This window comes from Psittacula echo (genome assembly GCF_963264785.1).
Source record: "Psittacula echo genome assembly, chromosome: 4".
Lineage (NCBI taxonomy): Eukaryota > Metazoa > Chordata > Aves > Psittaciformes > Psittacidae > Psittacula > Psittacula echo.
In genome coordinates this window covers 6452351-6589401 of record NC_137738.1, presented here as the reverse complement: position 1 = coordinate 6589401, position 137051 = coordinate 6452351, and the positions used below count along the sequence as shown (strand labels likewise).

Here is a 137051-nt window from a genome sequence, read left to right as displayed (position 1 = left end):
ACAGAGGTTAAAGACCAGATTCAACACAGGCTTTAGCTGCCCGAGGCTCAGGCTTTAGATATGTACGTGCAATCCTGCAGACCCTGAACACCTTCTGAGCAGCTGGTCAGTGGTCAGCATGAGTGGCAACAAGGTCCTGCAGGTGGAGCAAGGCACAGGGATGGGTGGATGCTTCAGCCACCAAGCTGTTGTCCTGAAATGTCTCCACATGCAGCATGGACTCATCTGCTTCAGCATTTCCTTCCACACACACATCCTGCATCTACCTGTTCCAAAGACAAACTGCTTTCATTTTCCATTAGGTCCTTGAGGGTATCTCACTTGCATCATTCAGTGGTATATGGAGGACGACTCATTGGAGACAGTTCTGAAGATCCCTTTTTTATAGACTTGAGTAAACTCTGCAACTTGCCAGTGAAAATCAATTAGATTTTCATGGAAATTTGGTGAAATTCAGTGAAAAGCTATTAGTGTGCATAATGAGAAAATACCTAATTCTCCCAAAGAAGGTTTTATGCGCATAAGTGCATCTACAATAACCTGGAAAGGTTAGATTATAGCTAGTAATGTCACGCAGACCTCTAAAGGAGATTAACTCAGGAGTTTTCTTATTAAAGCTGTACTGTTTGTGAGTCTAACTGCAGTGATAGACACTAAACAGTACTAAAGCAGGTTAACAGCCCTGAGCAGCTCTGTGAAACAACCTGTGCACACTGGTACCCATTCCAATCAAAGAAGATCTCAATAAATGACAAATGCAACAGCCGTCCTATTTGATCCCCATCCCATCTTATTTGCTCTCTAATATTATTTGCCCTCACAAAATCCTGTTATAGTCTTTTTTCCAGCAAGATGATGATTCTTCCAAAGTCACGGGGCTGGATCCTCAGCTTCTGTGGACTGACCCAGCTTTGTCAGCTAATGGGACTATGTTGAGTTACATCAGCTGGGAGTCTGGCTGCTCCTCTGCTTCACGTGGAATAGACTCACAAAGATTAACAGTTAGCCTTAAGACTATCATGTTTTTATTGTAAAGAAATCACTCTAAAAGCATTTTGCCCTATTCAGTTTTTAAGAATCCAATCCTCTGCTGTAGCTTAAGGACAAACAATTTCCTGATTACCACCAGCAGAGCCGAGGCCAACTTGAGGAGTTTTTATTTATTTCCTGATCACATAATCCATAGTCCACAGAATTTGCCATATGAAATATACTCCTGTGTAATACCGAAGTGTTAATGGCACAGAGTTAAACCACAAGCTGGTTTGAAAGGCAGAGATTTTGAAGGGAAAGATATGAAATCACATAATGCAGCTCCATAATCGTTTGACAATAAATGATCCTTTTATCCGATTATTATTTCAGCTGCGTGTCTTCAATAACATGCAGCAGTTACCCCTTCCCCAGAGCATGTGGACCACAGCTATGACCAAAGAGCAGTGAATTGTACCAGGGAAGCTGCGTCCTGCTTCTTCATTACCCCATGCACAGCCTGAGGTCCTCAAACCTTAGGACCATCAATGGGGTGAGACATTGGATCACATCATTAACTGCTTTAAACTGCAGTAGCTCCAGTGAAAATGCTGCACTGATGGTTACTGACTGGCAGGCAGGGAAAGGAGGGGACCAATATAAGAATATAAAGACAGCATTGCAAAGAAAATAAGAGGCAAGTCTCTACATTTACCAAGAGCAAACAGATCTCCTGCTCATGAGCTCGCCTTCCTAGACTATGCTGCTTGTTGAGCTGCCATTCATGGCTCAGAATAGTTTCCTTTTAGTCAATAAACTCTTCCAGTTTTAAACAAGGAAAGAAGCAGTGGTCACAGCTACCGCTAACAGATGACTTAATTTGTGAAGGATTTGGGAGAGCTGACATAGCACCAGGGAAGGTCTGCTTTTTTATAGTTTCAGAGAAGAAACGTGATCCTTCTCCATCAGATTAGAAGCTCAAAGAACGTAAGCACGTTGATAAAATAATACTACGGCTTCTCAAAAGAACTTGATTTCATTCTGGTTCAAAATGAGTGTTATACAATACTGGCTGTGCCCATATTGACCAGTTTTCAACCTATTTTACTGCTAAAGCCTCAGATCAACACCAGCCTTTCTCAGTACAGAGGAGTTTGGTCAACTACCACGCTGCAAAGGAACGTTGAGGTTTGAGCAAAAAACTCTGCGCAATGCATATCACCGTTACACCAGCATCAACACAGAGCTTTAGAAACACCTACAAGCAACTGGGAATCACTCTTTTCCTCCTAGTGATCCCAGCCATTGCCTGTCCTTTCCAAGGAAGAGCCTGCATGTGGGGATAAAGGCTCTTGTCCAAGTCACCTTATTTATTCATGGGCCTTCCTTTGACAGCAAAGAGCACTCAATCCTGTGGGAGCAATGTAACTGATTCACGCGCGGATGTCCAAATGGGCAATTTGCAAACTAATTGCCCGCACACAAGGCGCTGCGCAGACAGGTTGTCCCAACACTGCCTCTGCCTACGTTTTGTCTGCCTGGCAAGAGGCGGTTGAAATGCTTTCTGGGCAGACAATGGGCTTGCTCAAGTGTGCAACTATTTCGGAGGGAAGCTCCCCGCCCACCCCGGGTGGTGAAGGTTTGTTCTGCCCGCGTCCAGCTGCCGTGTCCCGCCAGGAAAACACTGGGGCCATGTGTGGGACAAAACAGTTCTTTTGCCTTATTGCCTCTGCCGCCGGCTCAGAAGGACGCAGAGAATATCAGCAGCATATGGGCCTCGGGGGACTTCCAGCCATTTAACCAACATTATATGCTCCATAACAAAACAACAATATTTCGGTACTTAGATCCACCAGATAGCTAAATTAAATTCCCTAGGCGGTGAGGCTGCTATGCTAATTGCCTTGCCTTGTGGATTTGCCATGCGGCTCCCCAAGAAACAGATTGGCCCATTTTTCAGACAACTGACTGTTAATTGGAGTAATGAATAGCAGGCTGGAGGGGCCACTCATTGAGCTTGGTAAATTCAAACCCCCCTTATTCATGAGGACAAGCTAGAGGTGAAGTGGTTTCCATGGGAGGCGGGCAGACGGGCTGGTGCCAGGTCAACCCAACGTGGGTTTCCTTCCCTTTACACTGGCAACACAAGGGAAGGTTTAGCACCTGATTCCCCCATCCCTCTGGGGTGCTGTGGTCTTCAGACAGCTGAATCACCTGTAAGAAGATGCAACTGCAGAAGATCAGCTGGTCCCTTTAGTGAGCAGGTCTCTTGTTTTGTGGTCCTGAACACAAGCAACTTGTCCTGCACCTGGGAAAGCCCTTGGTTTTCCTAAGCTTTGCTACCCAGGTAGCTCTGATGGGCTGGACAGAAAGGCAGGAGCAGGCTGAGCATCCTCATCCTCAGCTGGCTCGCTCCTGCATCCTCAGCTGGCCACACAGCCACTGCTCCTTCCCCTTCCCACAGTACAAAAAGGCTCTAAGAGCAAGCTCTAAAAAGGCTGGGATGAATTTTCTGCAGAGGAAGCAGAACTATACAGTGAGAAAGGACCTTCTCCTCCCTCAGAATATTCACAATTGCCTCCAAGATGATGACAAGATCATAAAAATCTTTATTAACAAGGCACAGGTTGTCTATTCAGCTGAACAAATCCATGCCACTTGACAACCAGCTTAGCTAATGAATAATGTACATATTTGAACACTTTGTCCACACACCCACTGGTAGAATGTCCATTTCTGACTGCCTCATGACCCAGCCCTCATATGAGATATGGGAAGCAATTCCTGACATTGTGAACAGTTAAAAATGGCAGAATTCTGTTTGCACTTTGCCCATCCTCCTCACCCATTTTTTCCATCAAAATAAGCTTCTTGAAGGAATTATGGATAACATTCAACGTGGGGCTATGTGACAGCCCACAGATGGATGTGTTTCCAGTGAATCTGGAGGAGTTAAAAACACACTGATAGCAGACATGAAGAAAATCTGGGGACTTCTTCTTAATTACATTCCACTCTGCACACTCTGTCTGTATGAATGAGGACACAGGGGTGGAAACTGCCTGGCAGTGTTTTTAATACAACTGCTGGGGTTTGGAGTAGCAGACACCTCTTATCAAGCTGGGGTCCAAATCTGCCCCTAGAGACCCATCACCCAGGCTTCAGACCTTGGTCTAAACCACTAAAAGCAGAACTCACACTTGCTGAGAGCAGGTGCAATGCCATTTAAGTCATCACGTTTCAATGTCACCCTTGATTTCAAACAGTCCCTACAGACTGCAAGCAAGGCATGAGGGCAGGGAGGAATAAACCCATTCATTGTAAAAGGTTCCAATAGAAGCAGGGTGTAGTAATGCTGCTTCCCATCCTAGAAATGTGCGTCGCAGCAGTGACTGAGCACACCCAGTCCCTACTAGCAGCCCAACAAATCAAGGGCTTGAAAGTTTTGATGTCTTTTCTCCCTCGTACTCAATTCTCCTGCATACAGACATGAACAAGGATATATCCCCTTGCCTAGAAGAGCACCAAACCCTATTTTACTCTTTTTCCTTCTGCAAGCAGAATCGATTCACGTTTTACTGCAATAACCCAAGGCACGGGTTAAATATGGAGGGAGCAGAGGGGGAAAATCTGGCAATGATCCTCCCGTACGTCACGGCCGACAAGAGGCACACACCTCAGTACAAATAAATAAGCGCTAAGCCATCTCCATTCATGTTTCTAATTAGTGCAACCCATTTAACAAACAGACACATAATATAGGTCAATTATGTAGGTCATGATAAATTTGCACACAACTTCAGCCTGTAGGGCACCGAAAAGACCACTTCGAGGCAGCATTCGCAAAGCTACAGCTCGGTTCTGCACATGGCTTGCCAAGAGCAGCGAGGAAAGCAGAGACCTGCTGGGGTTGTCTGGTTTGTGGTACTACAGCCACCAACAGCAACGAAACCCGCAGCGGCATCCTCCGGGAGACACCCACCGCAATACAATCACTGAACACGGTGGAGCCCATCCAGCATTTATACTAGACAAATCCAATGCAGAGCCACTAAGATCGTCTATTGCACCCTACTAAATTGCAGGGAAAGAGCAAAATATACTTCCTAGGCCAATTCTAGAGTGCTTCAGATTTGGAACTTATTGTCACACAATACCTTTAGCCTGAAACCAACAAATAAATCCTGGAAGGCAAAAAGTTCAGACCACAGAAATTGTTGGAGCATGATCAGAAAAGCCAAGACAGAGCTGGAAAAGCAAAGCAGTCAGTGGAGTGCCTAAATGTGAACATGGCAAAGGCATGTTTTGGCCCCGGTTTCCTCAGAATAGGAGGCTTACAGGACTGGATTGCCCACCTGCCTCTCCAAACCTATTGAATCAGTTACTAGCTTCAGCCACAATTGCCAGAAATGTAAATGTTTCAAAGATCCCAGACTGATTTGGGCTGGAAGGGACCTTAAAGCTCAGCCAGTTCCAACCCCCTGCCACAGGCAGGGACACCTTCCACTAGAGCAGGTTGCTCCTAGCCCTGTCCAACCTGGCCTTGAACACTGCCAGGGATGGGGCAGCCACAGCTTCTCTGGGCACCCTGTGCCAGGGCCTCAGCACCCTCACATCGTCTTCCTGATGTCTAACCTTAACCTCCCCTTTGCCAGGTTAAAGCCATTCCACCTTGTACTCTCATGATGAGCTTTAGATCAAGCTGCCATGATTCATTTTTATGAGTTAGTAAAAAAAATGGTAGGTATCCAGAGGAGACAGAAAACATTTATGCATTCCCCATAGGAAAGGAACTGCCAACTCAGCATTAGTAGGTTTGCCCATGGCCCTCTGCCTAGGGACAGATGCAGCTCCACAGAAGCCACGGTATGTGCCAAGTCCTGCCTTGCTAGAAATTTTTGGGAGAAACAATGAGGAACCATCAAAAGAGCAGCAGGTGCCATGTGGGGTGTTAGGTACATGGCGGGACTGCGGAGCTCCCTGTTCTGCTCCGGGTGTGGGGAGGATGTGGGGACCGAAATCACAGCAAATGCTGCAAGTGTGGGGTTTGCAGAGAGATAAAGGGGTTGTGGGACTCAGACCTGTAGGGAAACAAGCTTAATGTTCAATGAACACCACACTTTCTGCTACAGGTCAGCACTAGGTATAATTTGTTCTGAGATGAAGGGAGAACAAGTCCAGAGGAGGGCCATGAGGATGATCAGGGGCTGAAGCACCTCCTGTATGAAGACAGGCTGAGAAAGTTGGGGCTGTTCAGCCTGGAGAAGAGAAGGCTGCGTGGAGACCTCATGGCAGCCTTCCAGTATCTGAAGGGGGCCTACAAGGATGCTGGGGAAGGACTATTCATCAGGGACTGTAGTGACAGGACAAGGGGTAATGGGTTAAAACTTAAACAGGGGAAGTTTAGATTGGATATAAGGAAGAAATTCTTTACTGTGAGGGTGGTGAGGCACTGGAATGGGTTGCCCAGGGAGGTTGTGAATGCTCCATCCCTGGTGGTGTTCAAGGCCAGGTTGGATGAGGCCTTGGGTGACATGGTTTAGTGTGAGGTGTCCCTGCCCATGGCAGGGGGGTTGGAACTAGATGATCTTAAGGTCCTTTCCAACCCTAACTATTCTATGATTCTATGATCTTGGATGGGAATTTGTGGTGCTTGTTTAGCTGCTGTGACCTTTCCTCTGTATTTTCAAGCATATTTGAGTCCTGCATCCAGCTCTGGGGCCCCAGCACGAGAGGGACGTGAATGTATGTGAGAAAGGAACAAATGTAAAACCTTTAGAGCCATCCACACTCCACCCCAGGGCCCCAGACGAGGCAAGGGGGTTTGAAGAACAGCCTGAGAACTGTTCCCCAGGCACATAAATCGTGCTTTTCACAGGAGGAAAAAGAAACCCAACCAGCATTACACTCCTGTTCTCTGGAATATCTCACCCGCACCGCAGCACTGTTCAGGAACATACATGCAAGGTATTTCACCTATGAGAAACAAATACTTTACTGTTCTGCCTCGTCCCTGCAGAAATGATGTGCCTGATAAAATAATGCTCTCTATGGGCCTGCCCTGCTTTTGCTTGAGGGCCTCGTTTCCCACAGTCTCCGGGAGTGAAAAAGGAGAAAAGGAAAAAACCCCTCTTGTTTTGCTGGCTCTTCAATTGCATCTTTTAGCAACTGGTGACAGGAGCATCTTTCATTTAGGGTTGGAAAGCATTATATTCCCAGGGAAAGCAATATTGATCATAGAATCCCAGACTGGTTTGGGTTGGAAGGGACCTTAAAGCTCATCCGTTTCCAACCCCCAGCCACGGGCAGGGACACCTTCCACTAGAGCAGCTTGCTCCAAGCCCCGTCCAACCTGGCCTTGAACACTGCCAGGGATGGGGCAGCCACAGCTTCTCTGGGCACCCTGTGCCAGGGCCTCAGCACCCTCACAGGGAAGAATTTCTTCCTAATGTCTCATCTCAATCTCCCCTCTCCCAGGTTAAAGCCGATCCCGCGGGCAGCCGCAGCCTGTCCTCACGGCTCACACCAGCCCCAGCCCCGGGGCTCAGCCCCGCGGCCCCCTCCAGCGCGGCAGTGGCCCCCACCGCGCCTGCGCAGAGGGAGCGGCAGCCGCCCCGGGCCGGGGCAGCGGCGTCGCTATGGCGGGGCCGGCGGCGGCGTGAGTGCCGGTGGTGAGGCGGAGCGGGAGCCGCGCTGTGCACCGGGGGAAGGCGGGTGCGGGCCGGGCGCGGTGGCGGGGAGGCGGGGTGCGGGCCGGGCCGTCCGCGCTGCTGGGCCACTCCGGGGCCTGTGCCGCAGCGGGCACCTGCCCTGTGTCAGTTCCCTGGGTGCCCGCCGTCGCCGGGAAGCTTCTCCCTTGCAGCAAATCGCGCCCGCGGGCAAAGGCAGCGGAGAGTTATCCCCGGTTCTCTTCAGCGAGACGCGGGTTTATGCTGGCGGGATGCTGCTCCTCCGCTCCCATCGCGCTGCCAGCCTCCCCTTTCCCTCGTTGGAGGCTTCTGTCTCCTCAAAGGATCATCCGGATCCTGGTGCTTTCCTCCCGTGGCATGTTCGAGCTCTCGTAGCCGCAGTTGAGGCCTTTCTGGCACAGCAACATTGGAGCAGTCACCCCATAGATGTGAAGGGATTGCCGCCCATTTCCTTGCCATGCCACCCCCCCGGTTCCTGTTCCTGCTCCCCTACACTGCCCTGTTTTTCATGCGTATTTGTGCCTGTCGTTTTGCTTTCCTCCATTTTAATCACATTTTGTCTTGCCCCTTGTCGGCACTATACTGAAATCACCTTGAATTTAAATTCCTCCCTCTCACGCCTTCTGCATCTCCTGAATTCATACCATGAACAGATTTACATAAGCGCCAAAACCTTAAATCAACCTCATCAATTGGTTTGCTTTCTCTTCATCACACTATCAAAGAAGGAAAGGTATAATGTGATTTGCTCCCCATAAATCACCACTGACTGTTATTTAATTATGTGAATGATGTTTGATGGACAGAGCCTTGGGCAACCTGCTCTAGTGGAAGGTGTCCCTGCCCATGGCTGGGGGTTGGAACCAAATGAGCTTTAAGGTCCCTTCCAACCCAAACCAGCCTGGGATTCTACGGTTCTGTGGTTCTGTGTAGTGTGAGTGCTTGTTCTTGCCTTGTGCTTTGATGTGGTTTCTTTCCAGGTATTGGATTTGGGGTATGTGTACTGTAATTCCCTGGCTCTTCCATTTTTTGTTTTCAACACTCTTCTTAAATTGTACTTATCCAGCCTCCTGGGACCATCTTCACTGTCCAGGAAGTAACAAAGATAACTGCAAGTGATTCGGGTTGGCCAGAGAGGTTGTGGGATCTCCATGCTTGGAGGTTTTCAGGATGCAGTTGGATACAGCCCGGAGTCCTTTCTTTGACTGGTTGGATGAGGGACCTCAAGAGGTCATCTTCCCATCTCAGCCACTGTATTTAGCTTCTCCGAATTCTTCTTACTCTCTTCCTTCTTAGGCCTCAGTAGCAATGGGGAAAGAAGAGATTTATGCAGCTTCATGTCTTAAAGTTAGCTTTAGATCTCAATGACATGCTGAAGGAGGATGGATATTTTCCTTCTCAACCATTGGGAAAGCAGTGAGCAGTGTCGTAGGTATCCAGCAGCCATGTGGATGCGTGTGATGGTTAGGACAAGCAACATGGGAGATGGGTTTTGCTGCTAGGTCCAGTTTTACAAGTGATTCACAGACTCTTCATTGCCCTACTGGAATAAATGTGGGCGTTTCAACTTCAGCTGCAAGTTTCACTTGGTGAGTTGAGACAGATTTGAGCACTGAAGACAGTAGCTGGTATCTCAATTTCACTCCAGCTACGGAAGGAGCTGCAGGCATAAAGTCTTCTCTTTGGCAGCAGTGGTCGGGCACACCCTGTGAGTTTTTTGTTACCAGGCTGTTTGTTGCAGTCACTTCCTACTTGCTTTGCCTGCCATACCCGTTTTCTTATCACTGATCTAAACCAGTAGTTACGTATTTCACTGGTGCGCAATTGAAGTTCACTCCTGTAAATCCCTTATCAAATAACGTTCATACTCTTAGATCCTTGTAGCAGGTTTAGAAAATAAAACACCTGTTTTCTTCTCTGTTGGATATAGGAGTGATGTGGGAAGCGCCTGTTCTGTGTGAAGGACAAGAAACAAAACATTTGATAAAGGAAAGAAACAAAACATCTGATAAATGGAAGCCATGAAGATGTCAAAGCGGTTCTTTGCTTTTGGGATCTTGGCATGCATAGCTATTTATGTTGCATACATAAAATGGCACTTGGATTCCAAACAAGTTGTTGGAGCAACAGAAGGAGTTGCTGAGAGCAGGGGAGACAAACTGAACCATCAAGCACTGACCACAGAGCTCTCGGTCTTCTACGGGATTATGTTTGATGCGGGAAGCACAGGAACTCGCATCCATATATTTAAATTCACACAGCAGCCAAAAGGTACAGTCTGCTCCCTGCATGGTACATGAACTATAACCTGTGGGGCAGATTACTTTTCTAGGGATTACTTGAACAAACAGTTCTGTCTAGAGAGCCGTCAGGAAGTATGCTGTTATTCAAGCATGTAGGTTTGGATGAAGTTATGAAAACATTCAACAAGGAGGAAATGCTGTAATGTCAGAATGTGATGAAATAGCAGCCCTAGCTTCTTCTACCTTTTCAAGGCTTCTGCCTTGAAAAGGAGCAGCTTTTCATCACACTGCGTGGCAGGAGAGGGGGTTATAAATTCAAACTGCCTCCAAATTTTCACTGTGAGCTTGTTGGCTGTTTCCAGTTCCTGGCAGGGAGTTGCTTCTCTCTGCATTGCCTGGTTTTCTGCATCCTTGGGTTTAGTGTTGGATTTAAACTACAAAACTTCAGTGTTTGATTCAAATTGCCATGCATTGCATTTTGGCTGAAGGTATTGCTGAGAAGTGGGGTGGTAGGGAAGGGACAAAAAAGCTCCAGTTTTCCTCTGGAGTCACAAGCTTCATTTGTTGTGATGTTGTCCGCTCCTCTGTGAAACTCTTCGAGAGAACCCATGTGGATGCTGTTAGTAGGTGATCTGAGGATGCTTTTAAGGATGAACAGTGTGGTGTGTGGTGTAATTGGCCCATGGGAGCACCTTAGGTTTGCAGAATGGGCTAGTGTAATGTGTTTAAAGGTTGGGTGGCTGTGGATAGTTTGTTAGAGGCTGCAGTCGACTTCCATCATGATGTAACTTGTGAGATGATTTTCGTTTTGTGTCTGCAAAATTGTTTGTGCCATTACTTATTTTGGAATGCTGTTTTTGAACAGAGACTCCAAAATTGACTCATGAGACGTTTAAAGCACTGAAGCCAGGTCTGTCTGCCTATGCCGACGATGTTGAAAAGGTAATCTTGTTTCTGTTACCGTAAAAGCACGTGCCCCCAAATCTCCTGGGTTTTATGTGCCCTGCAAAACATTAAATGGCAGAGAGTTCTCTGTCACTCTTTGGAAAACCTTTTGGATGTGACCTGTTGCTGGATGATGCCCATTATATCCACCAGGTGTCATGCTGTAGGAAATACTGAGTTCTCCACCTTCTCGTGACCCCTTGTGACTCTCACTTGTTTCTGTTCCACATTTAAAGTGAATAACACCTCTGATCACGCTTTTGCCCTTCCAAGAAAGGTAAAGAGTTTCTAAGATGCCTTTTGTTTTGTTCTTTCTCTGCTCACAGAGTGGCCAGGGAATAAAAGAGCTCCTGGAGGTGGCAAAGGAAGAAGTTCCAATGGAGCTGTGGAAGTTTACTCCTCTGGTCCTGAAAGCCACAGCTGGCCTACGGTTGCTGCCAGGAGAGAAAGCTCAGAAGTTGCTGGATAAGGTACTGCTTCTTTCAGTTTGCTTTCCAGAAATTCTGTAGCAAACTTTGGTCCTTTCTGTGTAAGGTGCATACTCCTTTATCTTCATGTACATGAGCCATTTCTGTCATTTAACCCTGAGTGCAAATGGGGTTGGGGGCAGAAATTATGTGAGTACAAGCACAGAGGAACGATGACAGCTCCGAAAAAGGCTGGAGATGACATATAACAAGTGTAATGAGATACTCCTAACAGTCACCACAGGCTTGTTCTTACTGGGTTTATTTGTTGGTGGTTTTGACCAGGATGCTGCTATTTTGAGAAGAACTCTATTTGGTCGTGTTATCAGCCTGCTGCTGCAAGGCTGCTCCTTTATATTGATTGTATATAATGTAAATTGTATTTATAGGCATGTAAAATATGTTCAATATTTTAAAATGTTATGTAAACAAAATGTTACATTCTGGTCTTTATGGCTGCAGGAAAGTTTAGGTATACACTAAATGTACTGTTTTTCGAAGCAATAATTGGAAGGAAGAAATGTGTTGTGGTGGAAACCAGTGTTTGTATTGTTCTCTGCTGCCTGCAAACTGGTTTGTTCCTTCCACGCTGGATGTCAGCTGGAACTGCTGTAGTTGTTACTTCAGAGGACTCTGGAACCCTGGGGCTTTGCTACCTCATGTAGGATGTAGTGTGAATGACCTCTAACAGCCAACATGCTCCTGTTAAAAATGCCATTTCCTGGAGCATTTCTGAAAGCCAGGGTGTCCATCTCCTGGGGCTCCCATGCATATATAATACCTTGTGGGTAGCCAGTTGCAGCAAAGTCAGCTGGGTTTGCTTCCCTGCCCATGTTCATCCCTTGTTAATGGCATTTCTGAGCAGTCTTCCTGGCTGACTTTGGCAAATAGCAGACCATGGGCTGATGCTTGTTGGGCTCTTGAACTCCGAAGTGGTGAGCAGCATTCAGGATCTGGCCCAAGAGGAGGAGCGGCTGTGTATAACTGTAGTTTTATAGAACACTTGCTTTCCAGTTGAAAAAGGGTTTCTCTGAGTTAGCTTTTATTTGAACTACAGGTGAAGGAGATCTTTCAGGCTTCCCCTTTCTTCGTGAGGGACAACTGTGTGTCGATAATGAATGGAACCGATGAAGGTAGGATAACCCCTTCTGCAACCGTGGGGATTCCAGTCTCACTGTGACCAGTCCCAGCTCACTGTGGTGGGAGCCCACAAGCAGCAGATTTGACACAGTTTTGATGCTGCTATGTTTTCCAATTTGAAGTCCTGATCTCTGTCCTGATTTTCAAAGCTCTTGAGTGCCGAGCAGTTCCTGTGGGATCACCAGGAAGCCACTGTGCAGTCAGCGCCTCTGGAAAGGTTTCTGAATATCTGCTTGTTGAGACAGCAACTGGCTTTGCACACCCTGCTCTGGACAATGCTTATCAGATATTTCTGGAAATACTTGGAATGCTTTCTGGAAGTATTATTTAATGATAACTAATCTAATGAGTGTGATTGTGAATTCAATCTGAAGAAAAGTTATATGGAAGAAAATATGTGCTGAAGTAACTTGATGCTCATCAAAAAATGATGAGGACAGAACCCAGAATCAGCCTTGATTTCTAATAATTTGAAGAAACACTTCTAAATTCTAAGTAACTAAGTGTTGAAGTGCATTTTAAATCTGCTTAGAAAAGAGACTTTCAAATAGCTGGAGCTGTTTGGAGCTCTTTATGAGTTTCTTTTTTACTGCTTGATGGAAAACAGACATTGTAATTCTTCTTGGTTTGTTTTAAAATCATTAACAGCAATGACAGCCTTGGTTCAGCCAGGGGTTGAACTGGACCGTGTTCTCTAACATGCCTCGAGTTTTAACCACAAGGATATATGTTTAAATTGGTTAACATGAGGCCCACTAATTAATCTAATTTATGGAGAAAAGGTCTATAAGCCAAGAAGAGGACAGAAACAGAGCAGGAAAACCCAAAACACTGAAAAGATGAAAATTCTTAGTATTCAAAAAGAAAGCTGAGTGCCTGACATCGAACAGAATCCTACCAGTGGATGTCTTCCTAGAAAATGAACAATGTGTCAGTCATTTCCATGTCTTTTAGCTAAGGACAGTGAAGCCTTTGTGACTTCCTGTCTTAAGTTTTTGACCTGTAAAATAGAGTTCTCCAGGTGTTTCACATATGGGGCTTCTCTTCCAAATATCACATACGCTCTGGTGTAGAAGGTCATTCTCTGTGTTCATAGCATCTAATCTTGTGTTTTGACAGATGCTAGCAGTTGTGGAAGCACTGGCTTTGGGGCAGCTTGGGTCAGGGGAGCTCAGCACAGCCAGTCCTGTTCACCCTTCTTGCTTAGCTCTCAGCCAGACATCCTTTGGAGACTGTATTAGAAGTCCTCTTTTTGTGAAAGGGGGCGAGGGAGCTTGTGGCAGATGGTCTCTGGTGTCTCTCTCTGTTGTTGGACCACAAGCTCTTGTTTGCTAATTACTTTGTTTAGATGATGCAGTTAAACTTAAAATCTATCTAAACAGATCCTAAACCAGAAAGCCCTTGTGATAGGGCTCCCCACCTTTGGTACTGTCATCAGATAAAGTGGAGTGCTATGATCTAACAGGGTGTCTTTTAAATCTTTTCTTTATTAGGTATTTCAGCCTGGATCACAATAAATTTTTTAACAGGTACGTGTACATGAGCATGTGCATAAAGATGTAACCGATGATGTGGAATTCATACTGGTTTCTGCCCGTGCATGGGATTTGCTCCTTTATGGGGGTGGAGTGGGAGAAAGAAGTATCTGGGAACAAGTCAGCAGTTGGCCTATGTAAGTCATTAGAATTTGGACCATTTACTTGACACAGTGAGGAGTTTAATCCCTTTCCTTAGGTGTTTAATGTTGCCTTTCTTTCAATTCCCTGTAGGGTACCAAAGCATTTTATTCCTTTTTAGAGTCTGCCACCAGCTTTGGCTAAATTTTTAATGTGGGTATTCTGGTTGTTCTTGGCAGCTGTGCAGAGCGAAAGAAAGGGCTATGCTGCATCTTTAGAGATTTATAACTTAGAAATACCACAAATACTTACACTGCTGAGTCAGAAAAGGGTAGCTAAAGGGGAAAAGAAGGAAGCTCAAGCTGAAGCCCTCTCCAAGTAAAGCAGTCTGACCCCCAAGCGCTCTGTTCAGCACACATGGTGTGTGGAGCAATGCAACAAGTGCTCTAAAGCTTTTTTGCTCACAGGATATATCAGAAAGGTCAGAGATCTTAATCAGCAGCTGTCATGATGCATACCGAGGTACTTGGCACAAGCTAGTCTTGTCAGGAAGGTGTATTTGAGGGATCTGAGAAGGATGGGATTTAAATGAGAAGAGAGGTCTGGGCTGGCAAGATCCAAATCTTGGAAGAACTCCAAGATTGCTGAGTCTCAGGGCACTTCTTTTCAGTCTGTCATCCCCTTGGCTGTAGGAATCTGCAGAATATCACTAAGGGATAAGGGAGAGGTGGCCAAGAAAACCACATTCCTCTGTGCTGCAAAGTGGTTGCCAGAGTAGAGTTTGCAAAAGGGTCCTTGCATCCACTGAAAGAATGTTTAGGAACCCAGTAACCAAAGCTGCTGTAAGTAGAGCATGAACAGCCCCAGAGAAATGAGAGAAACTGTCACTTGAAGATTCTCAGGCCACTCGATAAAGCCAAAATAAGCACCCAGCAGGTGATGGTATAATTTAGTCCTGGCTGGAAGCTGAGGGACGGAGTTGATTGTCCTGTTTCTTTACCACTGTACTCCTGGGTTTGTTCCTAGCTGGTTTCTCACAGTGCCCCCCATGGCTTTCTTTGTTCTGTCACACGTTTCAGGTAGCCTAGATGATCCGCAGAAGAGAAGTGTAGGGATGCTGGATTTGGGTGGTGGATCAACACAGATCACCTTCCTTCCACGCACCGAGGTAATGTGATCATGCACATTGCTGGGGAATGCTGGTGCAGTAACTGCTCAGATTGGTTTCCCTTGGAAACAGACCAAGTTTGTCAGTGTGACATGAAGCCACACTTCTGACAGAAAAACCTGTGTCACCTGGGCACATCTGCCTTGTTACAGTCAGTGACAGAGGCATTCACAGCTCCCTGTCAGTCCTCTTACTCCAGCTCCGTGGGTTGGTGATGCATGTCATGAAGTTGCCAGGGCTGCTTTATCTTGAGGGAAAACACAGTGTTCACCTCAGCACCTTAATCCTTGGCTGTCAGCTTGTGCTGATAATAATGAAGAACTCAAATACTGTTAGTGAATTCAGGTCCAAAATGTAGCCTATATTGGGTTTTAAGAACACAGTAAGGTGCCTTCTCAGTCCTTGTTTCTGATTTTCCTGAGTCAGTTGCAAATGAATGCTTTCTAATAACAATTGTTATTATGCATTAAAAAACACATGTTGATGGTTGGCATTTCGGTTTCCTGTTCTGGCATTCGTATAGGTGCTCTGTAAGTTGGAAGCCCTGTGGATGTGACGTTGTAAGGCTCTGGCCTGAGCAGAGATACTGTTCATAGTAAAGCTGCACAAAAGCAGAGTGTTGGGTTGCTGTATCTAGTGTCCCAGTGTGGGCTAATCAAGACACTGCTTTTACAGCAGGGGATGTGAAGAGTCCGGGATGTGGAAGTTCTGGACTTAGAGATGGTGTTAAGATCTGAGCAGCATGAATAGCATCATAGCCTGAGCTTTACTCCCCACAAATATGCCAGTGTGCTGGTGTGCTTGGGGAAGAGGCTGCAAAGTGCTGTAGATAATTACCCTTTCATTTCTCCAGGCCACAGGCTGGTCCTCACTCTGTTCCTTGGCAAGCACAGTGATGTGCTTTTCCTGTGGCTCGTGGAAGTTCACAGCTGAATTCACTTGAGTAGGAAGTTAATGCGTGCCTGGCTTTCATATTAGTTTGCACACTTCTCCCTAGCAGGGATCATGTGAAGAGGCAGTTGTAGCCTCTTGATAAAAGTAGTTAAGAGCTGGAATAAGGATTCCCTTTTAATTAAACTAATTCTTTTATACACTCGTTTGGTGTGAATGCAGATAGAGGTGTAACCAGTGTCGACTCTGTCATGTGAAGACACTGTTCTAGCTCCAGGTTTTGCAGTTGTCTTGTGTATCAGTGGTCAAATCGAAATAGTTGCAGGTTCATCATTTCTCTCTGAATTGGGTTGTTTCATGTTGGTTTGGGAGATTTTGTTGTTGATTGCTGCTGCTGCTGGCAGAAACCTTGCAGTGACATCTTTTTCTGCCTCCAGGCAACTCTCCAGACATCACCAGCTGGCCATACAACTTCATTTCAGATGTTTAACAACACCTACAAGCTGTATTCGTACAGGTTAGTTGTGGGAAAGAGCACACTGTACACACAGAGGCTTTCTATGAAGCCAGTGAAATCTAGGTGTTTTGCTGTAAGAGGTCCTTACAAATGAGTATTGGGAAGAAGTGGAGAAACCTGAGCCACCATATTACTGTGGTAATGAACCTTGGCTGCCCACCAGGTGCCCCCCAAGCTGCTCTGTCACTGTCCTTCCATCAACAGGACAGGGGGAAGAAAATACAACAAAAAGCTCATGGGAGGTCACCTACCAGTTGCCATCATGGCCAAAACAAGAGTCTCCTTAGAGAAGTTAAGTTAATTTATTGCCAACTAAACAGTAGGATAATGAGAAATAAGAACAAAACCAAAAACACCTTCCCCCCACCTCTTCCTCCTTCCCAGGCTCAGCTTCACTCCTTACTCTTCTCCCTCCTCACTGCCAAGTGGCACAGGGGGACGGTCAATGGACTTCACAGTCAGTTCATAGTGCTTTGCCTCTGCCATTCCTTCCTCTTCACTGGCTTCCGCTGCTCCCAGTGTTCTGGGCAGAAGGGAGCAGCTTCTTCCCACCCATATTTGCTGTGGGGTGTGTTTGGGCTCAAAAAGAGTCAACTCTGTATGCCAGAGGCTGTGTGGCCTTTGAGGAGGGTAGGAGGAACATGAGGGGAATGCTTTCAGCATTCCCAGTTTCTTAGGAGTCAGATTACCATTGACAGCTATTGCCTGTGCTTTTTCAAAGATAGATTATCCTTCTGGGGGAGGGTGGTATGAGGGTGGGTTGTCACACTGTTCCCCTTGCGTGCATCAGCTGCTGACTTGAGGCATTTTGCTGGGACTACGTAGAGGAGACTGGCATGTCCCAGCCGGGTTGCCAGTGGAGTGTCAGAGGAAGGATGTTTGTTGTTTACAGCGGCTTTTATTCCTTTGCAGTTACCTGGGACTTGGGCTGATGTCAGCAAGGCTCGCCATTTTAGGAGGAGTTGAGGGAAAACCCTGTAAGTTACGGGCACTGCTCAAGTACTGGCTCTGAGCATAGGGTACATAGTCCTGTTGTGAGGGGAGGAGTTGTCTGTCCCCTTCCCACGGGGCTGAAGGTTCCTGAGTGGAATGTGGACTCCTGTCACCATGGCTGAGTGCATTTGAGACAAGTGCAGGAGGTGACGCTGCTAGATCCCAGAAGACCTGGGTTCTTGCCAGTCTCAGGGGAGGCGGGCATGGGACATCTGAGCTGTGGCTGGGGCTTGAAGGTGCCTTGCTGAGGCTGTGAGACAGAATGGAGCAGGGCTGGGGCTGAGGGGTCTGAAATTAACTCCTTATGGTTTTCCCTGACGTGATTTTGTTTTACTTCTGCAGTAGGAGAAGGGGAGGAACTGATCAGCCCCTGTTTACCTCCTGGCTTCAAATCTGAGTGGCAGCATGGTGAGATAGTATACAAAATTAAAGGACAGAAGGCAGGTATAGTGATTTATCACTCTTCCTATCTAGGCCAGCATGCTATTAGCAGTGTAAATGATACACTCAGCTTCTTGCAAAGACAGTAGATTCTCTGTTTACTGTTCAATCTGGCTCCTCTTGATGTGCTGCTAAAGAGATTCTGCAGCATTTCCCTCTTGTACCATGGTGTCTGTCTGGTCAGTAAAGCTGCTGGTAGTAGTGCAGGTGGAGTTGAGCAATCCCTGAACAGGTCTGTCAGAATCCTTCCACCTCACATGGTGTTGTCCATCTCTGATCTATCACATACTCAGTCCCAACCTGAGGATGGTGAGTGTTCCCACGGGAAGATGGAGATTTCAGTTCTCTGTGAAGAGCTTATGACATGCTATTGTGCAAAAGGGAGCCTGTTTCCTGGCAGATCCTAAGCAAATTGCATGCATATTTAACTCTCTGCCCATAATACGCTGGGTTTCTTTGCCTTCTTTTAGGTGAGCCTCTGTATGAGGCTTGTTCTAACAAAGTGGCAAAGATGCTCTACAAAAAAGTGCATAAAGCTGACGAAGTGAAGGACTTGGATTTTTACACGTTCTCCTACTACTATGACCGTGCAGCAGAGGTTGGTCTCATAGGTAGGTTTGCTCCTGGTTTAGTTTCATTTAAGTGACAAGCTGTGGAAGAAATAATTCACATCAGGATGCTTTGCTAAGCTGTCATGGAACTTAGCCTTTTGTTATGCTGCTGCACAGCACTGGTCTTGACTGGATATTGGATGCTATTTAATTTCTATAGAGAGAGGACTGGGGCTGTGAAATACGACCTGCAACTTCTGGTAATGGCTTTTAAACAAACTGTCTGCATTTCAGAAATCGTTGCATGATTCACTCCACAATCCAAAATAGAAACAGGACCTCATAATGATAAACAAATCTCTTGGACAGGACAGCAGTGAAGTGATCTTGAGCTGTGTGTTTGGCTTCGCAGACCTCTTTGGATGGAATGAGGATTTTTAGATAACTCCACGTGTATTCAAAATGTATCCCTTCTCTTTCCCAGTGGTGTGCTGGTGTGTAGGCTGTTCAGTGGTAGAAAGCAGGTGATAAGATCTCAGGCTGGTTTGGACGAGGTGACAGTCTGTAAACTCTGTTTCTGTAGGAAATGAGGCTAAAAGTTCTGCATAAAACGAGGCTTTACAACCTGTATTAAAACTCTTTTAAAGGTTCTTTTACCTTTAAAGCAAGTGTGAGTTTTGTCATTGATTTCAGTGGCTCAATGGAAATGAACCTTCAAGGTCTCCTTTCCAAACTTTTATGACTTGAATCTACAGTTGCCTTTATACAAACACCTTAAAAGACCACCTTTTTTGTTTGTTTAGATAAAGAAAAAGGAGGAAGCTTAACTGTTGGTGACTTTGAAATTGCAGCTAAATACGGTGAGTGAGACACAATCCAACACACAGCAGTCATTGTGTGTAAATTCATACCAAGGTGGCAGACGGGTGACATGATAAAGATATCAAAACTCTCTCAAGAATTACTACTAAACTTGCTAGTTAACAGCTCACCTGACATCATGCTTTCAGAATTGGTGTGGGGGTTCTCATCCCGTTAGTGTAACCTGTTCTTATCTGGTTTCATTTTACTTCTTGTCTCAAGATTTGTTCCTCAGCTTGATTGTTAATCAGAAAAGGGGTAAAGCCAGCTCCTAGCTTTTGGCTTCATCAGCTGCTGTGAGAACTGCCTATGCAGACTTACAAATGGAAACATCCTTATCTTAATGCCACAGACTCAGGCTTTGATCAACCCGACATGGGGCTTTTTGGGAAACTTTATGATTGACTGAACAATTGTTGCAGTTTTTTGTGTAATTCATCCTGAGAAAGGAAGTGGGGGTTATTTTGCTTTTGTCTTGGTTTTTGTTTTTGTCTTTTTTCCCTTTGGTTTTGTCAACATCTATGGAGTGCTTATGCACAGGAACCATAACATACCTGTGGTTGCTCGCATATTTAAAGGCTTGAAGTAGATAGAAGAAAAGTTGGAGGCCCTTTTCATCCTTTCCCAGAGAGACAGAAGCAACTCACCTGTCTTAGGGGAGAGACAGAATGCCTTCATCTTCCTTCCAGTGTGCCACAGCTTGCGTGCATGTCATTTCAATCCTGTTGTGACAGGTTCCATCACTGTGCAGCTCAACTGACAAAGAGGTGTTTTATGGATTCACTTGGGGTTTTTCAAAGCTGGGTTGATGCCAGGCCTGAGCCCACAGTGTGCATTCAGACACCCTTTTCTTTCTCCTTAGTATGTAAGACCATGGAAATCAGTCCTGGAAGCAGCCCTTTTCTATGCATGGACCTCACATACATCACCTTCCTCCTGCAAGAACTGGGCTTCCCAAAGAACCAAGTCTTCAAGGTGATGCACAGGATGGAGGTGATGCTGGGGAGAGTGGGCAGCAGGGTACTGAGGCCGTAGTCATCATGCCAATAGTTTGCTCCTTGATTTCCTTTCTTAATACAACACATTCTTCGTGACTGGGGGTGAAGGGACACTGGCCTCACAATGGTGATAACCAGTTGTGATAACCTTCAGTACTGTATTCCCCTTGCATGCTTCTCTTTTCTCCCAAAGAATTGTGGTTTAACTTCCTTGCTTTGGTTTTGTTGTTCTGTGGTTTTTTTCAGCTTGCCCGGAAAATTGACAACGTTGAAACGAGCTGGGCATTGGGAGCCACTTTTCATTACATTGACTCACTTAATAGACTGCAGTACTAAAGCTCCATGAAGAAAATCAGTTTTTGGAAGCCCAACATGGTGGGAAGTCAAGTCCCCTCCATCACTAGCTCTTTTTTTACAGTGTGGAGTGCACAGTCTAAAGAATAAGCCTTGATTTGACACCATCTGCAGTCAACTTGCTGTAAACCTTGATCATTGTTGAAGGAAAACCAGGACTCTGCAGGACATCTATGATCTCTATGAGAAAAACACCTTTTTGGAATGTGCCTGTACTATGTGCTTGTACTGTGCTGAAGTCACTGTAGGAAATGGTCACTCCAGAGGGAACTCTTTACCGTCCTGATTACAGGGTGGTTTTTTCCTGTTTGTCAGCAGTTTTCAGTGATGATTTTTATTTCACTGCTTCCGTGTTTGAAGGTGAACTCCTCTGTGTGTGTGTGTGCAAAGACAGTGCAGTTACACAGCTGTGCTGCTGACAGGCTTTGGAATACGCTGTGGAACTCTCAGCTCTGCTTTCTATTTGCTGAACTAGAAAAGCTCGAGACCACTCTAGAAACTGGATATGGACCTGGAGGCATGAATCGGATCCTGCATGCCCTGTAGTGCTAAAGCATCCAGCCTAATGTTGGTTCCTTGGCTGCTGGAAGATGGATGGTGGAAGAGAACATCTGTATTTGCTGGATCTAGAGGAGCAAGGCCTGGGTACAGGGCTCAGATGCTTTTGACAGCTCAGGAGTCGGTCAGGGTAAGATGGATGAACAAGATGCAACCATAAATGTAAACCCTGAGCATGGCTTATTGGATCTCACAGACATTTGTGCCTTGGCCAGGTTGATGCAGGGCCCAGGCTGAATGCATTTACTTGGGCTCTGCTTCCTGCAGACACATCTCACTTTGATAAATGAATGTATCGTGGTCGCACTGAGCCGTGGCAGGGTAGCTGCAATGCACCACTCCAGCAGTGTGCTGTACACGGGCTGAAGTCATCTCAGAGGCCGCAGGAGGAAACATGCTGTGCTCTTTGTAACCTAACTGTGGAATTGTGTTCTATTTGTAGTGGATGTTCAGAGCAGACCCCAGAGGTCTTTTGGGGTGCAGAAGAGCCCAGCAGTGTGTGCCCTGACTGCAGGGCTCACGGCCGCAGCCTTGTCCTTTCCCCAGGGCAGCGAGATGTGGCACGGTGGTGTGTGGTGCTGCATGGGGACGCTTGAACCCCACTGTATGACAATAAAACCCCAATTTAAAATGAAAACCTAGTGGTGGTGGTGGTGGGTTGAGAAATGAGTGCCCTGATGCCATCGCTGTCCCCTCATGCCGTCACAGCCTCTACGGGCCATCCCTGTCATAGAATCACAGAGTGGTTTGGGTTGGGACCTTAAAGCTCATCCAGTTCCAACCGCCTGCCACAGGCAGGGACACCTTCCACTAGAGCAGGTTGCTCCAAGCCCCTGTGTCCAACCTGGCCCTGAACACTGCCAGGGATGGGGCAGCCACAGCTTCTCTGGGCACCCTGTGCCAAGGGCCTCAGCACCCTCACAGGGAAGAATTTCTTCCTAATGTCTCATCTCAATCTCCCCTCTGTCAGGTTAAAGCCATTCCCCCTTGTCCTGCCCTTACAGGCCCTTGTCAAAAGCCCCTCTCCAGGTTTCTTGTCAGCCCCCTTAGCCATCTCCATCCCTACCATAGGAGCCAATGGCGGGCGCCAACATGGCGGCACCACGCTTTCCCCCGCAGCCCCGCAGGGGGCGGGCGGCCGCTCCCCTCCTGGGGGCCGGGCCTGGCGCCGGCCGTGCGGGCCCCGCCTCGTCCCAAGGCAGCGGAGGCGCAGGCGCGGCGGCTGCGGCAGAGCCGGAGCGGGAGCCCGAGCCAGCATCAGAGCCCGAGCCCGTGGTGGAGCCGGTCGGGCGGTGGTGTCGGCAGGATGGCGGCGCCGCTGAGCGACGGGGAGCGGCGGAAGCAGATCAGCGTGAGGGGGATCGCCGGGCTCGGGGACGTGGCCGAGGTGCGCAAGAGCTTCAACCGGCACCTCCACTTCACCCTCGTCAAGGACCGCAACGTCGCCACTCCTCGGGACTATTACTTCGCGCTGGCCCACACGGTGCGCGACCACCTGGTGGGGCGCTGGATCCGCACCCAGCAGCACTACTACGAGCGGGACCCGAAGGTGAGCGCCGGGGAACGGGGGCATGGCGGCTGTGCCTTCCTTGCGGGTGTCACCGCGGGCCTGCCCTGTGGGCATCCGCTTGCTGTGGCCGTGTCTGTTAGGGCATTACCGCAGCTTTGGCCCCTTTGCCATGGCTGCGGCCCTTGTGTGCCTCTTCCCTGTGGGCATCACCGCAGCCGTACCCTTTGCAAGCACCCCGTGGTGGCTGTGCCCCCATGGGCATTGCATGCATCTTGCCAGTGGCCCTCACCTCATGATGGTTGTGTGCCTGTGGACCTTGCCCCAGCGATGCCTATCACACGCATCTTGCCATGGCAGTGTCACCGTGAGTATCACCACAGCCACATTCCTCATGCAGTTTGCCACGGCTGTGTCCCCCCCAGGCTGCCCTGCAGCCCTGTCCCGATGAGCCTTGCTGCAGCCATGCCCCCCCCTGCAAGCACTCCCATGACTGTGACCCCCTGTGACATGTCACAGCCATGTCCCCTTGTGAGCATGTCCTGGCATGGGCCTTGCTGCTGCCATCTCCTTGGTGTGCTTCCCCATGGCCATGTCCAGCACTCATACCACCATAGCAGTGTCTCCTGTGGGCACTGGACACATCACCTCCATGTCTGAGCCCATGCCATGGCCTGGCTTCACTCCTGCAGAGCCCTCAGGCAGCTCTGCTCTGAGGCTGGAGCGTCCCTTGCCTCATGCACACCACACAAGCTCTCTTAGGTCACCAAGCCCCGGGGGTTGGTGGTTCCTGGGGCACTTGGCCTGCTCCCTCCTCTCCTCCCTGCTTGTCAGGCAGGGTGGCGGTACTGGAGGTGTTGGGGGCTGCAGGGTGATAATCATCTTTAATCCTTTTTCAGTTCAGACCCATTCCAGCACTTACCTGGGGAGCCCCAGAGGGCAGGTGTGCTCTAGGAAAGGCACATGCCTCCCCAGCCTGCGGGCAGCTGCCTCCTCCAGTCAGCTCTGCTCTTGGGGTTATGAATGTTGCCTTGACACAAGAAATCACACTTTGACACCAGTGCAGCTGCACACATACTGGGGGTAGCACCAGTGCATGGAGCTCTCCCTGTTACCCCTACTCACACAAATGCGCTCTGATTTGTATTTCTGTACTAACACTAGAGCTTGTACACGTCCTGTAAAGGCTAAGAGGAGCTTGAGGAGCTTGGAGCGGGTTTGCTTGCTGTCCTTCTCACTTAGATTTACACAAGAAACACAGCTCTGTGGGAGGTTGAAAAGAGCAGAGTATTTATGCTCCGAGGGCTGGAGCAGCTCTGCTCTGGACCAGGCTGAGAAAGCTGGGCTGGTTCAGCCTGGAGAAGAGAAGCCTCCGCAGAGACCTCAGAGCAGCTCCAGTGCCTAAAGGGGCTACAACAAACCTGCAGAGGGGCTTTGGACAAGGGCCTGTAGGGACAGGACAAGGGGAATGGCTTTAACCTGCCAGAGGGGAGATTGAGATGAGACATTGGGAAGGAGTTCTTCCCTGTGAGGGTGGTCAGGCCCTGGCACAAGTAGCAGGTGGTGTTTCTGCCCACGGCAGGGGTTGGAACTGGATGATCTTCAAGATCCCTTCCGACCCGAACCAGTCTGGGATTGTATGATTTACACAGCTGTGCAATGGTTTCCGTCTCTCCAATGAGCCCCAAGGAACAGATGGACCCTTTCAGACTCCCAGCAGAGGTGGCAGAATGGGTAATCCTGCTGCTTAGCAGGGAAAGAGCCCAGCTATGAAGGAGACATTCAGGAGGAAGCATTACTTACAGTCAGGCTGTAGCTGTGTTAAAGATTCCCATTGATTTCTAAACGTACCTGAGTGAGGGCAGGTTTGCCCAGCCTGTTCCTCATCCCACAAACAGGTTTGCATTAGCATTCACAGCACAGGCACAGCTCCTGTGAAACTTGGAAGGTCCCCACAGAGCAGCCTGTCTTGTCAGGAACCCTGCCACCAGCAGGACAGTTTATTTGTTCCACAGGGTGAAACGTGTGTAAAACCCGGAGTGGAGGGAACAGGACCCATGGGATGGGGAAATCACCTTCCTGGCCCTGAGCACAGGGCCCTGGGCAGACTCTGCATCAGCTTCATCTCAGCATGGGGGAACTTCAGAAGCCCAGCCTGAACATCACCTCAGTCGAGCTCGGTGGTGTATAAATACACCATTCAGCATCCCCCGTAGTTCTTGCCCTAAGTTAATTAGGGAAACACTTAACAGGCAACAAGTTTTCTCTATAGAAGGCTGTTGGCAGGGAGACGTCCAGCCCAAGCTTGGCCAGCATCCCACGCGAGATCCTTCTGACAAACAAACTGCGGTGCGTGGTGTTCAGGAGCAGGAGCCAAGAGCTGCTTTGGGAAGATGTCCCGACTCTGGCAAGCACTTGGGTCTGCTGTTAATTTTGAGTGACTCTGGTGAAAGCAAAGTGCTGTGGGTAAGTGTCTCACTTTGCATCCCCAGCGCATTTACTACCTGTCCCTGGAGTTCTACATGGGCCGCACTCTGCAGAACACCATGGTGAACCTGGGCCTGCAGAATGCTTGTGATGAAGCCATTTACCAGGTGAGGTTTTGGGGGTGCTGGGGTTCCCATGAGGAACTGGTCACACGTTTCCATGTGGAGGGCTGGTTATCTATATGTCTCAGGGCTCCCTCCTCCTGAGTTTTTTAACTAAACAAAGTGAGGCTTGGGTGAAGCTGAGCACCAGAACACCAAATTACAGTTCACACATGTACACATGTATGTACACAAGGCACTGCAGCAGTGCTGCCAGATGTAAGTGAGTCACTGGGAAGGAAGGGGACGGAGGGGGAATTGTTTGCTTGAATTAAAATGTTATCAGAGTTCAAACTGGGAAAAGCACAGCTAAGTACCATCAAGCAAACCACGACCAGTGATGAGTTGGGTTTGCAGCCACCTCTCCAGCAGGACAGTGACCTTTTCTGGAGGAGTATGAGATTTTGGGCTTTCTCACCCAAGAGCTTTATTTCCCCATCTCCTCTTCCGCTGGCTCCACCGCACTGATCCGTGTTACACTTGCTAGCAGAAGCTGGGCTCTGTCACTGACTTTGAAAATGAAGTGCTATGGTTGCTGATGAAACATCACTCTCCCTGCCAGGAGATGGGATTTCCAGGGAGGGACCTGACAGCTTTCCTGTCTGAAGTATTGTGCCTCAGAGGGCAGGCTGGCCTTTTCCAGGGAGGATCCTCAAATCCCTTTCCAAGGCATTTTCCACATGCTGGTTTGGCCTGACATGCCAGCAGAGGCTTTCCTCGCTGTAGCCTCTGACACATGTGGAGCTCATCATGGCTGGTGGCCAGCTGGGATGGAAGGTCTCGTATCCAGCATGGCTCTGTCACAGGGAATCTGCTTTGGTTTTCGGGACCCCATCACACTGGGCGTGAGGCTGTCCTGGGCTGTTGTTGCAGTGCACTGAAGTGCTGGGGAGCAGCTCAGGCAGCAGCCATGGTGTTGTCCTGACTCCCCGCTGTCCCCCCTGGCACTGAGGTGAGATCTGTTGGCTCCTGAGGAGTGTTTGCTGCCGGCACACTTAGCCTGCATCCGGCAGCAGCCGCTGGGCTGGAGAACAAATGAGATGGAGCAGAACAGCCACTTCCAGCCATGGCCTGCAGTCACGGAGCTGGGCAGCAGGCGGGGCAGGATGTGGGAAGGCCCAGGGCATGATGAACGCCGCAATAACCAGTGGCTGTGCTCTTCCTCAAGGACGGGGTGGTTGGGAGCAGGGGGGCAGTGTGTGTACCCGGACATGACTTGGCCATTCGCTGCCCTTTCTCCAAGGGCGAGCTCAGTGGAAGGGCCTCCTGGGCTGCCAGGAGATGAGTGTTTGTTTGAGGTCTCTAAGGAAACCTCGTCCATGGGAAAGCGATGTTTTATAATGAGCTAAATTGTTTTCCAATTAACTGGACTTCCCAGGGACCAGGGGCTGCTGAGATGCTTTGTGGGGAGAGGGAGATGCAGAGACCCATGTGGGTTTCATTTCCCATGGTGTGGGTTGGTTTGGGATCTGTGTTTGCCCTCCTCAGCAGCCCCAGGGCATGGGCTTTGGGTGATGACATGTTCCGCTGTGGCTCTTTCCCCAATAGCTGGGTTTGGACTTGGAGGAGCTGGAAGAAATTGAAGAAGATGCTGGGCTGGGAAACGGAGGACTGGGCCGCCTGGCAGGTAAGCCGGGGAGAAGGGAGCCCCCTCCTCACACAGAGGGCATGAGGCGGTGTGACTGGAGGCACCGCAGCAGCACAGTGTGCAGACCTCAGCCCCCATCAGCAGTGTGCTACCCTCCTGCCTGCTCCTGGCTGGCCAGAAGTGAGCCGCCTCCCCAGGGAGGGCACCCAGGAGGTGCAGTTGTGTAGTCTGCAGCACAGCAGACAGGGCTCTGGCTGGAAGAGGCTGTCTGGAGCCTTTCTCCTCACCTCCCTGTGAAATCTCTCACTTCTCACAGGCACCCAAGCAGCTCTCATGTGGGCAGATTGTTGGCAGCTATTTCTGTCTGCCTGTCCCACACTACTGCTGGAGACAGGAGCTCCCCAGTGCAGGAGAAATGCAGGGGCTGATCCTTACTAGAGCTGCTCCAGACTGAGGGCCGGAAGGGTTTGCTTTGAAAGCAGTCATAGTGCAGTAGCTGGTGGAGCAGCAAGTTGGGGTCAGAAGCCCTGCTTGACTGGGCAGGCAGGCCCAGATCAAGCTGTGGGCACCTCAGGCAAGTCTAGAAGAGCTCTCACTCTGTCAAGGCTGGATTTGGGGTTTTGGTGGCCTGTGCTTGTCACCAACAACTTTGGGGTGTTCCTGGTGGCTCAGCAGGTCTGTCCCTTCTGCATGCAAATTTCCTCTGAGTAACAGATGTTTCCAGTGGCACTGGTTATGGCAGCTTCTCACCCCCATGTGCAGCAAGCTGTGGCAGGGACAGTAAGTGAGGGGTGAGGTTCCTTGCAGCATGACTGTGTTCTGCTCTTCCAGCTTGTTTCCTGGACTCCATGGCCACGCTGGGGCTGGCGGCGTACGGATATGGCATCCGCTATGAGTTCGGTATCTTCAACCAGAAGATTGTTGATGGCTGGCAGGTACATCGACAAACTCAAGTCTTAGAATCACAGACTGGTTTGGAAGGGACCTTAAAGCTCATCCAGTCCCAATCCCCTGCCACGGGCAGGGACACCTTCCACTAGAGCAGGCTGCTCCAAGCCCCTGTGTCCAACCTGGCCTTGAACACTGCCAGGGATGGGGCAGCCACAGCTTCTCTGGGCACCCTGTGCCAGGGCCTCAGCACCCTCACAGGGAAGAATTTCTTCCTAATGTCTCATCTCAGTCTCCCCTCTGTCAGGTTAAAGCCATTCCCCCTTGTCCTGCCCTTACAGGCCCTTGTCAAAAGCCCCTCTCCAGCTTTCTTGTCAGCCCCTTTAGGCACTGGAAGCTGCTCTAGGATCTCGCCTTAAGGAGCCTCCTCTTCTCCAGGCTGAACCAGCCCAGGTCTCTCAGCCTGTCTTCATAGCAGAGGTATTCCAGCCCTTGGAGCACCTCCGTGACTTCCTCTGGACTTACTCGAGCAGGTCACCCTTTCTCCTTCTGTTTCACACTGTGGTGGTGACCTCTGCCTGTGGACAAGGCCTCACCACACAAATGACATTGCGGTGCCTTGACCCATTCAGAAGCTGGATGCTTGAGCCCAAAACCTGATGCCAAATGTGCTGCCACTTCCTACCACTTGTGCTGACCCTTGGGCTCTGACTGCCTGAACAGAGAGCAGTGCTGAGGGTGGTGGGGTGCCCACGTGGCAGGCACTCACCCGGCAGCATATGCTTATCATCAAATCATACAATCAAACAGGTCGGAAAAGACCTTTAAGATCATCAAGTCCAAACGTTAAGTTGGACTTAAGACTTAACTGTTGGAGATGTGGCTAAACACTTCATGAAGGTGTCTGGTGGGGGATGCATTTGAACGTGATGGGACACGGGCTTGGAGTGCTGCTGCTTCTGTGGGTTCCCTGGGAGATGCAGCGAGGGCTTAAACAGGGGCTCTCCTGTAGCATTAATGTTCACAGTATTTGCAAGTGAAAATAGGCTAAAAAATCCTGCCCCAGCTGGCAGTTTCCCTAGTGTATGTCTGGAAATGGTTTCCATTAGGAGGCTTGCCTTGCTTCTGAGCATAAAGGACCTCTTCTCCCTTTAAAATAGCTTTCCATAAGTCAGGAGGGTGAGAGGTTTGAGGCTTGTTTTTTCCTCCTTCCCCACAGAGAGACTGCGATGCAAGACCCTATAAATGGTGAACACAGGGAACAAAACGTCCCTGTAATTGGCTTAATGTTGCTTAAAAAAGAACAGGGATGGTGGTAATGCTGGGCTGTGGCTCAGACCTGCCTCCCTGCCTGGCACGGCAATGCCTGTGGGCACAAAGCATCTCTCCTCACCCTCTGGGGTCTGGTGCACATAAGCCTTGGTGGCTCTGCTGAGATCATTCCCATCGCTGCTGTTTGAGCAGAGAGGAGAAATGCTCCTTGGCAGAGGGCAGAGCAAGACCTCGGTTACAGGGGGTGGCTTGTGGTCAGGAACAGCATGGATTGCCTTCTAGGGAGCCACATCCCCCATCTTCCACTATCAAACTGGATGTAAAGAACTCAAGAGAGGCTGAGTGCAGCATCTGTGTTTGCAGCAGTTTGGATGGTTTAAACCTGTACAGCCTGTAAAGGCTGATGTATTTATACCAGCTGCCATGTAGTCATCCGTGTTTTGAAAAGCCCAGCTGTCCTCTAGAGGCCTCTGCACATCCATTTTTAAAGTCAGCTTACTAAAGCTTTGCTCTCCCTTTGGAGAGCCTTGTTTAGCCTTCACTTGAAGACAGGAGCCATCACTCAGACTCTCTTTGCCCCTTGCAGGTGGAGGAGGCCGATGACTGGCTGCGCTATGGCAACCCCTGGGAGAAAGCACGCCCAGAGTACATGCTCCCCGTGCACTTCTATGGCCGCGTGGATCACACCCCTGAGGGTGTAAAGTGGGTCGACACCCAGGTAGCAACATCTGCAGTACTGGGCTAGGGAGGATGGACCAGACTGTCCCCAGGCTGCTGGGTAATCAGGCTTTGCTTTTCACCCAGCTGAGCAGAACCCTCTCCACTGCCCTTGCTGAAGGTGACTGTGTGCTGTAAGGGGAGGCTGGAAGCATGGTTTCAAGTCTCCAGTCTGCCTGGAGGCTTTGGTTTGTGGTGTTATGGAAAGCAAATGCTTCTTCAGCCTCCCACAGCTGGGGAGGTTAATGCTGTGCTTCAGGAGCATGTGCCTGCTCAGAGCACAGGCTGATGTGTCCCAAGTGCATTCCAGTCTTACAGCTGAGCAAGCAAGCTTTAGAGAGGCACAGATTTAGTAAGAAGATAGAAAATGTTTCAGCCTCTCCTGTCTAAGCACTGCCCAGGATGGAGGGAGGAAGGACAATGATTTCTCTGGGATTCAGGGACATGGCTTAGCCTGTTCCCATGATGTTCAAGGGTCTCTCAGCCTCATGAATCAGCTGTGTCTATCCAAGGAGCACACAGTCAGAAAGCCAAGCCATTTTATTCAGCACTAAGAACTGAAACTCACATGCAGAGTTGCTTGGGCCTGCTCAGAGGGGAAACAAACCAGATCCTTTTCCAGCGGCCCTGGTTGTCAAGTGCTGTGTAGTGACCTGGGCCAGTCCCAGGACACACAGAGTGCAGGGGTTCAACACCACAGCCTTGTGAGCAGCAGAGAGGTACTCTGCCAGAGACATTACTTGGGGACTGAGTCCCTTGACTTTCAGTGTGCTCGTCTCCTGACCCCAGCAGTAGTCTGGGGTTGCAGGGTTCCCAAACAGTGCAGTGAAACACTGCTTCCTACAGGGAGGTGAATTTTCAGATAATGCCATTAAGGGAACAATTTGGAAAGGCTCAAAAAAGCCAAAGACGCAGTCTCCTAATATAGCATCACTCAGCTCATGTGATGTGCCCCAGTCCCGTGGCTCAGACAGGGTGGGCTTGCTGCCTGCTTCCATGTTCGGAGCTGGTGATGGCAGCTGTGAGAGCCTGAGCTCTTGCTGCTTCTCCCCAGAGAGGAGGTGTTGCTGATGCCAGCACAAGGAGACTGTTGAGGGCCAGCGTGCTGATCTGCCTGGGTTTTCCCTGCCCTGCGAGCACAGCTCCTTCCATTCTCTGCTTTCTCTTCATCTTTCCTTGCAGGCAGCCTCTGGCTGTGGCTGTCATGCCAATACACACTGACTCGTTAAGAAGGGTGCTGGCTCCTTTTGCCAGTATCAGAATGGTGTCCCAGCCTCTGTGCTGCAGGAGCAGGGCCTTGCTCTGCAAGCACCATTCAGCTTTTCTGGCATAAGCCCTCAGCCTCTATGTTCCAGGCTGAGATCAGGGTGCCTTGCCTTGCTCCTCAGCAGGGCTGGAGACATGCAGATGTTGGCATAGCAGTGAGCTAGAGCACACAAGCTTGGCAGCACACCCATGGCCTGCCTGGCTAGTGTGATCTGAGCTGGGAGCCCCAGTGTTACTCCCTGTAGCCATGTGTGCAGCATCCTGATGCTTAAGCATCATCCTGATGCACTAAGAGCTTCATGCTCATGTTCGTTTTGGGTGCTGGAGAGCTCAGTCAATTTACCCAGGCAGGTTCAACAGACCTTGACCACTGGATGAACTGCCCTGGGAATGGTGCTGGACCAGGGTTTGGTCCTGGCAGGCTGCAGAAGGCTAACAGGCAAGATTCAGGCTGTGGAATGTAACCTAGATGGAAACTCAAAGGTCCCAGCTGCCCTGGCCCTACCCCAGCACAGACAGAATTGCAGTGGCCAGCTAAGGATGCTTGCAGTGCTCTGGTGAATAACTCCTAGGAATGTCTGTTGGTATAGGAAGGTCAGCAGGTTTCTTGCAACTCTTTCACATTTAATTGATGGGCTTTTAACTGCAGTTTGTCAGTAAAGCTCCAAACAGCTCTGCTTCTATTAATGCTTTGCCAGGGGGTGCTGGAAGTGTCCGTGATAGCAGGAAAGTCTGTGAGGCTCAGCAGGTCTCTTCTAGTGAGGTGGGATTCTTACAACAGCCGTGAGTTGTCTGTGTCCTCTGGATTCTTCCTGCAGAGGCTTCAGCCACTTTCCCACCTCCTCTGAGACCAGAGTGTTGCTCATCAGAGGGAATGCTGTTCTTTTGCAGGTTGTCCTTGCTATGCCCTACGACACGCCAGTGCCAGGGTACAAGAACAACACTGTGAACACCATGAGGCTCTGGTCTGCAAAAGCCCCCAATGACTTCAACCTCCAAGAGTGTAAGTGCTGCCCCTCCACTGCCTCTTTCCTGGCCAGGCTGGGATGTGGTTGTTCCTGTGTGCACAGCACTCTCCCTCTGGCCTGCTTTATCCTACCTCGTGGCCAATTCCAAAATGCAGTGCTATGTGTACATCCATGGGTGACACTACTTCTTGAGCCCTTGTGCACCAGGACACCCATCTGCCCTCCTTCCATCTCCATCACACTTTATCATGCTCTCAAAACCTGCTCTGTGCCTTCTCCAAGTGACAGACCACCTGCCACTGCAGTCCCCACATCACCAAAGGAGCTGCAAACCCACACATGCCAGGGAGGGTCATTTCTCTGCAGCAGCATCCTTTAGTGCTGAAGGAGCATAGCCCATCTTACCACTGGTTTCCGCTGGGTTTACATGTGACCTCTCTAGAGCATTTTTCAGGCTCTGGTTGTAGCACTGAGGAGCAGATACAGGGCAACTAACACCCCAGTTGTCAGTGCTAGGCTGTTGCAGAAGGGGAAGGTTTTAGATGACTGGTTTGATTCTGATTCCATACTGGCAAGTACAGAGATGTGTGTGGCCAAGCAGCCCCACCAGGAGGACTTGTGTGGGACAAGCGGTGATGGCGCTTGAGTCTTCCTAATCTCTCCTCAAGTCTGGATTGGCAGCTGTGAGCTGGCTTTCAGATGAGTCTTTTGTGCCCTTTAGGAGCTGAGTGTGATTGTGGTCTTCGTGCTTCTTTGCCTGGCCCCATTTCGCCTTAGTCTTTGCTTTTCACCTTCTGTGGCTGCTGTCTGTCCTCAGTGTCTGTCTGTCCTTCCTGATGTGTATGTCTTGAGAAGCTGCCTGGAGATGTGCCTTTCTCTTATCCCACTGTCTCCTGGCTCTCTGGTGCCTTTCACACATATACATTTCCATTCAGATTTCATTAACACCGGCCTGAATGTTTCTGTTACAAATCTCTTTATGAGAGAAAGAGGGAGAAGCCCAGTGTCAGGGACCTGCCTGAACCTCTACAGCTGCCTCAGCGTTGTGTGTATTTCTCTTTCGCTGCAGTCAACGTGGGTGACTACATTGAGGCAGTGCTGGACAGAAACCTGGCAGAGAACATATCCAGAGTCCTGTACCCAAATGACAATGTGAGTGCCTTTCCTGTCTCTACTCCTTCCCCGTAGTGGTACTGCCTTGTGTGCAAGCACTGGAGGTTGTGGCCACCTGATGTTTATTGCTCTGGTTTGGGGGTTTTTAATGCAATAGGTTGGCCTGATAATTCCCAGTGAACAGGCACAGCTCTGCGGGTTCCAGAGGGTCTCTGCTGACTGATGGCAGCTGAGAGTCTGGCCCGTATTGTAGAGATGCTCTGTTCCCTGCTGCAAGGAGGGGAAGAAGTGTTACTCCTTCAGATTCAAGGCAGTTGCCAATTTACATGGCTGATCCTTTGCAAAGGTCAGTTGTCATTTCAGAGACTGCCATGAGGGGGGACTCGTTTCCATCTCCACTTCAGTCAGGGTGGATTTCTCACTGCAGGGATTGTCCCGGGCCATGTCACCCACTGGGCACTGTATCCAAAAGGGAAGAGCCTTCACTGTTGAGTTGTGGATTAGCACCTGTGCTGAAAAAGCTGATCTCCTGTGCTTTACCCTGACCCTCTCATTCGTGCTAGTCTTTTCTAATAGATCAGCATGAAGCCTAGTGTGCATGGGAGGCAGTTGGTGTGTCCAGAGACACTGTCTCGTGGCCACTGCAGCAAGCCCAAGACTTCACAGTATCACAGTATGTTAGAGATTGGAAGGGACCTCAAAAGATCATCTAGTCCAATCCCCCTGCCGGAGCAGGAACACCTAGATAAGGTTACACAGGAATGTGTCCAGGCGGGTTTTGAATGTCTCCAGAGACGGAGACTCCACAACCTCCCTGGGCAGCCTGTTCCAGTGTTCTGTCACCCTCACTGAGAAGAAGTTTCTTCTCAAGTTTAAGTGGAACCTCTTGTGTTCCAGTTTATACCCATTACCCCTTGTCCTATCATTGTTTGCCACTGAGAAGAGCCTGGCTCCATCCTCGTGACACTCCCCCTTTATATATTTATATACACTAATAAGGTCCCCCCTCAGTCTCCTCCAAACTATAGAGACCCAGCTCCCTCAGCCTTTCCTCATAAGGGAGATGCTCCACTCCCTTAATCATCTTAGTTGCCCTGCGCTGGACTCTCTCCAGCAGTTCCCTGTCCTTCTTGAACTGAGGGGCCCGGAACTGGACACAATATTCCAGATGTGGTCCAAAACCCCTGCAAAGGGTCTTGCAGTGAGGGAGGGACCTGTGCTTACCCTGTAGGAGTATCATGGATGTGGCAGGTTCTGTTGCTCTCTGGAGGCAGCTGTTTAGGATGCTGAGCCCCTTGTTAGGCCCGTCAGAGGCGAGAAACATCCACATTTGCCTTGGTGAGGTACTGGAGTTGTAAGCCCATCAGAGTGGACAGGAGCATCTCCAGGGGTTTGGCTGTCAGCTGGGGTGGCAGCTGCAGCACTGATGGCTCTGGTCCATCCATTTGCAGTTCTTTGAAGGCAAGGAGCTGCGGCTGAAACAGGAGTACTTTGTGGTGGCTGCCACCCTCCAGGACATCATCCGGCGCTTTAAGTCCTCCAAATTTGGCTGTCGAGACCCTGTGAGAACATGCTTTGAAACCTTCCCAGACAAGGTGAGTGTGTGGCAGAGAAGGCCCAGAGGTGTTTCAGCCAGACCTGTCCATCATGAGGGAAAGCGGGATGCTCAGGGCCAAGGTAGGGCAATACAATACAATGACCCTGGCAATGTGGGTTGGAAAACAGGTGGTTTAGAGCAGAGGTTGAATAGCTCTGTTCCTGGGAGGTGTCTGTTTCTGGGCTGTGTGCCATGAGACCCTCACCCTAAGCCCATGCATGCAGGACACTGTCACAGTCCTATCATTGCCAGATCTCAGCCCAGCAAGTCTTGTGTTGCAGGTGGCTATTCAGCTAAATGACACCCACCCTGCCCTGTCCATCCCAGAGCTCATGCGGATCCTGGTGGATGTGGAGAAAGTGGACTGGGACAAGGTAAGCAGAGCTGGGAGGTCCATGTTGAATCATACAGGGAAAAGAGCTGCTGTCCTGTTCTCATGTGGGGTTTCCTGTCCCCTCCTTGCCTGGGCATGTGTGTATTAACCTGCTGTCTGTACCGCAGGCTTGGGAGATCACAAAGCGGACCTGTGCCTACACCAACCACACGGTGCTTCCCGAAGCCCTGGAGCGCTGGCCAGTCTCCATGTTTGAGAAGCTGCTCCCACGTCACCTGGAGATCATCTATGCCCTCAACCAAATGCATCTGGATGTAAGGGGCTGGGCTGGTCACAAGCCGTGGGAGCTCTGGGGGGGTCGATATGGCTGCCTTTAGGGTGGGAATGTTCCTATGGCTGGGTCACTAATGTCCTCTTTCTGTGTGCAGCGGGTGGCAGCTCTCTACCCAGGGGACATTGACCGTCTCCGGAGGATGTCTGTGATTGAGGAAGGAGACTGCAAGCGCATTAACATGGCACATCTCTGTGTGATCGGCTCCCACGCAGTCAACGGCGTGGCCCGTATCCACTCGGACATTGTCAAGAACTCAGTGTGAGTTGGGGGACACCCAAGGGATGCAACCCTGTTCACTCACTGGGCTCTGCCTGCAAGCCTGGATCACGGTCAGCTTTGGTTGCCCTAACGGGCATAGTGGGCTGGGGAGACTGTCTCGTGTTTAACTCTGCAGCTGCTGGAACCCTCGGCATTACAGCTGAAGAAGGGAGTGAGGGGCAGCACAGAGCTCATGTGTGTTATAGGGAGACCCATAGACTGCCCTGATTCAGGAGCATATACAGCAGGGGCCCAGCTGAAGGTCTGGGTGGTGGTGGGCGGCTCAGAGCTTGCTGCTCTTCCAGGTTCAAGGATTTCTATGAGCTGGAGCCGGAGAAGTTTCAGAACAAGACAAACGGGATCACACCGAGGCGCTGGCTCCTGCTCTGCAACCCGGGACTGGCCGATGTTATCGCTGAGGTGAGCTGCAGGCAGCTGAAGGGTGATCCGCTTGCTCCTGGGCACCTCTTCATGTGTCTGATGGGAGCTGAGGCTAGGGCCTGGGGAGTGTGAGTGAGGACAGCCTGGGAGGAGCACGCCTGTTGCACGTGTAGGTGTGATCTGGGCTGGGTGTTGAAGTTGGTGATGAAGAGTTGGCCAAAAATGTTGCTGAGATTTGGATCTGGTTCCATGTCCTTGCAGTGACTACGCACAATCTGTCAGTGTGTGAAATGGGGGGTCTGCAAAAGCAGGCAGCTTCACAGGCACAAAAGAGCTCCCCTTGGAGCTCCAGTCCCAGTTCTGTCTGCCTTGTTTAGCAGGCCCTTTAGCACAGGTTTGTGCTCCACCCTGGGATTGTCCGGCAATTAAATGTAACTTCACCTGCTCATCAGTTCCTCCAGCTGCCAGGAGGCCCTGGTGCACATCCTCCTCTAAAGCTCCTTGAGAGAGGGACTTGTTTTGGGTTTTGCAAGTGCCCCGTTTCCTCTGTACCTTTGGGCTGCCTGATGGCACAGAGAAGTAGCCTCACCCTAAGAAACTGTGCCCCTTTTCCTGGCCAGAGTGCCTCTTCCAGTTCCCAATGGGACTGTTGCAGCTCTGTTGGGGAAGCAGAGTTGTAGCCACTGTGAGGTGTCCCAGGAGTGGGACAACATCACTCTCTTGGTTTGTTCTTCCAGAAAATCGGGGAAGGCTTTATCACAGACCTGAGCCAGCTGAAGAAGCTACTGGATTTCATCAACAATGAGGCTTTCATCAGGGATGTGGCGAAAGTCAAGCAGGTAACATGCACTGAGGGCGGCTGGGGGGAAGAAAGCTAAACACACCTGGATGCTTCCAGGAACATCCCAGCTGCAAATGCTCACTTCTGACTCAAGGCCTCGGAACCCATGCCTGTTCCTTATGGAATTTTCTCGCCAGGAGAACAAGCTGAAGTTTTCAGCCTACTTGGAGGAGCAGTACAAGGTCAAGATCAACCCTTCGTCCATGTTCGATGTGCAGGTCAAGCGAATCCATGAGTACAAGCGGCAGCTGCTGAACTGCCTGCATGCCATCACCCTCTACAACCGTAAGTCCTGCCTGGGCTAGTAGGCAGCAGGTGTTCTTTCACTGCCAGGGGTCCCATGTAAAAGTATGCCAGGTGGTGGCCAAGGACTCCTGGGGGGACAGGGGCTTGGAACTAGATGAGATTTAAGGTCCCTTCCAACGCAGATTCCATGATTCTATGACTTTGTGGCCCATTTGTGCCCAGCACAGCTCTGGGAGATGTCTCATTGGGGTTCAGGGTCTTTTAGGTTTTTTGGGTCCATGGGACATGGGCTGGGATCCCAGGTCACCTCTGATGCACGCAGTAAACTCTGCCCACTTGACTTTCACTCTGGTTCTTATTCCCTGTTCTTTCAGGCATCAGAAGTGATCCATCCAAATCCTTTGTGCCAAGGACTATTATGATTGGAGGAAAGGTAACTTGCATTACAGACTCGATGCATGCTTGGCTGTGGGGATGTGGGATGTGTTCCCTTCTGTGGCTTGGCCAGGCCCACTGTAGGTTAGTCAGCATGGCTGCTGGTGGGCTCTTCAAGGAAGGCCTTTATGGAGTAATGGGACTGAACAAGGCCCTATCACTCTTTCCCTGTGGCTCAGGACTTCTCCTCTCAGTAGGGTGGTTTTGCTGATCCATGTGAACAGCAGAGGTGAGGATCCGCACTGGCACCTCTCATGCTCTCCCTTCCTTAAAAGCCTTCACCATTTCTGGGCTGCTCTTCTTCAGGCAGCCCCTGGCTACCACATGGCCAAGATGATCATCAAACTCATCACGTCCGTCGGCGAGGTCATCAACAACGATCCCTATGTGGGGGACAAGCTCAAGGTCATCTTCCTGGAGAACTACCGGGTATCCTTGGCTGAGAAGGGTACGTGTGGGCTTGTGTAAGCACATGGCAGGAGCTGGGAATGTCCTGGCACAGGCCAGAAACAGGCTGGCCCAAAGAGTCTGTCATGGCAGTTCACCTGGCTCTCCTTTAGGAGAGGCTTTAGGATAGGGCAGGGTCCTAGGCCATGGGGAGCTGCAGCACACCAAGGATTAACTGACTCCTGCCTCTCTTGCACCCGACAGTGATCCCGGCAGCAGATCTCTCCCAGCAGATCTCCACAGCTGGCACAGAGGCCTCGGGTACCGGCAACATGAAGTTCATGGTGAATGGGGCCCTCACTATTGGTACCATGGATGGGGCCAACGTGGAGATGGCTGAGGAGGCAGGCGAAGAAAACCTCTTCATCTTTGGCATGCGGGTGGAGGATGTGGAGGCTCTGGATCAGAAAGGGTTGGTGCTGGGGAATGTCCAATGCATACCAGGGCTTGGCAGATGGGGATACAGGTCCTGCCATGATCTCCAGGAGGGACACTGTCCTCTTTGGGTAGCTCTGGAGCAGGATAAAATGGCAAGGGGCGGCTAGAGGCAGCCTCTGCCCTGGGCTGGTCGATGCCTGGCCCATCAAGGATGCAGCCCCAGGGTTGAGCATCAGTCCCATCTCTGCTGGGTGCAGGTACAACGCACGGGAATACTATGAGCGGTTGCCAGAGCTGCGCCAGGCTGTGGACCAGATCAGCAGCGGGTTTTTCTCCCCTCGAGACCCCGGTTGTTTCAAGGACATTGTGAACATGCTCATGTACCATGACAGGTGAGTGCTGGGGTGGGCTGCTCCTTCCCTGCTGGCCTGGGCCCCCCAGCAAGCAAAGCCTCACCTTATTCTGCTTTGGGTTTCAGGTTCAAGGTGTTTGCTGACTATGAGGCCTACATCAAATGCCAAGGCCAAGTGGACAAGCTGTTCATGGTGAGAGCTGCCCACCACTGCCTTGGCAGTGCAGTGGGGGGAACTGGGATGAGTGTGCTCCTGTGGAGCCCTTCTGACAGACACGAAACCGTGGGCATGGCTGAGGCAGGTTCTGCTGCTCTGACAGCCTCACACTGCAGTGTTTAAACCAGCCACGTGCAAGTACCCAAAGCCCTGCAAGGCCGGGAGCTGGGACAGAGCTGGGTGCAGGGCCAAGTGCTGACATTGCCTCTCCTCTTCCCAGGACCCCCGGGAGTGGACTAAGAAAGTCATCAGGAACATTGCATGCTCGGGCAAGTTCTCCAGTGACAGGACCATCACGGAGTATGCCCGGGAGATCTGGGGTGTGGAGCCGTCCGCCACAAAGATCCCCCCACCCAACCTCCCAAGGGATTGATGCCAAGGGCAGGAGAGAGGGACGAGCTCCCAGCCCAGGCGGCCTCACCTGCACGTCACTGCCCAGCAGACGGGCTCAGCTCTGCAGGGACAGGGCCTTTCCCTCAGGGGGTAGAAGGATGCTCTGAGGAGGAGCCCTGACTGAGGAACAGGAGCTGGGGGAGAGGAGAAGGGACCCTGTGTCTGCACCCATGTATCCAGCCTGCATGTGCTGCCTAGTGCTTCTAGCGAGATGACCACGGATAAGTCTTCCACAGCCGTGTTCCACACTTAACAAGGGCTTCCCAACTCAATCCTCCCCTATCCTGCTGCATGCAGCCTCACCTGGCATCCTTGGCCCTGCCCATAGGCAGGTTTAACCAACACCGTGTCTGTTGCCTCCTCCAGTTGGGCTGTCTGACAGCCCCAAAGCTAAAGGGGGGTCCCCTCTGATCACCCCCTTCCCCAGTAATACCTAGAGATGGTGGGGCTGGCCCCAGTGCCACAAGAAGAGATGGCTCAGAGAGCAGTGACCTCCTCAGCCCAGAGCATGCCACAGCCTCCTCCTCACCTCTTTGTTAGCCAACAGCCCAGTATCAAAGCTACTCTGACCATTTATAGCTTCCACCTGCACAGAGGCTTGTACCTGTCAATGCCAGTGGGGGAGCCCCAAGCAGGCTCCAGGCTCAGCAGACACTGCTGTATGCTGAGTGCTGCCAAGGGGGTGGATGTGTATCATCACTTCTCTTCATCCCTCCACAGCTGGGTCATGCTGTTCCACGTCCTTCCAGTGCTGGGGCCAGTTTAACACCGGTAGAGCTGTGTAGTGCACCAGTACTCCCTGTGTGACACAACTCATTAAACCGACCACACCACCTGCTGGTCTGACTCCGGCTGACTTGTGACTGCTCCACAACCAGGTTCAGGCCACAGTCACCTTCCCTGATGTGGCTTCATGGGATGGGGTCCCCTGCAGCTGGCACGGAGCTGGCACCACCGCAGAAAGGTCAGTCTTGCCAGTGCATGGAGAGGGAGCTGGTAGTAGAGGCTGCACTGAGCTAGATAGAGCCGTTACCTGCACCCTGGTGCATTGAGTAGATGGACTGGGGCAGAGGTTTGCCCTGCAAAGGGCACACCAGGCTCCTGTGCTGGAAATGCCACCAGCAGCTCCCATTTCCCTCATCCCCAGAGAAGAAGCAGAGCCTGGGCTGCAGGCACAAGGCCAATGGGCTCCAGGAGAGCCCTTCACTGGCAGCAGCCCCAAGGACCTGGCCAGTCCCAGCTCCTCTCCCCTGCATAACTCCTGCAGCCCTGCCACACACCCCAAACCTGCCAGGGAGAAGGGGCACAGCTGAAGTGATCAGCAGTCAATGCCTTTATTAAAACTACACCACTTGTAGATAAACATTTCAGTGTCCATTTCCAAGCATCTCACTGGCCTCCTGCTGGGAATGGCAGTGCTGGCATCGCCACCACCAGCACTTGAGTATGCTGGACCCTCAGCTCCATCACACAGGAGGAAGGCAGCCAGGCTCTGCCCTGAGCCAGCCGCCAGCAGCAGCACAAGCTGGAATGTGCACAGCCCTGTCCAGAGCCAAGTCAGTGTTTCCCTCCTGTCAGTGCAATAAATACAAGGGCATCACACGTGGTCCAAGTGGCAGTTAGCTTTTGAGTATCACGGGTCAGGAACCTCAGGGACAACCACGCTATGGCAGAAGAATCTCAGTACAAGAACAAGCTACCGTCTGCTTTGCGACTAGTGTAAGCCTGCAGGTAGAACCTGGATGCATGCTGGGCAGTTTATACTATGGTGGTAACACCCCTGAGCAGACCCTTCAGGCAGCACAATTCACTGAGCACGAGTGACTAAACCTACAGCACCTTGCATTGTCTATATGGACTGACCAGTGGCATCAACCAGGCCCTGTTCTAGCCCCAAGAAGGGCAAGGCCACCCTCAGAACCTCTCTCTGTGGGAGAAGTTCATTTCCACTTCTGCCTCCTGGACAATATGGTCCGACCATGGCCATGAGATGGGCTAAGAAGTGCTACTGGAAGTGCCTGAGGTGCCCAGAGCACAGGAGGGAGGTTAAGGGAGAAAAGAGGAGGGATACCCAGACTGTTATTTTTGCATCATGAGCTGTGTACCACTGCCTGCTTAGAACCACAGCAGAACAGCACAGCCACCAGAACAGGAATACCTGACCTTCAGTTAGTTAAAAGGTAGCTGAGGAAAAAAGCCTGCCCTTCTAACCCAGAGGAAGCACATGCTTGCCTGGGTGCCAACAGGGAGAACAGAAGACATTCATTCCCACATCCTGGGTTCCTGTTGTTCATGGAAGTGGGAGATCAAGCAAAAAAGTTCTCTCAAGCTTTCCAGCTTAAACTCCCAAATTGGCAATTTATCCACATAGGTAGCTTCAGTCCTAATAAGTGTGTGCGAGGAAGACCAGCTCCAGAGACCACAGCAGGGATGGGAGCAGAAATGGTGTTCAGAAGAGGGCACAGAAGATAAAAGGGCATTAACCTTTTCCATTAAATAGATGCTTGAAAAAGAAGAACAAAAAACCCCATCTTCCCTTCTATTTCCAAACGTGTGCAATGAGCTCAACCCTTGCAATACCTTGTGACTGAGGAGCTAAATAAACCCCTTCTCAGCACCTGGACCTCCCATCTTTGTAACTCCAGCCACTTAGCAAAAAGGAAAGGCAAAACATGTATTTCCTAGAAAGAAAACACCTCAAACTCAAGCAAGACAACTGCAGTCTGGAGACACGGCAAAAGCCATTTGCTACAAATGAGTCTCTACATGATTCGAACCAGCAGCAGTGTTTAAAGGTGAAACACCCTTGGTCATGACACATAGGTCTGAGGAATGTCTGTCCCCAGCAGTACCAGGCTGCACTGGCCAGGCTTCCTTGTGCTTCTGTTCTTCATGGTTTGATACTGGCTGGTATCACCCCTCCACATCCACGTCAGGAAACAAACCAACAACTTCTTTCTCCTTCCATGATGCCAGGGGCTGGAGTTGCCAAGGGTACACAGCAGGACCGGAGTCGGAATCCCTGAGCTCCTCTAGTGCCAGGGATGGAAGAATGGCAGACTGACCCACAGGGAGGGGGAAGAAAAGGAGGGAAAGGAAAGGAAGAAAGGAAAATCTCTGTGCTGCCAAGCAGCTGGTGTTCAGTGATGATGCTCTTGTTCAGATTTTCCCAGGAATTCCCTAGGAAAGGAAACAACACAGCAGTGACACTCAGCTCTCCTACACTCTGGTGCAAGCTGCAGCCTGCAGGTCTTCCCATTCCCCTGGCAAACACCAGGGCTCAAGCAGCTGCAGCTACAGGGAACAGCCCTGAGCAGTGCTCACCTATGCTACCAGTTGAGTAGAAGAGCCAAGCAGGAGTCGCTGCTCCAGACAACTCCTCCAGAGCATCCCGCTCACAGCAGAGATGAGCCAGAGAGCAGTGCTCCAGCTTCCTGTGCCTCCCCTTCCCAAACCCTGTTTTGCAGGAGAGCTTTGTGCTAAGCCAGCCCCTCTGGAGATCATAGGGTCTCTAGCTGCCCAATCCAACTGTTTGTTGCCCGTGTCCCTTGCTGCTAGGTGCGTCTCTCAATGTGCCCCAAGCCCCCCAGCCGGAGGAGCCCTTGTTTAGCTGGGCTGTTACCGCAGTATTCGAGGTAGCTCTGGACTCCGGTAGATGTACTTGTGCCGGTAGCCGAGGTCTGTGTGGAACGGCACAAACTGCACCTTGTAGTCCCGGAAACTCCGCGACGTCGCAGCGATGTTGTAAAGCTGAAAGCAAGGAGAGGCAGGTGAGGGACACGTGTCACCCAATCCAGCTACCCCATCAAACCAGCACCCTGCTCAGGGCAGGTTATGGGCCCTGGCTGCACCCGCTCTGCTCTAGCGCCATCCATGCTCTAGTACCAATCCCTTCTGACTATGTACTTCTACATATTGCTATTACTTTTTCCCTGGCTGGGATGTTGTTCCATCCATACCAGCTACCAGATCAGTTTGCAGAGTCAGCACATGCGTACCTTCTTTCCCAGATGGAATGGTACCACGGGGTCATCCTCAGCATGAAGGATGAGCAGGGAGCAGGAAATGTATTTCACACTGTAAGAGAGACACCGATGTCACAAGGGCTCAGAGCAATCCTGTCATTCCCCAAGACCAACACACTTGGATATTCAAGGAAACTGCAATGACAAACATGTCCTGTGGGTCATTACCTGCAGCTCGGATTTTGAAAGCACTATTATCTGGGCACCATTCATCTGATCTACAGAAAAACTTACCAGTGGAAGGCATCCTTGTAAAAGCTATTTAGTACGTAGAGCAGAGCAAAGTGGCTCACTCCACTGCAAAACAGCATCCCCTAAGCTCTGGTTTGGCTTCAGTACTGGAAACCAAACTCACAAATGCTGAGGCTTTTGAGTTGAATGCTCAGTGCGAAGAGACAATGTTATTACATATAGAGGGACTTACAAATGCACAGCACAGAAATGTCCCCAATGTAACCTTCAATGCCCCAATGTAACATATACTTGATAAGCATAAATCACATGGCTCAAATCAGCATATCCCCAAGTACTCTCTGTTGCATCTGTCCTTATTAAGAACAATTCGAAAGAGCTCCACAGTTCAAAACTGTGCTGCCCTCAGGGCTGTGAGAGGAACTGGAATCCCTTCAGCAAGTATAATGCTTCAGCAACAACAAATAGTAAAGCAAAAGCAGAGTGCAGGCTGATGTCTATCTCCCCTGGTGCTTGCCACAGCTCCCTGCAGCACCAGCTCAAACCCCAGCAGAGACACAACTCACTTCTCATCATTTGCAAACTTAATTCCACTCGTCGTGATGGGGTCAAGGAAGAACCAGTCAAACCCAGGGAAGTATCTGTATATCTGAGAGGATATAAATGTGCATTAGTGGCAGGCACCAGCAGGACAGTTATACAAACAGCAGTAACATGGTCCATGTTGCCACCAGCATTATTTTTCCACTCCTGTTTCACAGTATCACAGTATCACAGTATGTTAGAGATTGGAAGGGACCTCAAAAGATCATCTAGTCCAATCCCCCTGCCAGAGCAGGAACACCTAGATAAGGTTACACAGGAATGTGTCCAGGCGGGTTTTGAATGTCTCCAGAGAAGGAGACTCCACAACCTCCCTGGGCAGCCTGTTCCAGTGTTCTGTCACCCTCACTGAGAAGAAGTTTCTTCTCAAGTTTAAGTGGAACCTCTTGTGTTCCAGTTTATACCCATTACCCCTTGTCCTATCATTGTTTGCCACTGAGAAGAGCCTGGCTCCATCCTCATGACACTCCCCCTTTATATATTTATATACACTAATAAGGTCCCCCCGCAGTCTCCTCTTCTCCAAACTATAGAGACCCAGCTCCCTCAGCCTTTCCTCATAAGGGAGATGCTCCACTCCCTTAATCATCTTTGTCGCCCTGCGCTGGACTCTCTCCAGCAGGTCCCTGTCCTTCTTGAACTGAGGGGCCCAGAACTGGACACAATATTCCAGATGCGGTCTCACCAGGGCAGAGTAGAGGGGAAGGAGGACCTCTCTCGACCTACTGACCACCCCCCTTCTAATACACCCCAGGATGCCATTGGCCTTCTTGGCCACAAGGGCACAGTGTTGGCTCATTGTCATCCTGCCATCTACTAGGACCCCCAGGTCCCTCTCCCCTACACTGCTCTCTAACAGGTCGTTCCCCAACCTATACTGGAACCTGGGGTTGTTCCTGCCCAGATGCAGGACTCTGCACTTTCCCTTGTTATATTTCATCAAGTTTCTCCCTGCCCAACTCTCCAGCCTGTCCAGGTCTCGCTGGATGGCAGCACAGCCTTCTGGCGTGTCAGCCACTCCTCCCAGCTTAGTGTCATCAGCAAACTTGCTGACAGTACACTCAATTCCCTCATCTAAATCATTGATGAATATATTAAATAATACTGGTCCCAGTACTGACCCTTGAGGCACTCCACTAGATACAGGCCTCCAACTAGACTCCGCCCCATAGACTACAACTCTCTGGCTTCTCTCCTTCAGCCAGTTTGCAGTCCACCTCACTACCTGATCATCCAGGCCACACTTCCTCAATTTAGCTATGAGGATGCTGTGGGAGACTGTGTCAAATGCTTTGCAGAAGTCAAGGTAGACCACATCCACCGCTCTGCCATCATCCATCCACAATGTATGTTTCAGGTCCATCTCAGCAGCCTGCTCAGGAGCAAGCTCTCTGGTGCTTGTGCGATCAAGGTCTCCAGGTATCACATGCTGCTTCTGACAACAGTCTTCCTGGGAGAGAGCTTTATCCCAACACATGACCATCTCAGGTGGAAGAGATGGCCACATGAGAGTGAACTCACTGGGGAACCCACACAAGTGCAAGGGGGCCACACAGCTACAGGGACCAAGAGAAGCCCAGCTTTGCCATCACTATGCTCACAGCCCACGGAACAGCCTCCTGCAACAGAGAAGCTACAAGAACAGGCTGTCCACTGCTGAGAGCAGAGCCCATCCTCCCGTCCCTACATTTATTGCCCTTTCTGATCTCAGTTTTTCTTGAAGCACACCCACTTTGGTGTGGGCTTTGGTACTGCTTATTGCACTAGTGCTCCCAGGAGCTGCCTTAAGTGCAGCTCTTTACCCCTGATGCTTATAAATATCACTGCTGCCCCACCAGCTGTGAAGTTGCCAATCTTCTGCATTACTCTTCACTTCTGATGATTAATTTCTAAGCACACAATTACATGTTACTAGTGTGAGAGCCACTGTGTACTTGCCACAGAAAAGGGATGACTTCGTGCCTCCTCCCGTATGTTGGTGAAAGGAGATTCCAGGATCAGGGCATCCGGAGGCGTTTCTGAAAAGCCAAAGGCAGCGTGTTGCAATGCAGGTGTGCAGGCAGCCAGCGAGGTCGGGGTCTGCCTTGGGAGAGCCCCTGCCACCACGGTGTGCCAAGGACAGCCTTATCACAGCACAGACGTGTGTGGAAACCTGGGCCACCAGCAGGATCCAGGCTGGTGGGAAGAGCATCCACCCCCCAGACTCACCTCTCTCGCAGAGGCGCCTCACTAGGTTTGTTGCAACCCTGGAGAGAACAACAACAAACAGTTAACGTGGTGTAGTCCTCTGCAAAGCGCCAGGCTCCAGTGGTGGCGGGTGGCAGAGGTACAACTCACCTGCCTTAACATCACCCACTCACACTGGGGTTCCCAAAGGGCTCCCACACTCAACTGTCTCCACTAGCACCAGGTGCCTGCAGTGAGGCACATGAGTAAGTCCAAGCGAGCAGCTCACCATGTAGGTGCTCAGGAGGACCTCCCTGAAGGTGGCCCTTGGCTTCCAGCCTATCTGCTGCTGTGTGACACAGCCTTTCCCCCCCAGACCACAAGGGCTAAGCAAGAGAGAGGGGAATGGGTGGAGGGGTGCTGTGTTCCATGCAGGAGTTCCATGCAGGAGTGCACAGTCCCAGGGTGACACTGCGAGGGGTTTCCATAGCTGAGGAAGAAAGGAACAAGTCTCTCCCATGCATTTCCCTCATGGACAGGGATATTTCCAAAGTGGCTGAATCCTCCAGACACACATTCAACATGCTCAGACTCCAGACTGGCTGTGGTCACCAGGGAGCTCAGCTGGGGACCCACAGTTCCAGGCCATTCAGTGCATTGGGAAATGTCTCCAGCACAATGTGATGCAAAAGGGATTCTGAATACGGCAAGAGCCAAAGGAAAAACCTTTGCCTTCTCTCAAACAAAGCAGTGTTCAGTATCACAGCCATGAAGAGGTATAATCCTGAAACACCTCACTGACCCAGCCACACATCTGTAGGACAGCAGGGCAGGCTTTTGTGGTCTCCAGCAGTTTAATGGGCACACAGCTCAACTCAGAAGGAATTCTTGCGTTAGCCCTCTGCTCCTCCACAAATCAGAGGGGTAAGAACACACACGGCCTTGCTGAACACAACCCACCTCCAGGCAGCAATGGGGGAAAGGGTATCGTGCACATGCAGCTGGTGTGAGATACTCAGAGTACGAGAGAAGCCTCATGTTCTGCTCTGAAGGACACCTAGGCTAGGTTCCCCAAGGAAGAGATCAGTGCATTCCCACTTTCTCTCCCCCTGGTCAATCTGCATTATATCATTCCAAGTGTTTTTTGTTCCAGTGCAACCCCCTGGGCAATGAAGGTTCCAGATCAATCCCTGCACAGTCATTCACTGTAGCCCTTCTCACTCTGCAGAGTGCAAAGGAGAGGCTACTCTGCAGCAGTGATGCCAGAGACCCCCCAAGCCAAGCCAGCCTGGGGATTACAGCAACCAGCACCTCCCCTCAAGGTCAGTGTTAAATGTTCAGAAGCTGCTCAGTCCCTATGGTGAGATGCTTACCCCGTGCCCAAGGAGTGTCCCCATATATAGACAGGGTTGTCCCCACTTCTTGCTTTGATCCAGTCGAAGACATGAAGGGCATCATAGGTCATCCCCCTCTCTGATGGGCTGCCTACTGAATCGCCCCAGCCTGCAATACAAACAGTCCCTCTGAGAGCCACGCAAAGGGGTCAGCAAAGCCAGGCAGCAACAACTAAACCAAGAGCTGGATCTCAAACACTGCCACACTGTGCTCTTGCACCTACCCGTCTGCAACAGTCCTGCTCCCAAACCATAGCTGCTTTGGCATGCATGTAACCAGTATGTAAGGGGAGTCACTAACAGCATAAGAATTGGATACTAAGGGTCAAAACCCAAGCACGTTTCACAGAGCTGCTGCAGTATCACAGTTTGTCCATGCTGTTCGATCAATGACCTCAAGCAATTTTCCACTCTCCTGACTGGTTTGGCTCTGTCACTACTGCAGCACATCTGCACATCTTACGCTAAGCAGCAAGCAGCGCACATCCCTCCTGATACCTAATAAGCAGCCAGAGAAGCAGCTGCGAGCAGGACTGAAAAACAGGGCAAGCTCCTACAAATAAACCTTTCCCAGACGCCTTCTTGATTAAAATGCAACGGATTAATTTCTTTTCTGTATCTCCAGTGGCATTACACTGCAGCCATTGCTTAAAGACTAAGAAGGGAAAAGAGAGCAGCAGAAGCTTGACTGCTGGTGGCACACGGTTGGAAAACAGTCATGGCTCCTGCTAGGGAGTTACCAACTGCCAGTGAATCATTTACTCCACGTCTTATCTTGCCTAGCTTTTAAGAGCAAGTTCATTTCCCTGTGTGACCTCAGGAAAGTCAATTAGCTCATAACCTAAAGAACGCATCTAGGCAAGGTCGCTAGTTTCCAGATATGCACCTGGAGGATGCCTTAACTGGATGCAGTGACAGCAGATGTGCCTGGGCCACCCTCTGCTCCTCAGCTCCCAAATCAGTGAGCCCTAAGCATGAGGACAGACAGGAGCCAGAGTCCACCAAGCTGGACATCAGGAAGTGGTGCTACACAGGAAGGCGCTGGAAGGAAATTTCTGGAAGTTCTTTGGATACCCCTCAGGACAACAAGAAGCAATAACCACAGGTGATGAGCTTGGCATGGAGTGCTTATAAAACAACAGCTTCCCTGAGATCCAGAAAAAAGAGCAAGTTTTTTGTTGCTTTTATAGAAAGAGACCTCTAAAACCTTTCCATGATAAAAGAAACCCACATACCTCGATAATCAAACGTCACCACGTGGTACCCAAGCGAGCTGAGAACCTGCAGGAGAGAGACATGCAGAAACCCGTCACAGAGACTTGCACAGCAGCCGAGCTCTTGCCTCAGCACAGGGATCTGATTTATAACATGATCAGCCTGACGTGGTAAAGCAACAACTTAAAAGCCTTTCAGTGGAGCAGGCACAGAGCTTCCCAAATATGAATCATCTCAGCCCACTGGGTTTACTCCATTTATTTCCTGGACCTCCTATCAGGCTTAGATGTCGATTCTCCCTTTAACAGCTTTACCCTTTGGATCCACAAATATCCCATGATTGGTTCTCCTTCAAACACTTCCAGGTTTTCCAGTGGAACGACTGCTTCACTTGTATTATTCAAACAGGCATAAACGTTAATGTAACACAGAGGAGCCCATTTCAGGTTTCAGAAGGCTTACATCCAAAACAGGCAAATGATGTATCATTAAGATTTATGTCACAGCCAATATTAATCCTAACAAAATCTGTTAAAAGCAAGTAAAATATTAGTCCAACTTGCTCAGAGAAAGTGCCTTGTTACAAACAGTGCTACCGTTCCAAACTAGCACTGTGCAGCATGAACCCAACAGCTCTGCACGACATAAAAATCAACACAAAATCACAAAAACATCAAAATGTTGTTGCTTTCATGGCCTATGCGTGGTACCTAATTGAAATAAAGTGATGTTAGGATCAGGCAACACTCTACACCTTCTAATGGACTAAAAGGAATTATCTCATCACTTTATTCCTAGTGTAACTGAAAGCTTCACAGCCTGAACAATGACTGTTACTAGGTCAGATCACATGAGTGCGGTAAAAAGAGAAAAGGAGGACAACAGAAAGGAGGAGTGTTCAGGTAAGCTGGCAATTCAGCTCCTCTGCTGGGAGGACTGTGGTGGTGATGGTTTGTCCCTCTTCCCTCTGGGATCCATTCAGGGCTAATTCTTGCACACTTCAGACATGTACTGGAGGCTTCTTTCTCCTCACTGGCCTGTGTTTCTATGTTACCTCATGCTCACCCTTGCTGCACTTGGTTGTGTCATTTCCTGGCACTATCCATGGGTTATGCTACTCCATCGCCCCTCTTTTAATACCATTTCCCCACGAACAGTTATTTGGAATTTATATTAGCAGATGCGACTGCAATAGCTTCAAAATCCCTTCGCTTTTGCTATTCAGGTCTCTTCAAGCAACACCTGCTTCTCTTTCCTTGGCTCTAAATCCTTCAAAGGGGTTCCCTTGGGAGGGGACAAGGTCTATACTGTGTGCACTGCCAGGGCAAAGGCCCTTCACATCAGAGGTATTAAATATGCAGTTTTTCCACTCTGGGATCCGCACTCCCAAGTCACTGTTTCAACGCCCTCTTGCAAATCACTATTCCAGCATCAGAGAGAAATATAGTTCTGTGCATACACCACCACACGACAGAACACTACAGAACAGCAACAGAATAACCAGGTAAAGTACTAATTAACAAATGAGGTGCTGCTTCTATCAGAATCACTGTGTACCATTTTTATATGTTCACTTACACACTGGAGCCCCTGACTGGGCATGCAGAACACAAAGCCTCTTCTTGCAAAGTTTGGTTTTTAACTTCCCAAGGTGATTTTACTGCTAAGACATCACACACAACCTGGCCTTGTCCAAGCCATCAAAAATAACCTGTTGACAGTTAACCCATCTTGTACTTTTGTGGAAGTATTCCTGGCAAAGAACCTGGTCGGCTCAGCTGGAGCTCACAGTTAACAACAGCAAGTAAGAGGTTTCAAGTATCTTTTAATATGGCAAGTATACTCCTGGCTTACAGACCCCTCTTCCCTTGTATGCTTCATACCTGGAGGAGACTCAGAGCCCTAAGCTATCTGCCTGTTGGGAGCGAGCTGTAATGAGCAGTCTCCTCACACCCATGCACATCTGAGGTGTTAATGCAACTGCTTGGACAACACGTGCAGCCACTTACCTTGTAAAGCTCCACACGGTGATCCCCTCCTCTGGCAGCAGCAATTCATGAAGAGAAGAGGAGACACGAAGAGGATTCATGAAGAGAAGACCACGAAACAAAACAAACAAGAAAACCCACATGTGAACATTTAAGCCTCCAGAAACAGACCTTCCCAACCACCACAGGCTTCTGGTTTAACAGAAACACGCCAAACCTAAGGAACACCAGAACGGCTTTGTCACAAACATCAAGGAGATGCCACGGCTTTGCTGATCTATGCAGGACATAGTTTTGAAGTCAGATTCTCCCTACAGATCTCTCAGCAGGTAAAGATGTATTTTTCAACCCGCCCTCTTACCCACCTCTTCCTGTAATACATCCAAAGCAGCCTGGCCCTGCTGGCTTTGCAGACCCTTGCTCCTACCACCAGTAACTGCTGCTCTACAGGGTGCGATGCTCTCTGCAGGACTCACCATGTTAACCCAACCTGCTGGCCCCAGCTCCAAGCACAGGGACAGAAAGGACATGTGCAGAAGACTGAGCAGAGGAAACCAGAGCTGAACACTGCAAGTCCAGAGGAAGAATTTCTTTTACTGTTTCTGGTTTGAGGTTTTTTGTTTTGGTCAGTGCAGCCTCTAAATCAAAACACCGCTTCCCAGTCCAGCCTCTAAGAACACAGGAACTTGCCAGCCAAAAGCTGTCAGCTCCAACTGTTCTACAAAATACCTAATGCAGCCAAAACCACAAGGTGTTGCTTGTAAGGACTTCTGAATCATGTAAGGCTGAAGAAGATACACTTGCTTAAGAAGTCACCTTTGACATCCCTGACATCTCCCCTTACTACAAGAGGGACATTGAGGTGCTGGAGTGGGTCCAGAGAAGGGCAACAGAGCTGATGAAGGGCCTGGAGCACAAGTGTGATGGGGAACGGCTGAGGGACCTGAGGGGGTTTAGTCTGGAGAAGAGAAGGTTCAGGGGGGACCTTATCGCTCTTTACAACTGCCTGAAAGGAGGATGGAGCCAGGAGGGGGCTGGGCTCTGCTGCCAAAGAACAACGGATAGGACAAGAGGAAACAGCCTCAAGCTGCACCAGGGCAGGTTTAGGCTGGATATTGGGAACAATTCCTTCCCCAAAGGGCAGTCAGGCATTGGAACAGGCTGCCCAGGGCAGTGCTGGAATCACCGTCCCTGGAAGTGTTCAGAAACTCAGGCAAAGCAGAAAGCCAAGGCAGTGTCTTTTACTTATGGTTAATGCAGCCTGCATCAATAAAGCAGCCCTTTGACAAGAGGCTGAACATCCAGTGGAGAAACATACAGCAAATATGTATAAAAGCTGAAATGGCAATGGCGATACACGTCCAGCTTCCCTAATACATAAAGTGAAACGTGAAATATGTGATCGATCCATAGCTCAGGACTTCATCCCAATAGCACTTGGAGAAGCAAGAAGTAAATCTAATCAATATGCACATAACAGAGATACTGGTCCCAGATTACCACCATTAAGCTGCAGAATAGCTTCCATTAGTATCATTCGCTACACCAAGTAAAGGCAAGAAAACAAGCAAAGCAGTATAAGAAAAACAATGCAACAATTTGATTAAACCTTTAGGGTCAGTTTTCCAAAACCCATCTGCTCGTGCATTTCCCAGCTCACAACACGCATCTTCCACACCATGCCCTCTTACCAAAGAAGAACACTGCTAAAACAAGAACTCAGGTGAAAAGGGGCAATGTTCTTGCAATGTAAAGGTCAGTGAACCTTCACTACCAGCACAGCTGAAACAGTTTCTTTGCTTTATATCATGGAACTTGCATTTCTGCAATGCTTCTGCTCCTGCAGAGTATCTACAAGCAGACATTAGCTTCAGAAGAACATGCACTGGTAGTCCAAACTCAAAGGGGCTGATAAGATACTAGTAAGGAAAAAGACCATGTCCTAACCAATGAAATAAAGCACTGTAACATGCAGAGATGTGCAGGAAGGACACGATTCTGAGAAACATCCAGGAAGTCTGAGACTGTGCTCATGTTTCTTAAGCATCCAGCAACAAAGTACAGAGAACCCACCTACTTCTCTAGCTGATAACACATGGTCAGCTCCTGTTCCAGACAAACATCCTGCACACATGCAATAATGAAACAAGGCCAGCACATTACCTTCCTCTTTCCTTCTGATTTTGCTACCTCAGAATGTGTTGACTACCAAAAGAAGCTCACAAAAGGAACTGGGAAGTTTATTTACTGCATGTAAATCACATATATAGAAGTACTAATGCTATCCCATGTCTTGATTCAGAGACCACTATACTGCAAAGAACTAATTCTCCCTACCTGATCTAGTAAGTGTCATAGCCTCCTGGCAGAAGATACAAGGTAGACTACAGTATCAGGCATCTCCAATAACTGCAAGAAATCTATTCCACATTCAATAAATGGAGAGACACAACCTCTTAAAACATGCTTTCCTTTTAAGAACTGAGTAGCACCAAACTGCTTTTAGAGTTTATTTTGGTTTTAATCATAGAATAGTTTGAATTGGAAGGGACCTTTAAAGGTTATCTAGTCCAACCCCTGCAATAATCAGGGACATTTTCAACTAGAGCAGGTTGCTCCAAGCCCCATCTAACCTGGTCTTGAACACTGCCAGGGATGGGGCAGCCACAGCTGCTCTGGGCACCCTGTGCCAGGGCCACAGCACTCTCATCATAAGAAGCGTTCTTCCTTATAGCTAGTCTAAATCTACCCTCTTTGATACCATGACTCCTTGTCCTATCACTACAGGCCCTTCTAAAAAGTTTGTTCCCATCCTTCTGATCAATGTGTCAAAGCTGTGGCAAACCAGGAAAACACAGCATGAAACAAAGGCATCACTTTTTATGCCTCACCTTGTTCCCGCATTCCCATGCAAGTAGAGGATTACAGGGTGGCTAGATCCCAAAGCATCTTCAAACCACAACTGGTCCTTCCCTCGGGCATTCTTCCATAATGCTGCAGGGACCGTGTGCCTGTAGACAGAAGGAAAATTTCCACTGTCAGACACTCAATGTCTTCCATTTGAATGTTGAGTTTTTCTGATCAACTTATTACCTCAGTTCACACACGCCACACACGTCTTCATAGAGCTGTCATGAGTGACAAATGGCCAGATTTAAAAGGCAGTGCCCAGGGTTATTTCTACATTTTCACCTCCCATCACGGTTGCCTTCAAAACTCAGGTCTGTGCAAGGCATCCAACTTCACAGGCAAACCCAAAGCACAATTACTGAACTTGCCACTGTTCTGGAGAAAGAATCTCAATTCCTCAGCTTTTAAGGCATCTAATTTCTCCAATTAACATACTTATAACACCATAAACAAGACTGACAGCTAGGTCAGCAGATGTTCAGCATAATCCAAGTCAGCTGGCTTTGGAAAGAGTGTTCAGTAAGAGGCATAGCTGATTCCACAGTCAATCTGAGGAAGAAGAGGCACTCGGATCCAGATGAGAAGGTCATGTATGTTGCTTTCAGACAGCAGAATGTGAAGTGGGTAATTTCTCTAGAAGGCAAACACTGAAGGTGTGGACATGCCCACAGCCATCTCAAATTGTTGAGAAGGGGGCTAGCTCACAGCTGTCAGAAGTAACTGAAGTACTCACATGCCTTTCTCCTCGGAAGACAAACTCTGTCTACCACGCTTTCCTCATAGATGTAAAGCTCAGAGGACACACAGGGGGAAACAATGGAACAAGTCTACTCTCATGCATGCAGGCAGCAAACAAGGAGTTCCTGAGTAGGAAAAAAGCCCCAGTAACTGTAGGACTCCACTTCTCCAACTGTTCTGCCTCAAGACTTGGGCAAGCTTATCAACAAAGGAAGCTGAGGACTGAGTTTCAGAAGCATACTGAACGCAAGACCTTACACTGGCATTAAAGCAAGGCTCCAAGGTTTCCTGAAGACCTCCCTTATACATATCTAGACAAATGACACAGACCCTGAATTGCTACAAGCTGGAAGTTCTTTTTTAGTAAAGATACACAGTACACTTGTAAGGGAAACAAAACCCTCGCCACTGCAATCTGAACTTATTCAGCAGCTTAGCAGGTAGAAGTAATTGTCCAGGTGAAGATACAGATCATTATTTCTCAGCCTACCCTGCCTGCAAAACCTGAACTTCCAGCTTCTGAACATGTCTTTCACCAAAATCCACTTAAAGGGAAGGAACCATCTTTATGTAGCAGGATATCACCGTCCCATTCAAAGGGTTATATATGCTCAAGTGAAGAGGAAATCTCTACTGCACTAGTGGGAACATACAAGTAACACACATAACTGAAACCACCAAATTCTACAGCTTAGAGATCCAACATCACTGTCTGCATGAAGGAACAGCCCCCTTCCTCTACACCTGACACGGTGTCTGGCTCTTTTTCAGGTGTTTCCTGCTCTTGCATATATATTCAAATTGCAGGCACTTTTTCTTCAAAGCTAGGAGGAACTTCTCTGTGGCTTTGAAACTTCTGGTGTTGAGACACAACAGGCAGCACTCGTGAGAAACAGAGGCAGAAGCTGGTTTAAGCTGATGTAATAACATGGGAAGTACTGAAAGCAGACGTTTTCAGACAGAGAACCAGTCATCTGAGCCAATCCTGGGTAACAAGGAGGTAAAATGAACTGCCCTTGGCTGGAAACAGAAAACTTTCTTCCAGAGGAAAGAATGACAAGGGCTGTCTGACACTGTCACTTGTTTGATTAAGAAAGTAAACCGTGTGTTCCATTCTCACCCACTCTCCAAATCCTACATATGTTTTATACACAGAACAGTCTTCCTCCTACTCTGAGCACTTGGATCCTGTTTGCCTACCTTCCTCCACATTTATTTTTGCAAAACAAAATATGAGCAGCAGTTGAATGACAAAACTCCTTGGGTCTCATCTGATACAGAGGCATGGTCTTTGTAGCAATGCAGACCTGTAGCCTTTACGATTCCAAATGATGATATCTTTCTGAATGCACAGGGTGTCCAATTGCGTTTCATGTGTTACTGATCTGAGCTCAGGTGAGCTCCGGAGACCCACACACGTTTCAACATCAACTCAAGTCACTTGGCAGAGGAAAACACAAATGTCCACAGATCAGAGCAGGCAATGGCTGCCACATGCACAGCAACTGTAAGCAACACTGAGAACAAAAAGGAGGATAAAGATGCACAGCACAGACTGCACACAACAGGCTTCTTACCAGACTCCGATGGTTACATCCTCCTCTGGCTGCAGGTAATAATTACACGTGTGGTTTAAACCTTGATCCTGTGGTCTTTTCAAGTCAATGAAATATGGGACCCGCACTGAAATACAAAGAAAGAATCACAGAATGGCTTGGGTTGGAAGAGACCTTAAAGCTCATTCAGTTCCAATCCCCTGCGACAGGCAGGGACACCTTCCACTAGAGCAGGTTGCTCCAAGCCCCTGTGTCCAACCTGGCCTTGAACACTGCCAGGGATGGGGCAGCCACAGCTTCTCTGGGCACCCTGTGCCAGGGCCTCAGCACCCTCACAGGGAAGAATTTCTTCCTAATGTCTCATCTCAATCTCCCCTCTGTCAGGTTAAAGCCATTCCCCCTTGTCCTGTCCCTACAGGACCTTGTCAAAAGTTCCTCTATAGATTTGTTGTAGGCCCCTTTAGGTACTGGGAGACTGTTCTAAGTTCTCCCCAGAGCCTTCTTTTTTCCAGCTGAACAAATGAACATGTGTTCCATCCTGTGGATACTCAGGCCTCACTTTGTGATGAGCCAGCTGACCAGACCCACTGTACTGACAGTGTGACCAAATGCAAGGGCTAAAGAGGCACAAGGAAAACATTCAGTCTGACTGCATGAACAAGGCCTCTTCTGCTCCAACCAGAATATTCTCCTAAAGTGCTTCTGGGTGAAGAGTCACTGCCTGGAAAACCATTCACTGGGTGTAATTTCACGTGCTATCTAGTCATGCAACTTCCTTGAACCCTTCAGACAAATGTATTCAACATATTGCACAGTGTTCCTGGAGAAAATCCTTTGGCTGAGAGCTGGCTTCAGTTTGGTCACTGTGTTTCTATAAAGACATGCTACATACGAAGACCCCTAGGGCCACAGAGAATGCTTTCCAAACCACAGCCTGGAGAACTTACACAAGCTGTAGACACATAGGGTGAAAGTGAAGGCAGACAGATGACAGATAAAGACGCTCCTCCCTTGCGCCCCTCACCCATTCCAACAGACTGAGTCACTTACCAAAGTTTAGGAAGACCAGCTTTGCCTGAATAGCAGGGCAGAGTTTTACTAGAAACGGAATGGCAATGTACATTCCCAGCAGCCAGATTATTAACTTCCGCAGTCGGAACCATAATCCATATCGCCTGTACAAAAGAAGAAGAAAGGAAAAGAGAGAAAGAGCTGAATACAGCAGGAATTTTGTGAAGCGATTTTCACAAGGATCTGTGTGCTTGGCATATTTGAAAACCTGGTCACTGACTCTTTAAACTGTTCAAAGTTAGTCTTGTTTATGTAGCATCAGCTGAGAGAAGCAGAAGTACCCAAACTGTCAGCTGATGGATGATACGCAGCTTAGGAATAGGGAACAGAAACTCCCCACTGATTACATTTTAAACCACTCTGTAACAAGAGCTTTTTGTTCTGCTGATTTAAGGTATTCCAGGATCTCTAGAAATGCACATCACATGTCTGACTCCAAAAAGCAGCCTGACTGCCCTTCCCATCTGAACCACCATCAGCAAGACTTTGTCTAGCTGGATTTTAACGTATTTTGAGGAACTATGTGTAATGAGACTGATACAAATCACACGTGATCGCAGGTACAGGCTGGAGCAGACATTCTGCCTTGTCCAGCTAAAAGGGTTCACACCTCTCAACACCATGAAAAGCAGATCGAAGTTACAAGACATTATGAAACTTGTTATCTGCATCATCATTCTCTATGAGCCCAGACCGAGTTTAGAACAATTGCCCCAAAGTGTTATTTCTGTTTTCTCCAAAGTATTCCAATTGGGAAGAGTAAACTACCAAAACCCCCCCAAACCAACACCACCCGCATATGGATGAAAGTGAAGGATCACACAGCAGCTATTTTATCTCAGTTTTTCTCAAAATATACTTTATTGCCTCAGAATAATTACCATGTATACATCCATATGTATCTGTATGCATTTAATATACATAAGGTGTGATTCTAATGATCTAGTTGATTATTTTTAATCTAGTTGATTACAGTTGCCTATTTTATTGGCAGAAACACTGAGGCCCTCAAGCATCATTGTAATCAAGAACTAAAATGCATGCAAATCTTCCAGGCAACACAACTCCCTTTGCTTTCCAGCAGGCAGCCTCTAGCAGGAACAACACTGCAGGCAAACAAGTGACCAGCATTTGGTATCGGGAAGTGCCAGCAGCTGAAAGCACAGATCTGTTTTTCCAAGAGGCATGAAATTATTCATCTCCCATTCGCCAATTTTAGGAGCCGACACGCTGAATCATGGAATCCCAGAGTGCTTTGGGTTGGAAGGGACCTTAAAGTTCATTCAGTCCCATCCCCTTGCCACAGGCAGGGACACCTTCCACTAGAGCAGGCTGCTCCAAGCCCCATCTAGCCTGGCCTTGAATACTGCTGGGGATGGGGGATTTGTTCTGTTTGTCCTTTAGCCTCTATAACAATTCAAGTACAAATCCATCTGCACATAAAACCAAACATTAACAGTAAGAGATGTTAGATCTGTTACCAGGAAGTGTCAGTCAATTAGTACAAAGTAAATTTCCATTATATGCCATCAAAGGTACAGAAGATGCAACAGGCAAATTCATACCCGGTCCTATGGCTTTCATCATTGTGGCATCCAAAACATTCATCATTTGACTTAAGAAAAGCATCTGAAATCAGGGACTTTTTTAGTCACATCATAGGTCCCTGTACATTAAAGAGGCTGTAAGAGATCACCCAGGTCCATTCCCTCATCCTATAAAGGACACACTGCCTAGAACAGTTGTCTGCTTAATTCCTCCCACCAACTCCTGGCAAGGTACAACAGCCCGTGCTTCATGAATGTCCCTCTGGCAACACAGAGCTGAGCTACATGGACTACAATTCATCAAGTTCACACAGCTTCACCCTGAACGGTGTTTTCTCCTAGAAAAGTTGAAGGGTACCACAAGAAAAAACTAAGTAAAGATTTACCTGGTAGGTAGGTAGAGAAAAAGCTACCCGTATCTCAAAATCCAGCTAAGCTACTAAACAGTCCTACTATCACCAATGAGAAAGTGGGAGAAGTGGGTGAATAACACACTAAAAACTCTTCAAATACTGGCCTTAAAAAGCTAAGATGGAGCAAGGCATTCCAGCCTTTACTGGCAGAGACCCAGCCCAGAAAAAGCTCCACTCCATAGTTCTCACCAGCCTACTAAGGCTGTACCCAAGAGCAAACAGTTGAGATGTTCTACTATTTCTCTTTAATTAAAAGACAAATTAACAGGAATAATGGGCTTAATAAAGCAGTGAAAGACAGCTAATTTACAGCCTACGGGTTTTCAACAGGAAAATAAGAGAGAAAAGCAAGGCAAGCTGAGGGTGTTGGAGAAGTTTCCAAACGTGCAGGCTTCACCTTCAGGTTCCTCCCAGTATGTGACAGCTCATCTTCAGAACAGACACAGCACTAACAGCGATGGAGAGAGGTGTCCCAACCACGGCTCCAAACCCAACGTTGACAAGGAGATGTCAGTACACCCGTAAAACCTTTTGAGGTGGCATTTGGCAGGACAGCCAAGCTGTTCTAACCACAGAAAAACACTGCCAGCTACTGAAACTTAGTCTTTGCTGCAATTACAGCAAAAAATGCTGTCTTCCTTCCCCCCAAATAGTATGTTGAACTTCTAAAGCACAGCAGAAAGCTGTCATAAGCACTAGCTCATTGCTCTGTTCACAGCAGTACCACAGGACAGTGAAAGCTGCACACACAGCTCCAGAGAAGCGCTGTGCATCAGCAAACAGCACCACAGTATTTTGTCTAGCTGCTAACCAGCACTTCCATGGGTATACCCTGCAGTTTATCCCACTTCCCGTTCACTTCCATAGCTAGGCAGCATGAAGGTGGCAAATGTTAATGTGGCCATAAAGGAAAACTAATTGTAGGAAGAACCTGCACCTGTATCTGCATCAGAGTGGATACATGCAAATACATAGAAAATTAGCTCTTCAAATTGATCAGGCTGTAGATATGGTTGAGCAGTTGTAGTAGAAATGCCTGTCCAAAGAACGAGCCTCCAGGTCTCATTTGGCAGTGGCATCAGCTCACAGAGACAGTACAACTGCTGCCTTAGACACATTCATAGACTGGTTTGGGCTAGAAGGGCCCTTAAAGCTCATCCAGTTCCAACCTCCCGCCACAGACAGGGTCACCTTCCACTAGACCAGGTTGCTCCAAGTCCTGTCCAACCTGGCCTTGAACACTGCAAGGGATGTAGGAGGAAAGTAGGATGCTGGGGCATACAAGCATGTCCTTTCCCTCCTGTCATTAAAAACTGTCTATTCTCAAGGTCTCCCCTGAGGGTCCCTTACCCATTTCAGCCCAAAACAAGCTGTTGCCTATAGGGCATCTCCTTTTGGCTGGAGTAAGATCTCCAGGCCTTGTTTTTCCAGCTCTCTGAACGGAGATGAAGTTTGTAACTTTAAGCTCCCAAATTCCCCCAGTCCAGCACCTCATTACATAGCTCCTCTCTTGCAGCCCACACTCTCACTTGGACTGCTTCTGTGCCTCCTTCTGATTAATATCAAGTGATTAAACATTAACTTAAACCAATAAACAGTGAGAAGGAAGCCATCCAGCCAGTCATGTACAAAACCTGAGGTCTGTCTCCCTACAAAGTAAAGGAGAGCATCTCCATAAACTGGGTTTTTCAGAAGGGGCCAGCAAGCTCCAGCTATTGAGATCTTCATAAGCACATTTCAGTTTGTGGATAGGAAAGATCTTGGGTAGGACTGCACGAATCAAGACCCTGGTGCAGCAAGAGGGAGAAAGCAGCATCAGCACTCAGGGTAAGGGGAAGAAGAAGGCACTGCTGAGCAGGCAGTCAATAGCAATGAAATGCCAGGGAGCATCATGCAGGGACTCACAACACAGCGGGTTAAAAAATGAAGTCCATAAAGTGAGGGAAACGCATGTTAGTGTGGAACATTAATGAACAGAATAATGGAGCAGCCTGCAGGGAATGTATGGGCCTTTGGCAATGATACGTTTCTAAAACACAGCAAATGAAGCAAGGTAGGGAAAGGCTCACACAAGCATTTACACACCCCACAGCATAGAACATGGGAGCTACATCTAACCTTTCCCCCTCAAGCACCCCATCCCTTCCCAGTGCCATGCCTTAGCCTCTCCATAACCAGCACCTAAGCTGACTGCCCCTGAAAGGTGTACCAAGAAAGGAGCAGATGCTTCTATTATTTTACGTATGTAGCAAACAATGAATAATTATACCCTAAGGCAACTGACTTTTGGGACAGGAAAACAGGCTTGGGGATTAGGGTTTTAAGGCTGTTGACTTGCCGTAAGTGCCCACTCTGCATCAGCCCGTTAGTTTGCACCAGAACCACTTGTTTAAACTCCAAGAATATACTTTCTGCAGAGCTCCCCAAGCAATGCTGCTGACACTGATCAAAGCTGAAGTCACCCACGCTGCATTTCAGTCAAGTTTGGCATTGAGATACTACTGTGGTGCACTCCCCCCATAGTGTTGACTGAATTCTTCAGTTTTTCACTCATTTCACAGCTGACAGCTGGTTTCTATTACAGGCACAGCTCTTTCCCTAGTCCACAAACTGGGGAAGGGAAAGCTGCCTGCAAAAAGAGGGGGAAAAAACCCAAACCATAAACACAAAAAGACTGAAACCGCACTGAAGTGCAAAACAGGAGCTTGGCCCAGCTGAGTGAGGTTTTCTTTGAAGCAGCACAGCTCACTTGTCTCTACCACACTCTCCTTCACAAGGAGGAATATTCGGGTACACAAGCAAAGGTTCAAGAGCACAACCCTTACAGACATCTAATACTTTACCACAGTTCCTAAGTGCCATTTAACATAAAGCCACTTGTCTGTTGAATGCATACCATAACTGAAAAAGCATGCAGTACAGGCAAGCCAGCTCCCCAGCACCACTTAAAACCTGTTAACATGCTGCAAATCCACCAGACTTGCATGTGTGTGTTAACCTTGCAGCAACAGCAGGAATCCATAGGTTCAGACTTCATCCCTATGCGAACAGGCTCGCATTTCCAAGCTGCACAACTGTGTGAACACGAAATCTTTTTACACAACAGTTTTTGGGAGACAGCCACAAGCCACAGGGTTTGAGAGTTACCACTCAGGCTCTGTGCCTCTGGTGTCTTTTAAACCACCTGAGTGAAAGGCTCTTCTGTGTATTGGAGACCTTCTTCCTTTCAATGCACGAAGATGGTTGTCTTACATTTGGTTCAACTGAAGCAGCTCTGCTTCTTCTAGCAGAGATCAGAAGCCATTCCTCCTTGGAAGCCTGAAGAAAAAAACCCTTGCTTTTGTGTTAGCAGCCATACTGCCACCTTTTAGATGCAGAACACATCCTTAGCAATACACACTGATTACAATGAACCAACAGTTCCCCGTTAGAGGCATGCAAGCAAGCAAGAACATTCAACAATGCCAAAACATTACATATACTGTCAGCTGAGCACGGCTACATTGAGCTGGCGGTCACAGTGCCCTCCGTAATTGTGACCTGTTTAAAAAGGGAGGCTTAACAAGCAGTGCATAGCCATAAAGCAACAGCGATGGCTAAAGAACAGATATATGAACAGATACAGAATCCCTGTCAGCCTCTGACATACCTTTAGCAGGGGGTTATTTTGCATTGAGACAGGAAGATTCATCCATCCCTGCTTTCATCTGTGCTTTATTCAGGGACTCCAGCTTTTAGCTATCATCTTGTTGAGGAAACAGCTCCAAAAGGACAAAGGCTTGAAAAATTAATGACAATTAAATCCAGAGCCTTTGTTAACACTACAGAACCCTGAAGAGCCAAGCTAGAAAACACATACTCAGAAAAGGTGAGAAGCGGGTGTTGGAGCTTCTACTCAACTGCATGGAAATGGAACATTTTGCAGCCCTGTACATCAGCCTGTCCCAAAATTTAATGTGAAATGGGGTCCCTGCTATGTAGTCAAAAGAATGCTTTACTATAGAGAGCACAAAGCTAGCAGAAACCAAAAGAAAAGGTTATTCACTGCATTTCTGCTGGATTTGCAAGGACAAGAGAATGGCATATTTCCCCTGATTGTATCCAATCCCCAGTTTTCACACTCAGCAGTACAAAGCTGACATTGTCAGCTTCATTCCCGCTTCCTAAAGCTGCTCTGAAACCAATCAGAACTTTTACAAGAAGTGAAATAGGGCTGGTTTAGGGGAGAAAACACAGCCAGGCTTTTCCCCTCCTGGGAATGCCAAGGAGTCTAAAATCTAGTCTTGAACATGGTGCACACACTTTCCCCCACAAGCAAGGATGCTGCAACCTGAAAGCCCTGACTCCAAAGCTTCAATTACATCACCCTCAATTGTGTTGGCTTCTCTGTCTCAGAAAAGCCACCCCAGGGGAAACTTTGCTGCCAGGGAAAAGCAAATCAGCCTTCAAACAGGGTAAATGCACTTACTGTGCTCTGCTCCTGCATATATCCCACTGAGAAGCACTCTTCAAGAGGGTTCTTTTTTCAGTTATGCCACACACAGTCCTTTATTCTGCACACCTTTAGTAAGGAGGGACACAAGGATCCACAGAACCTCATTTCACTTACTAGTCAACACCAATCTCTTCTGCAAGAGAAATTAATCCCCACTTTCAGTGGGTGCAAAGCTGATTTTAATGTAGCCATTCATGTTGAGAACAGCAGCACAGGTATTACAGGCAAGAACATTCGAAATCTTAAGCTACCCTTCTTCATCCTGTACCTGATGTACAAGCAGGATACTATAAATGAATGGCCCACATTTTGGCCTACCCATTGGTTCTTTTTGGAGGCTGAGAAGGAACATCAGTCCTTGCTATTCACACATCACCCCATCTAAAACACAAGCAGGAGGTAACCAAAGAATACTGTTATCTTTTCCCAAGAGATATGACAGAAAAACTCCGGGTTTAAGAGACATTAAAAGAGGAATTCTATATTCAGTTATCTGTGCTTAAATCCATTCAGACATAGCAAGTACCAAAAAATAGGCATGAGGGGAAGGATTTTCCTTTTTCTTTTACAAATAAAATCCACACAGATTGAACCACTTGCACTACCCAACCCTGTATGTTCTCCACTGGCAGGTTTTGTGTCAGCTATTTGCTAGATTCAGAAGACAACTTCAATGGCTGGGGTCTTCATGCTCTTAGTTTGATTTCTAGAGCTCTCTTTCTGTGGCTTACGGAAACAAGGAGAAGGCAGCTGTGGGGCTTAGCCCAAATACTCTCGAGTGTTTGTACTTTAAAAGTTAATTGCCCAGTCTAACAATCCTTTCTTATTGCTCTACTACTCAGTACCAGTTACAATGTTGAAATAAATCTGGGTTAAACAAACACTTTGATTTGGAAAGTAAACACAGACATCCTTCCTGCTAGCTCAGGCATACTTTAAATGATCAAGGCACTTAATAGAGCCTAAATTTAGGAGATTCTGCCTGCAAATTGAAACCGCTTTCAATAAGGAAGAGGCAGATCTCTGAAGCTCAGTGTTGCACTGTTTTATCAGCACTTACTGCTTTGAGAGCTGCTTGCCAGCAAGGCAAAAGGGCAAAGCCCAGCCCGCAGCCCTACTCCTGGACACGCGGTACTGGTGCCAGACCTGAGTGAAAGGACACACAACTGCTTGCAGAGGTAATCACCTACAACAGAACAAGTTCAGTATCTGCCTCAGTTCCCACCCCAAACTCCTCCCTGCCATCCTGCCCCACTGCAGCCACATTTAACCTGTATTCTGGTGAGCTTTTCACTGTTTCACGAGCTGCCTCGTTCATCAGCTCTCAGCAACCCCTTCTCCTCTCCCAGTTTTACCAACAGCGATTGCCTCATCTTTGGGATGGGTGATATACAACATACAAAATGATGCACCCTTGAGCCCAAACATCCATCCCAAGATAACTCCCTAGTTGTCTCTCCCTCCACTGAGACAGTTTGCAATGCAGATAACATGCTCTCCGTTAGTAATGCAAGTCCTTTCAATAAACTACAGTACAAAGTCAAGTGCTTTGGAGAAACAATTCTACCACTGATGCATCCATCAACCAGGCTGCAACCTTGACAAACCTGCCACATTTCATACTAGAGACCTCTTTAGATAGGACAGATCTATTTTCATTAGTACATATATATATATATTCAGTTGCTAAATCTTCCTTCACTGAATTGCAAACTAACTCTTACCATTAACATCACACAGACTCCATCTCAGGCTTATGATTTTAAAGTCTCCTAGGTTTCCTGTTACTCTTTCAATATACCACAAGTACTTCCTTTTTAATGTTCTTGTGATACTGATTCTGTCACAGATACATTGAAATAGTGCTCTCACATTACAGGCATAGTGAACCCCCTTTGCTTACACTCACTCACTGTAGATGTCAGAAGCTGTCCACTACTTAATACCAACAGCATGACACTTACAGCACAGCTCTCCACTGAGTTTCCAAAACCCAGGGTTTTGGAAGGGAATTGCTATGGAAGAAGCCTATTGACTAATTTCATGCCCTGGCATGATTACCAAAACAATCGACCTGTCTTCAGGCCTGGAAGGATAAAGTAACTTAGCTGTAGCCTCCTAAGAGGACATCGTGGTGCCTTTTAAAGGAAAGTGGACTCAGCAGGCAGGACTCTTCATCTACAGCCGAAGTCCCGCTTGGATATAACTCCTGCATGTACCACAGCCGTGCATTCTGATGATGTTAATGAAAACACTACAATACTGTTTTCACCAAAAAGGAACACATGCATATTGCATCCTGGAGGAAAACAACAGACTCACGGTGATAACCTGTGACTGCATTAGCAGAGAACTAGATTCCTTGCTCAGCAACGACATGCCATTTATAGCATAAAAGCAAGTCATCCTCAAAATTTAGCTTGTTTTAAGTAGACCAGGGATGGTCTGTGTAAGTGAAAGCAGGTTGGAAATAGACATGGGGATACTGGAGCTAAAAAGAATATCTAATCTACAGAGAAAAGTGCATAAGGGAACCTGGGACTTGTGCTGATGTTAAAAGCTCAGTTTACCTGGTCACCCTATCGTGCAGCACCACACCGAGCCCATGATCATACTCACTGTATGTCCAAAGGAATGGGTAGAGGCCAGTCAAGAAGTACAGAAAAGATCATCACAACACCGAGAAGACCTTCGTCTCTACAAACATCTTCAGTACAGAGGTGACCAGAAAGTACTCTTGGCTCCAGGAGTTACCTAAAACCACCCATACACTGGGAAGTTTGGGTATGAAACAACAGAGGTCTGCAATTCACACAGCTTCTAAGTAGAAAAGGACTTGATACAAATAGCAATTGATAACATCGCAGTAACTATTAATTCAGGCATAAGCCATCAAAGCAAAGCACCCAAAAAAGCCAGGGGCACGCATGAGGTCAGAAGTACGGCACCACAATGAGATAAGGAGTTCAAGGAGACCCACACTCAGTGTAACTGAAGGGCAAACTGCCTCCAGCCTGAAGGGAGCACAGCTCTCCATCAGAAATGGGGGGACTTGAGAAAACTGCTCAGAGACTATGAGATGCAGGATGATACAGTGCAGATGCAGCAGAAAAATACTGTGCCCTACTACAGAAAATCCAGAGAGGCTCATGGAAAGTGGGACCCAGCAATAAAACCCCTAGATCATACAGACAGGCCTGCAGAAGAATGCCAGGAGCCTCAAGGTATGCTGGAGGGTAAACCAGGCCTGTTTAACACCAAACACAAAGCCAGTGAAGAACATGGTGAAAAAGCATAGGCTTTAACAGTAACACATTGAGGCACAGAACCGAACAAAACTATAACTCGCCACATTGCCGGAGTACTGCTATTTTTAAGTCTTTGAGGAAGAGGGGGATGAGCACAAGGAAAGAAAATGATAATGGCTGCAAAGACTGAACAAATGGGGAAGAGGACGCAGAGACCAAACACCCAATGCCTCAACTGGTAACCTGGGAGCAATTTAGAGACACTCACTTGGCCATAAGCTGCCAAAATAGCTGACAATGCACAGGACAAACCAGGACTTCCACACAGCCACTGAGTTCCCATTCATAGGAAAAGAGAAAGTCAGACACATGTGGAATTAACTATATAATTGCATTTTCTCAGAACATCAGAGCCACTGGGCATCAGGGCACAAAAATGAGCCAGAGCAAGCACTCAAACACAAGTTACCTTCATAACCCCCTGGCACTTAAACACTGTCACCTGAAAAATGCATCACGACACGGGTATTAGAAGAATGCCCATCCACACAAAGCATGCATACCAGGAAACCCAAGCGCTGCACACTGCTGCTCTGGCACCCCATCACTGCATTTAATAGCTTCAGGCAAAGCAACTCAGTTCCTTTAACAACCAAACCATTCACACACTTTTAGAACTACTAGTAAAGTTCTTGGATAACCACCACATTGTGTTTTACTATGATCTATGGAAGAAGAATGGCAATACCGATATATGTGCCTTTCCTTTCCGTTCGTAAACCACTTAAGAAAAGCCACACAAACTACAGCACACATCAGCCAAAACCACATGAATCTTGTTTAGCAGACACCCTGCTCTGTTACACGAATGCACACACACATGCATTCAGTAACAAAGCAGTTCAAATGCATAGCCACCTCTTCAGAGTGGGTTTCAGCTCCTGGATGAATGAGCACAGTGTGATGACAGGACTGAAGCAAAACAGAGGGACAAACACAGTGCTAGTAAAACGCAAAAATACTTCTGCAAGAGTAAAGCTGCTCCTGCTGATAAGTCAATCCTGTCCTCCACAAATATCACTCTGCAGTCATGGTGCTCTTCAGCCTTTGCTGAGGAACTGGACCAGAACAGAGAGAGCCCTGCAGGAGCTGCCACACAATTAACCCTTGGCTGCAGAACTTGCAGCCACTTCAAGCCACTGTGGGCTCAGTTTGCTTTTCTAACCAGAGGTTTGTATCATTTACAAACAAAAGATGGAAAGCCACATACTGAAGTTAAACATAAGTGCTGTTTTCCCAAGTCTGCAGAGAGATTAGACAACAGCAGTGTGAAATGCAGACAGCCCAGCTTCCCCTGAACACCAAATTCACTGCCACTAGAATTGCTGATATTAACTATTTCATCGATGAGCAAGCCGCTCAGAACAGTTTGCTGTGGTACCAATCCCCAGTTCCAGCTATTGCACCATCTCCACCATCCCAGCAACCTTGCAGCATAGTTTTTACCTCAGTACAGTTTCTGCAAGCTGACGAGTTAAACTGATGTAACACACTGAAAACGCCACCCTACTTTTATTTCCAGTGGTATAAGGAATGCTGCAATAACAGCATGACTGTGCACATTAAAATAGGAGGATCTAGAGGCTTGTATAGTAGTTTGTACCCCCCAAAGGAGACCCCCACTGTATATGTGACCTCCTCATGTTCTTCCTTAAACATCCACTGCTGTCTGCTGTCACAGGTGGGAAGGACACAAAGGTAGAGCTGTCTGATCTGACTGAAGGTGATTGTTCTGGACAACAGCCTTATCTCTGGGCATCGTACCTTCTTCTGCCTGGACCTCCCACTCCTTCACACTCAGACTCACGCTTCAGCAACTATTTGTTACCTTGGAGAAAACATAAGCAGAGGGTATTGCCTACAAACCATCACCTGCAGGCTCACAAAGTGAGGAAGTCAGTAAGAAAGTCAGACACCTCAACCCAGGACAGCAGAAAAGAAAGGACAACATCAGTACAGAAGTGACTGCACCACTTTGCACTTTACTCAGTTACAAGAATACACCATTCTGGCAACACCACACAAGCTGATCTACAGAACTCTCTTTTAAATAAAATAAATAATCTTGACACATAGAAAAGGGAAAGCGAGTTTCAAACAAATGAGGCTTTCCTATAATGTCAAGAGTTTGGGAAGCACTGCCGTATGGAATACAAAACCCGACGCACACAAAGAAAGCCCGAAGCACTTAGGTGAAAAGTGAGGAAAATTTGCCTCCTGACCATTGTTAAAGGCATACATGGAGAAATAACTACAAGAAACCTTTCCACAGATGGGCTGTGCTTTCCCTGCTTTCAGCAGGCCTTCGCTTTGCGTCTAATAGCTGTGCTCCATCTGATTTCCACAAAGTACCTGCCTGTCAGAGCAAGCCAACAGCCTGTGCTATGTGCTCTTAGGGCTTGCTCAATGCCCAGCACTGAAGGAGTAGTTTCATGTCAGTGAAAAGTACCTGAATGCCATTCATCCCATTTAAGAAGTTAATAAGCCATCATTTGATTACCAGCAATCCTAGAGATTACCCACTCAGCCAATGGAACCAATGTGCTGAATTGTCAAGTGTTCCAGAAGCGGAGCACTGACAGAGCCTGATCCATTGCACAGTCACTGGAGAGATGAGCCCAGCGCCATTTCCAAGTACCAAAGCCTGTCGTAACCCGAACAGAGCGCTGACAACATCCCAAAGGATTACCTCCAGGGCATCAAATTGAATAGCTATTACCCAATAAAAAGAAAGAACATTTTAAGCCTCTGAACACGACAAAAGTTCACGAAATGAACAGGCAGAAGTTAATTTCAAGTGTTTGTTTTGTCCATGAGAACACAAAAATGAACAGAAAGTTTATCAGAGAAACAGCCACACTGGCTCATCTTCTAGATGGGCCCTTTTTCTTTCTAAATGGGCTGCTGTTTTCCTAAAGCACAGCAATTTGGCTTCAGCCACCCAAACCACACAGCTCTTTCATCATTCAATATGCCTCACACCTACAAAACGCAGTCAAAGAAAAGCATTACACTGGTGGAGATTAGACTAAAAGGTCATATCTTTTCTTCCCTAGCCCTCTGCAACTGTGAGTCGTCTTCACTGTATTACATCCCCTTGAAATCCTGTATGAAGGTCCCATTTTAGAAGCATCTCCTACTGCTACAGATTTATCTGTTTTCATAGAGGAACACGAGCATTTTCCCACCATAAATATGTACATAAGTACGTGTTTAAAATGTTAACGCTGCCAGCAAAAGCCATAGACAAACTGTTTTCAACAGAGCCACGCATCCGATCTTCTACCAACACCTAAATCTGATTCATCTATAGGAAGGAGATGCTAAATCTGATTCATTTATAGACGAGATGACATTGACAGGCACCAGCTTCTTAAAAACATAAATAAACAAAGACATCCTACCTGCAGGCCCCTGCTCCTCCACATACACTCCCTGATGGCGACGGGTTCGTGCTAGCCATTTAAGGCGAACGCCTGCCGATAGCGAAGGGGGCTGGACGGAGCCGCGCTCAGGTATGAAAATCAAACCCCTCCAGCCTCTGCCGGCCAGACCCAGGTCCGCAGGACCGGCTACCACCCCATCCCCTAATTACGCTGCTTGACCGAGAACTCGAAAGCATCCGAGGGGACGACACCGGCTCACCCTACGCACGGAAGCCGGAGAAGTGCAACCGAGGTGGGAAACAGCCTCGGTTCCCAGGGATCTGCCTGCCCCGGGGGCTCTTCGGCCGCCGCGGTGCTGGGAAGCGGGGAAAGGCCCCTTCCTTCTCCTTACGAACAGCCCCGCTGCCAGCCTGAGGAGCTGCCCAGTGCTCCCCGCTGCGGAGCGGGTGCTGCGGCCGCAGGGCCGGTGGCGGGCGGGGTCTCTCCAGCCCCTCAGGGCCGGGGGATAACAAAGCGCGGCGCAGGGACCGGCGCTCACCTGCCCAGCGGTCGCTTCATGCCCGTGTCGTCGGCAGCGGCGGGCAGGCGCAGGCTGTGCCTCAGGCTGCAGCCCTTGTCGAGCGGCGCGGGCGCGGCGGCGGCGGCAGCAGCGGCAGCGCGCTCATGCTCCACCGTAACCGACTCGTTGCGTTTCCTCATAGCCGGGGCGGCGGCGGTGGCGGCGGCCCGGAGCGGCGGACACGGCGAGAGCAGCAGCGGCGCCGCGCTCGCGCCGCACGGCGCCACGGCACGGCAAGGCACGGCACGCCGGCACCCCCGGCCAATCCCCGCCTCCAGAGCGGGCGCGGGGCGGTGGCGCCGCCTGCCAGCACTTCCGGAGGGAGCGCGGCCCCATCTTTACTGCGGGCAACAGCGCCCGCCGCCATCTTGTTGTGGCCTCGACGCGCGGGTGAGGGGCGGCGCGGCTCCAGGGCGCTCTGCTGGGCCTGGGCGCTGTGGTGGTGCCGGGACCCTGCCGCCTTCTGGAGCGGGGCTGCCGGGGTGCGTCAGGGCGTGCGGGGCCCCGTGCTGTGGTGGTGTGGCCTAGTGCAGGCGCCTGGGAGATGGCCCCGCTGCTGGAATAGGAACCTGTGGTGACTGAAATGTTGGCACCCCAGCACCTGAAACGGACTCCCGGCTCGCAAGGGTCAGCAGGAGGATGGGTGAGCCTGGCATCGTAAACTGCTTCAGTGTGAACAGCCGCTGGGACATGGGGAAACAGGGCAGTTGGAATGAAAGAACCTGGTCTGTGTGCGCCTGAGGGACTGAGACACCCTGCCAGGGGCTACAGCACATGTGTGAGCATGGGGAAACAGCACAGCTGATACAGGGATGTGGAGAGGGGTAAAACTCTGACTCACACCAGCAGTGTGGGGATTCTGCACTCGAAACAAGCCGTGGCATATAAAGAAAAATAAACCATCCCCACCAGTGTCAGCAGTAGCTCCTGCCTGTACCATTGGGAGCAGGACAGCAGTGCACTGCAGAAACCTGCCATGCTCATGTGTTGTGGCTCCTGCTGCTGGGTTGATCACATTCTGTGGCCCTGCACAGTGAGAAAGTGAAGCAGTTCCTGGCAAATGGCTCTTTGGACAAGGGATCTTAACTGTCCTACATCCATTTCTTCTGACTTACTGCCGGCTGATCCTGTACCTCACGCAACATGGAGATTCAAGAGAAAACTGCATGAATTAACGCCAGGAACAAAGACAAGGCAGTGGACCAAAAAGAAGGAATAGTTGTTAAAAATACAAGCCTCAACTGTCTCAGAAGATATGGATAACTAGCAAAAAAGTACTGTGTAATGTGCTAATATGTACTTTGCCACATCTCTGGAAGCTTCTCCTAACATTTGAGACCTTTTAGAGGTTTTTTCTTGACCAGGTCATAACTGCTAAAATTTTCAGCCAGGCTTTTGGAAAGACTCTGTTCTCTTTCATGTTTTGAACAGCAAAAGAGAGTGTTCTTGTCTCCAATTTTGTTTCATTTCCTCCATCGTGTTGGGAAGACTGAATGCTTCAACTGGAGATTGTCAGCTAATGTTAGGAGCTTTGCCTGGTGACGTGTCATGAGTGGTGGTCACTCCAAAAGCAGGCTCTGCAAAGGCTGCATGGGGCTCCTTGGGAGTGACTGTGCAGCCCTGTGAAGAGGGAATGGCAAGCTGCCCAACAGCCTTGGATACAAGGAGAATGGACTCGGATGTCATAAATCCTCTGAGATGCCCCTGGAGAATAGAGGCTGGGGAGGAGATTGCATCGATGCAGTTCAGCGGGCTGTGTCCTTGCCCCATGGCCTGTCTCCTGACCTCTTCCAGATCTTTCCAGACATACAGAAATGCTATAGATCGTGGCCTTGCCCACAGGGATAGTTTCTGCTGTTGCTGTGCCATAATCTTCATTCATGCCTTAAGCTAAGCAATCTCAAATTCTTTCCCAACCTTTACTCTAACTAGATTTTCCTGCTCTTCCTGTGCGTGCTCTCTCCCTAGAAATACATTGAGTTGCTGGCTGCATGTACTTGCAGCCCAGAAAGGCAGCACTAGCACACACTGAAACTGTGAGCTCTGTGTCTGCTGTCGACTAGGGGAACTAGGAGATGGCAGGCAGGGGTTGTGCTGACACGGGAACAGCAGGATCTCTGGACAGGCATAAGCACAGGACTCGCAGAAGGTCAGGCTCATGCTGGGCAGCCCCGGATGTGGGGACACCCCGAGGTGTCCAGGACGCTCCCCGAGGGGGGCAGCTCCGTGAGGAGGTAGGTCTCCGTGCCTTGGTGCACGGTAATGAGGTGCTTGTGGCACAAGTCCTGTTAAGACCTATGGGCAGCAGGGGCTTGATGTGGGGCAGGCCTGCCCCCCACTGGTCCCCCTTTGACTTGCACCCACTGCACCGCCATCCCTTTTACCTATCAATGCTCCGCTAACCTCTGGCAGCTCCCTACCAAGTGCCAACAACGGCTGCCATCCCACTGGGGCTCCCCCTATCCACAGATTCCTGCCCCTCTGAATCCCAGCCTGTTGCCTCCTGGTACCCCTAATCCCGTGGAATACCTCAACCATTTCCTGCCCCTTTGACCCCTCCAGTGCCACTGACCCACTGAGACTTCCAGCAGCACTGCTGCCCATGATGCTCCCCAAAGGGCTCCCCCTGCCCCCCTCAGTCCCTGGTGCCCCAGGTACCCTCCGATGCCCCCGCTTGCCTCACAGCGTTTTATGATGCTCAGGGCCCACCACCCCCACTGCCCCTGCTAACCCTGCCTGCATCTGATAAAGCAGGAGCTTCCCGAGGTCCTTTTTTCAGCACCTCCCTCTGTCTAAAGCCATTCCCCCTTGTGCTGTCCCTACAGGCCTGTGTCAAAAGCCATCTCCAGGTTTCTTGTCATCCCTTTAGGCACTGGAAGCTGCTCTAAGGTGTCCCTGACACCTTCTCTTCTCCAGGCTGAACCAGCCCAGCTCTCTCAGCCTGGCTCTGTAGCAGAGCTGCTCCAGCCCTCAGAGCATCTCCATGGCCCCCTTTGGTTTCGCTCCAACAGCTCCATGCCCTTCTTGTGTTATTGCCCCCAGAGCTGGGCACAGGACTGCAGGGGGGGCCTCACCAGAACAGAGCAGAGGGGGAGAATCCCCTCCCTCCATCTGCTGCTCATGCTCTGGGGATGCAGCCCAGGACACGATTGGTTTCTGGGCTCAAGTGCACACTGAAGCTTGGTCAGCGGGAGCTTCTTGTCACCCAACACCCTAAGTCCCTCTCAGGGCTGCTCCATCCGGTTTCCCCCAGCCTGTGTCTGTACTGGGGATTGCCCCGACCCGGGGGCAGGACCTTGTATTTGGTCTTGTGGACGCCATCATGTTCGCATGGTCCCATCTCTCCAGGTCCCTCTGGATCCTATCCTTTCCCTCCAGCGTGACGACTTGCTGAGGGTGTCCTCGACCCCACCAAGGTGGGACACAGCTCCTGCGGCCGCCTTAGGGGATCCATGCTCTTCTTCCCAAGGCGCAGGCGGCCGCGCAAGGCCTCCAGCCGGGGACCTGGGAGCACCGAGCAGCTGCCCGCGCCTCCCCTAGGGAGCTCGGTCCTCACTCAGTGCGGCCTTAGAGCCGCTTCCCGATGGGAGACCCCCGGGCACTGCCGAGGCCACTCTGCCCCGGAAGAGCGGCTTGCCCGCAGCCCCGCCTTGCACCGCCTCGCGGGGGGCGTTCCGTGCGCGGCTCTGCCAATGGGAAAAGCCCGCTGCCCTGCGTCAGCGCCGCACGGCGGCAGCGGCGGCTGTTGATAGGCAGAGCGGCGCGGCTGGCCCAATGGGAGCGGGGCGCTGCGGCCGGGCCCGGGCGCAGGCGGCGGCGGCGGGGCGCGGAGCGGCTGGGGCCCAGCGCTCATCATGCCCTGCAAGCTGAAGAAGGAGAAGGTGCGGCGGGGCGGGATGGGGCAGGGCTGCGCTGGGAGGCGGGTGTGGCCTCCCCCCCAACCCCCCCTCCCGTCGGGCGTTGACCCGGTGCTCGCTTGCCCGCTCCCGCTGCCCTCCCTGCCCGCGGCCTATATCCCTCGGCGCGGACCCTCGGGCGGGGGCGCGCGCGCGCGCGGGGCTGCGGCCGGCAGGGGGCGGGGGCGCGCGGGACGGGCGGGGCGGGTGGTGCAGGAGGGAGGCGGGGGCGCGCGTCGGTACCGGTGGCACCCGGCCTCCCCCCCCCCGCCTTTCCTTTCCGTGATCCCAGCGAGCGCGGCGCGGCACAGCGCGGCGATGCCCCCGGTGCGCGAGGTACGGCCACACCCGCGCCCCGGCCCCGCCGTTCCACCGCAGCCGCCCCTCGGTGCGGGCCGCGGCACGCTCACCCGCTGCGGCCCTGGCGGTGTCCGTGCACCTTGCGGGCAGCCCCGGGAAAGGGCTGGGCGGGCGCGGGGCCGTCACCCGCGGGGGGGGGGGGGGGGGGATCGGGGCGAGCAGTGCTTCAGTCATTACCCTTCTGAAGGGAGAAGGGCCGCGAGCGAGGGCCCGGAGCTGGGCTTCCTGCAGGGGTGGGGTGGGCTGTGGCAGCGCGCCGCTGAACTCTGCAAAGGGATGCCGTGATTCTGCACAAGGTGAAATGTTCTCTGAACGTCTTCTCGCCGTTTCAGGAGTCCCCGAAGTCTACCAAAAGCAGCACAAAGGCCGGCAGCAGCGGTGGCGGGAAGGATGGAGGGGCAGAGAATTCGGAAGAGGTAAGGCTTTCTCATCGGATGCAGCAGTGTGCATGAGGAGGAATAACATGTTTCGTTTTAACTGCTTCGTGCTGCTCTACCGCACAGTGTGTCACTAGGAGTGTAAGGACACAGAGAAAACGGTAGCCAAGACTAAAGTTAAGATGAAGTTAGTTCCCCTTGGAACTTGTCCCAAAGGAAATGATGGCTATGGAAGACAAGATGAGTCTCATGCCCTACAGCCCTGCATAAAAAGGTTTGGCATGGAACTGATGGTGAGCGCTGCTCACAGAGGTGTGCAGAGGGTGACAGAGGTGGCTGCAGAGTGGAAAGAGCCACAGTTATCAGGAAGGAGAAAGCCTGACAGACGGGATCATCTTCCTTGCTTCTGTCAGAGCAAAGCACAGTAAACTGTTGACACCTTGTGTCAGAGTGGGAGTTCATGAGGAGCAATAGAAAAGGAACATGTTCTTCTGAGGTGTTTTCTGGAGGAGTGATATTAGGAAGGAATGGGTAGGACACGTGAAAGTATAGAGGTAAACTGCTGGAGATGAAATGGCTCTTTGATAGAACAGCCTTGTTGCTGAGCACATTACTCACAAGAAGGTACAGCCTGTATTCCCAGCTGTGCAGAGTCTCACTCCTGGTTTGATGTTGCCAAGCTGGATGTGTTAGAATGGCATCAGCAGAATGTGATAACATGATATGCTGTGATTAGAATTAACAAAATGTGGGTAAACTGGAACCTTTCTGGTAGATTTGAGTATGTCCAGCACTCAAAACCAGTGTGGTTGTGGATTTTGAGATTTGGCTCTGAAGAGTGTTGTATGTGTGTCCAAGGGAGCTTGCATGTGTGTGTGGGTCATTTATTAATACTACACTTTGGCAAACGAGCTGTGCCATTTCTGCGTCCATTCAAGCCTCTCTGCTCCAGTCTTGTCTGGAACACGTTGCACTTGTAATGTGGAGGACTGGGGATAGGAGACATGTAAGGCTAAAGAAGAGCAGGAAGAAATCTGTAGTTCAGTGGGGTGATTGTTGTCAATAAATGGTTGGTTTAGAGTCTCTTTCAAAGCACAGACTTGTGTTGCAGAGCCTCAGAAGACGTCCCTGCTACCAGCCGCTTGGTTTCAGGGCCCAAGCTATGCTTATGGCCAGCCTGCCACTTGGCCAGCAAGAAATGAGAAGCTGAGTTTGCTTGCCTTGGAGAGGCAGCAGTTTTGCACATCCTGCTTTTACATCCCATCCTGATTTTGGCCTCTGCCCATTTTATTTTGTCTGTACAGCTGAAAACAGCTTGCTGGGAGAGCTGTCTGCCAGCTCTGAGGAAGTGAGAGGACTCCTGCATTGGCATCCTGGGGTCAGGCTTACCTTTTATTTATTTGGCACTCGTTGGCTGCTGAACTCACAGCTCTGGGGAGAGGAAGGGAAGCCTAGGGCTTGCAATATAAGGGTGATGGATCGGAGCAGAGCACTGGTGACCCCATCCAAATCAGCACTGGGCTGTGGCGCTGCTCTCCTGGTTGCAAGTGGTGCAGTAAGAAAGGAAGAGTAGTGCAGGCTACAAGCTTCCTTCTGCGACCTGAGATGGCATGTAATGTCTGGTCATGCCTGGGCGCAAGAGAGACTTAGAAGTGTTGCGTCTAACCTTCCCTCCCACAAAACATATGCAGCCACTTCCTCATACTCCAAAGAAAATCCAGCCCTTCTTTAAGATGGAAAGCTGGGTCTCCTTTGATCATAGGAACAGAGAGCAGAGCAGAAAGGAGCCACCTCTGCAGTGTGCACTGCCACTGGTCTCTTCTCCCTTTCCCTCTTGAGCTTGCAGTGAAGTTTGTTTGCTCTGGGTGCTTTCCTGTCTCTGGACTGCTCTGCTGCAGAATGGAAGAGAGCTCTTTGCTTGATAAGAAGAAATGTATGCCAGTTTGAATGCGATTTTCCTGCTCTTCAGGAAGAACAGAAAGGTATTTTGACTTTCACATTGGGGGACTGTGAGGAATTAGGTAATGTGTGCTGAGAGAGAGACTCCTTTGTGTCAGAAGCAGGAGGTGGTTTGACTCATGAAGCGCCAGGAGTGGTGTTGCCTGGTGGGGTTGATGGGCTGAGCCTAGCCTGGACGCTTCTGATGCCATTGTGAGAGTTTTGTGCCCCGTAAATTCCTCCATGGAGTTACGGTTGGTTGGTTGGTTGCCTTTTTTAGGGTGAAAGTTGTGTGCACCAAAGAGAATTGTCTTTTTTCTTTAGATCACAATAGATGCTTAATGGGCTTCCAGCAGGAGAGCAGCATTTGGGCAGCCCTTTTCCAGTATGCACTTTCCTCTCTGCTCCTTGGAGCCCTAATTTATCCTGGTCCAGAAAGCTGTGACTTGTTTTGCAGGCAAGTTGTCTGGCTGGTGGAATGAGTTGTTTGTTGAAGAGCAGCTCTGGTCTGACACACCTGAGCAAGTGGAGCAGACAGGGACCTCCTATGGGGATCTCCCTATGGCTGAGGGAGATGAAGAGGCTCGGAGCAAGTCCAGAAACCCTTAAGCAGAGTGCTTTGTTCTCTGCACTGGAGGAGCTTTTAGTGGAGCTGATCTGGAAGGGCAGATGCATCCCCACGAGGGAAGGCAAGTGTTTGTGTTCCCTCATAAGTACAGGGATAGCGCAGTGCTCTTTTAGATGCTCAACTTAGGGTGAGGCCATGTGAGGTGAAAAGCCAGCAGAGCTCGGCTTTGGAGGGGAAGGTGGGGGGGCGGTTTACTCAGGAAGAGACAGGAGCAGGGGAGGAAATCATGAGAGCAGAGAATGGGAAATAAAAAGGTTTGTTTAGTTCATTCCCTCTGGAAAATGATGGAAACATGAATGGAGAGAATTTCTCAGTGTCTGTTTAAGGAGAAAAAAAGAAATAATATATGAGACCAAGGCAGATTGAATGAGAGGATGAGAAAGAGTTACTCTTCCTGACCAAAAAGCCTGGGAGAGGCAGCTGGGTGGGGAGGAGAGTTAATGACCTGGAAGTGGGAGCAGGGATTAGCAGCAGCAGTGAAGAGGAGTTGTGCTGCAGCCTGGAGGGCAGCTTGGAGCCTTGCTGATGAGATCTGCAGCTCTGGGAGAAGGTGCTCCTTTTCACTGAGCTGCTGTATTACGTGTTTTGCAGATATCTCCATGGGGCTTGTTACTGCGGTACCTGAAATTCATTATTCAGAGACAGGCGTTACAGTGTGTTGATGTTACTTGTGAGGCAGAGCTGGCTTTTAATAGGGCGCTGTGTAACAGCAGACAAAGAGAGCAGGTACTGACTTGAGGGATGGGAAGGGAAGAGTCATCTGAGGAGGAGGAGGAGCTGAGAGCAGATCTGGGCTGAGGAGCTTAGCAAGCGGGGGATGCTCAAGGGACCAGTGAGGCAGAAGGGCTTTCCCAGTGGCGATGCACCCAGCTGTGGGAGGAGAGCCTGCAAAGGTGAGGTCATATGCGGGCAGGAGAGCAGAGGAGAGGCTGGCACAGCTCAGGGTGGCTGGGGAGGAGAGAGTCTCTGTTCTTGGGAGCCCAGGGTGAAGAGAAATGACACAGAGCCAGCCCAGGGCCTGGGGCTCATTGACATGTGCCGGCAAGTTCCTAGCAAGGGAAGGAGAGATGGTGGGAACCAGTGGGGAGGAAGTGCTACAGAGCCAGGGAGCCTGTGCTTGGGGGTGTTTGAGCGTGGTTGCAACTGGGGCTGTTGTCAGGAGTCACTGCTCCACTGCAGCAGGTGAGGTGGGGCCACTGCTCTGTTCCCTGGGCAGCTCTTCATGGGCAGACTGTGCTCTCCCAAGCCTTGCTGTGAGGAGTTGGGCCTGAGCCCTGCCTGTCGGGAGGGGGCTGAGCTTCATCAGGTTGGTGTGCTGCAGCCATGGAGTGGTCACCTGGTGTTGATGTCAGGGATGCAGTCTGTGGGGTTGATAGCTGTGCATTAAGAGAAAAGCTTTCCGTTTTAAGAGACAGCCCTGTGTTTTCAGGGAGCAAAGTGTTAGGAACCTTAAAATGAACCTCTTTGGATTCATGAGGCCAAGGTAGGAGGGCAGAAGAAGAGCAGGCCTGCCACAGGAGGCACCTCCTGAAAGCAAGTATTCAGCTTGATGTCAGAAAGTCCGTATAGAAGTGACCTGAATGCCTCTGAGCGCTGCGGCCCTTCCCCATTGCTGGATTTTCTCTAGCGAACTCAGTTGTGTGATTTTTGTATGTGTATTTCTGTTTCTTGAATAGTTCTATGGCAGCTAAACCTGAAGCTGTGCTTGATCTCTCTTCGTGCCTTCAGCTGTTGAAAGCTGTAGAAGCTGATGGCAAGGACTTTTGTAGAGCCCTGATGAAGGCAGTGTGGCCACAGCCTCTTAGCCTGGGGTACACACATCATGCTCAGAACTCTACCTGTGGCTTTTCTAGGTGGGTGGGGAGTGCACAGGTGTATCCTGACAGTTTCAATCACCCATGTGTCCTGGTTCCATCAGTGTTCCCCGTGAGGCCGCTGGTACATCTTTTGTTTCCCTCTGTACCATCTTTTCTCATCATTCAGATTTTGCTTTTATTCCCTGTGGAAGGAGACTGATGTAGAGGACTAACCTTCCAAAAAGCATGTGGGCAGCATCTGAGTGTCTCATGCTGCCCTGATACCCAAACATCGGGGTGAGGAATGAACAACTCATTCTTGGAAGGTTGTCAAAAAGGATTCAGCCTGACTTAACTGAGTTGAGACCACTGTTCAGGATATCTTGCCTCCAGTTTGTATCCTGGGCCTGCTTTGTCTGACAGATACAGATGTTTTCATCACAACCTCGTCTTGCTCCCTCCTCTCATTGTGGAACAGTGCTGCTCCATGAAAGAAATTTAGATCAAATCTAAACTGAAAAGAGTTCAAATCTTGTTTTCTCCCCCAGCCTTGGCTTGGAGCTGAGCATGAAGCAGGACTTCTTAAGATTTCCTTCAAGCAAAGCCAGACCAGAACAGAAATGTTTCTGATTTCTGCTTCAAATTAAGGGCTCGACAAAATAATTGGTGTTTTGTGTTGGGCACTGTTTTGCACAGTGAGTCTTTGCACAGTGTCTCTTTGTAGGCAGCTTTCCCTATTCCTACCTTGCTGTCTCCCTGCATGCTGTGGGTACAGTAACTCCTGCACTGTGGTGCTGTGCTTCATGTCTTTGGAAACCATCAGGCCTCAGTGCAGGGTAAGGACTGTGCAGGGTAAGCTGCAGCTCAGCTGCTGCTCACAGGAGGAGACTGGCTATATCTCATTTGGAGGAGAGCTCTAATGAGCTTCTGCACTGCTGGTGCTCTCCCTCAAAATCGGTGTTCTCAAGGGGTGTGTTTGTAGTGCTGTGCTGTATGTGGCAGCTGGGAGTTCATGGGGGAAGGGAAAGGTGATGGCCAAGGATTTCACCACTTCTGCTCCCCATCCATTGCACTATCCCTGTTGTGTCTTAAATAGGTTCACCTTGCAGCTCCTTGGCTTTATGCACCAGCAGGAAGGATGTGGCAGAGCTGAGGAAGGGAGCGCTGCTGGGCTCACACAGCAGAGCCAGCGTAGGCTGAGTGCTGTCTGCAGCTAAGCCCTCTGCTACAGGCTTCCTTGTGGGTTGTTGCCCTCTTCCACATTAAGTTTTCCATGAGTTGTGTTGGTTACTAAGCCATTATGGCCCAGGTGGAACTGGAACCAGCAGAGCTTCAGCGAGGTCAGAACAGAGCTGAGCAAACACTAGCTTGAGTTTCTGCTGGAAACAAGAAAGTGTTTCTGAAGGGCTGATGGGGAAAAAGCAAATTAAGTCCAGACAGCAGCGAGGCTGAGACAAGGTGAAGATGGAGAGAGCAGCTAGGGTGGGTTGGGAAAGCCTAAGCTTTGGGTATGGCCTGTGTGGTTTGTAGGCTCCTGGTCTGTGAGTGCAGCAGTTCACTGTTGCCTTCCCAGGGCCCTCATGTCTGCTGTCTACTACCTGCTGCTTTGCTTTTTGCAGGTGGTTCCCTGCACAAGGATAAGGAGTATCTCGCTAGTTTGCAGAACTTGCTTGCTATGTGCTGTGATCGGGGTCAGTGACACCCTGACATTTCTGTTTGTGCCACAGAAAGTTCTTATTTCTGCTTTTATTTTGTGACAACAAACTCCTGTCACTTATTGCAAGGCATGGATTTGCTGTCCGTATCCCTAGCAGCCACTGTGCCACGAAGCTCTGGTGTCTTTGTGGTGCCTCACAGCCATGAATAAACACGATGTTCCCTTTGCAGGTATGCTACAAATGCAACCAGCGGGTCAGAAGCCCTGAAGGAGCGGGTGAGATGCACCAAACTGCAAGTGCAACAGTGGAAAACGTGCCTGGTTTCTTCAGTGCAAGATGCTGATGGCTCATGAGGCTTGTAGCTGAAAGCTTATGGGTTGTTTTATTCTCTTCTCAGGAACAGCAGCAGCAGCAGCAGCAGCAGCAGCAGCAGCCACCAGCTTCAAATAAGCGGCCCAGTAACAGTGCTCCCCCCCCAACCCAGCTGAATAAGATCAAGTACTCAGGGGGACCCCAGATTGTGAAGAAGGAGCGCAGGCACAGCTCTTCCCGCTTCAATCTGAGCAAAAACCGGGAACTCCAAAAGCTCCCAGCCCTTAAAGGTAAGGAAGCTGCCCGATGGGGTTGCCCTGCATGGCAAGCTACGCCTGCTCTAGGCAGGGTTTGGTGGTGTAACAGCTCTTCCCAAAGTGACCCTGGCAGCGTCCTGCCAGCAGTGCAGCCAGGATGCCTCTGGGAAAGGTGCTTGGCTTGGCAGTGGGTTGAGGATCAGTGATGGATAGCCTCAAAGGAAAGGAGAATGTTCATTGTGAACTTCACTATTTACCTTCCCATTTGAACTGATTTAAACCCCTGTGTTAGTATGTGTTTAGGATTGCCTCAGATTCTTTGGTTGTGTAGGAAGGTGATGAAGTGCAGAGGTCCTTGTGCAGTCTCTTGTTTCTACATCCACCTGTTCCCTGGAGAGGACCAGGCCTCCTCCTCCTCCTGCTTGTGTTTCCATTGTAAATTACCTTAGTGCTATTGAACTTGTCCACCTTCGGGCAATTACCCAACATTAGCAGTTAGTCTACATAATGGTGCAATTAAACATGACTTAAGTGTGAACAAGGAGAAAGCGTTTTCAGCAGTCACTCAGCCAGACCCTTTGCTGACATTGCCCACAGAAACAGGCAGTCCTTTTAGGAAGAGCAACTGCCTTGCAGCTCAGCAGCCACTCTGCAAGCAAAAGGTTAAGTTTGCCTGCCTGGCCTTAGCAGTGCATAGTTCCCAATGGCGACATATCAAAAAAGAGAATGCTGTTAATGTAGGGCCTCGGCCACCTTGGCCCCTCTCTTCTGGGCTGCTGTCTGGGAAGAGGGTTAGCCTGCAGTGTGCTCTGTCCTGCTCCCTTTGTGGCTGGGGTGCAGGGCATGGATGTCTCTGGTCTGCGATGGGAGCTAGTTGAGTTCTTTCTCCAGTGCACCTTGTACTGGGAAGGGATCGGTGCTTGTCAGATCAGAAACGTTTCTCATGTTTAATACTGCCTTATGGGATAGTTGCTCCAGAGGCCTTGCAATCCCTCTGTCTCCACTGTCCCATCTCCATAAGCAGGGATGACACTGCCTCTGCCTCCTCCCACCACCTCAAGGGGGACTGTGACAGGGAAGGGGGGAATGCAGGACAGGGAGGAAACCACACTGGTACCTGGCCAAACCAGGAAGATGCTCTGCCTATCTCCAAGGTGTTCCTGCTCTCTCTGACAGATGCTCCTCCACATGAACGAGAAGAGCTTTTCATTCAGAAGCTGCGGCAGTGCTGCGTGCTTTTTGACTTCATTTCTGACCCCCTCAGTGACCTGAAGTTCAAGGAGGTGAAGCGAGCAGGTCTCAACGAGATGGTAGAATACATCACTCATAACCGTGATGTTGTCACTGAGGCCATCTATCCTGAAGCTGTTATCATGGTAGGACATGGGGCTGCTGTGTGTGTCTATCAAAGAAATGGGGACTGTTCAGAAGCTTGGGTGGGAGGAAAGGATAGGGATTTGTCAAGGAGAAGTCTCACCCCAGTCCTACCCATGCCTTATCATCTGCTGAGCCCCAGAAGGAGAAGACACAGAGGGTAGAGGGTGACACTACCTGGTGTCAAGGGAGATGGAAACTCTTGTCTATGGCGGAGATTACACTTGCAGAGTTCATATGCAGACTGTAACCCTACCGCATCTGGAGGGGGATCTGTCTTTGGCACAGCTATGGCAGATCACTGTTGCTCTGCAGTGGGGGATTAGCTATGGGAAGCACCATGGTGAGGTGCAGGGCTGTTACTCACACACCTTTTCACTCACCTCAGTTTTCAGTGAACCTCTTCCGGACGCTCCCGCCATCATCCAATCCCACAGGTGCGGAGTTTGACCCTGAGGAAGATGAGCCTACACTAGAGGCTGCCTGGCCACACCTGCAGGTGAGGAGGAAGAGGAGTGGGGATAGACATCTGGTGAACGTATCTCTAGGGAGTACATGTAGTGCTGGTGCCTGCAAGGGGTCCTGGCATGGGGACCAGGAGAGGCCAGGCCTGATACCCATAGGTCAGAGGTGGCTTGCATGCAATGCAGGCAGCAGGAGTGTCCAGGAAACAGGCTGATGGCTGTGTGCCACGTTCACCTGCAGATGGCTGTAGTTCCACATGGCCCTGAGGTAGGCTGGGAGTGAACACTTGACTGAGAGAGAGGGAGTTGTGCTGTATTGCCTGTGTAAGAAGCAGTTCCCAGCAATGGTAATGTCCCTCACGAAGGCTCAAGAGTCTTCTTCTGGGCTTCAGTAGCAGTGAATAGCTACTGAAGTGATAGCTTCAGCACCCCTATCTGCTTCAATGATCCTCTCCTTGCCCAGCTCCATGAGAGGCACATGGAGGAAGAGGACTGCTTAATGCCAAAGCAAAGCCTGTGCTTGCACCTGCTAACATTTCCTATATGCCACTATAATTCAGTTGCATTTACTGGGGGCAAACGTTTGACCAGAAAAGACAGGGAATCATAGAATCCCAGACTGGTTCGGGTTGAAAGAGACCTTAAAGCTCATCCAGTTCCAACCCCCTGCATGGACAGGAACACCTTCCACTAGACCAGGCTGCTCCAAGCCCTGGAGCAGTTGTGAGCCACCGTCAGAGCAAGAGCAGCCAAGTTGATCCCACTGAGTGAGAAAATGGGTTCCTGTGTTTTCTGTGCTCCTATTCAGGCTTCCCAGCCTTTCCCCACATCCTTAAGGAGAAGGAAAACCTTTGAAACCTGAAGTAAACATTGGTGAGAGGACAGGGGGGATTCTGAGTGATCTTTCCTTCTCCCCATAGCTGGTGTATGAGTTCTTCCTCCGGTTCCTGGAATCACCTGATTTTCAACCAAACGTAGCCAAGAAATACATCGACCAGAAGTTTGTACTGTCTGTAAGTAGTCCTTGCCCCTGCCACTGTGCACCACCTTTATGAAGGACACGCAGCAGGGTTTGGTCCAGGTGTTCAAGCAGTCCAGCTTCGTCAGCAGGTGCTTGGTGATGTGGGTTTTCTTTTTCCTTTTGTTTAGTCTTGAACGAGCAGCCAGAATTCTCTGCGCAGGGCAAGTGTGGATGAGCTGTAGTCACTGGAACTCATCTCTCATTGTCCAGGTGGAGGGGGGCACTGGGGCCTTGCAGGGGGAAACCCTGGGAGGGGGACACAGGTTTGTAGAGTGTGCAGCCCATCACAGTGCCACTGATGGTTCCAGCTTGTGTTGCTGTTAGTTTTGCCCAGGCTGGCAGCATGCAGACATGGACTGAATTTCTCTCTCCACAGCTGCTGGATCTCTTTGACAGTGAAGACCCCAGAGAACGAGACTTCCTAAAGACTATTCTGCACAGGATCTATGGGAAGTTCCTGGGTCTGCGAGCGTATGTGAGGCGGCAGATCAACAATATATTTTACAGGTGCGATGTTTCATAGTGTCACTGGCCTAGTGAGTGAGTGAGTGGGACAATCAGGGAGGTAAATTTGGGGCACTAGGCTGTGTGTCTGTGATCCATGTTGTGATTAGCAAAGTGACTCAGTTATGCCACACTACTTTGGTAGGGACAGCGTTCACTGGTGTTTAAGAGCAGAAAGGATGTGATATCACTGTCTTCAGTGCACACAGAGCATGTGTTGGGATGTGTGAGCTTTAGCTGATCTAGGGGCCATGAATTTATTTGCTTCTCTCTCTTACACCTTGCCCTGTTGTCCTGGAGTTCTGTTAATTTGCTAGGAACCTCCCCATCTCCAGTGGTTTTCTTTCCTTTGGCTCATCAAACTGTATGCAGCATTTGGCAATGACGTCTCATTCTCTCTTCTTTAGGTTCATCTATGAAACAGAGCACCACAATGGGATTGCAGAACTGCTGGAGATCCTGGGAAGGTAAGGGCACTTTTGGAAGTCCCAAAGGCCCCATAGTGAGTGATCTCGCAGCCCAGTGTGCTGCATGAGCTGGCAGTGCCTTTCTTCAGCAGCCCTTGCAGAAGAGGAGCCACCTCTTCCGGGGGATATCAGTCTGACAAAGCACAGAGTGGAAATACTCTCCAGCCTGTTGATAAATGTGGTAGCCTTCTCCTCAGATGCAGTACTGTGAGCATGGGGGATCACTCCTCCTCTCACACACACTGAGAAGAGACAGTTTACAGCTCATATACCTTTATTATAGACATATTCATCACACTTCTGTGCAATGCTCACCCGGTTTCCTCATTGCCTATGTAATTTGGGTAGATAAGGCCATGGTGCAGGCACTGTGGATTTGAGGAGTGGTCTCTGGGAGTCATGGTGGTCATTTGGGCAGAAATACCCCCACTGGTTTTATACTTCTATGGAAATCCATTAGGTAAGGACACTGAATGTGTGTTTAGTCTTGCCAGTTACCTACATGTTCTTGTTTGCGCTAATTCATGACCCTGAGAGGCTTCTCTAGCAGTTTTCTTTCACAGCCATTTGTCTATTTCTTAGGTAATAAACCTTATTGACAGGAGGAAGGCCTACATTGGTTTGGGAGAGAAATCTGGTCCTCTTGTTGCATGACTTCCTTATCTTGAGAATCCTTGTATCTTTGTCCATGTCTAAGTCTCAATACACGATGAAAAGCTTGTTTAATTCGGTATCACTGTTCTATAAAGTAAACTGCTGAGCATGGTGTGCAGGTTGGGCCCCAGTGACCATGCTTCTGGTGGGTGCTTTCTCCAAGTGACTAGTGAGAGCTAGGGCAAGCCACTTTTGAGGTTAAAGATACTGTGTTTTCGCTGGGTAAAGATTATTAATGAGACTCTTGTTTCTTCTCAGTATAATCAATGGGTTTGCTTTACCTCTGAAGGAAGAGCACAAGATGTTCCTCATCAGAGTCTTGTTACCCCTGCACAAGGTGAAGTCTCTCAGTGTTTACCACCCACAGGTGAGAAGTGCTTCAAGTTACGTCTTTCAGAAGCTGTTGTTCAGGCTTGCTTATAGCTATTCTCAGATCTTCTACAATAAGGTGACCCACCTGGTTATGGGGGAATGGCTGTGGACATTGTCTATTTGGACTTAAGTATTTGACAGTCTCCCAATATTCTCCTAGAGAAACTGGCTGCTCATGGCCTGGATAGGTGTGTTCATCAGTAGGCTGGAAACTGACTGGATGGCCAAGCCCAAAGAGTGGTGGTAAATGGCATCACATCTAGTTGGTGACCGGTCACTAGTGGTGTCCCTCAGGGCTGGGGAAGACTCAGGGGGGAACTTACCACTCTCTACAGCTACTTGCATGGAGGTTGTAGTGAGATGGGGGTCAGTCTCTTCTCCCAAGGAGCAAAGGATAGGACAAAAGGAAACAGCCTCAAGCTGCTCCAGGGGAGGTTTAGGCTGGATATTGGGAACAATTCCTTCCCCAAAGAGCAGTCAGGCATTGGAACAGGCTGCACAGGGCAGTGCTGGAATCACTGTCCCTGGAAGTGTTCACACACTGTGTAGACGAGGCCCTCAGTGACATGGGTTAGTGGTGGCCTTGGCAGTGCTGGGAAATGGTTGGACTGGATGATCTTGAATGTCTTTTCCAACCTCGTTGGTTCTGTGGTTGTGCGATTTACTGGGCTGCATGATTGTGGTGTACAAAACGCTTGCTGTGAGATGTTTTGGGCTCTGCATTAGTCCCTGTCTGTGATGGTTTGTCCCAGCCTTGTGGTGCCCTGGCCACACATGTGCTTTTTGCCACTGGCTGATAGAAGGGTATCCTGCCATTTCCTGCTGACTTAATGCCATGGCCTGCTTTGCCTTTCCATGCTGGAATTTTGTGAAATACTGGGGCCCTGCTGAAACGAGAGGTGAAATTCCGAGCTGCACTCATCAGTGTGTGGTGCGTAAGCTGTTAGTCACCACTGAGATATGAACAGAAATCCATGTGCTGGGCTGAAAGACTGATACAGAGATTAATTGATTGCAATTTGGAATACATAATAGAAGATCAGGACTCAGGCTAGGAATTGAAAAGTGTGAGTACTGAGCCGTGATGTCTGCTCTCCCAGCCTTGGTTTTGTGCAGCAGGCCTTTCTGATAGTCAGGTTTATCCCTTCCCCTGCGTGCAGCTGTGCTGGCATTTGAATGTATTAGCTGGGGGCTGCTCTAGGTGGCTTAAGTTTTATTCTTTATGCTGCACAGATGTCCTGAGCTCAGGCCCTGCCTGCTTGGGCTTAGAGCCTTCACTTGCCATCAGAGCTGGATTCAGAGCTGCAACTGCACTCATCACGCACACTGTGAAGGACATAATGTGACTTCCAGCCTAGGGTGGTGGTGGCACTTTAGAGCTTCCCAAGCGTACCTGAGATTAACCTTGCCATGTTTGCTTCCTGCAGTTGGCGTACTGTGTTGTACAGTTCTTGGAGAAAGACAGCAGCCTGACAGAACCAGTGAGTAACCTCGCTTAACCTTTCTGTGTCAGTCAAGCCCCAGAAGCTTTTCTGCTTCTTTAGACTACAGCAAGGGTGAAAAAAGGCTAAAGAAACTGAGAGTCAGCTGGGTTGTTTACTGGGTTTGCCTTGTACCCTGTGAGCAGAAGAGGCCATGCTGTTCATGTGCAAGTCTGAAAGCTTCAGGAAGGTGAGCTATAGCTCTCCTTTGTGCTTCAGATCTTGGTGTAGCAGAAGGAACACTATACCAAGCTGTCCTTCCAGGGCAGAGCTTTCAGCTCGTGACAAATGCTGCAGAGACAAAACACATGGCCATGTGATATCTGATGGAACCAGCATAAGCTTGTGAGGGCCCTGAAACAGTGATAGTTCACTCTGATAGTTCACTGTGGGGATGAGGTTAGGAACCTGGGCCACAAAGGTCCCAGACAAGCTACTGTTCCTTGATGAAAGCATTCTCCTGCCTGCTCTTGCATCAGTTTGTTTCCTCCACAATGCAATTATAGATGCATTGGCCTTCAGGATGCAGTGCTGGGAAACAGACTGATCCAAAATGTGTGAGCAGTGTCGATGGGGAGCTCACATATTCCAGTTAGCACAGACTTGCAGCGTTAACCAGGCTATGTGGCAGCTTGGCAGAGGGTGCAAGCAGGAGACAAGTGTTTCTCCACCCACTGCAGGCCAGGAAATGTCTTCTACAGTGCTGAGCTTCACAGCCTCAAAACAGCAGATGGCCAAAGAACACATGCTTGTGTCACTGTAGCAGGGAGGACCAGAAAGTCTGAGCCTTCTCATGAGTAACACTAGCTGAGGCCGTTCTGTTCCCTGGCTGAAATGTGCGTGCTGGTGGTGAGCCTGGCTGTGCTCGGAGGAAGCTGGTCAACTGTTGCCAGCTTTCTGGCTCCTCAGCTCTGCGCAGTGCTGAAGCAGAGCTCCCAGCTCTCCCTTTAAATGTGGCTCCTCCATTTCCTGTGTTCCCAGAAGCCTGCTCTGAAATAAACTGCATACAGTAGCTTCCTGATCATGCTGAGTACTTCCTATGGCTGACATCCAGCCCAAAGCCTCCTGCCAAAGCACTTACTGTAGGGTGAGGGAGAAGAGAGACAGAGAAATTTGTCAATATTTCCAGGATTCACTTTTCAGCTTATTCAAACAATTAAGGCCCATAGCTCGTCACTGCTTTCCTTGTAATGGGCCAGTGGCCCCTGAGTTAGAGACCCACACCTGATTTGATGCTGTGGAAAGCAGTGGGATGACCCAATTTCAGTGGGTGTTGCATTGGGTCCCAACCAGACGTGTCAAGGCTGTATTGCCACAGGTCGTGTCCTGTTGAAACATCCTGCTTGTGAAGGTTTTGACTAAAAGGAAAGAGGCCAGATCACTCACGTGGTCCACACTCGCTTTGAGTGGGCCTCCCAGAGCCTTGCTGAGCAAGGCTTGACGTGGTAGCTCTTGGTTAACAGCAGCCTGAGTGACTGCCAGGTGAGCAAGGCCTCAGATGTGCTCAGTAGTGGCAGAGGCAGACTCGACACACCTCGCACCGCCTTAGCTGTAGGAGAGATTATGTCTGAGTCACTGGAGCTGACTGAATGGCAGACTGAGTAATGATAAACTCTGAGGGTACCAAACTGTTGGCTGAGAACCCTGGAGTTGGTGGAAATGTAATGCTCAAGATGTGTTTAATCTTGCTGTTGCATTGCCCACTGCTGTCCCTCCACTGCTGTAAACTTCCTCTTGAGTGCTGGCTTCAGGATCAGGTTGCTGGAGTACCCAGAGTTTGAAAGAGCAGCTCCTACCCCCCTCTGCAGTGTATTGAATAAGGATTCTTCAGTGACCTTCTCCATAGAGTTTCCAATCTTATTAGTTGCTCTCTTCCATCAGCCAGCCCACCCTGGTTTGAGGCTTGCATGTTAACCTGTGTTTGGGGAAAAAGTGGTTCTAAGGCTTGTGCTTGTAGTACAGAATCATAGCAGCCTGGGCAGTGCTGATGTAACATGGCAGAGTTTGGGCTTTTCTCTTCTTTCTTCCGCACCATGACTTTCTGAGAAAGTCTCTTCTGTAATTTGCTTCCTTCTGATGTTGCGACCAGACCCTTAAAACTGTATTTCACAGCTGGTGTTGACTGCCAGCCTCTAACACTGTCTCTATATCCTTCATTCAGGTGATTGTGGGCTTGCTGAAGTTCTGGCCAAAAACTCACAGTCCCAAGGAGGTGATGTTCCTGAATGAGCTGGAGGAGATCTTGGATGTGATTGAGCCATCTGAGTTTGTGAAAGTCATGGAGCCCTTGTTCAGGCAGTTGGCCAAGTGTGTCTCCAGCCCACACTTCCAGGTGAGTCGCAGCTCAGGGAGGGGACAGGGCACTGGCTTGTAACCCACTTGGCATGCGAGGGTGCCACCACAGCTTTTGGGCTTGTCTTTGTGGATCATGGAGGTGTGAGCAGGGTGAGTGTTGGGGTGACATGTGGTGGAAAGCGGTGAGAATCCTCACCACAACCACAGAGCAGGCTCATCCAAAGAGAAAACAAAGCGGATCGGTGGAGCCTTTCCTGCTGCTCTCTGCTTTTCAGCACCATCTATTGCAGCAGCTGGAGCTGGAGTAAAGGAGGTCTGCCTTCTGTTTTGGCTAGCAGACATAGAGGAGATCCACCCAGTGTCCTCCTGTTGCAGTAAGACCAAGCTGGCTGCAGTTTTGGAAGGAGGCCAACCAAAGAGCCAGTGTAGAGAAGGTATTTTGTAGTATTCTGGTGCTGGTTGCAAAGGGTGAGGTGTACTGAAGAAGTGCCTGAGTCTCCTTCTTCCTTGTTCACACTGAAACGGACTGGCTGTAGTACCAGGCTAAAACAATCTCTGTGGCTGGTAGTCAAGGCTTAAAATGTCAAGGGTGGTAGGACAGCAGTAGCTCCTAGCAGGTATTCTTAGCTCACTGTTTTTGGTTGCCATGAAGAGTGTCCAGGAAGCAGATAGCTTGCTGGTGAAACACAGGGCTGGCCCAGGTATGGCTGGGGTGTGAAATAGTGACATAGGCCCCTCCTGGAGTGAGTGTGACTGCACAGCGAGGCAGACTGGCTTCAGCCTGTCTTTTGGTACAGAGAGGTACAGAATCATGTGCTTACAAGCCAAAAATGAGCTCAGTCTGGTGTATGTGAAAGATCACTGTTTCCTGGAAAGGACTGTGGGAGCCTGACGGAAACCAGCTGGACATGGATTACTGGTGCGGTGATGGGAACCAAAGGACTAACGTGACCTTTGGGTGTGGAAGGACTTACAGTAGGGAGCTAAGAAGCTTGAATAAAGTAGGGTAAAGGCTGGAGGAGAGGCATCCTGTACTTGATAGCAGCCCTCAGCTGCTGCCAGCTCTTTAAAAAACATGATTGAAAACCCCAGAGAAGGTGCAAACACTTCACAGCCTAAGAAAATTAACCCCAAAGGTGCCCCATATGGTCAGGCTGAACAGGCTCTGTGTCTGCAGCTTGTCTGAGAACAGAAATAGGCACTGGCTTCTTGGTGATTCTGAACATGTTGGTGGGGAGAGTTTTCTCTGAGTGGATTGTGTGTTAATCTAGCAGACAAAGGCGTAACAAGATCTAAAAGCTGGAACCTCTTCCTGGGTTTTTAAGCCATTCTCAAGCTAGTGCTAAATGCAGGAATTAGCTTGGTGATCTGCATTGCCCAGATTTGTGGTTAAATACGAAGAGCTGTGGTTGAATCTATCAGTATGTGGAAACTTGTTAGACTTGTTTGTCTCATAAGAGCAGGGTGGCTGCCCCAAGATTTTCCATGTTTTCACCCTCACAATGAGGGGATGAATTGTGGGCCTGGTGACTGAAGCGTGCTCGAGAGCCTAGAAAGATTGTTGTGGGGAAGGCCAGAGAGGAATGGAAGGAATGGAGCTTTACAGGACAGTCTGAGGAAATGAAGGAGACTTGGAGCTAGTCTGAGCTGGGACGTGGAGTGGGTAATGTTACTGTCCTCAAGCCTTGTGTAGAGGGTGTTGAAGTCATTGGTGCTCCTTGGCTGGGTGGTGGCAAGCTCTGGTCTCAGCACCGCACAGTCTCCCTGTGCGCCGCCAGTGTTACTGGAAGGAGCCTCTCCAAGTCTGGCTTTCTCTTCCGCTGCAGGTGGCAGAGCGAGCACTGTACTACTGGAACAACGAATATATCATGAGCCTAATCAGCGATAACGCAGCCAAAATCCTCCCGATCATGTTTCCAGCACTCTACAAGAACTCCAAGAGTCACTGGAACAAGTACGTCTTTCCACGTCCCCTGGCACTTGCTGCCATGCATACAGGATCCCTTGACCTACTACCAAGGGGTCAGTAGTATCAGCATGGAAAAGTGCCACCGCAGACCTCAGTGACGTGTTTCTGCAAGGAGTCAGGACCTGCAGTGATCCACCTTGGGGCCATTGGGTCTACCCAGAGTTTGATGCCTGCATGTCACTAACGCTGCCAGTCTCTTGGAGGTGTGCAGGAGGTTTTCCAGCTGACTTTTGGCTGCTTGTTAACTAAGGCTCATTCTTATGTTCTCCATGACCAGAGACTTTGGCTAATGTAGTGTCTTGACTTCTTGAGTACAGGAAGAATGGAGACAGCAGAACTAACCAGGCACATGTCCCATGTCAAATCATTGCCCTCTGTGACTGATTCCTCAATGCTAGCTTGCTTTATGGTTCTCCCATCAACTTCTTTTCTTCTGGCTGCTTCTTCAGTTGATTCTTTACCTGGCTAATTCAAGTTGTAAAACTCCCTTCCTTTTAAAGAATTAGCTAAGAATACTCAGGCCACAGCTGAGATCCTAAAATCTTTCAGCAGAAACTACAAGAAGAAAAATAAAGTCATCTTCCCTTTTTCTAGAGGGTGGGAAAAAATGAACAATAGTAAATTCTAGGGAGACTGGGCAACTCTGGAGCTTAAGAGGGTAGTGTGGTACCAAAGACAGGGTTGCAGACACGTTGCAGACAGGCACATACATGCAGACATACATGGTGTCTGTGCACGATGTGCACGTGTGCGTGGAGACAGATGCACAGCGACACACTCTCAGTGTTAATGCCCCTTCTGATCAGAGTTCAGGAAAGGACTTTCATGTTCTTATGTGAAACCCTTCACCAGTTCTGTTTCCTTCCTGACCCAGTCAAAGTTCATGATTCTGCTGTTTCTTTCCTTCTTGTCTCATTCCCAGTGATATGGCAGAAGTCCTGAAGGTGTTTTCCTCTTATTTCTCCTTGTTTTAGCCCTAGTAACATGTTTTGGGGCAGGTTGAATACTTCATATTGTCCTCTTCTTTCTCATGCCTCCTGTACTCCAACACTTGGTCAGACAGCCTGCATAAAACCAGCAGGGCTGTAGCTCTCTTCTTTATTCTATTTGTAGAGCTGGTGAGGCACAGAGCTCCGTCCACTGAGTCTCTCATCTGTTGCCTCTGGGTCAGGTATTTCAGAGACAGCTTCAATACTTGTTTTTATTCCTCATGAGAGTCCTTGTGCCAGAGAGAGCTCACGCACAGTGGGACCTATCTATAAACTGCTGACAAAAGTCAGCTTTTCTTCTCTGGTATTCTTTGTGCTGGTTCCCACCTCTGCAGGGGCTGCTGAATGTTTCTGTTTATGGCAGCTCAGTGACAAAGCTCATGACTGAATGCTGGGCAGCCTCCAAAAGTGGCTGTGTATGTGCAAAGTGACCTGTGGGAGGCACTAAAGCTAGGTTAGGTAAAGCCCCCTTGAGAACAGCCCTGGGCAGGTCTCTGGCATCCTTTCCAGTTTTTAAATGCAAGAAATAAACGTGTGGTTTTGCACTCATTCGTCTGAGCACAGTAGAGCAGACCTGCCCCAGTGGTATTCTCTTTATTCTGTGTCTCTTTTTCCCTGTGCCATACTCTTTCTGTGTTTGTGGAGGGAGTTTTCCCATGCTAAGAGCTGGCAATGTGTGAAAACCTTTTGTCACATTGCTGTACTATGTGAGCTGCTGCTGCTGTTAGTTCTTGTCTGCACTACTGGTCCTAACTCGGGGCTGAGGGCCTGGAGGATCCCACCAAGACTTGTTCTTCTTTCCCCATTTCTTTGCAGGACAATCCATGGGCTGATATACAATGCACTGAAGCTGTTCATGGAGATGAACCAAAAGCTTTTTGATGATTGCACACAGCAATACAAGGCAGAGAAGCAGAAGTGAGTAAGAGATTCTTGCCAAGTAACTTGAGCTCATGCTGGAGTCTCCTTGGTGTACAGTAACAGATGGTAGATGCCAGTAGGCAGAGGGGAAATGGAAAGGTGGTACAAATCGTGCTGTCAAAAAGTAGGGTCCCTCACTAATAACTCTGTGGAGGGATGAGAAAAGGTAGAATGTGTGCCCTGATAAAAACCCTCTCAGTTCTGCTGGAGCAGGTAGTTTGGAAGAGAGTGACTGAGTTTGCTGGGTCATGAGGAAATAAATTGCAATGTAGAAGATACTCAGCTTTGCAGAGATGTTTGGGCTCTCGCCACTTTTCTGCAGAGCTTTGCTGCGGTGAGCACATTGCATTTTCAATTTCCCAGTAATAAAGGTGAGAAAATAACAGGAATTTCAAAGAGCAAATGATGGGGATAAAAATCTGAGCTCAGCAAGTACCAGTACCATGATGCTGTGAAGAGGAGAAAAAAACCCACTTTTTCTGCTTCCTTGTGCTGGTTTTGGTGCCTTGTGAGCCGAGACAGTTCAGTAAGCAAGAAGGAAACTATTTTCTTTCCCTAGGCCTGTTTTCTGTTGACTTAGTGACATAAAGTATTGCTGCTCACTCCTGGATGAGCCAAGGGGGTGGCAGTGGAGGGAGCAGGACTAACCCTTCCGGGCAGTGGGAAGCTCTAGGAGACGCTCAGTTGTTCTTGAGCCCTACAAGGTGATTGCATTCAGCTCTGAGGCTCCCAACACAAGAGGGACATGGACCTGCTTAAGCGAATCCAAAGGAAGGCCACAAAGATGTTTTCTGCTCATGTTAAGATGATATTTTTCTCTCTCCAGTGCCTCTCTGACCAATTATGCTTCAGAAAACCTTGTGTTGGGTTCTTATCAGGGTTATACATTTTGCTCTCCTAGATAACCAGATTTGGTAAGATGTCAAAAGCAAATTGAGAGCCTCTGAAGGACGGAGCAGCTCTTCCCCCTCGCCTGCACTTTCCTGCTGTCTCTTGCTTTTCCTGTGAGTGAAAGATGCACTTTCCCCAGGAGTTCACACTTTGTGCTTTCTCTGTCTCTGCAGGGGAAGGTTCAGGATGAAGGAACGAGAAGAAATGTGGCAGAAAATAGAGGAGCTGGCCCGGCTGAACCCCCAGGTGGGTAACAGCAGGGCCTAAGATGAATGAGACAAGAATGTGCGGGGTCTTGACCTACTTCTTCAGCTCATGAAAGCAGGCTCTAGCACCTGATCTCAGTGGTGGCCCTTCCCTCCCAAAACACAGGGTTGTGGGGGTGCTGGTCATGTAATGCCTTATAGGGAGCACGTACATGTTTATATGTGTATGGACTCCTGTCTCAGCTGTGGCTGTACACACATGGTGCCATGGCTCCTGCACTGGGTAGGAGAAGATGCTGCTTTCCTGTCTGTGTACCTACTGCTATCTCTGTGGGTGCCAAAGAAGTATGCTGCGATGTGTTAACATGCTGGAGGAGAAGGCTTGGTGTTGGGTGGCATGCTGATTCCGCAACTGTCTGTGTTGTCTGCAGTACCCCATGTATTACGCACCTCCACCATTGCCTCCTGTCTGCTGTATGGAAACAGAGACCCCAACTGCGGAGGACATACAGCTACTGAAGAAAACGGTGGAGACAGAAGCTGTGCAGGTGTGTAGGTGACGTGGGGCCTTCCACAGCTACTCTCAGACCAGAATAGTCAGTCCAGGGTCCAGTTTCCAAGTGTTCTGAGGAGAAATGCCCCAACTCTCATCCCTGATCTTTAGATACCAACCTGTACTCTGAAGAGTGGGGTTTATCTCACCTTACCTCTCTGGAAAAAAGTGCAAGTGGGACTTTCCACCTCCTTTTGGTCTGTGTTTGGCTCTCAGCCTGTTCCACAGCGTCCCGTGGTGTCACCCAGCATATCCCAGAGCAGTTGGAAGCAGAGCATGGCAGGGCTGGAGGCGTGGAGGAGTTTTCTGCTGATTCCTGACTCCTTTGGTTTGTCTGCAGATGCTGAAAGACATTAAGAAGGATAAAGTTTTGCTGCGCCGGAAATCTGAGCTTCCTCAGGACGTCTACACTATAAAAGCCCTGGAGGCCCACAAGAGAGCAGAAGAGTTCCTCACCTCAAGCCAGGAGGCAATCTGACAGGCTCAGGAGCTGGCTCGGGAAGCTCTGCCCCATCCCTTTCCCCCAGGGGTCACGGAAACACACTCAGTTCTCATGTATAACTAAGGAATGAACATGGTGAGCTGTGCCTGTCCTCCACTCCATCTGCATCCCTCCAGGGTAGAGCTGGGTTTACGTTATAACTTGTATCTTACCACTGTCATGTCCTTCTGCTTTTCCTCCTTTCTTCTGCTTTTCCACCTTGGGTGTGTGTGCGTGAAGGGAGCCTGCCTGCCCTGCCATCGTGTCAGCCTGGGTAGGAGCTGCTTCATTCCCAGCTGCCACCTGATCCTTACTCTGCCTGGGAGCCAGACCCTGCTGCCCTGGCTCTGCATTGGCCAGAGGTGACCGCGCGTGGCTCAGCGTGCTGCTGCGATCCCCATGTGCCAAGGCTCTGCCATGCCTGCCCTGTGCTGCCTGTGCAGCCAAACCCTGCCGTGCTCAGGGGTTGAGCTGAGCGTGGGGCAGAGTTTTGGGGAGGCTCTGCTGCCTCTCTGCCCTGCCTTGGGGTGCAGCTCTGCAGCTGGAGGGTCTTACATACACCAGAGATGTTTGCTTCCACCTTTCTTTTGCGTCAAGCCCCTTGTTCTATTCCCCTGTCAGTGGAGTGGGGGTTCAGTGCTTTGCCACCCCCAGTAAAGCTGGGTGCAGGCACTACGTACTATTGCAGCCCTCCCTTTAGAGCATCCTTAGAAGCTCTCCTGTGGGAAAGTGAATTCCTTCAGCTGTTTGTGTTGGTCCATACTGACTTGTCTCCATCACGGTGTCTTGGGTTAATTGTGGGCCCAGAATTAGCTTCCTGCTTTGTAGCAGATGTCAGCCACTGACTTTGCTTTCTTCCTCTACCTGCTTAATTAAAATACTCCTGTAGCTCTCCCTTTATTGCTATAGCTCATCCTTTGCTCTGCAGTGGCCAGGGTTTCTAGGAAGCTTGTGCTGCTAATTTCTGCAAACGAGTGGAAGCAATGGATACACGTCACGGGGCCAGGCTGAGTTTCTGAGTATTCAGTTGTCTCCTCTCTGTGATCAATGGCTTGGTGCTACTGCTGAACTGCTTCCATGGGTGCTCTGAGAGAAGTCCACCTTGCTCTGTCACTCTGGCACCTGCTGTGGCAAGAGGCCCTTGTTAGTTATCATATGGTGCATCAGGGACTTCTTGTGCTAATTTAACCTTTAGAGCACACTTGGGTGCTACTGTTATCCAGCTTTCTCCCTACCTTTTTTTGGTGCAGATTCAGTGCCAGGCCAAGGTGCCACCTCAAAGGGGCCAGCTTGTGATAGCAAAGGGAGTCTTCCTCATTTCTTACCTGCTGCGCCTGCTTTCTTGACACATCAGCTTAAGTGGGCTTGCAATAGCTTAGGGGGCCAGTGCTGGTCTGATGCTGCTCTGCAGCATTGTGGGATGTTGCAGAAGGTCCTGGTGTTATCTTCTTGTCCTCACCAGTAAACCATTCCTAGGTCAGAGGTTCGTCCCCTCTACTCTCACTGCTGGTGCGCAGCACATCTTTCTCCAACCCAACCAAAGCTGGTTTTCCCCTGTGCATCCTGCACCCGCTGCCCCGTTTGGCTCTCAGTTCCCCGCAGTAAACATGCCACCACCTCTCGGGAGCAGCTGGCGAGCACAAGGACGTGTGAGACCACCCTCAGCCACACAGGGCCCCGCCTCCCCTCCGCTTCGTGCAACAGGCCAGTTCATCAGGAGACTTACCAAACACCTCAGGGAGGTTATTACTTATTTTGAACATTAGTTCAAGCTCATGGTCAGCTGCCAATCAATTACCTCATGCCTGGCACAGCATGTAGACGTGCTCTGGGTGATGCTGGATGGGGCACAGCAGGGACAGGGGACTGCTGAGTGTCTCCTGCAGCAGGGCTCGGGCTGGGCAGGCTTCCTCCCGGTGCAGTACAGGCTTTCCCGATCTGTGTGCTTTGCCTGGCGTTGCAAGCCACCACCTCCTTTTCAGTGGAGCCTGCACGCTGCTAGGCAGCAGTTGTTCTTCCCTGCCTGCAGAAGGAGCAGAGTTGTGGTGCACAGAGGCTGTCACTGTCCTACTGATGGTCTGTCTCTGCTGACAGCCCCTGACCTGTGGCCAGAGGAATGGGCCGTGGCAGGATGGGAACATGTCCTGGCTACATGCTGTACAGCTTCGATGTTCTCATAGCTTTGTGTGTCTTGTTCTGGGTCAGGGAACTTCTGCTTACCACCATTAGTTTCCTGCCTATTCATTCCAGTGTCCTGGACACCTAAGAAGGGGACCATGTGAGAAAGGGGGGAACGTGTTCGCCCTCCCCACCACGTGTACTGCTCTGCGCAGACCTGTGTCTGCCACGCTGCGGCTGCCCCGTGCTCAACCTTTGGGTTCTAGCATTAGTGCTGCTCATCTCTGCCTCTCCCCACGTCAGTCAAATGGACAGAACTGGAGCTGCCTCTTCCACTTCACCTGGCGCCCTCCTCCCAAGGGAACAAGCAAAACTTAACTACTGCATCCACCCCCTGGACACAAGTATTAAGCTGCTTACAGTTCATATGTACATATGGTGTACTTTATTTTCAGTAGAGCATTACATAGTATGAAAGTGTTGGATTTTGTACAGATGTCCCTGTATGTACAGAACTAAATAAAACTGATCTCTTGGAAAGACAACATTGGACTCCACCTCTGCTATTCCAACACACAGCCCCCAGCCTGGGGGGCCAGGCTTTAAGTGTGGAGAGGGACTTCCAAATCCAGTGTTTGTCCCGAGGAAGCCTGGGCAAAGCCAGCCAAGCCCCCTCCCTCCTCACACACACACACACAAAGGTACAGAAACCCACGGCCATGCTCCTCGGAGGCAGAGGAAGCCAACACAAGGACATCACAGCAACTTACGTGCCAGCCAGAACCAGGAAGGACAAAGCAGGAAGGGAAGTGGGACAACCTCAGCGGAACAACCTGGGAGGTGGATGCTGGCCGGTCCGGTGGATGCCCAGCTCCAGTGCAGCGGGTGCTGCGTGGCAGAGGGAGGGCCGGGGTTGGCAGCCCCTGCGCCGCAGCGTGCCCATCACTTCCACTCGGGCCTGGGCGCGCCGAGGCCGTGCCGGGCCTGCAGCGTGCGCCGCACCACGTCCTTCCACTGGTCCTCCGAGATCTGGCTGGCCCAGGGCGGGATGCCCAGGCTCGGGAGCTTCACACCGGCCATCGTCCTCTTCACCAGCTCCACGTGCTCTGGGAACAGAGAGGCCGTGAGGCCGCGGCAGGGCACCGGGAAGGCGCGGCCGGAGCCGCCGTTACCTGCGTCCATGGGGATGGAGGTGCGGCTGCTCTGAGCCGCGCCGCCTTCCGCCGCCGCCCCCTCCTCTTCCTCCTCGTCGTCGCTGTCCGCCGGCGGGTCGGGCAGGTGCAGCCTCAGCATCTGCAGCGGGAGGCGGGCAGCGGGGGTCAGGAGCGCTCCCCCGCCGCCGGCTCCGCTCAGCCTCTGCCCTGCACCGGTCGGTACCTGCAGCCGCTCCTGCAGGCCGGGGCCCGCCTCAGCGGCAGGGGGAGGCCCGTCGGCAGGGCCCTGCTCCGGCTCCTGGCTCAGCGGCTGGTACAAGTACCCGCCGCCTCCTTCCTCTTCCTCCTCCTCCTCTTCCTCGTCTCCGCTCCATCCCGCCGCGCCGTCAGGGGCCTCCGGCGGCCCCGGCTCCTCGGGACACACCCGCTCCGGTCCCATGCTCCGCGGCCCCGCCATGCACCGGGGGAAGCCCCGGCTCCTCCCGCCGCCGCCCGGAAGCGTCGCCGCGGGGCCCTGTGGGTGCCGTAGTCCCGGGCCGGGAGGCCCCGCCGCCGCGCCGGGCTCCGCAGGTTCCGAGGGGCCGGGCTGAGCCGAGCCGGGCGGGGCGGCGCCGGACTACGAGTCCCAGGGAGCGGCGGGCAGCGGCTGTCGGAGCGGGGCTGCCCGGCCGGACCGGGCCGCCTTCCCGCCGCCAGGTACGGGGCTGAGGGGAGCGGGAGCTGCCGGGGCTCGGGGGTTTGGAGCTACCGCTGAGCCCCGCTGTGAGGCCCTGGGGCGGCGGCTGGAGGCGCGGGGCGGCCCCGAGGGGTCCGGGGTCGGTCTCGTACCCCGGCTGGCGGGCGCTGCCCTCCTGCACCCGCCGCCGGGCCTTCGCTCTCCATCCCCGCCGGCTTGGTCAGTTTCAGCGCGGGTCGGGTTGGTTTGGGGCCATGTTCCCTGGTCCTGCCCGGCGGACGTTGCACGGAGTGTCTGGTGTGACAGAGAAAGGGAACACAGGGCTGCATGTGGAGCACAACCGGCCACGTTAACGGCTCACCCTCCCCAGGGCTGCCCTTGGCACGGCACAGGCAGCTCGGCAGCGGCCGAGATCAATTCCAGGCGGAGGGGAGGGGGTCAGGGAACGTCTCCGAAGCTCAGCTGCGCTCCGTAGGGAAGCAGCAGTGAGGCTGAGGCGGCAAAGGAAGGAAGGGGAGAAGCCAGCTCAGTGGGGGCAGGTTCTGAGCTGGGCTTTGGGCAAAGGGAGTCAGCGGTGAGCAAGATATTTGGGCAATAACGAGGAGGTGGAGCTGCGGTCGGCACGGAGGGACACGGGGATGGGTGTGCGGTCCGTGATTCCCATGTCTGACGTGAGCTTCCACATCGGTCCGAGTTAAGCCCAGGGGCCGTTCTCGCACCGTCTGCTTCGCTGGTGCTGGAATTGCGAGCATCTGAGCCGCTGAATGTGCAAGCTTGCAGTTTCACACTGCCTTAGCATAAATAGTCAAAGCATCAGATAAATGTCAAGCACGAGTGAAGAAAGCGGCTTGTTCTTGTGCTATCTCTGACAGTAAGTTGGATGTGCTTGAAATAGAACAGTCTGCATGGACTGCTGCGAGCTGGCTGGGCTATTTTAGGTGTTACTAACCCTTGTGGCTGGCATCTTCGGGGAGACAGGGCCGAGGCAGCCACACGGTAGGATTTGCTCTCCGGAGCAGCTCTGCAGGGGCAGGAGGCTGCTCGGTTGGGGGGGGGGGGGGGCTGTAATTTTGGGGGTGACGAAATCCAAGCCACTTTCTGCTGTGTTTCTGTCCTTGCTTTGGGAATGGGCTGCAGCAAAGCTGATCTGAGCAGCTTTCAGGAATGGCTCTAGGTTTCTGTGTGTGTGTGTGGAGAAGCAAAGTCAACTCTTTGTGCAAAGGAGTGGAGCTAAGGGTGTGTGTTTTTGTTGTAAGACTGTAACCTGGCTGCTGTATTTGGAGATGGTCAGTGGCTTTCTATCTCGAATGGAGTGTTTTCATGGTTGGAGAAGAGGAGGCTCTGGGAAGAGCTGATAACAGCCTTCCAATATCTAAAGGGGCCAACAGGAAAGCTGGAGAGGGGCTTTGGACAAGGGCCTGTAGGGATAGGACAAGGGGGAATGGCTTTAACCTGACAGAGGGGAGATTGAGATGAGACATTAGGAAGAAATTCTTCCCTGTGAGGGTGCTGAGGCCCTGGCACAGGGTGCCCAGAGAAGCTGTGGCTGCCCCATCCCTGGCAGTGTTCAAGGCCAGGCTGGACACAGGGGCTTGGAGCAACCTGCTCTAGTGGAAGGTGTCCCTGCCTGTGGCAGGGGTTTGGAACTGAGTGAGCTTTAAGGTCCCTTCCAACACAAACCAGTCTGGGGTTCTATGATCTTGAGTGCTGCAGGGGAGGGGAAGAGACGAGGGTGTCACTGTAGCAGCATTGGAAGATTTGCTAGTGAGAAATTGAGTGATTTCCTGGTGATTTCGGGTGTACACTGGGGCATATGGATGATGATTGTTTCAGGCATTATGGGAGTTTCAGACAGCAGCGCAGCCAGAGATTTGGACCTGTTGTCTGTAGGCACTGTATTTGAAGACCGCGGAGCTGAAAAGCCCCAGGTCCCTTTGCTGGGGGCTTCTGCTGACAGAGAGCAAGGGCAGTGCTGAAGGATGTCCAGAGATGCTTCTTTGCAAACAGCCCTGTGAGCTCCCACTCGTGACAGCACGCCTGACACAGTGACAGAGCTGCTCTGCAGTCACCCCATGGCAGTTGTTGCACCAGTTACTCTGGAAGCGTGTACCCTGTGTTGCTGTGCCCGGCCATTGAGGGCTTCAGGTGGTGACCACAGCAGGTTATTTTGAGCACTTCTTAATTTTAGCTTCCCTGTGCTCGGTGGCACAGGAACAACTCGTTGCTGTGGTCGCTTAATTGCCAGCAGCAGCATCAGGTACTTCAGCTTAGGTGAAGTGTCACCTGCCTTTGAGAAATGTTCCTGTTCCTGGCAGTTAATGACAGGACCTACCCAGGCTTTCAACCCGAGTTCCTCTGCATTCTCTGTGCCTGACTGTAGCTCTGCATGGACAGTGCCAGCAATGAGGAGCTGTTTTGGTGGAGCAGCTCTGGGGAGGAGAAGGATGGCTCAGCAGGGTCCAGCAAAGGGACACGCGCTGAGCTCCGTGTCCGCATAGATGCAGAAGGCAATAGCTCCTAGTGGCAATAGCTGCTGAGGTCTGAACAATTCGAGCTTAATTTTGCAGTGCACATGAAGAAGCACCTGGTTTGCCTGAACTGGGACGTGCAGCACCTCCTGCAGCCAGTGCCCTCCGGTTCTCTGGCACAATTTGCCTCCATCTAATCAATATTTCTATGGTTTCTAGCCTACAGCCCTGCTGCTGGTGTCCTAAATGAGAAATCCCAGAGTGTATTTTGCGTAACAGTTGGGAGAGATCGTTAGTAAATGCTTCATGTCGGTTTTGCTGCTTTCCTTTCCCCCCCTGGCTGTGCCCTGTGTAATCTTTAAAGAAACCTAAGGCATCTTGCCTAATGTCAAATGTATTAATGCCTCATCGGAATGAGGTTGGAAGGTGGTGTGTTTATGTCCTCATCTGTGTCATATGAATTATCATTGGATTACAATGAAATGTAATAGTGTACATAGTTGTAGGACAGAAAATAACTCTTTTTGTCTTAAAAGATGTGTTTGACTCATGTTTGCAGATAGTGCAGAGAGAGGAATGGCAGCAGGAAAATTGGCTTTGGGACAGGAGACTCGTCCAGTGAAAGGATTTCCAAAGAAGGCAGGAGAGGAGAGAGGCTGGAGCTGGATGAGGGAGTGGGGCGTCCTCAGGAGATGGGGCTGACCCTGCGTGTGGCTGAAAAGGGGAGAGCAAGTGCGTGGCAAAGGCGGGAAGACGTTGGGGTGGTTTCGGGGTTGTGGCGAGTGGCAGAAGAGGAAGACAGATGTTTTTACTGCAGTGTAGAGAAGAGCAGTCAAGTTTGGAAGAACCCTGGTAGCTTGCTAAATCCTGTGTTTTCCTTTACGTTTTAATACATGATCCTGTAAGGATCACTTCATGCTTCTGATTCATTCGTTTCATGAAAAGAAAACAGCATTCCTGCGTGCCCTGGGTCTGAGGAGTGGCAGCCGGAGGCTGTGCTGGTAAAGCTTCCTGTTGTGTTTGCTCTGAAGGGGTATCGCCACCCCAAGCTAAGGCAAAGCGTGGCCAACTTCAACCCCATCACCCCCACCACTGCCCCGGGGAACGGTTATCTCTGGGAAAACCTATCCCAGTAACTGTGATGTAGGGAACGACAGCACGACTCTGTTGCTACAACATCAACATCGTTTCCTACAGTGTTGTAACCAGCTGGCCCTTGGGCTGCTGCCTCTCAGTGACTGGGTTAATTTCTTAGGATGTGTAGCCTTTGTTTCCTGTGCTCCTGTGACTCATTGTAGTTGTGAAGCTGTGCAGGCTCCTGTTGGGTGGAAGGACCGGTGTCCTGCTCCGGCAGCAGCGCGCTCCCCGGCACATGGATCGAGTGAACTCCTGAGTGTGAAGAAGAGTCTTCCCAGCCTTTGTGGCCAGAAAGGCTTGGCACCAAGCCTGCCTGCCATGCCAGGCTGCTGTGCTTCTCTACCCCAGAAGGAACCAAGTGGAGAACTTGGAAGCAAGATTAATCCTCTTCATCTTCCAGGATCAGGTTCAGCCTGAAGGGTGTTGAAACTGTTGACACTGGTGGTAAAGTCCAGCCGAGCTCCTTGGAGCTTTCACAGAATCACTTAACCAAGAAGTGATGTAGAGGGAAATACTGGTTAGATTTCAGTGGTAGCCCATGACTAGGCAGGAAACAGATTTAGATGTGTGAAGTCTTCAACAGAGTCCGAGAGGTGACTTTGGTGTCTCCATGGAAACTCATCCCTTCTGTAGCTTTGCGGAGGACTTGTACAAGAGCTGCTGCCTGGCTTTAAAAATACTATAGCGATTTAAGGAACAGAATCCAAACCTGCTAGATCTGAACCTGGGATGGTCCCAGGCACACAGTGAAACATGGCCTGTAGCAGAGGGAATTGTTCCTGGGCCCTTCTGGGGCCACTCTGTTGGAGAAAAGCCTGATGAGACATTCTGGGTGCTGATTTTACTTCAGGTTACGGGGGCTGCTGCAGGGAGAAGCCACTTTGCGGGAGGGACTCCTTGGTCTGCACTCATCTGTTACAAGTGAGACTGCAGGATGGAGAATGTCCTCCCCAGAGGGCAGTCAGGCATTGGAACAGGCTGCCCAGGGCAGTGCTGGAGTCACCGTCCCTGGAAGTGTTCACAAACCGTGTAGAGGAGGCCCTTTAGTGGTGGCCTTGGCAGTGCTGGGGAATGGATAGACTGGGTGAGCTTAAAGGTCTTTTCCAACCTGGCTGATTCTGTGATGCTGAGAAGAGGGTGCTGTCGCCCACCCCTGTATCAGGGAGGCAGTTGCTTTATGTGGGGGTCGTTCTTTGGGTTTCTTTTGTTGAGCATTTTTTGGTTTGTAATGTTCTCCTCTGCTGTTCCTCACCACTGATCCCAAGAGCATGCTTGCTTCCCTCTGGCTCTGTTCTTTTCACCTTCAGAGTTGGCTCTCACGGTGTTTTTCATTCATGTGGACAAATTGTTCTGGCGTGCCCATGGTGTGTGCATGACCAGGGCACAGCTGGGCACACCGCACTGCTGCCTTCACAAAGGTGCTTGCCTTGGGCCTCCTGTACGGCACCCTGAGGGGGTTTTGTATGTGAGGGCATCTCTGCTTGCTCAGTTACAGTACCTACCATATGTCTGCTTCCTAAGGGGACAGTAAAACCATCTCCAGTCGGGAGGCAGATGAGTGAGGATACAGTGCTGTGACCTTTGTAGCTGTCATTCAAGGGAGACCTGCAAGATGGGTCGTGTTATTTTAGCGTCCTGCCTGTGTTACAGAGCCAGGAGGCAGCGCGGTGGCCGAGGAAGCATGTGGCTGTGGCACTGGGGCCCCTGAAGACCGCCTGGCTCACAGGGAGGAATGCTACGGTGGGCAGTGCACTTGGAAGGGGGGCCGCGGAGGGTGAACCACGCTGCCGTGGCCGTCGGGCACAAGGTCTACTCCTTCGGTGGGTACTGCTCTGGAGAAGACTATGAGACGCTGCGGCAGATTGACGTCCATGTCTTTAACGCAGGTAAACGTACATCACCGTGGTACACGGAGGCACGTGGCTGGCTGGATTTGGTTGGTTGGTGTCTTACCCACTGCTCCTTAATGTGTTCCACTCTGTAACAGGCTGCCTGACTCTGCTTGCCACTAAAGTTATTAGCATAGATAGGAGCTTCTTCCCTCGTGCAGCCCTGTATTTGCAGCCTCAGAGGGCTGTAGTTCAGCAGACTGCTAGGACAAGGACACACCGGTAGGATAAGGGCTCACGAGAGTAACCCCATAGTCCGTGGCTTGTTTTGTGCTTGTTCTCTGTATACGCTAACTCAACTAGGTGCAAAGAGGCGCAGGTGTCCATCCAGTCTGCATGACCCTAGCGTGGAAGGGGTGGGACCCAGAACACTCAGTTAAGTCTCCAGGTTTAGACTCCTTTTAAGATGCCTGACCCCTTCTCTCTCCCTGTGACAGCATTTCCAGTGAACTGCAGACTGTTTTCTGCTATGTTTTGCGTGGTGTCAGTGTTGAAAACAAAACTGGAGGCTGTATGTGTGGTAAAGGCAGGGTGTATTTGCCGTGTAACACTTGCTGTGACTCTTGCCCTGTCATTAAACCCTGTAATACCTGTTAATTGCTCTGGCTAATGCTGAACGTGACATGCAGGCTGCCAGGTAGCACAACCTGTAATCACAAGGAACTCCTTTTAGTAACACAAGGTTAGCAGGGAGAACTCCAGTAAGGATGGGGGTAAAGGAGACAGGCAGCTGCCTCCTTTAGAGCTTAAAAAGCAAAGCAAAAGCAAACAAACCCTCTTCCTACAAAGCTGCTGAGTTGTTTCACTTAAACTGCACCACTTCAAGTATAAATGATGCCTTCAGATGCGTTCCCTCCTGTTCCTAGTGAATTATTCCTGTGCTGCCCATTCTTCCAGCTTTGAGTCTCTTCACAAACATCATGAGCCTGAAGTCCTGTCCTGTCCTGAGCCTGTTCCTGTCCATAGTCCTTGGGTCCTCCAATGTTTCCTCTAGTCTCATGTGTGACTCGTAACCTGCGAGCACCTGTAGTGGGCTCAACATTTGACATGGGCTCAAACTTGTGCTTTCAGTGTCTCTGCGTTGGATCAAGCTGCCTCCAGTGTGGATAAACAGCCGCGATCAAGTGAGAGAGGTGCCCTACATGAGGTATGGGCACTCAGCAGTGCTCATAGATGACACCGTCTACATATGGGGCGGTCGCAACGACACTGAGGGAGCCTGCAACGTGCTCTATGCCTTTGATGTCAGTAAGTTCCAGCTTCTCGCTCTTCCGTGCTGCAGCTGCTGTTGATGAGACCTCTCTGCCCCACCACACTGCTCCCAACCTTGTTTTTCTGTCCCTCAGTCTCTCCACAAAGTGATGGTCCGAGGAGATGGGGCACACGGGGAATTGTGGCTCCCTGTTTCAGCAGGTTTGGAAGGGGAGCAGCGCGCCAGGTGTGTCTGCACACTTGGCTCTCTGTAAAAGCCTTTGAACAGAGGCTGCTGAGCTTGTCCAGTAATCAAACTGGGTTTAATTTTTCTATCAGCTTTGTGTGCTCACTCTGATAGCAACTACAGCTGATGTGTTTGCTCTGTGTGATGTGCTGTTCCTTAGCCACGGCTGAAGGTTGCAGCGAGAAGGGGCTAGAGCTCTCAAGGATTGTGGTTCCTTTCCAGGGTACTCCTTCTTTCTGAAAGCATGAAGGAGGGTGATGAATAAGACAGAGAAGTATTCAGGGCCAGGATGTAAAAATGAGGGAAGGTGTGAGTCGAGTTAGATAAGCCTAGAAAATAAACTCTGCAAGCTTCTTGGTTGGCTTCTCCATAGTGGTGCTGGAGCGCCTGGGGAGAACATGCACCATCAGGAGCTGGGTGCACATGAGTGTCATGAAAGGAAGGGAGTACATCTGGATTCTGGAGGCAAGTCCATCTAAATACTGACCACTAACTGCCTTGCTGGCCTTGCAAGAGGATTGCTTGCTCTGGTGCTTGGTCATGGGTTCCCTTCATTGCCAGGAGGTGTCTCACATCTTGGAGCTGCTCCCTGGGCACAGGGTTTCTCCCTTCCCCTGACACATGCAGCTGGGAAGCTACCAGTGAGCCTCTATCTGCACAGAGGCCTTATACTGGGAGCTGTCTGCTCCCCCTGCCAGCTCCAGTGCTTTAGCATGAGGTGACAATTAACAACAGGCCAGATTTGAGTCCTGTCCGAACCCTCTGCAGCTGCCTGCACACACTGTGCCTGTCCCCTGCCAGTCCTGGAAAGTGAGGCTGGCAGCTGCAGCCCCATGTCTGTGGGGCAAGTTCCACTGCAGGAGTGCCATCAGGCTGGTTAAAGTCCTGGTTAAACGCAGTTTTACCCCCTGGGGCATTGAGCAGATCACGAGTCAAGGTCTTCACCATCTCTAATTTGACATGATGTGCTTGGGTGAGCTCTTGCTGATTCCATGTGACTGGGCTTGGAAGCAGCCCATGAAGGTAAGGAACTTGATAGCCCCTGCAGCTTTCCTACTAGAGGCTGTCCAGGGATTCTGTTGACCTTGCAAGACCCTTTGTGTGGTTCCAGCTGGAGCCTAGATGCATAGCTGTGGCCACGGGCCAAGTTCACAGAAGTTATCCTTGTGAAGAATGTTGCTTTGGCTCTGGAGTTACCACATCTTGAAATAAGCACTGCTCTTGGCAGCTCACAGCAGTTAGCTGCCTCGGGGCTTATCTGTGCCTCTCTGGGCTCTGGGGACAGGTGCCTGTGCTTGGCAGGGAGTGAGGCTTGGCTCCCCGCTGCCCTGGCATGGAGAACAGCTCTGGCTAGAGTTAACGTCCTCCCCTAAATCAAGCCAAGCCCTGGAGCTGAACGTGGCTGGTGCAGGCTCCCAGGGAGCAGTGTGAAGGGTGGAGAGTGAGGAAGGCTCCCCCTGAAGAGGGGATGAGAATGGAGTAAGAGGAGCAGATAAGATAGGGAGAGCTGCACTGCAGAGGTGCACAGTAGCTCTCTTGACATGGTGAGCTTGTGGTTAAGTGGCTTCTGCCTGGCTTCGAGGGCTGGTTTTCCTCAGTCAGTCAGCATCTCCCTGCTGTGAGGTCAGCTTTGCCACATCATTGCTTCATTGTAATTGAAACTGCAAATGCAGAGTTGGTGACTCACAAATAGGCTTTGCAAGAGATACAATAAGAACAGAATTGCTCAAGCAGTGCTGTACTACTCACACTTCAACTGTGAGCTGCTTGTCAGGTCAGGCAGAGCCAAGAGCTGAGGCTTCTGCCACCATGTCCTTCTGCGGAGGCTCAGGCAGGCAGCCTTGCCTGAGAAGCAGATGCTGTGTGTGAGAGAGGGATTTCTGCCCAAACCATGAAGAACAGCGGTAAAGAGCTGCCCCATCCCAACACCTACTGTATTTGCTCAGCGTTGCTTCCTGCTGTGTTTCAGACACGCACAAGTGGTTCACTCCAAAGGTGTCTGGAATGGTCCCGGGAGCACGGGATGGGCACTCAGCTTGTGTCCTGGCAAAGAGCATGTTCATCTTCGGAGGTTACGAGCAGCTGGTGAGTCCTCTCTTGTTACTTGGCAATCCCTTGGGAAAAAGGGGTACCCAGGCCATCGGTAGAGGCAGGGTACAGGGGCACATTTGTGTCCGTAGTTGCTTTCCTTTTATAGCTCAGCCAAGTTAATGGCGTTAATTACCCAGGTTATGCTGCTTGTTCTGTGGAGAAGATGCTTGGGAAAGTAGGTGTAAAAAAAAATGGTGGGTTCCCCAAACCGTACAGATAGGTAAAAATAGTTGGGTTTTATCCCATTTTTGTCTGGCTCATTCCTCAGCCAAATTTAGGTAGCGTAATATATAACATCTTCAGTAAATACGTTTCTCTTAATTTGGCTGAGAAACGACCCGGAAAAATCACTTTCCAATCTCTGCAGTGTTGCTGTGAGGTTTTGTCCTAATCTGGTACATGTTCCTTGTGTTCTGTACCTGCTATCCCGTCTTGCTTATCCCCTCCAGCAAGCTCTTGCCCTCCCATTAGGAATACCTTGAGCTGAAGGTCATCCTGCACTATCTGTCAGTGTGCCTAGTGCTCCTTTGAGCAAATCCTTTTGTTCTGATCTTAAGAAGTGGGTAAATATCATTTCAGTCTCATTGCCAGCCTCCAGAAAAGGTGGGCAAGTCACATCTGTTTATTATGGAAGAAAGCTGGGGCTCTGTTATGGCAGTCCCAGCCTGATTCCCTTTCTTCTGCTGAATCCATGGTCTTGATTACAGCAGCGGGAGCAGTTCAAATGGGGCTTGTTTTTAACCAGTCCCAAACAAGGCTGTCGCTGTCTCCCTGCCGTCTCTCCTGCCTGGAGTCTGCTCTTTGTCTAAATGCAGGCTTTTCCAGGCAGCTAGCTGTGTGGATCCCAAGTTTTGTGGGACCCTTAGAACCCCAAGTGTATTTGCTGCTCAATGATTTTCGCTTCCTAGAAGTGATCTTAGCTTCTGCCTCTCATCAGATGGCCTTAGCAAAGCCAGTTTGACTGTCCCATTAGTGCCTCTTTCTGCTTCCTCTTTTTGCTGCATGGGAGGGGGGCCAGTTTCTGCTGTTAATGTGTGCACTGTGTGGTACATACAGTACATACAGTTCCTTTAGGGGAAGGAACTGAGCACCAAATAAACAGGAAAGCTGCAGGGAGAGACAGGACACCTTTGAGGAGAAATAGCCTTTGCTCCCTCTTGTTAAGTGATAAATGTGCTGCCTACCCTGACATCTTGAAGCAAGCACTGTGTCTTTTAGGATGTACTGACTCTGAAGGGATGCTCCAGGTCTGTAGGACAGCTTCCTTCCTGGCTTCCCAGTCCCTTTGTGACCCCTTTGTGTCTTGCTGTCTTCCAGGCCGACTGCTTTTCAAACGATATCCACAAATTGGACACCACAAACATGATGTGGACCTTAATCTCTGCCAAGGTCAGTGTCTGCTTTTCACGCTGGTTTGCAGAAGAGACCTTGTACCTGTTGTTCCCTGGGGTTGCTGCCTCACAGTTACCTCACAGCTTCTGTCTGCTGTGGCTGGGATCTACAAGAGGGGAAGTTCTCCAGGAGAAGGCAGCCACCGCAGCTCCTCATCAACACGGGTAACATGCATCCTTCCTGTTGTCCTGTCCCTTTGTGCTGTCCCTGCAGGGCACGCCAGCTCGCTGGAGAGACTTTCATTCAGCTACCATCATTGGAACAAAGATGTACGTGTTTGGGGGCAGAGCTGATCGTTTTGGGCCATTTCACTCCAACAATGAGATCTACTGTAACCGCATTCAAGTGTTTGATACAGAAACAAACTCCTGGCTGGACTCCCCTTCAACTCCAGTGCTTCCTGAAGGCCGGCGGAGCCATTCAGCATGTGAGTGTGGGTCTGCTGGGAGACAGGGGCAGTGGAAGGAGATTCCTGCCTGCCTCGGAAGGAGAGTGTGGTTGCTGGGTGGAGATGGGGGTTAGCAAGGGGTCTGCAGAGCCTGGCTTCAGTGGAAAGCTGCTGCTCACCAAAGAGTCTTGCATACAGCCCTGCACATGAAGGTGACGTAATGGGGGTGGATAGCGAGGACCACTTTGCTTTGTGTCTGATGCTGGGACGGGGACCTGCTGGGCTCTGCCTTGGGTGGCACACTGATATCTATGCTTACTCCCCACAGTCAGCTACAATGGGGAGCTATATGTGTTTGGTGGCTACAACGCACGCCTGAACAGACACTTCCACGACCTTTGGAAATTCAATCCAGGTATTTAATGCTTGCAACTTGTTGCTCAAGGCCTTTCAGTGTGTACGTGCTCAAATGAGCATACTCTCCAAGGGCTGGGAGCATGCCTGGGGGAAGATATCTCCAGGGAGATACTGCTTGAACTCAGGGAAAAGAAGAGAATGTGTCACCTGTGGAAGAAGGGACAGACACCCCTTGGGAAGTGCAAGGATGTGTTAGGTTATGGAGAGAGAAAGTTAGAAAGGTGAAGGCACAGCTGGAACTAAATCTGGCCATGAAAGATAACAAAAGTACTTTTACCAATGTATTGGCAATAAAAGGAAGACCAAGGAGAATCTCCATCCTCTGCTGGATACAAGGGGAAGCCTAGTGACTGAAGATGAGGAAAAGGCTGAGGTACTTAATGCTGCCTTTATGTGCCCAGTCAGTGTTTGTTCATGAAGGGCAGGTCCTGCTTGACCAGCCTGATCTCCTTTGAGAAGGTGACCCATCTGGTTATGAGGGAATGGCTGTGGACATTGTCTATTTTGACTTAAGTAAAGCATTTGACACTGTCTCCCAGTGTTCTCCTAGAGAAACTGGCTGCTGATGGCCTGGATAGGTGTGTTCGTCAGTGGGTTGGAAACTGGCTGGATCGCCGAGCCCGAAATGTGGTGGTAATGGTTTCACATCTAGTTAGTGACTGGTCACTAGTGGTGTTCCTCAGGGCTTGGTGTTAGGGCCAGTGTTGTTTAATATCTTCATTGATGATCTGAATGAGGGAATTGAGTGCACCCTCAATACATTTGCAGATGACACCAAGTTGGCTGTGAGCATTGATCTGCTGGAGGGTAGGAAGGCTCTGCGGAGGGATCTGGACAGGCTGGATCCATGGGCTGTGGCCAATGGTGTGAGGTTCAACAAGGCAAAGTGCTGGGTCCTGCCCTTGGGCCACACCAATCCCATGCAATGCTTCAGGCTTGGGGTAGTGGCTGCAAAGCTGCTCAGGGGAAAAGGACCTGGGGGTGCTGATTGATGGAGCTGAACGTGAGCAGCTTGTGCCCAGGCAGCCAAGAAGGCCAACAGCGTCCTGGCCTGTATCAGCATGAGTGTGGCAGCAGGGCCAGGGCAGGGATCATCCCCCTGTACTGGACCTGATGATCTTAAAGGTCTTTTCCAACGCGGTTGATTCTGTGATTCTGTTCTATGAAATGGCTCTTCTTCAGCAGCATTGACAGGAACTTGCTGCTATGTTTGGGATCTCTTCCTCAGACTGTCTCCGAATCCCAGTTAAGAAGTGCAAAAGGAAGTATTGCTGAAAGACACAGCTGATCAAAGGGTGGTTGGCAAAAACCTGTCCTTAAATACACAGAAGTGCTGACAGAAAATAAGATAAGGGGAAGCAGTGGGGTTAGAGAAGCAAGAGACTGTAGCTGGGGAAACCACTCATCTTGAGCTGCAGGATCACCATACCACACTCCCCTGGTGCCATCGAACTGTGTAGCAGAAGGGGTAGCTCTTCAGCTTGTACCTGAGTCAACTGGGAGTTGTTTTAGGGCCCTCAGGCTCTTTTTGCAGTCCGATAGACTGATTTTTGTTTGCTAACTGCTTTGCACAGTGAAGTCACCTCAGAGCAGCCCACTTGCTGCTGCCCAAGCTGATCTAGGAGCTTGGGTGAGAGAGCTCCTGGAGGTTTCAGGGCTGTGCATTAGCAATTAATCACCCCTTGCATCCTTGCACGGAGAGCAGCAAGGGCAAAGGCTGCTGCCTTCTTCCCCACCTGGTTCAGTTCCCTCTGCTCCCCTCCCACAGCCAAGCTGTCCCAGCACCCTCCACCCTGCGGTGATGCTCTGCGCTCCGTGCCTGCCACCAGATGGAGCTGGTTCCTGGGTCTCCCTCCAGACCTGGACCGCAGCAGGGTGCTGGGGATGGAGCCTGCCTGCCTGCCTGCCCCTGGAGCTCTGCCTTGTCCAGCTCCATGTGATGGCCAGCCTGCTGCTAGGGCAGCTCGCGGCTCCTGGTGTCCAGGCTTTGCAAGAGAAAGCCTCTGCCTTAGAAGCTGAGAAGGTCAACAGCATCCTGGCCTGTGTGAGCCATAGTGTGGCAGCAGGGCCAGGGCAGTGATCATCTCCCTGTGCTGGGCACTGGTGATGCTGCACCTCGAATCTTGTGTTCAGTTCTGGGCAGATGTTGGCTAGTTGGTGTCTGTGGGGCAGCGAGCCTCCAGTTTTGCTGTGATCTATTTAAATCCATAACCTGCTTATTCGCGGTCTTGGCCAGGCTCTCGTGACAAGCTGCTGCGTTGTTTTCTGCCTCTTAGTTTCTCTTTCTTGGAGGAAGATTGAGCCCAAGGGGAAAGGCCCGTGTCCTCGGCGCCGGCAGTGCTGCTGCAGAGTGGGGGACAAAATCATTCTGTTTGGAGGCACCAGGTGAGTTGCGTGGCTCTGTGGGAAGGGTTTGCCATCCCCTGCAGCACAATGTGCCTCCAGGCTCTGCCCCGCGGTGTAGGCAGATACATTCCAGAGGTACATGGCAGCTGTCCCACCTGCCCTGTAAGTGTAAGAAACCATGTAGGGCAGGACTACTCTGGAGAAGGCCAAGGGGGAGACGAAAGCTTGTGAATCTAGTGACAAGCGTTCTTGTACAAGTGGAGGCCAAAGCGTGTAACATCCTGTTCAGGAGGGGTTGTGCAGTGGTCAAGCTTCCTGTGAAAGAGGTGATGGGGAGGAGGGAGAAGATCCTGTCATCAGAAGGACCAGTATCTTAACCTGCCTTGCTATAGCAGACCTCAGACTGACTTATCCTCCCCTATATGCTGCCCTGCTTCTCCCACCGCTGTGTTTCTTTCACTGGGAAGTGTGTTGTCTGCCAGGCTGCAATGGGATGTCAGCTCAGCTGGGAGCTGTTTGAGGAGCTCAACACACAACAAAGCAATGTTCCCTTCTGGGCCAGGGTTCCTTAGCAAAGTTTCCATTCACAAAAGGGACCTGATGTTAGGGATTTAGCTGTCAAGCACTGAAAGCGATACCGTCAGGGTGCAGGACAGCTGAATTTGGCCAAGAGCCTTAACAGCTGCTGAAAGAAAGGAAGTGGCCCATCACCAGGACACGCTCTATGCTATCTGTAATGACAAACTGAAGCTCTGGAGCACAGGCCTGTTTCCCAGCATCTGCCTTGCAGAGACATCTGAAATGCTTTCAGCTCTCTACATGGTTTAGAAAGCTTTGGGGCTTTCTTTGGGATCCTGGAAGTGGCTATTGAGGGGTACTTCTGAAGACAGGTTTGGGCAGAGAACAAGGGAGGGCAGGTTCTGCTGATGGGCTGACCCATGTATGACAGTGAAGGGCCTTGAGGCCCCAGGGGAGCTGGGGGGTGTGTTTGGCTGTAGGATGTCCATATGTGTGTTAGGCAGTGCTAGTGCAGGTGCAGAGGTGCTGAGTTTGTCCAGTGTGCTCGGGAGATGCTGGGTGCTGCTACAAGGGTTGGTAAGGCTTGATGGTAGTTTCGGATGCTCTCAGGTCCTGCAGTGTGGGTTTGTTACAACCGCTGATGTTAAACCTAGGCACACCAAGGAAATATTAGCAAACCACAGCAAATTTGACACCAGCTTTTTGGACTTTGGCCCACCTCTGCCAGCCAGCGCAGCAGCACCTTGTTTTCTGCACTGAACAACTTCAGGATTCAACTTGTTCCTTAATCCAGCCTCAACCCAAATGCAGGCCGGTTCATCACTAGGTCCAGAGAAGGGCAACAGAGCTGGTGAAGGGTCTGGAGCACAAGTGTGATGGGGAACGGCTGAGGGACCTTGGGGGGGTTAGTGTGGAGAAGAGAAGGTTCAGGGGGGACCTTATCACTCCCTACAACTGCCTGAAAGGAGGATGGAGCCAGGAGGGGGCTGGGCTCTGCTCCCAAGGAACAAGGGATGGGACAAGAGGAAACAGCCTCAAGCTGCACCAGGGGAGGTTTAGGCTGGATATTGGGAACAATTCCTTCCCCAAAGGGCAGTCAGGCATTGGAACAGGCTGCCCAGGGCAGTGCTGGAATCACCGTCCCTGGAAGTGTTCACAAGCCGTGTAGAGGAGGCCCTCAGTGACATGGGTTAGTGGTGGCCTTGGCAGTGCTGGGGAACGGTTGGACTGGGTGAGCTTAAAGGCCTTTTCCAACTCGGTTGATTCTGTGTCTCTGTGATCCCTGGTCTGGGATAGGAAGAGCTGCTGGTAGCCAGGAATGCAGCCTGCTTGGACTGGAGGAAGGCTGTGGAGAAGGGGGGATGGCGGTGGGGCCAGCACTGTCTTCCTGTGGCAGTTATCAGGTGTGTTCTGGAGCTGCCTGGAGAGATAAGTTTTCCAGGAAGTGGGTGTAATGGAGAATTCCCTGTGGTCTGCTCCTGACCTGTGCTCCGGGGAGGGGGAGGGGGATTGGGATTGGGAGGCTCCTGGAGGATGAACCAGCATCAGCTTTCCAGCAGCAGTGCTGGAGGATGGGCCGGCACAGCCCCTTTGTGCCCTGCCTTCCCTTACAGCATTCCCACACACTGTTCCAGAGGCACTTCCGCAGCATGCTGGCTCCTGAGGCATTCCCGATGCTTCATCCCCTTTGATAGTGCCCGGACCCTGCTCTTTTCCCCAGCTGGGGTCTGCCACTGTGCCCAGCAGCAGCCCTGTCCCCTGTGTCCCATTTAGGTGACCAGGAAGCCTTGTAGCACTAAGCTCAGTGTTCCCCTTCCCCTGTGTCACAGCCTCTGGTCTGGTTTCCTCCCAGACCCTTCAGCATGCAGAGGCCATCCACAGGGAAGACTGAGACAGAGAGGGAATGCTGTAAAACCGAGTTTAGCTGAACAGATGCTGATCCAGGCTTGGCTTGAGGCTGTGTTTTCCCTCACAAGTCTTAGAAATGCCTGGCTCTGGTGCGGGAGTTTGGTTTCTCACTGGGGGCTTGATGCAGAGCTCAGGCTTGCTGAGCTGCTGTGCAGCTGGACAGAGCAGTTGTGCTGGGCTCTGGCTGTCTCCTGCTCTTGAACTCCAGGCTTTCCCTAGCTGCTTGCAGTTTGGTGATTAAAACCACAAACGAGGTGCAGGCTGCTTTCCTTTGAAAGATAAGGGATGGTCTAGGGTTTCCTGTGACGTGGATGGGAGATTAGATTGTGGCGTGGTGAGCACAGAGGGGTGGAATTAGAGGGGCTCTTGCCTGTATCCGGGCAGATGGGATCCATCAGCAGCAGGTCTTCTGTGTGGGCAGTGAGCTGGGCTCTGCAGCTTGTGCTGGGGTTATAGGAACGGGGCCGGGGGGGGCAGGTTCTGTCTCATGCCCCATGAGATGTGAAGCTCAGTGTGTCATAGGTGGGGAAGCAAGTGACACTGGGGTGAGAAGTCACTGCCTGAGGTCCCAGCTCAGCAGTGAGGGCGCAGTAAATTGCCTTGTCACAAACCAAAGCAGGACTTAAAACCACTTTCCTTTGTTTAAAATGCTCCAAACACCACCAGCCACGGGAGTGCTTCTGCTGGTCCAGGTGCCTCTGCTCCAGCACAGGCTGGCCTCTGTGCTAAGGGGATGCAGTGCCCAGTCTCTCGGGTGCTGTGGCTGTTCCTTCGAGGGTGCAGAGGCAGGAAATGATAGGTGAGGCTGTCTGGTCCCTAGGAATGCCTGGAATCACAGCTCCTCGCTGCCACTCCAGGACCAACATGGCCAATTGGGATTGTTGTAAATGACTGCGGCCCTGACCAGAGCCTGTCACACGCTCAGTTACAGTCTGAAACGCTGTCCCCAGTTTGCTACTACCAGGGAGCACTGCCTGGAGCCCATAGTGATTCCTGGGGGGCACCAGGGGAAGGAGCAGTGTGAAACTGGCCAGAGCCTGGTCCATGTTCCTGTGGATGGGAGGTGCAGCAAAGGAACAGGGACGGGGCAGGCTTGCAGCTGGAGTCATTGTGCTTGCTGGTGGGAAGGGGGCAGCTCTGCCATTCCCTGCCATGGCTTAGAGGAGATGGTGTGTGTCTCTGCACCCGGCTCTGTGCAGCTCTGTGAGGACCTGGGGGAGCCCAAGGGACCGTAACTGATGGACAAGTGTTTTGGCACTGACTGACGCTTTCCTTGGCTTCTGCAGCCCGTCTCCAGAGGAGGGAATGGGTGATGAATTCGACCTGATGGATCACTCGGATCTCTACATCCTCGACTTCAGTACGTGAGCACTCCCTGCCCAGCTTGTGCCTCTCACGCAGGGTGCCCTGTGAGCAGGCCCTACTGTGAAGCACCATCCCATGTCCTCAGTGGCTCCAAGTCCCTGCCTCTTGTTGGCAGGCAGCTGTCTCTGGCTGGTGTACATGGCTTAAGGCTGGCCTCATGTCTTTTCCTACACACAGGCTTCTTGTGGGAGCACAGGAGACTGCTCTAGCCTGTCCCTGGTGTGCACCCTGCCTTGTTCCTCACAGGGGTGGCCAGGGTGCTCTGCCCAGTTCCCTGTGGTCCTGACTGCACAATTCCTGACCCCAGAGTGTCCGGCCGAGGCCCGCTGTGCCTAACTGCCTTCTCCCTGCAGGCCCCAGCCTGAAGACGCTGTGTAAGTTAGCAGTGATTCAGTACAGCCTGGACCAGTCCTGCCTTCCCCATGACATCAGGTACTGTGTGCCCTGCTGGAAAGGCACCCCATGGGTGCTCCCTGTCCTTGGGGTGCTCCAGCCCTGCCCCTGCAGGGCTGCTGGGGCCCTACTCGGCACCCTGCAGCTTCAGGGCAGGCTGGGCTGGAGACCAGAGCTGAGGCTGATGTGCAGCAGAGCTGCTCCAGCCGTCGGCACTGTGGTGATGCTTTCTCTCACTGTACTCCATCGTTGTGTTACAGATGGGAGCTCTCGGCCATGACGACAAACAGCACCATCAGCCGCCCCATCGTCTCCTCCCAGGGCTGATGTCGGCTCGTCCCTCCACCGCCCTGCCCTCGCCCCTCCACACACTGACCTCTTGCTCTACTGCCTGCATGAGTTTTTAGCCCTTTCGATCAAGGAAACAGTGAGCTCGGTTCATCTTGCCCCAGCCAGGCCTCTGCCCTTGTCTTCCTTTGGGCAGCATGAGTGTGCAGGCAGAGCTGGCCACTGGGGAAGAAATCGGCTTGCCCCAGCAGCACAACTGTGAACTCCCCTCCTTGCTGATGGATCCAGCACCTCCTGCCTTCCTTCACCTTGCCTACGGAGCTGCAGCTGCACTGGCCTGGTCCCTGGCCACTTTCCAAGGGCCTGAATCAACTCCTAGCACCAGCCATGGCCCTGGGGTTGGCCTGGGGCTATGAACTGTTCCTGTGCTGCCTCCAGAGAGCAGGGATCTCCATGCCTGCACACGCCAGTGCTGACCAGCTTCCTGGCACCAGACGGCAAGGTTCCAGCCCCACGCTGAGCCTGACGTGAGGGCCTGGGCCCAGCTGGACTCTCTGCCCAGCTCCCTTGTGAAACAGCAACCAGGGGGGTTTATAAATGCTGAGGCAGACTTGGTTTCTGCTGCTCTGTGTATCCTGGCAGGCAAAGGGGGAGAAAAGGTCTGGGAGGGGATAGACTGGACCGGGTGCTTTCCCACATGGCTGCTGCGAGCCTTGGTGGGGGAGAAGGGGAACTGGGTCCCCCCCAGCATCCTGCCCCAGGGAGGGTGGTGGGCACAGAGGGCTGTGCTGAGCCCCTTCCCGTGGCAGTGTCCGCTGGGACAAGGAGCTGTGGCTAAAGCCCGGGAAGCACTCAGGGTGTTCCCTGGGCTGTCAAGTCACGGTGCAGCTGAGAGGAGGTGGTGGCTGTGCGCCAGGAACCGGTGGCAGAGGGCCCAGGCCATGTCCTCTGCACTGAGGGTGGCAGGGAGCCAGGGTCAGGAGCTGCTCCTCCAGCAGCACAGGGTGGCAGAGGGCTCTGCAGCCTGTGGCAGGGGGCCAGTGCGGGTGCAATGGAGCAGCCTGGGGTGGCATGAGAACAGTGAAAGCCCCATGGCAAGAGAACAGACACACCACAAGTGTGACAAGAGCTTCATGCACTGGCAGCACCTTGCTGTGGTGGGTGACAAGCAGCAATGGCAGGGCTGGGGCCCTGAATGGAGCCAGGGTGTGCTGACAGCACACGGGTTACTGTGAGGGCTGGGTGGGCACCTCCCATGCAGTATGCACCAGCTCCCCTGCTCAACCAGCTACCTCAGCCACAGGCTTCCTGTCAATGCTGGAGGCTTTTTGCCCTTCCCCAGCACTGAAGCACCAAGCTTGCTCTTCTTGTAGGGTGCCAGGCACTGGAAACACCCATGGACCAGGCACCCTCACTGTGCTGGGCAGCATGGCAGCGAGCACAGGGGCTCTGTCCATGAATGGCTGTCACTGGGGAAAATCACAATGTCGGGACACTGAATGGAGGCAACAGGCTCAGTGCCCCGTGGCAGCTGCCTCTAGGGGAGACAGCCTTCAGTGGGGAGAAGGTTTCTCTGGAAAGAAAGGAATGGGCTCACCAGGGTCCCAGGCACCACTTCAGGGGTTTTCTCGGGTTCAGGAGGGCTGAGGCCCTGACCACCTTCTGCCAGGACCCTGCTGCAGACCTGGGGATGGACGCTGCTCCCTGGTCCCTGGTGTGTTTCCTTGTATCAGCTCCCTGTTGCAGCACCAGCTCAGTCATCAGTGGTGCTGGAGAGCTGCTGCTGGACCAGCCACAAGCCCTCAGCTTCTCATGGACCTTCTGTTGTGCTGGCAACAACGGTGGGGCAGGAGCTGGGCGGATGTGCGCCCCGCAGGGAGATCCCTGCTACCTTCATCAGCACCCCCTCCTGAGAGGCCAGGTTTGCTTTAAAGACCCTGGCTTCCTTTTATTGCTTCCCCTCTCAGATTGCAGCGCCTGCCAGGGCTATTTTTAGCAGGCTGCCTTCTAAAAATAGCCCCGGGCTGTTTGGGTTGCGTCAGGAGAGGTAACCCTGCACACCCCAGGAGGGTACAAAAGGAGGCCGGGAGGGAGCAAGCAGGGTCAGCAGGTTCGGACGCAGCCAGAGGCGAAGGAGGGAGCAGCATCCCAGTGCCAGCAGCATGACCATCTTCTGCAGCCACTGCCACAGGCCACTGCAGGCAGAGATGAGCTGCCTGCCCAGGAGGGGCAAGGAGGTGCCCAGGGCCTCCAAGCCATTCAGGTGAGCTCCCTCCCTCCCACAGAGCTGAGGTGAGGTCTCCTAGCTGGGGAGAGCACAAACCAGCCTGTGCAGTGTCCCATGGCCCTTGCAAGGGGCTGGCACCAGCCTGGGACAGCAGGGTTGCTGCTGGTGCATGGGGAGGCAGCGTGGGAGTTTGGAGGGGCAGAGGGATTCCAGGTGGTTGAGAGTGAAGGCAGATGTGATGGGTTCCCATTCTGGCACTGGATGCAGTTTCTATCCTTGCAGGGTTTGGTGGGAGATCTTTGGGGAGAGCCCAAGCACCCCCAAAGCACATGTCATTGTCTAACCTGGCTCCCAGCAAGAGGGGCACCAGCAATGATGTCCCCCTGGGTAGCTGCAGGGGGCAGCCTGCTCCCATTGCACCGAAGCAGCCGCCAAGAGTTCGCTGTCCTAGAAAGAGATGCCACGGGCACCGAGCATCTCCATTCACATCCCTGAGCTCACATTTCTCCCCATGGCCACAGTCAGGGAATGCTGTCCCTCTCCCTGCCCAACCGTTGGCTTTGCAGGTCAACCAAGAGTGCCTCCAAGGCTCGCCGGGATCAGATCAACATGGAGCTGCAGGCACTGCGCTCCCTACTGCCCATCTCTGCACGGGAGAAGGAGCGGCTCTCCTACCTCCACACCATGGCCCTCGTGTGCCTCCAGCTGCGGGGGGCTCAGCTTTTCCCCCCAGGTACCCACAGCACCACTGCACCCCACATGAGCTTGGCTCTGCGTGGGGCACTGCTCCCGTCCCACCACGGCAGCGCTTCACCCTGTGATCCATCCCCTGCAGACTGCGCTGCTCCTGCGGGACCAGCCCTCGGCACGGAGCTGCTTTCCCTGCTCCCGGGGTTCCTGCTGGTGCTCTCGGCCGATGGCAAGCTGGTCTACATCTCGGAGAACGTGGCCCAGGTGCTGGGCCTCTCCATGGTAAGGCCTGCCCACTGTGGTCACTGGTCCCCATGTACCTGTCCTGGTGCCTTTACTGTGTGCCTGTGGCTCCAGCGGGCTGCAGGGCTCACGGCAGCACACACAGACCACCACGGCAGCCCCTCTGTTGTCAGGTGGAGCTGCTTGCCCATGGGGACATGGTCTTTGACATCCTAGACCAGCAAGCCCACGACGACGTGCGCAAGAAGCTCCTCCTCGCCCAGGAGGAGCTGGGCAGGGGTAAGGGAGGCCTTGGCTGGCATCTCTCAGATGCTGCTGCCCTGTTCCAGCCCTTCAGGATTGCTAGGGCCAGCGAGGGAGCCCTGCCCGGTTTGTTTCCCTGCAGAAGTCACGTTCGTGTGTGAGATGCGCACCTCCAAGGCCTTTCAACTGCAGCACGGTGGGAACCGGGCTGTGGTGGTGCGCGGGCGCTTCACGGCCCTGCGCTGGCCGCCCTCCCGCTCCACCACAGCCTTCCTGGCCCTCTGCACCCCAGTGAGGCGGCTGCCTGCGGACGCTGGCTCCCAGGAGGACCTGTTCCAGAGCACACACAGCCTTGACATGACATTTACTGACGCCACGGAGAGGTGAGGCTGCTCACACCACAGCCATAGCTGCATGTTTCCCTTCAGCAGCCCTGTGTGTGCGAGGCTCTCTCAGATACTGCCCAAGCCTCTTCCCTCCCTTGTTAGCATCGCTGTAGCCCTGTTGTTTTGCTCTCTCCTCCCATCTTGCCACAGCTGCTCCTTGCTGACATGGTGCAGACCCTGCACTCAGTCCCCCTTCCCCTTGTACTTCCCCAGTGTCACCTACCACCTGGGCTACCACAGGGAGGAACTGATGGGTCAGTCGTGGTACAGCCTCCTGCACCCCGAGGATGCTGACCTGGCAGCCTCCCAGCACAGGGCAGTGGGTGAGTGTCAGGCCTGGGAACACGTGTATTTTCCTGCGGCTACATCCGAAATGTGGCCGTCCAGGACAACAGAAACAGAGGGGACTTAGTCGAGCATGATGTCGCTTCCTGCTCCAAAAAGAATGAATTAGAGAATCACTTACATGCCCCATACACTGCCTACAAGGTCACAGGTAGCTTTCAAGCTTGGGAACATAGGCACCCTGCTTTGCCACAATGCAGAGAGGAGGGAGAAGCCTGCTTGAGCCCCAGCTAAAAAGGGAGGGCAGGACTGGCACAGACCTGGCCCCACCACCTGTGGCTTCTGTTGCCCTGGGGCCACAGCAGCAGCTCACTGCAGTCCCCACCACGCACCCGCGGGATCCCCGGCGGCACTGCCCCTGGCTACCGTGCCTGGCTCAGGCTAACGCAGCTCCTCACCCGCAGCGCTCGGGGCCGGCGCCGCAGCAGACACCGCAGTGCTGCGCGTCCTGCGCAGGGACCGCACCTGGGCCTGGCTCCACGTGTCAGCGCGGCGGGACGGCGGGGGCCGCTCCATCACTTGCACCAGCCGCTGCCTCAGGTGAGGGCTCGGGCGGGAGGAGGGCAGCGCGGGGCCATGCCCCCGAGCCGCCCCTCACTCCGTGTCCGCTGCAGGGAGGAGGAGGCGGCGTACCTGCGGGCCCGGCAGCACCACCACACGCCCCGTTCCACGGCCCCGCCGCCTGCCGCCGCCCCGCCGTGCCGGGAGCTCAGCCTGCTGGCCGCTCAGCTCCGCGCCCTGGCCGACAGCCTCTCGCCGCCCGCCACCGCTGCGGACTGGCCCTGGTTCGAACCCGAGCCGGAGGCCGAGGCCTGGCCCTGCGGCCCGCACGCCGCCGCGCCGGCCTGTCTCCTAGGCAACGGGCGGGAGGGGGCGTGGGCCCCAGCCGCGCACGCGCACTACGCGCCCTGCCTGAGCCAATAAACGCCTTTCCCCACCCGCGTGGTTCCGTGTTACTCGCGCACCGCCACTTCCGCTTCCGTGGGCAGCTTCCGGTTTCCCTGGGGATGCGGCGGCCGCGGCCCGGCGGGCGCGGCGCCGCTGCTGAGGAGCAGCAGCAGCAGCAGCATGAGCCGCTCGCGGGGCTGGAGGTGGCGGACAGCGACAGCGACCACAGCAGCGACGACAGCAGCGACGACAGCGAGAGTCCCCCGGGGGAGGAGGCGGCTGGGGCCTGCGGGACAGGTGAGGGCTGCCTCGCCCCGGCGGGCCCTCCGGGGAGGGCGGCGGTCCCAGCGCCGGAGGTGCCGTCACCCCTCAGGGCGCTGAGCACGATGAGGCGGGTTCGGTCTTGGCATCTCCCCGAGGCAGCGCATCTCCCACTGTGGTCGTGCAGTCACCGCCGCCTGTGCGGTGCGAAGGGAATTGGCAGCGGCTTGGTCTCTTTCCCCCATTCCAGCTCCTTCACTCCAGTGTTGTTTAGCGTGGTTTGGCGGATTTTTGTCCAGTCTGGACGAGGGCACAGATGACACTGAGCTGGCTGGGAGTGCTGATCTGCGGGAGGAGTCTGGACATGCTGGATCCATGGGTTGTGGCCAATAGTGTGAGGTTTAACCAGGCTCAGTGATGGGTCCTGCATTTGGGCCACACCAAGCCCATGCAGCGCTCCAGGCTTGGGAAGAGTGGCTGGAAAGCTGCTCATGGAAAAGGACCTGAGGGTGCAGCTTGAGGCTGTTTCCTCTTGTCCTATACTTTGTTGCTTGGGAGCAGAGCCCAGCCCCCTCCTGGCTCCATCCTCCTTTCAGGCAGTTGTGGAGAGTGATAAGGTCCTCCCTGAGCCTTCTCCAGACTAAACCCCCCCCAGGTCCCTCAGCCATTCCCCATCACACTTGTGCTCCAGACCCTTTACTAGATTAGATATAAGGAAGAAGTTCTTTACTGTAAGGGTGGTGAGGCACTGGAATGGGTTGCCCAAGGAAGTTGTGAATGCTCCATCCCTGGCAGTGTTCAAGGCCAGGTTGTATGCAGCCTTGAGTGATGTGGTTTAGTGTGAGGTGTCCCTGCCCATGGGAGGGGGGTTGGAACTGGATGATCTTAAGGTCCTTTCCAGCCCGAACCGTTCTACAATTGCCCTTCTCTGTACCCACTCCAGCAACTCAATGTCTGTCTTATAGTGAGGGGCTCAGAACAGAACACAAGATTCGAGGTGCGGCTTCACCAGTGCCCAGTACAGGGGGATGATCACTGCCCTGGCTGTTGGCCACACTGGTGCTGATACAGGCCAGGATGCTGTTGGCTGCTTCTTGGCTCATGTTCAGCTCCATCAATCAGCACCTGCAGGTCCTTTTCCTCCAGGCAGCTTTCCAGCCACTCTGCCCCAAGCTTGGAGCATTTCTCTGACATCTTGTAAGCCTTTGCTATTTTAAGGGTATTGTTTTGGAAGTGCAGCCAAATGGAGTATTGTAGTGAAAGTGACCGTGTCTTGTCTGTCTCCATGGAACGTCAGAATAACTTCCACATCATTCTTCCTTCCCTTTAATGCTTTCTTTGTCCCTTTTGACTGTCCTTGCTCAGAGTCTTTTGTTTGTGTGGCAATGCTTTGAGTATTCAGTGAGACTCAGCTATTACCCTCTATAGTGATTAATTGCTCTGTACACCAGGATCTTGTATAACTAGCATGGATTTTTCTTATAGTGCAGCAGCCTAGAGCTGTCTGCACTGAATCTGAACAGCAGCACAGTGGCACCTGCTTTTGTCTAAGTCCTGGAATCATTTGTTTTCTGGATAGACAGTGTTCCCTTAACCCTTCCCAGAGGACTGACGAGCTTTGACAGAGCAGGGTTCCTGGGTGCTCCGAGAAAGGAAAAAGAAAACATCACTTGAGGCAGCACTTTGATACCCTCAGTGCATTTACTGCATGATGCGAGTAGATTCTGAAGTAGGAAGTCTTGGTGATTGCCAAGATGAGAGTGACTGGGAGGGTGAGTCCATGCTCTGAGCCAGTGTGACTGACCTTATGTTGATCCCTGAATTTGGCAACAGATGTGGGCAGAGCACGCAGTAAGCTGTGTCGTGGGGCAGTGCGCTGGGTTTGCATGGCAAGGGTTTGGTAGCAGGGGGGCTACAGGGGTGGCTTCTGTGAGAAGATGCCAGAAGCTTCCCTCATGTCTCATTAGTTCAGCCTTGGTCAAGGGCTTTAGCGATGGCAATAGCACCTCTGTGATAACATTAGAGGGCAAGAGCACCTCTTCTCTGGAGACAGGCTGAGAGAGCTGGTCTGGTTCAGCCTGGAGAAGAGCAGGCTCCTTAAGGGGAGACCTCAGAGCAGCCTCCAGTCCCTAAAGGGGCCAACAAGAAATATGGAGAGAGGCTTTCGACAAAGGCCTGTAGGGACAGGACAAGGGGGAATGGCTTTAACCTGACAGAGGGGAGATTGAGATGAGACATTAGGAAGAAATTCTTCCCTGTGAGGGTGCTGAGGCCCTGGCACAGGGTGCCCAGAGAAGCTGTGGCTGCCGCATCCCTGGCAGTGTTCAAGGCCAGGTTGGACAGGGCTTGGAGCAACCTGCTCTAGTGGAAGGTGTCCCTGCCCATGGCAGGGGGTTGGAACTGGATGAGCTTTAAGGTCCCTTCCAGCACAAACCAGTCTGGGGTTCTGTGAATGAGGGGGTGGGAAGTGCCTTGGGAAGCTGTTCAGTTCAGGTATCTCCTCACTTTCTTCCAGATCTCTCTCATGTGTCTTTTGAGGAACTGCTGCAAATGCAGAATGACTCAAGAACAAGCGTGTGCAAGCAAGTGACCAGTGGGAAGAAAACTGCCAAACCTACCAAAGCTACAGCGAAGCAGCAGCAAGGCAAAAAGGGGTAAAGAGGTGGCTCTGTCCCCCAGAAAACTGCCTGTGTGTTCTCTGCACTGCAGAAGTTATACTGGGAGCTCTTTGCTGTGTTTCCGTTGCCTTGGAGCTGGTGTAGCTGTCCTTTAATGTGCTACATGATAACGTGTTTCACTATAGTGTTTCATTTGGGAATGCTCTGTTGCTGTTTCAGAGCTCTTGATATCCTGTCCTGTTCAAATCCCCAACCTGTTACTTGATAGCTAAATCAACACTCAGTTCCTTTGCACCCTCTGTGTTAAGGCTTTTTTAACCCATGCATGCTATGCTTGTCTCTGAAGCTGTATAATAGTGCTTTTCTTATGTTCCTTGGGCCCTACGTTGTTACCTGCTGTTTTCTAACCCCCTTCCAGCCCATGAGCATTTTCTGCCTGGCTCCTGCTGGCTGGGGAGTTGTAGGGACAGCAACTTGTTCTGGAATCTCATTCCTCCTGATGCTCGTCTGTGTTGAAACCTCCTCACTCCCCCAGCATTCATCATCACAGACTGTTCCCTGTGTTCAACGCAACAAAAACCATCAGATCTAGATCTTTTCATGGTGCTCCTCATGCCCTCACTGGTAACAGCTGTAATACCATTACCCTTTGTATGCTTTACTTAGCTGGTTTTCAGTCCTTAGGGTTGTGTCCGAGTGATTTGTACAGTTTTCCTTTGTTACACTGGTATTTCTTAACCTATTGATGAATCTCTATTGATTAATGTTTCTTTTGCTGTGAACAGTTGATTACAATAATAGTTCTGCTCTATCTTTTACCCAGGTCTGGGGGGCTTTGAGTAGTGCAACATCTTCACACAGTGTCTCTCTTTCTGCCACACAGTTTATATAATCCTGTTTTTCTTTAATTCCCCTAATCCTTTAAAGTAGTGCATTGCTGTAAATCTCACATGCTGTTTCTCTCATGGTTTTGTTTGGAAGTGAGCTGCTTAGAGAAAGAGCTTCAGGGAAATGCCCTGGAACTGAGCTGGCTTCAGCTTTGGCCTCTCAAATCAGGCTCTCAAATCAGTGCAGAAATTCCCAACTGTGTTCTCACTTTGCAGTGTATTAGTCAGGAGTGGATGAGTTGGTAGGCCAGGAATAGAAGAGGGTTGGTGCATGATGAATGAAAATATGGAGAGGGAGAGGAATAATCATGTGGCCCATTTACTGATAGGATGGTGTTACAGATCAGTTATAGATTGTTTGGTTGTAGTAGCCTTGACCAAGGCACCTCTCTGTAGGTATGGTGAGCATTGAGTGGAGAATCTGCTGCTCTGGCACTGTGCACTAATACTCTCATGAGGGTCTGGCTGACCTCCTGACACGTTACCTGTGCCTCATTCTGTCCTCTGCTGCTCCTAAGTACACTTTCCTCTTTTTCAGGCCATTGGAGATGTCTGCCAAGAAGCCTGTACCTTTTCTGCGCCAGGTCGTCCCTGTCAGAAAGAAGGTGAGTGCTCCTCTCCCCAGCTGGGGAGCTGACTTCCCTCAGTGCTGCTGATAGACGACACGGGCTGTTTCTGGAGGGTCAGGGCTCGGTGAGCACAGGTAGTGCTGGTGTTTCTCTGAGTGCAGGAGCAGCTGCCCTCTGTATAACCTGCTGCCCTGCAGGATGTACAACTAGAGGAGTAACTCAAATGTTTGAGCCCCACGTGTACCTAGAAGATGTAGTGGCTGCCACCAGTGACAGCTGCACTGAAAGCTGTGGTCATTGTTCAGTACTAATCACCCTGGAAGTTCAAATGTCCACCTAGTTTCTAATCTGAGCATAACATTGATTTATCAGTGCTGGATTATCTTAATATATTAATTTCCACAGTCAGAGATCTCTTTTTGTGTGTCTTTTTTGTATGACCTGACCCAGGTAATCTGTGAAAACCTAGATAGGTCTGAATTCCCAAATCCATCACCATGACAACACATGTTCAGCCAGCTCTTGGTCTGGGAGTTACAGGTGTTTGGAGGCAGCACTTCAGTTGCTGTTCTTTGAATTGGCTGCTCCTGGGTGGTAGACTTGCATATGGAAATGCCAGTTGCTTGGCAGACTGGATGCAGGTGTGATTGACTTGGTGAGGGACTGCTGCCCCATTACTGGACTCTATCTTTGCCAACTGCAGATGTTTTCAGTGGTGGTGCATGATATTGCTAGTACAAAAAAAGACAAGGTCTGATCCATGGAAGGACAGTAAACAGGCTGTTAACAGGATTATCTTGGCCACAGGTCTTACCTTTACCTTCCCTGCCTTCAGGTCCACAGAGACCCTCGATTTGATGACCTGTCTGGAGAGTATAAGCCTGAAATATTTATGAAGACTTACAGCTTCCTGGACAGTATCAAGAAGCAGGAGAAAGAGGTGATGCTGTGTGCCTCTCTTGGTCAGAAGAGCCTTGCTTCGGCAAGGGCAGCTTCTGCCTTTCGCAGTGGAGGTGGCAGCAGGCAGTGATCCAGCTTTCTGCTGTCTTCTTCAGATGATTCAGAAGCAGCTGAAAAAATGCCGGAATGTGGAGCAGAAGGAGAAACTCCAGCAGCTCCTGAACCGCATGGTGAGTTCAGTGCAGCATCTCCTCTCCTGTGAGGCAATGCACTAGAGGAGAGGGTGTGTGCCCTGAGGTCTGCCTAGATGCTGACATAGGTCATCCTTTCTGTGCAGACACAGCAAGAACAGGCACAGAAAAAGCAGCAGAAATTGAGGGAGAGGGAGCTGTCTTGGAAGAGACAACAGAGGGAATTGGCCAAGCAGGGAAAGAAGCCCTTCTTCCTAAAGAAATGTAAGTACTCATGCTGCAGGAAGACCTAGCACTGCTGACAGGAATTCCAGCACTGGAATTGAGCTGACCATAATATTCCACGGAGCTGTGGAGAGATTGTTCTAGTGCTGGTATTCAAGCGACGAGCCAGGGAGGGAGAGGTGAGGAAGGGCTGGTCTGTAGAGGTGATTCAGGCTTCATTTGGAAGTTTAAAACCTTGCTCCCTCTTCTTTATAGCTGAGATGAAGAAACTGGAGCTAGCTGATAAGTATGCAGAGTTGAAGAGGAGTGGGAAGCTGGAAAGCTTCCTGAGCAAGAAGAGGAAGAGGAATGCCATCAAAGACAAGCGCCACCTGCCCTCGCAGAAGAACTTGTGACTGCTGGACAGATGTGCTCTTGTCTGGCACTGGGACTCGCTCTGCCCGAGCCAGGCCCTCTTCCCGGTATCCATCACTGTACAGTGCTGACGTAGGGCAGCAGAGTCTGAACTAAAGAAGATAGTGCTTTTTGTGGCTGAAATGTCGTCTTCGCTGTGGTTTACACCACACCTGGGTGGTGACAAGTCTGTCATGCAGGTGTGCTTGTCACTGAGAGCTGTCCCTGTCCTTGCACCTGCCCGTCTCTTCCTGTAGCTGTGAGAGCACAAGCCCTACCCTGCATTGCTGCCTCTACTCCAGGTCTCACTATTCACCACCTGAGGTGGGAATAGGAAGCCTCTTGGCCTCTCTTGGGCAGAGAGGCTCTGGTTCAGAGCAGGGCTAGCACTGGCTTCAGACCAGGTTGCCCAGGGCTTTTTCAGCTGGCTCTGGGAAAATCCAAGGACAGGTGCTACCACCTCTCTTGGCCTCTGATCCACTGCTTTGGGCATCTCAAGATGCAAACTCCTTTTAATCCTGATCTAGGAAACCTGCCTGGTTTTAGTCCCTAAATATTGTCTTGTTCTCAGGGAAGTGCCTGTCCTCATCTTCTCTTGTCATAGGTCTGGGGGGTGGGGGAAAAAGAGGTCTGTTAGGTCTCCCCAAAGCCTTCTCTTCCTGAGTGTGAATAAACTCTGTTGTTTCCTCAGCCTTTCCTTGCAGTGCTTGTGCCTCTGACAACTTTCACATCCTCAAATGGAGTCAGCCCAGAGGACCAGCATCTGTCTTCTGGGGGAGCAGCCTGGATGCAGTGTCTGGATGTAGTCTCACAAGTGCAGTGTACAAAATAAAACGCCTCTGTTTGCCTTTATTCCTGGCAGCACTGCCAGTACAGACGAAAGTGAACCTCTGGGAGTTAATGCTTCTCTCTCCAACGTTATATTTGAGCACCAGCTCTCGTTTCTCCTCACTCATTGTCCCCATCTCCTGTAGCTGTGCTGACAAGGAGGTGTGGATGTGACGCAGACAAGCTGACAGGTCAGTGCATGTGCTGGGTGAGTGCCTCAGCTCTGCAGGGCACAGTGGCCCTGGGCACAGCTGTGCTGTGGGGAGCCTGGAAAAGGGCCTTGTGATGGGCAAGAGATGGAATGATGAGCAATTCCATCACACCCACCCAACGGTGCTGCTAAGCATCTGCATTTCCTGTGGGTGCGGCAAGATCTGCTCTGGTGATGGGTTTTGGGGTGACTTGGGCAAGGCAGGAGAAATGGGACATACCAGCTTGGCTAGAGACCACATGGGGATCCTTGGCTGCCTTTAATCTGTGTGTGGCTTACTGCTTTGTGCTGTGCCCGGCTGCTGCTTCCTCTTCTTGCCTCAGGATGTGGCATGCAGAGCCAGCAGCATCCTTGTGCTTTCAGAGGAGAGTTTGGTGGCAGCACCAAGCCCAAGGCTATCCTGACTCTTGTGGCATTGATCTGCTGGTTTCTGCTCTCATGTTTTAATCCAAAGGTGAACAAACCTCTACGTGTACTTCAGTACAAGAAGGGAAGAAGACCAGGGCCTGGACAGGCTGGAGGTGGCTCACCCCTGTGTCACAGCTGCCAGGGCCATGCTGAGGGGCCATGTGGGAGCAGCATTCCTGAGTCCATGTATACCCATCCCTGCTGGTAGGTCCTGCCCAGCTGGGAACAGACCTAGTGCACCCCCACAGCAGCCCTGCCTTCTGCTCCTCTGGAACCAAATGCCTCTGTCCTGCAAGGTGGGCGGTCACCCACTTCTGTTCAGCACATTAGTGGTGAGGGGTGAGCCCCCAGGCGTGTCACTGCCTGCCAGCTCCTGGACCCATAATCTGCAGCAGGGGAAGTCCTGGGGCATTGCCCAGCTCAACCACTGCTGTGGTGGCACTGGGGCAGGTGGCAGTGGGTCCAGAGAAGGGAACGGAGCTGGTGAAGGGCCTGGAGCACAAGTGTGATGGGGAACGGCTGAGGGACCTGGGGGGGTTCAGTCTGGAGAAGAGAAGGCTCAGGGGGTACCTTATTGCTCTCTAAAACTGCCTGACAGGAGGATGGAGTCAGGAGGTGGCTGGGCTCTGCTCCCAAGGAACAAGGGATAGGACAAGGATGCTGGGGAGGGACTATTCATCAGGGACTGTAGTGACAGGACAAGGGGTAACGGGTTCAAACTTAAACAGGGGAAGTTTAGATTGGATATAAGGAAGAAATTCTTTACTGAGAGGGTGGTGAGGCACTGGAATGGGTTGCCCAGGGAGGTTGTGAATGCTCCATCCTTGGTGGTTTTCAAGGCCAGGTTGGATGAGGTCTTGGGTGACGTGGTTTAGTGTGGGGTGTCCCTGCCCATGGCAGGGGGGTTGGAACTAGATGATCTTGAGGTCCTTTCCAACCCTAACTATTCTATGATTCTATGACAAGAGGAAACAGCCTCAATCTGCTCCAGGGGAGGTTTAAACTGGGTATTGGGAACAATTCCTTTCCCAAAGGGCAGTCAGGCATTGGAACAGGCTGCACAGGGCAGTGGTGGAGTCACTGTCCCTGCAAGTGTTCATAAACAGTGTAGAGGAGGCCCTCAGTGACATGGGTTACTGGTGGCTTTGGAACTGTTGGACCTGATGATCTTGAAGGTCTTTTCCAACCCAGCTGCTTCTGTGATTCTATGCTTTTAACATCTCCAGAGAGATTTCTACCGTGAGGGAAGCTGCTCTTCCCTGCGGCCTCCCAGCATAAGGAGTCAGTTGGGTTATTATACTCATTCCTAATGCTGTCCTGGCCATGTGTCTCTTACCAGCCTACCCTGGTGTCCCCCTCAGGTGGAATGTAGGGACTTGCTTTGGGGGTCCCTGGGGAAGGCAGCCATTGGGCATGGTTGGCACCACTACTGTAACTGCATCTGATTGCACAGGCAGTAATGGCTGATAAAGCTTCTACCCCTACCCCCCAGTGACACCCTGAAATCCCACCAGACTCACAAGGACCCTTCCTCTCCCAACTGCTGGCCAAGAGGAATGGCTTCAGACCCAGGTGCCTGGGAGGCTCTCCCCAGGTCACTGAATGAGGCCCTGTTCCCCATCTGCGCTCTGCAGCTCGTCATGCCATCACCTGAGGGACAGGCACCCACAGGAGCCAGGGGGCCTGCCTGCCAGCAGGGACACACACAGGACAAGGCTGCAGGGCTCAGGTCTTTTATTGCAAAGAGAGAGATACAAAAAAGGACAGTCCTCCCTCAGGGCCCCCCAGGCTTATATCTGGCTGAGAGGAGTGATGGGCAGAGGGAGGCCCAGCCCATGCTCCCCCAGCACAGAGAGCAGGCTGTCACCAAGCACTGAGCTAGGGACCGCAACAGCAGTGCCCCTGTGCAGCCCTCAGTCTGAGTCCTGCTTGGCCAGAGGGCATGGGGAGCAATTGGAGGGGGCAGGCAAACTGGGCCTCATCCTCCTCCATTCTGCTGCCCCGCTTGCTCAGTGGGGTGCTGAGGTCCTGAGCTGCTCTGCAGCTGTAGAGAGCTCCTGTGGGGGCCTCTTGCCATGCGACCCCTGAGGACCAGAGCAGCTTTGCCCAGGGAGGGAGGGAGCAGGGTCACTGCCCTCTGTCCAGGAGGGAAGCTCAGTGGCCCGCCTCAGGCCTGCAGGTACAGCAGTGTCCAGGCTGTGGTCCCTGCTGCCTTGTCACGTGTTGTCCTGGGCCAGCTCTTCGGGGCAGGCAGGCTGGTCCCGTGCCTTGTGCAGCCCCGGGGAGGGCTGGGCCTGGGAGCTGTGCTGTGGGGCCTGCTCCAGCCCTGGGGGCACGTGGTGCTGGTGCCGCTGGTACTGCACGAACGTGCAGACCTTCAGGGCGATGGCCAGCAAGTTCTTGCCCATGAAGATGCTGGAGACACGGGCATCCCTGAAGAAAAGCATGTTGCTGCCTCGGATGAAGATGGTGGTGATGTTGACAGTGAGCATGCTCAGCATGGGGTACAGCATCATCCGGTGAGGCATGATGCCAATCCCTTGCATGCTGATTTCGCAGAGGGACACGCAAGGGAGGACCAGGAGCAAGATGTAGCAGTAGAAGAACATGATGCCCTCAGCCCAGAGCGGCAGCCCCTTCTTCTGGGGCTCCCACAGGTTAGCCTGAATGTCCAGCACGTCCAGCATGTCCACAATGACCCAGAAGAGGCGGTTGCGGAGATCTTCCTTCTTCTTGAATGTCCTGACATACTCCATGTGCTCTGTGGCGACCAACAACATGTAGAGGGCTGGGATGCAGATGGAGAGCAGCAAGGTCAGTGCTTTGCGGGCTATGAGATCCAGGCTTTTCCGGTCAGCTTTATAGTTCTGGTACACAAAGTAGACTTTGATCTCCAGAACGAAGACATACAGGAACCAGAGGATCATGGCATAGCCTCTCTTAGCTGTCTTTACCTCTGCCCCAACCCAGATGGCCACATAGCGGAGTACCAGCAGGAAGCACACATCACCCACTGCCACCATGACACAGATGCTCAGCTTCCTGGAGCCCTGGCTCTGCTCCACCAGGTAGGCATCCATGAGGACAAGGCTGGTCATGATGAGCACTGTGGAGAGGCAAATGTGGGGCTTGCTGACAGGTGGTGGGGGAACCATCCTGCACAGAGGAACAGGCAGGGCCATCAGGGAGTTGTTGGCATTCCCCATCACCACTCTTGGAGCCCCCTTTTCCACACAGCTGTAGATGGCTGAAAGAAGGTGGGAAGCATCACAGACTCTTCTCCCATGCTATGTGCCTGGTTTGTTCCGAAGCCACAGACTCCCAGTCGAAATGCTCCCATGATTCCCGACCTGGTGGCACATGCTGGCTAAACTGCAGCTCCCAGGCTGCACATGAAGATATGGTGGGGCAGGTGGCACTGCCTCTTCAGTAGCTCATCACGCTGCTCAGTCTCTGCCACTGTGAAGGGAACATGCCTTATTTCCCATGGGATTTCCCAGACAGTGGCACTGGTTATATTTTTCCCCTCTTCCCCCCTCAGGCACACAAGATTCTATCTATGCTTTTAAACCAAGCAGGTCCTTAACTGCTATGATCAGGGAGAACTCCCTCTCTAGTCTCCTTTATTTTCCCACACAGCATGAGGCGAAGAGTTATTTTTAGCCTGGCTGTTCTGTGGGATGGAAGGGAAGAAATCGGTCCAACACCTTTTGTTTCGTTCAGCCTCATACTCCCCAAGAGCTCTGCTTACAGTTGTTTACCCATGCCCAGACAAACTGAAAGGAAGGAAAAGCAGCTCCAGGCCCAAGTTGCTCTGCAACAGGCCCTCAATTTGAGCCAGGATGCTTTGCTTTCCCAGGCTGGGGCAGAGCAAAGCACAGTCCCCAAAAGTATCCTGCCTGCCCCCAGTGGCATCAGCTGCCTCTGATGGTGTTGGCACCACGCTGAAAGATGCCTACCTGTGGAGGGCTATGCAGGGGTCCTGGGGCACCATCCTGTCACCCAGCATGTGAATGGAGCGAGCTCTAGGCAGCAGGATGATGACTGCGTGGTTGATGGCCACCCCTACGAACCGGCGCTCCTGATGCAGACACCAACAGCACTGGCTGGGCACCAGCGACCTGAGCTCCTGCTTGTTGGCCAAAGCAGCAGGGTCCCTGCACAACCGTGCATCCCCAGCAGCATCCTGGCATGCCGAGGCAGGCAGCAGAGCCCAAGCCGGCCACATGCAGATGCCTCTAGTGGGGAGGAGATCCGAGGCTAGCGCACGGGATGTGGCACATCTGGAGAGTGCTGCACATCGGGATCTCTCCTGCGTCCCATCTATGGCCTCCTCAAGCCCTATCCGACCATCGCGGCCCGGTGCGGGGCCGCGCTGTCTCCGCCGCAGCAAAGTGCTGCCCGCCGCGGGCTGCAGCCGCGGCCCTGACTGCCCGCAGCCCCCGGCCCGCAGCCAGCCCGCTCCGGCCAGGCCCAGCTGGGCCCGGGGAGGGGAGGAGCGGGCAGGCCCTGTCCGAGGAGAGGCCTCCTTACGGCTCGCAACCCCCTCGCCCCCGCGCGGGCCGCGCTTACCTCGGGCGGTTCCCCGTGGCCCCGGGCCCGGCGCGCCCCGGCGGCGGCTCTGCTGCGGCGGCGCTCGGCCCCTCCCGGCGAGCGGGCGAACGGGCGGGGACTGCGGCGGCCTCCGCCTCACCGGAGCTCCGGCACCGCCCGCTCCGCTCCGGGCCCTTCTGCCAGCCTCGCTCAGCCGTCCCGGCCCCGTCGGCTTCTGCGCTGGGGCACATCCTGCACCCCTCAACACGCACCACCTTCATCCAACCGCCTGCACAGCCCCTCGGCCCGGCCTCACCCGGAGCCCCCTAGGCCAAGGGGAGGCTTACACTGGATATTAGGGACCATTCCTTCCCCAAAGGGCAGTCAGGCATTGGAACAGGCTGCCCAGGGCAGTGCTGGAGTCACCGTCCCTGGAAGTGTTCACAAACCGTGTAGAGGAGGCCCTCAGTGCCATGGGTTAGTGGTGGCCTTGGCAGTGCTGGGGAACAGCTGGACTGGGTGAGCTTGAAGGTCCTCTTTCAATGGAGAAATTGTTCCCAATATCCAGTGTAAACCTCTCCTGCTGCAGCTTGAGGCCATTTCCTCTTGTCCCATCCCTTGTCCCTTGGGAGCAGAGCCCAGCCCCCTCCTGGCTCCATCCTCCTGTCAGGCAGTTGTAGAGAGCGGTAAGGTCTCCCCTGAGCCTTCTCTTCTCGAAACTGAACCCCCCAGGTCTCTCAGCCACTCTCCATCACACTTGTGCTTCAGGCCCTGCACCAGCTCCATTGCCCTTCTCTGGCCTCGCTCCAGCACCTCAACGTCTCTCTTGTCATGAGGGGCCCAGAACTGAACACAGGATTCAAGGTGCGGCTTCACCAGTGCCCAGTACAGGGGGATGATCCCTGCCCTGGCCCTGCTGCCACACTGGTGCTGACACAGGCCAGGACGCTGTTGGCCTTCTTGGCTGCCTGGGCACAAGCTGCTCACGTTCAGCTCCATCAATCAGCACCCCCAGGTCCTTTTCCCCTGAGCAGCTTTGCAGTCCCTCTTCCCCAAGCCTGAAG

At 51.2% G+C, this 137051-nt stretch overlaps 8 protein-coding genes and 1 pseudogene across 20 annotated transcripts; 6 read left to right on the top strand and 3 right to left on the bottom strand.

The window, feature by feature from the left end:
• The first annotated feature begins 7646 nt into the window (after positions 1-7646).
• Positions 7647-21104, top strand: ENTPD6 (ectonucleoside triphosphate diphosphohydrolase 6). The gene is made up of 13 exons (XM_080615340.1): positions 7647-7686; positions 9592-9932; positions 10770-10846; positions 11176-11319; positions 12374-12449; positions 15152-15240; positions 16569-16648; positions 17561-17625; positions 17984-18085; positions 18553-18693; positions 19437-19493; positions 20357-20469; positions 20739-21104. The coding sequence occupies exons 2-13, from the start codon at positions 9674-9676 to the stop codon at positions 20826-20828; spliced, it is 1293 nt and encodes a 430-aa protein (XP_080471466.1). The 5' UTR covers positions 7647-7686; positions 9592-9673; the 3' UTR covers positions 20829-21104.
• Positions 21105-22678: 1574 nt separating this feature from the next.
• On the top strand, positions 22679-40260 carry PYGB (glycogen phosphorylase B). Of its 2 annotated transcripts, XM_080615310.1 has the most exons (20): positions 22679-22953; positions 25404-25505; positions 27048-27126; positions 27919-28022; positions 29834-29965; positions 32122-32233; positions 33268-33350; positions 34763-34906; positions 35190-35282; positions 35410-35556; positions 35671-35834; positions 36140-36254; positions 36953-37054; positions 37194-37341; positions 37677-37735; positions 38044-38185; positions 38389-38596; positions 38820-38954; positions 39041-39107; positions 39352-40260. In XM_080615310.1, the coding sequence occupies exons 1-20, from the start codon at positions 22711-22713 to the stop codon at positions 39502-39504; spliced, it is 2532 nt and encodes an 843-aa protein (XP_080471436.1). In that variant the 5' UTR covers positions 22679-22710; the 3' UTR covers positions 39505-40260. The 2 variants fall into 2 exon arrangements, with proteins under 2 accessions (XP_080471436.1, XP_080471437.1); XM_080615311.1 differs by lacking the exon at positions 25404-25505.
• A 2124-nt stretch (positions 40261-42384) lies between these two features.
• Positions 42385-71230, bottom strand: ABHD12 (abhydrolase domain containing 12, lysophospholipase; the record flags this gene model as incomplete). The annotated part of the gene is made up of 13 exons (XM_080614826.1): positions 42385-42704; positions 43147-43274; positions 43523-43601; positions 44308-44390; positions 46283-46362; positions 46553-46590; positions 47884-48013; positions 49140-49185; positions 51129-51159; positions 53999-54118; positions 56333-56438; positions 57362-57486; positions 71070-71230. 13 exons carry the CDS (start codon positions 71228-71230, stop codon positions 42665-42667), a joined length of 1167 nt encoding a protein of 388 aa, XP_080470952.1. The 3' UTR covers positions 42385-42664.
• Positions 71231-74897: 3667 nt separating this feature from the next.
• Positions 74898-99318, top strand: PPP2R5D (protein phosphatase 2 regulatory subunit B'delta). Of its 3 annotated transcripts, XR_013956572.1 has the most exons (17): positions 74898-74971; positions 75679-75762; positions 82141-82345; positions 83489-83688; positions 84075-84185; positions 85071-85163; positions 85548-85678; positions 86083-86142; positions 87055-87163; positions 88596-88649; positions 90811-90981; positions 92771-92898; positions 94719-94820; positions 95888-95960; positions 96352-96468; positions 96814-97050; positions 99205-99318. XR_013956572.1 is itself a non-coding variant. In XM_080615165.1 (16 exons), exons 1-16 carry the CDS (start codon positions 74945-74947, stop codon positions 96949-96951), a joined length of 1803 nt encoding a protein of 600 aa, XP_080471291.1. In that variant the 5' UTR covers positions 74898-74944; the 3' UTR covers positions 96952-98773. The 3 variants fall into 3 exon arrangements, 2 of the variants coding, with proteins under 2 accessions (XP_080471291.1, XP_080471292.1); XM_080615165.1 differs by lacking the exon at positions 99205-99318 and having other exon boundaries at positions 96814-98773; XM_080615166.1 differs by lacking the exons at positions 88596-88649; positions 99205-99318 and having other exon boundaries at positions 96814-98773.
• A 168-nt stretch (positions 99319-99486) lies between these two features.
• Positions 99487-100728, bottom strand: MEA1 (male-enhanced antigen 1). Of its 2 annotated transcripts, XM_080615172.1 has the most exons (3): positions 100450-100728; positions 100245-100365; positions 99496-100178 (listed from the first exon to the last, which is right to left on the bottom strand). In XM_080615172.1, the coding sequence occupies exons 1-3, from the start codon at positions 100681-100683 to the stop codon at positions 100015-100017; spliced, it is 519 nt and encodes a 172-aa protein (XP_080471298.1). In that variant the 5' UTR covers positions 100684-100728; the 3' UTR covers positions 99496-100014. The 2 variants fall into 2 exon arrangements, with proteins under 2 accessions (XP_080471297.1, XP_080471298.1); XM_080615171.1 differs by having other exon boundaries at positions 99487-100365.
• A 16-nt stretch (positions 100729-100744) lies between these two features.
• On the top strand, positions 100745-119525 carry KLHDC3 (kelch domain containing 3). Of its 5 annotated transcripts, XR_013956573.1 has the most exons (12): positions 100745-100922; positions 106158-106393; positions 107468-107644; positions 109804-109919; positions 111243-111314; positions 111531-111744; positions 112034-112120; positions 114399-114507; positions 118182-118255; positions 118438-118479; positions 118614-118692; positions 118914-118928. XR_013956573.1 is itself a non-coding variant. In XM_080615167.1 (11 exons), exons 2-11 carry the CDS (start codon positions 106240-106242, stop codon positions 118978-118980), a joined length of 1149 nt encoding a protein of 382 aa, XP_080471293.1. In that variant the 5' UTR covers positions 100746-100922; positions 106158-106239; the 3' UTR covers positions 118981-119525. The 5 variants fall into 5 exon arrangements, 4 of the variants coding, with proteins under 4 accessions (XP_080471296.1, XP_080471293.1, XP_080471294.1 ...); XM_080615167.1 differs by lacking the exon at positions 118438-118479 and having other exon boundaries at positions 100746-100922; positions 118914-119525; XM_080615168.1 differs by lacking the exon at positions 118438-118479 and having other exon boundaries at positions 100746-100922; positions 106139-106393; positions 118914-119525.
• Positions 119139-123823, top strand: LOC308219694 (neuronal PAS domain-containing protein 4-like; the record flags this gene model as incomplete). The annotated part of the gene is made up of 8 exons (XM_080614999.1): positions 119139-119339; positions 120909-120988; positions 121735-121901; positions 122004-122140; positions 122275-122380; positions 122487-122727; positions 122944-123053; positions 123480-123823. The coding sequence occupies 8 exons, from the start codon at positions 119139-119141 to the stop codon at positions 123617-123619; spliced, it is 1182 nt and encodes a 393-aa protein (XP_080471125.1). The 3' UTR covers positions 123620-123823.
• Positions 123824-124070: 247 nt separating this feature from the next.
• Positions 124071-130864, top strand: RRP36 (ribosomal RNA processing 36). 4 transcript variants are annotated; one of them, XR_013956636.1, is made up of 8 exons: positions 124071-124260; positions 126740-126878; positions 128268-128334; positions 129134-129238; positions 129354-129428; positions 129536-129653; positions 129870-130075; positions 130712-130864. XR_013956636.1 is itself a non-coding variant. In XM_080616027.1 (7 exons), the coding sequence occupies exons 1-7, from the start codon at positions 124083-124085 to the stop codon at positions 130007-130009; spliced, it is 822 nt and encodes a 273-aa protein (XP_080472153.1). In that variant the 5' UTR covers positions 124071-124082; the 3' UTR covers positions 130010-130697. The 4 variants fall into 4 exon arrangements, 1 of the variants encoding a protein (XP_080472153.1); XR_013956637.1 differs by having other exon boundaries at positions 130699-130864; XR_013956638.1 differs by having other exon boundaries at positions 129870-130207; positions 130699-130864.
• Positions 130865-133173: 2309 nt separating this feature from the next.
• Positions 133174-134668, bottom strand: LOC308220279 (transmembrane protein 121 pseudogene; annotated as a pseudogene). Its single transcript has one exon. The product of its transcript is annotated as a transmembrane protein 121 pseudogene (transcript).
• Positions 134669-137051: the final 2383 nt, after the last annotated feature.

Excerpts from the sequence above, each read along its gene's own strand:
- PPP2R5D (XM_080615165.1), top strand. The coding sequence starts at position 74,945 with ATGCCCTGCAAGCTGAAGAAGGAGAAG. Across the intron at positions 82,346-83,488 it reads AAAGCTCCCAGCCCTTAAAG|ATGCTCCTCCACATGAACGA; the intron begins GTAAGGAAGCTG and ends TCTCTCTGACAG. Across the intron at positions 86,143-87,054 it reads CTGCTGGAGATCCTGGGAAG|TATAATCAATGGGTTTGCTT; the intron begins GTAAGGGCACTT and ends GTTTCTTCTCAG.
- ENTPD6 (XM_080615340.1), top strand. The coding sequence starts at position 9,674 with ATGGAAGCCATGAAGATGTCAAAGCGGTTCTTTGCTTTTGGGATCTTG. Across the intron at positions 18,694-19,436 it reads AGCAGAGGTTGGTCTCATAG|ATAAAGAAAAAGGAGGAAGC; the intron begins GTAGGTTTGCTC and ends TTGTTTGTTTAG. Across the intron at positions 19,494-20,356 it reads TGAAATTGCAGCTAAATACG|TATGTAAGACCATGGAAATC; the intron begins GTGAGTGAGACA and ends CTTTCTCCTTAG.
- MEA1 (XM_080615171.1), bottom strand. The coding sequence starts at position 100,683 with ATGGCGGGGCCGCGGAGCATGGGACCGGAGCGGGTGTGTCCCGAGGAG. Across the intron at positions 100,366-100,449 it reads GCCTGCAGGAGCGGCTGCAG|ATGCTGAGGCTGCACCTGCC; the intron begins GTACCGACCGGT and ends CTCCCGCTGCAG.
- RRP36 (XM_080616027.1), top strand. The coding sequence starts at position 124,083 with ATGCGGCGGCCGCGGCCCGGCGGGCGCGGCGCCGCTGCTGAGGAGCAG. Across the intron at positions 124,261-126,739 it reads GGCTGGGGCCTGCGGGACAG|ATCTCTCTCATGTGTCTTTT; the intron begins GTGAGGGCTGCC and ends ACTTTCTTCCAG. Across the intron at positions 128,335-129,133 it reads TCGTCCCTGTCAGAAAGAAG|GTCCACAGAGACCCTCGATT; the intron begins GTGAGTGCTCCT and ends CCCTGCCTTCAG.
- KLHDC3 (XM_080615167.1), top strand. The coding sequence starts at position 106,240 with ATGCTACGGTGGGCAGTGCACTTGGAAGGGGGGCCGCGGAGGGTGAAC. Across the intron at positions 109,920-111,242 it reads TCGGAGGTTACGAGCAGCTG|GCCGACTGCTTTTCAAACGA; the intron begins GTGAGTCCTCTC and ends GCTGTCTTCCAG. Across the intron at positions 112,121-114,398 it reads CCTTTGGAAATTCAATCCAG|TTTCTCTTTCTTGGAGGAAG; the intron begins GTATTTAATGCT and ends TCTGCCTCTTAG.
- PYGB (XM_080615310.1), top strand. The coding sequence starts at position 22,711 with ATGGCGGCGCCGCTGAGCGACGGGGAGCGGCGGAAGCAGATCAGCGTG. Across the intron at positions 32,234-33,267 it reads TGACTTCAACCTCCAAGAGT|TCAACGTGGGTGACTACATT; the intron begins GTAAGTGCTGCC and ends CTTTCGCTGCAG. Across the intron at positions 38,597-38,819 it reads GAGGCTCTGGATCAGAAAGG|GTACAACGCACGGGAATACT; the intron begins GTTGGTGCTGGG and ends TGCTGGGTGCAG.